The following is a 144,179-nucleotide window of genomic DNA, read 5'->3' as shown; positions in this document are numbered from 1 at the left end:
GCATCTGGGAGCAAAAATGTTACAGACCATTGCGTTAAGGGCACAATTTGCTACAACTTTTGTAGTAAAAGTTTTTCTGTACTATGCTCCGGATACCGTTTTTTTTTCAACACTCTTCTATTCTTCACATTTTTTAAAAATTCTCGATATTGATGCATCTGGGAGCACAAATGTTACAGACCATTGCGTTAAGGGCACAATTTGCTACAACTTTTGTAGTAAAAGTTTTTCTGTACTATGCTTCCGATACCGTTTTTTTTCAACACTCTTCTATTCTTCACATTTTTGAAAAATTCTCGATATTGATGCATCTGGGAGCACAAATGTTACAGACCATTGCGTTAAGGGCACAATTTGCTACAACTTTTGTAGTAAAAGTTTTTCTGTACTATGCTCCGGATACCGTTTTTTTTTCAACACTCTTCTATTCTTCACATTTTTTAAAAATTCTCGATATTGATGCATCTGGGAGCACAAATGTTACAGACCATTGCGTTAAGGGCACAATTTGCTACAACTTTTGTAGTAAAAGTTTTTCTGTACTATGCTTCCGATACCGTTTTTTTTCAACACTCTTCTATTCTTCACATTTTTGAAAAATTCTCGATATTGATGCATCTGGGAGCACAAATGTTACAGACCATTGCGTTAAGGGCACAATTTGCTACAACTTTTGTAGTAAAAGTTTTTCTGTACTATGCTTCCGATACCGTTTTTTTTCAACACTCTTCTATTCTTCACATTTTTGAAAAATTCTCGATATTGATGCATCTGGGAGTACAAATGTTACAGACCATTGCGTTAAGGGCACAATTTGCTACAACTTTTGTAGTAAAAGTTTTTCTGTACTATGCTTCCGATACCGTTTTTTTTCAACACTCTTCTATTCTTCACATTTTTGAAAAATTCTCGATATTGATGCATCTGGGAGCAAAAATGTTACAGACCATTGCGTTAAGGGCACAATTTGCTACAACTTTTGTAGTAAAAGTTTTTCTGTACTACGCTTCCGATACCGTTTTTTTTCAACACTCTTCTATTCTTCACATTTTTGAAAAATTCTCGATATTGATGCATCTGGGAGCAAAAATGTTACAGACCATTGCGTTAAGGGCACAATTTGCTACAACTTTTGTAGTAAAAGTTGTTCTCTACTATGCTTCCGATACCGTTTTTTTTCAACACTCTTCTATTCTTCACATTTTTGAAAAATTCTCGATATTGATGCATCTGGGAGCAAAAATGTTACAGACCATTGCGTTAAGGGCACAATTTGCCACAACTTTTGTAATAAAAGTTTTTCTGTACTACGCTTCCGATACCGTTTTTTTTCAACACTCTTCTATTCTTCACATTTTTGAAAAATTCTCGATATTGATGCATCTGGGAGCAAAAATGTTACAGACCATTGCGTTAAGGGCACAATTTGCTACAACTTTTGTAGTAAAAGTTTTTCTGTACTATGCTTCCGATACCGTTTTTTTTCAACACTCTTCTATTCTTCACATTTTTGAAAAATTCTCGATATTGATGCATCTGGGAGCACAAATGTTACAGACCATTGCGTTAAGGGCACAATTTGCTACAACTTTTGTAGTAAAAGTTTTTCTGTACTATGCTCCGGATACCGTTTTTTTTTCAACACTCTTCTATTCTTCACATTTTTTAAAAATTCTCGATATTGATGCATCTGGGAGCACAAATGTTACAGACCATTGCGTTAAGGGCACAATTTGCTACAACTTTTGTAGTAAAAGTTTTTCTGTACTATGCTTCCGATACCGTTTTTTTTCAACACTCTTCTATTCTTCACATTTTTGAAAAATTCTCGATATTGATGCATCTGGGAGCACAAATGTTACAGACCATTGCGTTAAGGGCACAATTTGCTACAACTTTTGTAGTAAAAGTTTTTCTGTACTATGCTTCCGATACCGTTTTTTTTCAACACTCTTCTATTCTTCACATTTTTGAAAAATTCTCGATATTGATGCATCTGGGAGCACAAATGTTACAGACCATTGCGTTAAGGGCACAATTTGCTACAACTTTTGTAGTAAAAGTTTTTCTGTACTATGCTTCCGATACCGTTTTTTTTCAACACTCTTCTATTCTTCACATTTTTGAAAAATTCTCGATATTGATGCATCTGGGAGTACAAATGTTACAGACCATTGCGTTAAGGGCACAATTTGCTACAACTTTTGTAGTAAAAGTTTTTCTGTACTATGCTTCCGATACCGTTTTTTTTCAACACTCTTCTATTCTTCACATTTTTGAAAAATTCTCGATATTGATGCATCTGGGAGCAAAAATGTTACAGACCATTGCGTTAAGGGCACAATTTGCTACAACTTTTGTAGTAAAAGTTTTTCTGTACTACGCTTCCGATACCGTTTTTTTTCAACACTCTTCTATTCTTCACATTTTTGAAAAATTCTCGATATTGATGCATCTGGGAGCAAAAATGTTACAGACCATTGCGTTAAGGGCACAATTTGCTACAACTTTTGTAGTAAAAGTTGTTCTCTACTATGCTTCCGATACCGTTTTTTTTCAACACTCTTCTATTCTTCACATTTTTGAAAAATTCTCGATATTGATGCATCTGGGAGCAAAAATGTTACAGACCATTGCGTTAAGGGCACAATTTGCCACAACTTTTGTAATAAAAGTTTTTCTGTACTACGCTTCCGATACCGTTTTTTTTCAACACTCTTCTATTCTTCACATTTTTGAAAAATTCTCGATATTGATGCATCTGGGAGCAAAAATGTTACAGACCATTGCGTTAAGGGCACAATTTGCTACAACTTTTGTAGTAAAAGTTGTTCTCTACTATGCTTCCGATACCGTTTTTTTTCAACACTCTTCTATTCTTCACATTTTTGAAAAATTCTCGATATTGATGCATCTGGGAGCAAAAATGTTACAGACCATTGCGTTAAGGGCACAATTTGCTACAACTTTTGTAGTAAAAGTTTTTCTGTACTACGCTTCCGATACCGTTTTTTTTCAACACTCTTCTATTCTTCACATTTTTGAAAAATTCTCGATATTGATGCATCTGGGAGCAAAAATGTTACAGACCATTGCATTAAGGGCACAATTTGCTACAACTTTTGTAGTAAAAGTTTTTCTGTACTACGCTTCCGATACCGTTCTTTTTCAACACTCTTCTATTCTTCACATCTTTGAAAAATTCTCGATATTGATGCATCTGGGAGCAAAAATGTTACAGACCATTGCGTTAAGGGCACAATTTGCTACAACTTTTGTAGTAAAAGTTTTTCTGTACTATGCTTCCGATACCGTTTTTTTTCAACACTCTTCTATTCTTCACATTTTTGAAAAATTCTCGATATTGATGCATCTGGGAGCAAAAATGTTACAGACCATTGCGTTAAGGGCACAATTTGCTACAACTTTTGTAGTAAAAGTTTTTCTGTACTACGCTTCCGATACCGTTTTTTTTCAACACTCTTCTATTCTTCACATCTTTGAAAAAATCTCGATATTGATGCATCTGGGAGCAAAAATGTTACAGACCATTGCGTTAAGGGCACAATTTGCTACAACTTTTGTAGTAAAAGTTTTTCTGTACTACGCTTCCGATACCGTTTTTTTTCAACACTCTTCTATTCTTCACATTTTTGAAAAATTCTCGATATTGATGCATCTGGGAGCAAAAATGTTACAGACCATTGCATTAAGGGCACAATTTGCTACAACTTTTGTAGTAAAAGTTTTTCTGTACTACGCTTCCGATACCGTTCTTTTTCAACACTCTTCTATTCTTCACATCTTTGAAAAATTCTCGATATTGATGCATCTGGGAGCAAAAATGTTACAGACCATTGCGTTAAGGGCACAATTTGCTACAACTTTTGTAGTAAAAGTTTTTCTGTACTAAGCTTCCGATACCGTTTTTTTTCAACACTCTTCTATTCTTCACATTTTTGAAAAATTCTCGATATTGATGCATCTGGGAGCAAAAATGTTACAGACCATTGCATTAAGGGCACAATTTGCTACAACTTTTGTAGTAAAAGTTTTTCTGTACTACGCTTCCGATACCGTTCTTTTTCAACACTCTTCTATTCTTCACATCTTTGAAAAATTCTCGATATTGATGCATCTGGGAGCAAAAATGTTACAGACCATTGCGTTAAGGGCACAATTTGCTACAACTTTTGTAGTAAAAGTTTTTCTGTACTACGCTTCCGATACCGTTTTTTTTCAACACTCTTCTATTCTTCACATCTTTGAAAAAATCTCGATATTGATGCATCTGGGAGCAAAAATGTTACAGACCATTGCGTTAAGGGCACAATTTGCTACAGCTTTTGTAGTAAAAGTTTTTCTGTACTACGCTTCCGATACCGTTTTTTTTCAACACTCTTCTATTCTTCACATTTTTGAAAAATTCTCGATATTGATGCATCTGGGAGCAAAAATGTTACAGACCATTGCATTAAGGGCACAATTTGCTACAACTTTTGTAGTAAAAGTTTTTCTGTACTACGCTTCCGATACCGTTCTTTTTCAACACTCTTCTATTCTTCACATCTTTGAAAAATTCTCGATATTGATGCATCTGGGAGCAAAAATGTTACAGACCATTGCGTTAAGGGCACAATTTGCTACAACTTTTGTAGTAAAAGTTTTTCTGTACTATGCTTCCGATACCGTTTTTTTTCAACACTCTTCTATTCTTCACATTTTTGAAAAATTCTCGATATTGATGCATCTGGGAGCAAAAATGTTACAGACCATTGCATTAAGGGCACAATTTGCTACAACTTTTGTAGTAAAAGTTTTTCTGTACTACGCTTCCGATACCGTTCTTTTTCAACACTCTTCTATTCTTCACATCTTTGAAAAATTCTCGATATTGATGCATCTGGGAGCAAAAATGTTACAGACCATTGCGTTAAGGGCACAATTTGCTACAACTTTTGTAGTAAAAGTTTTTCTGTACTATGCTTCCGATACCGTTTTTTTTCAACACTCTTCTATTCTTCACATTTTTGAAAAATTCTCGATATTGATGCATCTGGGAGCAAAAATGTTACAGACCATTGCATTAAGGGCACAATTTGCTACAACTTTTGTAGTAAAAGTTTTTCTGTACTACGCTTCCGATACCGTTCTTTTTCAACACTCTTCTATTCTTCACATCTTTGAAAAATTCTCGATATTGATGCATCTGGGAGCAAAAATGTTACAGACCATTGCGTTAAGGGCACAATTTGCTACAACTTTTGTAGTAAAAGTTTTTCTGTACTACGCTTCCGATACCGTTTTTTTTCAACACTCTTCTATTCTTCACATCTTTGAAAAAATCTCGATATTGATGCATCTGGGAGCAAAAATGTTACAGACCATTGCGTTAAGGGCACAATTTGCTACAACTTTTGTAGTAAAAGTTTTTCTGTACTACGCTTCCGATACCGTTTTTTTTCAACACTCTTCTATGCTTCACATTTTTGAAAAATTCTCGATATTGATGCATCTGGGAGCAAAAATGTTACAGACCATTGCATTAAGGGCACAATTTGCTACAACTTTTGTAGTAAAAGTTTTTCTGTACTACGCTTCCGATACCGTTCTTTTTCAACACTCTTCTATTCTTCACATCTTTGAAAAATTCTCGATATTGATGCATCTGGGAGCAAAAATGTTACAGACCATTGCGTTAAGGGCACAATTTGCTACAACTTTTGTAGTAAAAGTTTTTCTGTACTATGCTTCCGATACCGTTTTTTTTCAACACTCTTCTATTCTTCACATTTTTGAAAAATTCTCGATATTGATGCATCTGGGAGCAAAAATGTTACAGACCATTGCATTAAGGGCACAATTTGCTACAACTTTTGTAGTAAAAGTTTTTCTGTACTACGCTTCCGATACCGTTCTTTTTCAACACTCTTCTATTCTTCACATCTTTGAAAAATTCTCGATATTGATGCATCTGGGAGCAAAAATGTTACAGACCATTGCGTTAAGGGCACAATTTGCTACAACTTTTGTAGTAAAAGTTTTTCTGTACTATGCTTCCGATACCGTTTTTTTTCAACACTCTTCTATTCTTCACATTTTTGAAAAATTCTCGATATTGATGCATCTGGGAGCAAAAATGTTACAGACCATTGCGTTAAGGGCACAATTTGCCACAACTTTTGTAATAAAAGTTTTTCTGTACTATGCTCCGGATACCGTTTTTTTTTCAACACTCTTCTATTTTTCACATTTTTGAAAAATTCTCGATATTGATGCATCTGGGAATAAAAATGTTACAAACCATTGCGTTAAGGGCACAATTTGCCACAACTTTTGTAATAAAAGTTTTTCTGTACTATGCTTCCGATACCGTTTTTTTTCAACACTCTTCTATTCTTCACATTTTTGAAAAATTCTCGATATTGATGCATCTGGGAGCAAAAATGTTACAGACCATTGCATTAAGGGCACAATTTGCTACAACTTTTGTAGTAAAAGTTTTTCTGTACTACGCTTCCGATACCGTTCTTTTTCAACACTCTTCTATTCTTCACATCTTTGATAAATTCTCGATATTGATGCATCTGGGAGCAAAAATGTTACAGACCATTGCATTAAGGGCACAATTTGCTACAACTTTTGTAGTAAAAGTTTTTCTGTACTACGCTTCCGATACCGTTCTTTTTCAACACTCTTCTATTCTTCACATCTTTGAAAAATTCTCGATATTGATGCATCTGGGAGCAAAAATGTTACAGACCATTGCGTTAAGGGCACAATTTGCTACAACTTTTGTAGTAAAAGTTTTTCTGTACTACGCTTCCGATACCGTTTTTTTTCAACACTCTTCTATTCTTCACATCTTTGAAAAAATCTCGATATTGATGCATCTGGGAGCAAAAATGTTACAGACCATTGCGTTAAGGGCACAATTTGCTACAACTTTTGTAGTAAAAGTTTTTCTGTACTACGCTTCCGATACCGTTTTTTTTCAACACTCTTCTATTCTTCACATTTTTGAAAAATTCTCGATATTGATGCATCTGGGAGCAAAAATGTTACAGACCATTGCATTAAGGGCACAATTTGCTACAACTTTTGTAGTAAAAGTTTTTCTGTACTACGCTTCCGATACCGTTCTTTTTCAACACTCTTCTATTCTTCACATCTTTGAAAAATTCTCGATATTGATGCATCTGGGAGCAAAAATGTTACAGACCATTGCGTTAAGGGCACAATTTGCTACAACTTTTGTAGTAAAAGTTTTTCTGTACTATGCTTCCGATACCGTTTTTTTTCAACACTCTTCTATTCTTCACATTTTTGAAAAATTCTCGATATTGATGCATCTGGGAGCAAAAATGTTACAGACCATTGCATTAAGGGCACAATTTGCTACAACTTTTGTAGTAAAAGTTTTTCTGTACTACGCTTCCGATACCGTTCTTTTTCAACACTCTTCTATTCTTCACATCTTTGAAAAATTCTCGATATTGATGCATCTGGGAGCAAAAATGTTACAGACCATTGCGTTAAGGGCACAATTTGCTACAACTTTTGTAGTAAAAGTTTTTCTGTACTATGCTTCCGATACCGTTTTTTTTCAACACTCTTCTATTCTTCACATTTTTGAAAAATTCTCGATATTGATGCATCTGGGAGCAAAAATGTTACAGACCATTGCGTTAAGGGCACAATTTGCCACAACTTTTGTAATAAAAGTTTTTCTGTACTATGCTCCGGATACCGTTTTTTTTTCAACACTCTTCTATTTTTCACATTTTTGAAAAATTCTCGATATTGATGCATCTGGGAATAAAAATGTTACAAACCATTGCGTTAAGGGCACAATTTGCCACAACTTTTGTAATAAAAGTTTTTCTGTACTATGCTTCCGATACCGTTTTTTTTCAACACTCTTCTATTCTTCACATTTTTGAAAAATTCTCGATATTGATGCATCTGGGAGCAAAAATGTTACAGACCATTGCATTAAGGGCACAATTTGCTACAACTTTTGTAGTAAAAGTTTTTCTGTACTACGCTTCCGATACCGTTCTTTTTCAACACTCTTCTATTCTTCACATCTTTGATAAATTCTCGATATTGATGCATCTGGGAGCAAAAATGTTACAGACCATTGCATTAAGGGCACAATTTGCTACAACTTTTGTAGTAAAAGTTTTTCTGTACTACGCTTCCGATACCGTTCTTTTTCAACACTCTTCTATTCTTCACATCTTTGATAAATTCTCGATATTGATGCATCTGGGAGCAAAAATGTTACAGACCATTGCATTAAGGGCACAATTTGCTACAACTTTTGTAGTAAAAGTTTTTCTGTACTACGCTTCCGATACCGTTCTTTTTCAACACTCTTCTATTCTTCACATCTTTGATAAATTCTCGATATTGATGCATCTGCGAGCAAAAATGTTACAGACCATTGCATTAAGGGCACAATTTGCTACAACTTTTGTAGTAAAAGTTTTTCTGTACTACGCTTCCGATACCGTTCTTTTTCAACACTCTTCTATTCTTCACATCTTTGATAAATTCTCGATATTGATGCATCTGGGAGCAAAAATGTTACAGACCATTGCATTAAGGGCACAATTTGCTACAACTTTTGTAGTAAAAGTTTTTCTGTACTACGCTTCCGATACCGTTCTTTTTCAACACTCTTCTATTCTTCACATCTTTGATAAATTCTCGATATTGATGCATCTGGGAGCAAAAATGTTACAGACCATTGCGTTAAGGGCACAATTTGCTACAACTTTTGTAGTAAAAGTTTTTCTGTACTACGCTTCCGATACCGTTTTTTTTCAACACTCTTCTATTCTTCACATTTTTGAAAAATTCTCGATATTGATGCATCTGGGAGCAAAAATGTTACAGACCATTGCGTTAAGGGCACAATTTGCTACAACTTTTGTAGTAAAAGTTTTTCTGTACTACGCTTCCGATACCGTTTTTTTTCAACACTCTTCTATTCTTCACACCTTTGAAAAATTCTCGATATTGATGCATCTGGGAGCAAAAATGTTACAGACCATTGCGTTAAGGGCACAATTTGCTACAACTTGTGTAGTAAAAGTTTTTCTGTACTATGCACCGGATACCGCTTTTTTTCAACACTCTTCTATTTTTCACATTTTTGAAAAATTCTCGATATTGATGCATCTGGGAATAAAAATGTTACAAACCATTGCGTTAAGGGCACAATTTGCTACAACTTTTGTAGTAAAAGTTTTTCTGTACTACGCTTCCGATACCGTTTTTTTTCAACACTCTTCTATTCTTCACATTTTTGAAAAATTCTCGATATTGATGCATCTGGGAGCAAAAATGTTACAGACCATTGCGTTAAGGGCACAATTTGCTACAACTTTTGTAGTAAAAGTTTTTCTGTACTATGCTCCGGATACCGTTTTTTTTTCAACACTCTTCTATTCTTCACATTTTTTAAAAATTCTCGATATTGATGCATCTGGGAGCAAAAATGTTACAGACCATTGCGTTAAGGGCACAATTTGCTACAACTTTTGTAGTAAAAGTTTTTCTGTACTACGCTTCCGATACCGTTTTTTTTCAACACTCTTCTATTCTTCACATTTTTGAAAAATTCTCGATATTGATGCATCTGGGAGCAAAAATGTTACAGACCATTGCGTTAAGGGCACAATTTGCTACAACTTTTGTAGTAAAAGTTGTTCTCTACTATGCTTCCGATACCGTTTTTTTTCAACACTCTTCTATTCTTCACATTTTTGAAAAATTCTCGATATTGATGCATCTGGGAGCAAAAATGTTACAGACCATTGCGTTAAGGGCACAATTTGCCACAACTTTTGTAATAAAAGTTTTTCTGTACTATGCTTCCGATACCGTTTTTTTTTTCAACGCTCTTCTATTCTTCACATTTTTGAAAAATTCTCGATATTGATGCATCTGGGAGCAAAAATGTTACAGACCATTGCGTTAAGGGCACAATTTGCCACAACTTTTGTAATAAAAGTTTTTCTGTACTATGCTTCCGATACCGTTTTTTTTCAACACTCTTCTATTCTTCACATTTTTGAAAAATTCTCGATATTGATGCATCTGGGAGCAAAAATGTTACAGACCATTGCATTAAGGGCACAATTTGCTACAACTTTTGTAGTAAAAGTTTTTCTGTACTACGCTTCCGATACCGTTCTTTTTCAACACTCTTCTATTCTTCACATCTTTGAAAAATTCTCGATATTGATGCATCTGGGAGCAAAAATGTTACAGACCATTGCGTTAAGGGCACAATTTGCTACAACTTTTGTAGTAAAAGTTTTTCTGTACTACGCTTCCGATACCGTTTTTTTTCAACACTCTTCTATTCTTCACATTTTTGAAAAATTCTCGATATTGATGCATCTGGGAGCAAAAATGTTATAGACCATTGCGTTAAGGGCACAATTTGCTACAACTTTTGTAGTAAAAGTTTTTCTGTACTATGCTTCCGATACCGTTTTTTTTCAACACTCTTCTATTCTTCACATTTTTGAAAAATTCTCGATATTGATGCATCTGGGAGCACAAATGTTACAGACCATTGCGTTAAGGGCACAATTTGCTACAACTTTTGTAGTAAAAGTTTTTCTGTACTATGCTTCCGATACCGTTTTTTTTCAACACTCTTCTATTCTTCACATTTTTGAAAAATTCTCGATATTGATGCATCTGGGAGCAAAAATGTTACAGACCATTGCGTTAAGGGCACAATTTGCCACAACTTTTGTAATAAAAGTTTTTCTGTACTATGCTCCGGATACCGTTTTTTTTCAACACTCTTCTATTTTTCACATTTTTGAAAAATTCTCGATATTGATGCATCTGGGAATAAAAATGTTACAAACCATTGCGTTAAGGGCACAATTTGCCACAACTTTTGTAATAAAAGTTTTTCTGTACTATGCTTCCGATACCGTTTTTTTTCAACACTCTTCTATTCTTCACATTTTTGAAAAATTCTCGATATTGATGCATCTGGGAGCAAAAATGTTACAGACCATTGCATTAAGGGCACAATTTGCTACAACTTTTGTAGTAAAAGTTTTTCTGTACTACGCTTCCGATACCGTTTTTTTTCAACACTCTTCTATTCTTCACACCTTTGAAAAATTCTCGATATTGATGCATCTGGGAGCAAAAATGTTACAGACCATTGCGTTAAGGGCACAATTTGCTACAACTTGTGTAGTAAAAGTTTTTCTGTACTATGCACCGGATACCGCTTTTTTTCAACACTCTTCTATTTTTCACATTTTTGAAAAATTCTCGATATTGATGCATCTGGGAATAAAAATGTTACAAACCATTGCGTTAAGGGCACAATTTGCTACAACTTTTGTAGTAAAAGTTTTTCTGTACTACGCTTCCGATACCGTTTTTTTTCAACACTCTTCTATTCTTCACATTTTTGAAAAATTCTCGATATTGATGCAACTGGGAGCAAAAATGTTACAGACCATTGCGTTAAGGGCACAATTTGCTACAACTTTTGTAGTAAAAGTTTTTCTGTACTATGCTCCGGATACCGTTTTTTTTTCAACAGTCTTCTATTCTTCACATTTTTTAAAAATTCTCGATATTGATGCATCTGGGAGCAAAAATGTTACAGACCATTGCGTTAAGGGCACAATTTGCTACAACTTTTGTAGTAAAAGTTTTTCTGTACTACGCTTCCGATACCGTTCTTTTTCAACACTCTTCTATTCTTCACATCTTTGAAAAATTCTCGATATTGATGCATCTGGGAGCAAAAATGTTACAGACCATTGCGTTAAGGGCACAATTTGCTACAACTTTTGTAGTAAAAGTTTTTCTGTACTATGCTTCCGATACCGTTCTTTTTCAACACTCTTCTATTCTTCACATCTTTGAAAAATTCTCGATATTGATGCATCTGGGAGCAAAAATGTTATAGACCATTGCGTTAAGGGCACAATTTGCTACAACTTTTGTAGTAAAAGTTTTTCTGTACTATGCTTCCGATACCGTTTTTTTTCAACACTCTTCTATTCTTCACATTTTTGAAAAATTCTCGATATTGATGCATCTGGGAGCACAAATGTTACAGACCATTGCGTTAAGGGCACAATTTGCTACAACTTTTGTAGTAAAAGTTTTTCTGTACTATGCTTCCGATACCGTTTTTTTTCAACACTCTTCTATTCTTCACATTTTTGAAAAATTCTCGATATTGATGCATCTGGGAGCAAAAATGTTACAGACCATTGCGTTAAGGGCACAATTTGCCACAACTTTTGTAATAAAAGTTTTTCTGTACTATGCTCCGGATACCGTTTTTTTTCAACACTCTTCTATTTTTCACATTTTTGAAAAATTCTCGATATTGATGCATCTGGGAATAAAAATGTTACAAACCATTGCGTTAAGGGCACAATTTGCTACAACTTTTGTAGTAAAAGTTTTTCTGTACTACGCTTCCGATACCGTTTTTTTTCAACACTCTTCTATTCTTCACATTTTTGAAAAATTCTCGATATTGATGCAACTGGGAGCAAAAATGTTACAGACCATTGCGTTAAGGGCACAATTTGCTACAACTTTTGTAGTAAAAGTTTTTCTGTACTATGCTCCGGATACCGTTTTTTTTTCAACAGTCTTCTATTCTTCACATTTTTTAAAAATTCTCGATATTGATGCATCTGGGAGCAAAAATGTTACAGACCATTGCGTTAAGGGCACAATTTGCTACAACTTTTGTAGTAAAAGTTTTTCTGTACTACGCTTCCGATACCGTTCTTTTTCAACACTCTTCTATTCTTCACATCTTTGAAAAATTCTCGATATTGATGCATCTGGGAGCAAAAATGTTACAGACCATTGCGTTAAGGGCACAATTTGCTACAACTTTTGTAGTAAAAGTTTTTCTGTACTACGCTTCCGATACCGTTTTTTTTTCAACACTCTTCTATTCTTCACATTTTTGAAAAATTCTCGATATTGATGCATCTGGGAGCAAAAATGTTATAGACCATTGCGTTAAGGGCACAATTTGCTACAACTTTTGTAGTAAAAGTTTTTCTGTACTATGCTTCCGATACCGTTTTTTTTCAACACTCTTCTATTCTTCACATTTTTGAAAAATTCTCGATATTGATGCATCTGGGAGCACAAATGTTACAGACCATTGCGTTAAGGGCACAATTTGCTACAACTTTTGTAGTAAAAGTTTTTCTGTACTATGCTTCCGATACCGTTTTTTTTCAACACTCTTCTATTCTTCACATTTTTGAAAAATTCTCGATATTGATGCATCTGGGAGCAAAAATGTTACAGACCATTGCGTTAAGGGCACAATTTGCCACAACTTTTGTAATAAAAGTTTTTCTGTACTATGCTCCGGATACCGTTTTTTTTCAACACTCTTCTATTTTTCACATTTTTGAAAAATTCTCGATATTGATGCATCTGGGAATAAAAATGTTACAAACCATTGCGTTAAGGGCACAATTTGCCACAACTTTTGTAATAAAAGTTTTTCTGTACTATGCTTCCGATACCGTTTTTTTTCAACACTCTTCTATTCTTCACATTTTTGAAAAATTCTCGATATTGATGCATCTGGGAGCAAAAATGTTACAGACCATTGCATTAAGGGCACAATTTGCTACAACTTTTGTAGTAAAAGTTTTTCTGTATTACGCTTCCGATACCGTTTTTTTTCAACACTCTTCTATTCTTCACACCTTTGAAAAATTCTCGATATTGATGCATCTGGGAGCAAAAATGTTACAGACCATTGCGTTAAGGGCACAATTTGCTACAACTTGTGTAGTAAAAGTTTTTCTGTACTATGCACCGGATACCGCTTTTTTTCAACACTCTTCTATTTTTCACATTTTTGAAAAATTCTCGATATTGATGCATCTGGGAATAAAAATGTTACAAACCATTGCGTTAAGGGCACAATTTGCTACAACTTTTGTAGTAAAAGTTTTTCTGTACTACGCTTCCGATACCGTTTTTTTTCAACACTCTTCTATTCTTCACATTTTTGAAAAATTCTCGATATTGATGCATCTGGGAGCAAAAATGTTACAGACCATTGCGTTAAGGGCACAATTTGCTACAACTTTTGTAGTAAAAGTTTTTCTGTACTATGCTCCGGATACCGTTTTTTTTCAACAGTCTTCTATTCTTCACATTTTTTAAAAATTCTCGATATTGATGCATCTGGGAGCAAAAATGTTACAGACCATTGCGTTAAGGGCACAATTTGCTACAACTTTTGTAGTAAAAGTTTTTCTGTACTACGCTTCCGATACCGTTTTTTTTCAACACTCTTCTATTCTTCACATTTTTGAAAAATTCTCGATATTGATGCATCTGGGAGCAAAAATGTTACAGACCATTGCGTTAAGGGCACAATTTGCTACAACTTTTGTAGTAAAAGTTGTTCTCTACTATGCTTCCGATACCGTTTTTTTTCAACACTCTTCTATTCTTCACATTTTTGAAAAATTCTCGATATTGATGCATCTGGGAGCAAAAATGTTACAGACCATTGCGTTAAGGGCACAATTTGCCACAACTTTTGTAGTAAAAGTTTTTCTCTACTATGCTTCCGATACCGTTTTTTTTCAACACTCTTCTATTCTTCACATTTTTGAAAAATTCTCGATATTGATGCATCTGGGAGCAAAAATGTTACAGACCATTGCGTTAAGGGCACAATTTGCCACAACTTTTGTAATAAAAGTTTTTCTGTACTATGCTTCCGATACCGTTTTTTTTCAACACTCTTCTATTCTTCACATTTTTGAAAAATTCTCGATATTGATGCATCTGGGAGCAAAAATGTTACAGACCATTGCATTAAGGGCACAATTTGCTACAACTTTTGTAGTAAAAGTTTTTCTGTACTACGCTTCCGATACCGTTCTTTTTCAACACTCTTCTATTCTTCACATCTTTGAAAAATTCTCGATATTGATGCATCTGGGAGCAAAAATGTTACAGACCATTGCGTTAAGGGCACAATTTGCTACAACTTTTGTAGTAAAAGTTTTTCTGTACTACGCTTCCGATACCGTTTTTTTTCAACACTCTTCTATTCTTCACATTTTTGAAAAATTCTCGATATTGATGCATCTGGGAGCACAAATGTTACAGACCATTGCGTTAAGGGCACAATTTGCTACAACTTTTGTAGTAAAAGTTTTTCTGTACTATGCTTCCGATACCGTTTTTTTTCAACGCTCTTCTATTCTTCACATTTTTTAAAAATTCTCGATATTGATGCATCTGGGAGCAAAAATGTTACAGACCATTGCGTTAAGGGCACAATTTGCTACAACTTTTGTAGTAAAAGTTTTTCTGTACTATGCTTCCGATACCGTTTTTTTTCAACACTCTTCTATTCTTCACATTTTTGAAAAATTCTCGATATTGATGCATCTGGGAGCAAAAATGTTACAGACCATTGCATTAAGGGCACAATTTGCTACAACTTTTGTAGTAAAAGTTTTTCTGTACTACGCTTCCGATACCGTTCTTTTTCAACACTCTTCTATTCTTCACATCTTTGAAAAATTCTCGATATTGATGCATGTGGGAGCACAAATGTTACAGACCATTGCGTTAAGGGCACAATTTGCTACAACTTTTGTAGTAAAAGTTTTTCTGTACTACGCTTCCGATACCGTTTTTTTTCAACACTCTTCTATTCTTCACATTTTTGAAAAATTCTCGATATTGATGCATCTGGGAGCACAAATGTTACAGACCATTGCATTAAGAGCACAATTTGCTACAACTTTTGTAGTAAAAGTTTTTCTGTACTAGGCTTCCGATACCGTTTTTTTTCAACACTCTTCTATTCTTCACATCTTTGAAAAATTCTCGATATTGATGCATCTGGGAGCAAAAATGTTACAGACCATTGCATTAAGGGCACAATTTGCTACAACTTTTGTAGTAAAAGTTTTTCTGTACTACGCTTCCGATACCGTTTTTTTTCAACACTCTTCTATTCTTCACATCTTTGAAAAAATCTCGATATTGATGCATCTGGGAATAAAAATGTTACAAACCATTGCGTTAAGGGCACAATTTGCTACAACTTTTGTAGTAAAAGTTTTTCTCTACTATGCTTCCGATACCGTTTTTTTTCAACACTCTTCTAGTCTTCACATTTTTGAAAAATTCTCGATATTAATGCATATGGGAGCAAAAATGTTACAGACCATTGCATTAAGGGCACAATTTGCTACAACTTTTGTAGTAAAAGTTTTTCTGTACTACGCTTCCGATACCGTTCTTTTTCAACACTCTTCTATTCTTCACATCTTTGAAAAATTCTCGATATTGATGCATCTGGGAGCAAAAATGTTACAGACCATTGCGTTAAGGGCACAATTTGCTACAACTTTTGTAGTAAAAGTTTTTTTTTTTTTTTATATATGAGATGATCTGAAGAAATTAATTTAGAGAAACGACAACAAAAAACGTATTTTTGAGAGATGTATTTTCAACGAGAGATTACGAGATACAATGTGTTTTCCAAAACGAGAGCGACTTTTTTACAAAGAAAAAGAAAAAAAAAAGTTACTTGAACTACTTTGAAATACACAAATATAAAATGAAATAAAATTTTGGGTTTAAATTCTTAACCTTAATGATAAAACAAATGAAACTGATAGAATTAAAGAATTAAGGCAACACAAAAAACAGCCGAGTGAGTGTCGTTGTTGATGTTCGTAAAGTTACAACTCTTATGCGACCATCAGGACCAGAGTGCATTTCCGTTATTCGCGCAATAGCCCATTTCGAAGGAGGAAAACGTTCATCTTTAATTAGGACTAGTCGTGCTAACTGCGGAATATTCTTGGCTTCGAACCACTTACTGGCGTTTTGTATAGATTGGAGGTAATAAACAGACCAATGTTTCCAAAAACTCTCGATCATTTGTCGTAGATGTTGCATCTAGAGAGGCGAGAAGAGGTTTTCAAGTCGAGAAGAGATGGCTCAGGTACAACAGTCAGCTAACTTCCAATCAGAAAATGACCCGGTGTAAGTACATCATAATTAAGAGGATCATTTGATACTGCGCAGAGGGGAATTCATAACAGCTTCGATTTGAACCATGAGACTAGAGAATTCTTCATACGTGAGTGTAGCAGTACCGATGTTTTTCTTTAAATGGTTTTTAACGATTGTTCGTGTAACGGAAACGAACTGAAGCGTTCGTGACCTTGCGCACCCCCAATTTGTCTCCCGCACACCTTTAAATAGGATGCGCATGCGAGAGGGACAACAATTATTAACGTAACCGCCGAACCTCGTCTTTTCGAAAAAGATTCTATTGTCAATTCTGCGTGTTCTGTGATAAGTGATAATAAACCAGGTAAAAGACAATTTCAATTCCTTTATTTTTCCAATCTAATTGAACCGCACCTCACAATAATTGTCCCGGCACTTTGCTGAGTGCACAACGATGGGAGGGAGGTATTAAATACTTCCCTCCCATTTTCCGCCAAAGTGTGGCGCTGAGGGCGGATTGAACTTCCAGTTTGTACCCTCATTGCACAGAATGTTTGCTAAATGTCGCCATTCGTTGGAAGCTTTGTTGAAAAGAACTCGAAGTTCTCTATCGGCACCAATCAGGTTTATACCACAATCACTGTAGAGGCATTGACATATTCCTCTACGGCCAGTGAATCTTTTATAGATGGTTAGAAATCCAGCAGTGGTATAATCGGTGACGACGTGTGAACAGCTGATGTACTTAAACAAATAAAAATTATCATGTAACCCTTATAGTTTACCACCTCGCCCTCTGAATGTTTGCAATTGAAACGGTCCAGCGTAATCGATGCCCGAGGGAAGAAACGATCGAGATTGATTGAGTCGGGCAGGAGGAAGTTATCCCATGAGTTGTTGGCTGGTTATCACCTTCTGCTTAGCACACACCATACATCGATGGATGTAGGAACGAACAGGTACCCGGCCACCAACCACCCAGAACCGTCGCCGGGTTGAAGACAAGGTAAGTTGGTTACCTCCATGTAATGTAGCTTTATGGTGATGATCGATGATGAGATTTGTGATAATTGACAGCTTGGGGATGATAATCGGATGTTTTTCATCATATTCTAAGTTGGCAAATCTGAGACGACCAGTTATTCGGAGAAATCCATTGCCATCAATGAATGGAGCCAGTCGGAAGAGAGAACTTGATTTTGGAATAACCTTTCTTGATGACAATAAGGCAATTTCTTCGGAAAACTCAAGCTGTTGACTCTCTCGAACCCAAAACATTAAAGCATTATCAATTTCAGCAGGAGATAGAACATCTGAAACATGAGAATCAAGATTATTTCTTTTAAAAACTCTCATACACCACGCGGTGATACGAAGCAGTCTTGTCAGGGAAGAATAACGATGTTTTAAGTTCTAACCATCGTCATCCATTCGGGCAGACGTATGCGAATTTGAAGTTCGTTGTTCACGATTGCACTCATCAGGAGGAGTAGGTTTAATGTTTGGCCATTCAGAAGACGACGAGGGAAGCCAGGAAGGACCAAACCACCAAAACTTTTCTTGAAGTCGTGACATTGAAACTCCACGAGAGACGAGGTCGGCTGGATTCTGATCACTAGGGACGTAATGCCATTGTACGTTGAGTACTTCATGGATTTCAGTGACTCGATTCCTCGCGTAGTCCTTCCAACGCGATGGATCATTTTGAATCCAAGCTAGCGCGACGGTTGAGTCAGTCCATAGGTGAATCGGACAGTTGGAGAACTCAAACACATATTGAACACGTTTGGTTAAGCGAGTAAGTAAGAGCGGGGCACAGAGTTCAAGACGTGGAATAGTTACGCGCTTTAAAGGTGTCACTTTGGATATAGATATTAAAATAGAAACGCGAACACAATGTTTTGTTAAAACGTGCAGATACACGACCGCGCCATAAGCGCTGACAGTCGTATTCAGTGGTATTGAGATTGCGAGCCACTTAGGTACTCGTATAGTAGGAATTTGATTAAAATTCTTTATGAAAGTTTTCTATTTATTTTCAAGGTCTTGAGGCAAAGTTTCATCCCAATCAAGGTGTCGTACCCATAATTCTTGCATTAGGATTTTTGCGGTTATTATTAATGGAGGAAGCCATCCTAGGGGATCGAATAATCTCGCAATAAACGATAAAACTTCACGTTTTGTGGTAGTTTTTGAACTATTGTAAGATGCTCGGCAAATAAATAGAAATTGATCTTCGAAATTATTCCATAGTAAACCCAACGCTCGTGGACAGTTATCTTCTTCAACCGAATGAAGAGACGATTGCGACAATAATTCAGGATGTAAATAATTAAGAGCTTCCGAGTTATTAGAAACCCATTTCCTTGCGATAAAACAACCAGCTTCTAAAACCTTGTTCAGCTGAAAAATCATTTCCTGAACTTCATCGATGTCGTTAGCTCCAGAAAATATGTCAAAAAGAACTAAATTTTTCTTTGCGATATTTCGAAACCTTTATTGTTTCTTCGACAGGCAAAAATCTGTAAAGCAACGTACAAAAAATATTATTTACCACGAGGTCAATTATCAGCGGCCATAAAAAAGAATCCAAAATTAAATTAAATACTTACAATTAGTTAATAATTGTACAATTGGAAACAATTGAAAAACACGCAGCAAACTCGAAACCATTATAATTTATTGAATGGACAAAAGTATTCAAACGAACAAAACTTTAACATCAAAGTTAACTTAAACTCAATCTGGTGAAAACCAGTTCTTAAAATTTAGAGACTGCGCAAAAGTTACAACCGATCGGAGCAAATAAAATTAAAAAGTTTACAAAATTAAAGAAAAACAAAAATAAAAATCATTTGATATATGATATATCCACATTTAAAGACTTCGCATAGCTTAATTTTTTGTATGCATCCTCAGTATCAATCCACAGATATGGCCCCAACAGATAATTTCTAGTTGAATTATTTCCACATTTAAGACATGGGTATATTTTTGTTTGTAAATAGTTATTAATTGATTCTTCAAGGATTGAATAATTGTAGTTCCATACAATATTTAAATTTGGAATGGGAATGGCTATTTTATGAAATACTTGATATTCTTGACATTTCAAGAACGAATTTCGATCTTCAATACATCCATAAGTTGTGTGAACAAGAATGTCATGTTCGTGTTGCAGTCAATAATATTACTTTGTATTTTATGAATAGATTTTAATATATAGCCACGGTTCAAATATTAGCTATTGTCCGCACCATTCCTACAATACTGTTATAAACATGATGAAGAGCATAATCGCTGTGGAGCTTGGGCTTCGTTTTTTGTGTTTTAATAAATTCTAAAAAAGCGTTGTAATTGCAGTAAGCATTACTAAGAATTTCAGAGAAAGCAGCAAAGGTATAAGTATTGTTAACTGCGGTCATTATGCCATTAATGGAAATAGATCGTACTTAATATACCTTTTCCTTTTTCTTCATTTTCTTTGGTTTTTGCATGTGTATCGGCAATTCAGGACATTTTGTGACATATGTACCTCTTAATGACAATGTATGAGATACATTATTTGATAAAGCTGTCATAACTGCTGTTCCAATGGATGAACCAGGTTTGATTGTTGTAGTCGCTTCAGTTTTATCAGATAAGGCTGATAAATCAATCTCATTTGATTTATCAATGAGTCGATTAGGGAGTTGTATGACGTTTACATTTCCAATCCAGTTAATAACAATTCATTCAAGTTCCGTGAGGTGAGTGAAGACTATGTGTTACAGATTATTTCAACTCTTCGAAAAAACTGTGCGGGCGTTGATGGTCTAAACATTTCATTTGTTCAATTGTGCTCCCCGCATATAGTACCATATCTTACTCATTTAATAAATGCGTGTCTTCCCTGCATGTTGGAAATGATCTTTGGTCAAGCCATTACCAAAAAGTCAAATGTTACAGAGTTTGGTCACTTAAGACCAATAAGTATTCTGCCTGTTTTGGGAAAGTTGGCTGAAAGAATTATTGAAGCGCAGCTGAAGGAATATGTAAATATTTGCAATATTCTGCCCAGTGTACAATCGGGTTTTAGGAAGGGTCATGGATGTGCGACAGCACTGCTCAGCATAGTTGACGATGTGTTGTGGGCATCTGATGAGAGTAAAATGACCTTACTCTGATTGCTTGATTATAGTAAGGCCTTCGTGACCTGCTCTGAATCATTCAGTAATGTTTGCGATTTTGCAACACATTGGTTTAAGTCCTTCAGCTTCGACTTTCATGCTTAGCTATCTCCGTGATCGGATGCAATGTGTTGAGGTTGGATCTACATTTTTGGAAGTTGCTCACCTTTTCGGAGCACGTTAATAAGTGTACGCAGCGATCGTATGCAGCACTAAAAATGATATACGCTTCGCGCTGTTTTCTACCTTTGAGAACTAAAATTTTATTATGTGAAACGTTAGTTCTTTCCTATATGAATTTCTGTGATGTTGTTTATGGACCTAATATTTCCGCCTAGATAGGTGTAAGCTGCAGAGTATACAAAATGCCTGCTTGCGGCTAATATACGGTATTAGGAGGCGGCAGCACGTATCTCCCAATCGAAGACTGCTTCACTCCGCTACGCTGTTCCACACTGTTGCTATTGGCGGGAAACCTGCTTATCTTTACCATAAAATAAAATTTAGGTCTGATGTGCATACATTGAACTTAGGGTTTAAGGGCAATTTGACTCCTCCACAACATAAACATGATTTTTTTTAAAAGTCGTTTAGTTATCAAATCGCTCACATATACAATAGCGTTCCTGTTCATGTCAAGACCAGTATGTCTATTCAGATCTTTAAGCGAAGATTGAAGGCTTCTATCATGGCGGGTCAGTTGAGTGGCTTAGGAGCCTGATAATAAATTCAATGACAGCTAAGTTTGTTATTACTTTGGCAATTTTGTTTTAGTGTAATTTAATTTAGTTTGGTTTTTTATTATATATATTTTTTTTATTGTTTGTTTTTTGTTCCAGTTTTTTGTTTTCTTTTGTAATGGGGCTGGGTCGTAGAACAAATACCACTTTTGTGGCAATTTGAACCCAGCACCTTTTTTCTGCCATCCATTTATTTTGTGTTAGTTCTGCTTTTTATTGATATAAATATGTATATATATATATATATTTTTTTGATAATAATGTATTGTATGGTTGAAAATAAAGGATTTATTATTATATTATTATTATATGTATTGAAGCTGATGTAGCCGGCATCAATTCTCTATCAATAGGTGAGATGATAATTGATTCATATTCCTTGAAAGATGAGGCATTTCCCATCTTAAATTTTAATGAAGAATAACTGTGATCCAGTAATGATAAATCCAGTTGATTTACTGCATCTTCAGAAATATTATATATTAATCATTGTTCTGGGTTTATCAAAGTCAAGTTCAATTGGGATTATCGCTAATTCATTTTCGTGGTAAGAAAAATAATCTTTTTCAATTACGCACACTTTGTTTTTCCAGCGTTCAACTGCATGTAAATATATATCACTAGAGTCTTCTTTCAAATTATGATTCACAGATGTTTGATCTGCTTTTTAAATTATTTAAGAATACTGTCGGTAGTTTAATGTCAATTTTTCAAATCATTTTTTTGTCGAAACTCTTTATTATGGATACTTACAGCAAGAGCTTCGTCCTTTATATTTTCACTGAATGCTGCTCTAATTCTGATTTCTTTTCTTCTTTTGTTTGATCTTCCATATCGAAGATTTTAATTTTTTCACTATCATTATTGACTGTACTATTATTTGGATCAAATTCAAATGTTCTAACTGCATAATTTAAAGCATGTTTACAATTTTCATTATCGACATCGCTATTGCATAAAATTAAAACTTGCTTTAAAAAAGATACAAAATGACTTAAATTATTTATTTCGGTCATAAATCCCATATACCTTTTGTATAATTTTGAAACTTTTTTTTCGGCTTTAGATATGCAGTACCACTTGGCAACAGCAATTTTTTTTTCATTAAAATTTAAGATGGGAAATGCCTCATCTTTCAAGGAATATGAATCAATTATCATCTCACCTATTGGTAGAGAATTGATGCCGGCTACATCAGCTTCAATACATATAATAATAATATAATAATAAATCCTTTATTTTCAACCATACAATACATTATTATCAAAAAAAAAAAAAATTAATGCAATAATTGTGCCACGTCAGTTCTCATCTGCATCGGTAAATACAGGGTGATTCACATAAGAACCGACACAGAGCAGGGACATGTAGAGGACAATAAATTAAGATGATTTAACGCAACTTATCTCTATACTAAGTTGTACTCCTGAGGAGTTATAGGCCTTCAAAGTTGGGTTTAAGTTTCTTGGGTCCAAGCAAATTCTCAGCGATTGATCTGCCTTCTTCACCACCACCATGGAACTAACCCATTCAGGTGACCATTTTATCCAATTCTTGTTTTATTTGTTTTTCGAGCGATGGGTATCTTCCTAGGACATTCTATAATTATTATTGCATCTTTCTTTAGCTTGATATCATAAGTATATTCCATCTTTCCAATGCGATGAAACAAGTTTTTATATTCATCAACAATCATTTCCATTTTGTTTTCATTTTGTATCTCACTCAAATACTTTATTAACTTAAAGGCTTTTATCGTAGGATAACCCAGTATGCATGGTGCTTGAAAATTACCTATTTGAAACTCCACACTCTCTTCAATATTATTTATTTTACATTTTACAGTAGCTTGTCCACAAACTTCAATTTCAAATCTATTTTAAATCGTTAATTACTTTGAAAGCAATATGGGTAGTAATTGTGTTGCTGCTTTCAACAGTGACACACTCGAGATCTTCTTCTTGTGGTGCAGGATCATGTTCAATCATGTTTTCAAACACATCGTCAATGTTCATACTCATCACTTCTGTTGCTCCAATATCGTCGATTCGAACATAATTTCCAAGATTTTCTTGTGTTTTGTTCATTTCATACATAATATATAATAACATTTTCAATAAAGTTTTTGCCTGACCATTTTTCTATCAAATTGGAGCAACCATTTATCCATAATCAGTCTCGGGTTATCCATACTTTCTTATTAAATTTCCACGTTGCCGATAAATCTTTCAGTGCTACATTATTAAATTAAATGAATTAAAAAACAGCACTTGAACGATGACATTTATTGTAAAAAGCTTAGTTTTCTACCGGTTTCGACTGTGCAACAGTCATCCTCAGGAAAACGACCTGTATAAAACAAGGATTACATTAATATCTTTAAGTATCGTAAAAGAACGTGTGCTTATTCATGTCTATCTTAAAATATGAAGAAATATACAAACTAATACAGATAACTTACGTCAACGAACATAAAATAAAACAGGAGCTCATCGGATTATTACATGAAGGTTCCTTCACAAAAAAAAACTATTAATATAACTTAACTTAGAAATGATAAACTGTGAAAACTTTTAGGCGCGCAAATATGTGATTTGAGGTTATATTTCAGTTGCAAAGTTGGAAATTAAACTAAAAATCTGTTGGCAGCACTTGAACAAAAATATACAATTGACGTTCTGGTACGATGGCGCGAAAAATTCAATATTTAAAAAATCTCTAAACATTCAAACAACATAAATTGAATTCTTGAAAATTGACAAATTGACAAAATGAATACAAAACAGTATCAATGTCTAACGGAAACATTTTCAAAATGAAATCAAATTCCAGGGTAAAAATCGTGTGAGGAATTGTACATAAAATGCAAAAATATTTTAAATTTTAACCGTCAATACAACAAATACAAAATTATTACAGAAATACATTGAATAACAGAAATTTTGTTGCAAAATAATAAACAAAAGTTTGGACAGGAGTTATATGTTAATATTGTTTGGTGATCTAAAATATCAAGACTTATGCAGTTGTATGTAAATAACAAATCTTAGTAGGATGCATGTTGTAGTAAGATTGAACAGGGTAGGTATGGATTGGGTTTTATTGAGGTTAAATTGAAAATGATTGTGAGGTAGAGGAGAGGAGATGAAGAAGGATGGTGGTAACCAAGGAACCCAGATATTGCGATATTCAGACTGTTACCTTGGTCTGAAATCCTCGTTTATCTGGGGTAAAACTATGGTAATTATCAAATTATTTTGAGAAGAGGTCAAAAATCTACAGCAAAATATATGTGACGTACTGTACAATAAAATATGTCGCAAGAATTTTTCAATCAATAAAACAAAAACAAACAAAAATCGAAAACATGAGTAAACTAAACATGAGTAGTATGGTGGGGATTGGGTTTGGTAGACAATAGTGAATATGACCGAGATGTAGAGAAGAGGGGAGAAGAAGGAGAGGGGGGAAGGGGTTACCAGAAGGTAACCAAGGGACCCAGACATTGCGAAATTCAGACTGTTACCATGGTCTGAAATCCTCGTTTATCTGGGGTTTTTTTGGAAGGTACGGTGTTTGGAGGTATGAGTATAAAGGTTTAGAGGTATAACCTTTATACTCATACCTCCAAATTACATATTCTACATTGTTAACTGGTATCAATGTATACTTCTAATCCAGAAATTGTTCATGAATTAATTCTGTCTCGAAGGGTTTACTCATGTTCTCGATTTTTGTTTGTTTTTGTTTTATTGATTGAAAAATTCTTGCGACATATTTTATTGTACAGTACGTTACATATATTTTGCTGTAGATTTTTGACCTCGTCTCAAAATAATTTGATAATTACCATAGTTTTACCCCAGATAAACGAGGATTTCAGACCAAGGTAACAGTCTGAATATCGCAATATCTGGGTTCCTTGGTTACCAGCATCCTTCTTCATCTCCTCTCCTCTACCTCACAATCATTTTCAATTTAACCTCAATAAAACCCAATCCATACCTTCCCTGTTCAATCTTACTACAACATGCATCCTACTAAGATTTGTTATTTACATACAACTGCATAAGTCTTGATATTTTAGATCACCAAACAATATTAACATATAACTCCTGTCCAAACTTTTGTTTATTATTTTGCAAAAAAATTTCTGTTATTCAATGTATTTCTATTAAGCGAGAAGTAAAATGAAACAACCTTTCTCCTTGCGTTCAGCATTACAACTAACTTAAACTTTTATTTCCAAGTTGAAACTCAGTTACATAGGTGGCGCTAACAGACTTTTATTGATATACATATTATAATAATTTTAACACCCCCACTTAGCAATAAAAGTTAATACATAATCAGCATTGTATTACACCTAATAAATTTAACATTTTACAATGTTTTTTATAAGTTAAACTTTTAGTTAGCACATCAGCAGGCATATCCGCCGTTTGCAAATAATTAACCTTTATTAATTTATTTGTAACTGCATCTCTTATAAAGTGATGTCTAACATCAATGTGTTTACTTCGTTTATGATATACCGGATTCATTGACAAATTTAATGCACTTTGGTTGTCATTAAATAAACTAATACAAATATCGCGATTTATTAATTCCTTTAAAAGTCCTTTCAAATAAATAGCTTCTTTTGCAGCCTCTGCTAATGCCATATACTCTGCCTCTGTACTGGACAGTGCCACTGTTTTTTGTTTTGAACTTTCCCAAGAAATTACACCTCCCGACAATTTAAAAACATATCCAGTATAAGATTTACGATCTATTGAACTATTTGCCCAATCTGCATCCACAAAACCGGTCAAATCATTATCATCTTTTACAAATATTAAACTGTAATTAATTGTTCCTTTCAAGTATTTCAATATACGTTTAGCAATTTTCCAGTGTTTTTCGTCATAACAATTATTAAACTGACTTAAATAGCTAACACTAAAAGAGATATCAGGTCTTGTTAAAACCGAAAGATACATCAATGAACCTATCAACTGTTGATAAGGAAGTTTACAATTTACTTCACTTTTTTCAAGATTCGTACCAACTTCCAAGGGAGTGAGAATACTCTTACAATCTAACATATTAAATCGTTTCAATAAAGCTTTTATATACTCTTTCTGATTTAAAACAATTCTTTTACTGTCTTTATCAACAATTACATTCATACCTAAACATTGTTTAATCATTCCCAAATCCTTTAACCTAAATTTACTACTTAAAATGTTCTTAATATTTGACATTTCGATTTCATCATTTGAAAAAATAAAAAAATCATCCACATACACAGCTATGACGGTCAATTTTTCATTTTTATTTTTTATATAAATACAATGTTCGAATTTCGACTTTTGAAACTGAGCTTGTATTAAAATTTCATTAACCCTTTCATTCCAAACTCTGGATGATTGTTTCAATCCGTAAATAGCACGATTTAACTTTAAACATTTTCCTTTCCGTTCACAATTAAGTCCTTCTCGTATTTGCATGTATACAGTTTCCTTTAAATAACCGTTTAAAAAAGCTGTTTTAACATCCAAATGATTCATATTTAAACCTAATTTAACTGACAAAGCAAATAACAATCTCAAACTAGAATGCCTCACTACAGGTGAAAAAGTTTCCTCATAATTTATACCCGGTCTCTGATCAAAACCTTTTGCTACTAACCGTGCACGATACGTCACTTTATCATCACTGGTGATCTTCTTCTTAAATACCCATTTACTTTTCACTACTCTCATTGACGAATCCTCAGGCCAGTCTGTCAATGTTCATGCATTGTTTTCTTCAAAACTTTCTAATTCTTCTGAAATTGCTTTCTTCCATTTTTCAGCATCTGGTCCTTTTAAAGCTTTTTCCATACTATCAGGATCTTCCGATACCATTTCTTCCACACATGCATATGTTGTAAAATCATCAAATTTTCTAGGTTTAGGAGTCCTTCTGGATCTTTGATTTTTACTTTCATCTTCTATGTTGGTCTCTTCAGTTACTTCTTCCCCCACTGAATCTGTATTTTCTTCTTTGTTATTTTGTATTTCTATCTTTACCTCTTCCTTTAGGTTTTCCATTATTGTAACATCTCTAGATACAGCTATTTTTTCAGTCTCTGGATCATATAATCTATATCCTTTTGTGGTTTCACTGAATCCTACAAGAACCATTTTCTTCGATTTTTTATCCCATTTCAATCTATTTACTTTTGGAACGTGTACCATGACCTGGCTTCCAAATATTCTCAAGTTTTCAAGGTTAGGTTTTTCACCGTACCATACTTCATAAGGTGTCTTTGAATTTAAACCTGTAACGGTAGATCTGTTTCTTAAATATACTGCCGTATTTGTTGCTTCTGCCCAAAACCTCTTTTCTAACTCTGCATCGAACAATAAACAACGAGCCTTTTCGATAATTGTTCTATTTAAACGTTCTGCTGAACCGTTCTGTTCGGGCGTGTAAGGATTTGTTTTTTGATGTACAATACCGCATTCTTTCAGATAATTTTCAAATACTAAATTACAAAATTCACCACCGTTATCACTTCTCATTGTTTTTAATTTTTTATTTAATTGATTTTCTGCCAAAGTTTTAAATTCTTTAAAATTATCATAAACTTGATCTTTACTTTTCAAAAAATAAACAAAAGCCATTTTACTAAAATCATCTAAGATTATTAAAAAATATCTTGCTCCACCCAATGATTTTTGTTCCATGGGACCACAGACATCAACATGTACGAGTTCTAGTAAATCGTCAGCACGAGAACCTTTCTTTTGAAATTGTAATCTCGTTTGCTTACCTTCGTTACATATTATGCAGCTTTGTTTATCAATATCAATCTTTCCTTTGAATTCCAGACCATTTACAGCTCCTTCAGACATCAGTTTCAGATCTTTTTTATTTATGTGACCTAATCTCCGATGCCACGTTTCTACTGATACTGTCTGCCCCGCAGCCAAAACACAGTCTATATTTACACAAGTTTCTAATTTATACATGTTGTCCACCACTTTGGCAATTGCAATCAGTTCGCCATTTTTATTGATTATCTGACAACCATTTTTCTCAAATTTAACAGTATTTCCGTTTTCAATTAATCTACTTACTGATAAAAGATTAGTAACTACTTGCGGTACGTATAATACATTTTTATTTGTTACGTTAAACGTTTTATCATTTACCATCGTACTTATGTCTACGTCACCTGTGCTTTCAACTTTTAATTTGGACTTATCAGCTACAATTATTTCTTTGGGTTTCTCACACCGTCTTATATTCCTCATCCACATTATATTTGAGGTTATATGGACATTCGCTCCCGAATCGAGGTACCAACCTTCTTTGTCGAACGCTTGTCCGCCAAAAAAAACTACACTAAATACGTTTGTACTTTCATTTTCTTTTGTTTGACCATCTGGACATTTATTTTTATAGTGACAAAGTCGTTTACATCGATAACTTCTTATTTCTTTCTTTGACGTTTTATTGTCATTATCTGTTTTACCTACTTTACTACCAACCTTATTTTGTTTTTCACCAGATCTTCGAGTCCACTTTGTTTTGGCGACAAACGCGTTAATTCCACAATTTTCATCCGCCATATCCAACAATTTGGACTTTATTGCGTCAGCCGTTATTTTTATCCCACTATGTTCTATAGCCATGACATCGGCAAAAATCTTTTCGGCAAACCAGCCAAAAGCAATGATCCGATCCATTCCTCCGTTATAGCAAAACCGGTGTTTTTTAATTTTTGAGACGTTTCAATTATATGACCAACGTACGATTCCATACTTGTTGCATCATCCAATCTTGTTGAAATTAACGATCTCAATAAACTGATTTTTCTGGAAAATCCGGTATCCGCATATAGATTCTGGAGTTTATTCCACAGCTGTTCAGCCGTTTTCGTCTCTTTAATATGGATATAGAGCGAAGAATCAATTGTTAGAATCAGCTTAGCTCGTGCTTGGCTTACTTTATTCTCATCTGCTTCTTTTCCAACAATACTTTTCTCTAAACCATCCAACATTAAGAAATTTTCTGCGGCAAAAGACCATTCTTCGTAGTTTTCTCGTCCCTTTAGTTTCGGAACGCTTGTTAAATAACTATTAGCCATAATGCGCTCAGTACTTGTGATATCACTTTACTTAAACTTAAATTAACTGGTTAAATCAAGGTACGTTACACTGGGTGTGGCTGGGCCCATAACCTATTAAGCGAGGAGTAAAATGAAACAACCTTTCTCCGAGCGTTCAGCATTACAACTAACTTAAACTTTTATTTCCAAGTTGAAACACAGTTACATAGGTGGCGCTAACAGACTTTTATTGATATACATATTATAATAATTTTAACAATTTCTGTAATCTGTAATAATTTTGTATTTGTTGTATTGACGGTTAAAATTTATAATATTTTTGCATTTTATGTACAATTCCTCACACGATTTTTACCCTGGAATTTGATTTCATTTTGAAAATGTTTTCTTTGAAACGTTTTTTAATGCTGCGTCCAGTCTGACCAATATAAATTTTATCGCAATCAGGACATTTGATTTCATAAATACCACTCAACTCCTCTTTGTTAAATTGATGTTTATTATTAAAAAGGTGTTTATGAATTTTGTTTTGAGAGACAAAGGCAGAGGCAAGGCCAAATTTCAACAAATTTTGTTTAACGGGGTTAACAATAGATGGGTGGTAAGGTAAGGCAATATATTTGGTTTTGGACTTAGTGTGAGGATAGATTAATTTAGTGATTTGTGAGTTGTGCACTTTATAGTAAATGTTTTGTAAATCTTTTATAGAAAAACCATTATTGAGTCCTATTTTTACAATCTTTTTTATTTCAAGGCTGAGGTTATCATTATTTAAAGCAACGTTATAAATTCTATTGAAAAAGAAGCGAAAACTGGCAAATTTATGTTGATCACAAGAATAGGAACTTTTTGGTATAATACAATCTGTGGTAGTGGGTTTTCTAAAGATATTGAAGTTGATAATATTTTCTTTAATGTTTCTAGTTAACTCTAAATCTAGGAAATTTATTTTGTAATTGTTTTCTTTTTCGAGGGTGAATTCTAAATTGCAAATGCTGTTTATCAGATTGAAAAGACCACCAAGTTTAGCATGACTTTCTTCATAGACAACAAGGATATCAACTACGTATCTGGCATAGAAAGCAATATCCTTATTGAAAAAATGATTTTTATCTGAAAATAGTTCTTTTTCAAATTCATTAACATAGATATCTGATAGTATGCCCGAAATAGGTGAGCCCATAGGCAAACCGTCCTTCATTTTGTAAAATCTATTATTAAATGTAAAAAAGTTCTGACTACATACAATCTCCAAAAGACCAATGAAACTATTAATTTCTAATATGTTTAATTTATTAATATCTTGTGAACTGATCAAGTATTTTTTGATGATAGATAATGTTTTATCGATTGGAACGTTAGAGTATAAATTTTTTATGTCGAAAGAAATTAGTTTACTAAGGTTTTTAATTCTGAAGGTCTTTAGTTTATTTATTAGATCAGTAGAATTTTTGATTGTGTGTGTGAAGTTGTTGTGAAAAAGTTTATAAAGGAAGTTTTGAATTAGTTTTGAAATTTTATTGGTTGGAGTGTTATGATTACTAATAATTGGTCTTATGCTTTTTTCAGGTTTATGCAATTTAATTAGACTTTTCAAAGAAGGAATGAGTGGGTTCATTTCTAGAGCGTTATATGAATTAATGTTGAATTTAGACAAAAAAGTTGAATTTTCTCTTAAGTATTTTCTAAGTTTGTTACTAAAAGCATTGGTGGGATTATTTTTGATTTCGATGATGCTGTTGTCCATGAAGAAGTCTAGAGTTTTATCAATGTAAGTCATTTTATCTAAAATGACCGTGCCCGCGCCCTTGTCTCCTACTGTTAAAATTAAATTGTTGTTTTCAACTTTTTCTTTAAATTTTTTGATATGATTAAGGTTTACATTAAGGTTGAATGGTTTACATTTAAAGAATTAGGAGTTTTATATACATCTCCAATCAATTGATGGTTTTCAGAAAAAATTTGTTTCATTTATTTCAAGTTACGCCATTCTTCCAGCCCACCGTTGTATTTCAAAATTAAAATCAATAAAGAACGATAAAAAATATTTTTAATTAATTTTATAAGTTACAGCTGTTTCGGACGTAGAACGTCCTTCTTCCGGCACGACGTCAATTAGTAAACGACGAAGACGTATGCATTAGTATCACATCCTGTCACACGTTGTCAATGTGAAGTCCGTCAGTTTTCAAAAAAACCCTTTCTTGACCGGTGTTGCTTCATGACTCCCACTGTAGACAAATATTGTTTTTATTGACAAAAATATCGGGATAAGCAGCCGGTGTGGTAGATGAGAGAATAAACCTGCTTTAATCTGTCCTAAGCTTTCGTTATTTATTTATAACTTCATCAGAGGGTAACTACAAGTAAGGTAATCAGACATGATTCAAGCGCAACCGCGTGTTACTCACAATTAGAGGTTATGTTGTGACGTGAAACATAAGTTCATTCGATTTTTTAACCACAAGATCTTAACAGAGACACGTTGGAGATGGAACGAAATCGGCGAGACCTATCAATCTCGAGTCACCCGTTTATTACGAGTGCGGGACAAATAAAACACTAACAACTGTACAACGTAAACTAAAAACGTCTAATAAATTGCGTGCGAAGGCTGGGGACGCCACAACATGGCCGCCAATAGAGCTGCCAATCGACCTCGGTAAGTAAAGCAGGAAACTGGGAACCAGAGGTAGGAAACGTCACTAATTTTAACTGTAATTACGGGACAGGAACCAAGGCTAACAAACCCCAAAACTAATTATTAGTAACCTCATCTGAAGTTATCGACATCAATAACGGCCAAAGGGCCGGCACCAAGGTTGTGAGGACCGTTGAGGTAACCACTACGGTGAAAAGAAGTGTATTTCTGAGGACAGACCACCATCGGTTCCATCCAGTAGTGACAAAAGGTTTCTTCGAGTTGTTCCTGATATGGCTCGGTAGAATTCCAGCTCTTCTGCTTCGGTGGAGGAAGTGTTTGGGATTGTTGAGGTTCGCCAACTTGATGTTGAGTGTCGAACGTGTTGGAAATTCTATGAAGCTTCTGATTCTTTTAATTTGGTTGATACAACTAAGGAACGGGAGGATGACTTCAATAGTCGGGGTTGCACTTCTGTAGTTGGGGTGACACCAATAGTCAGGGCTACTTCCGTAGTTGGATTGACTCCAATAGTCACGGTTACTTCCGTAGTTGGGTTGACTCCAATAGTCAGGGTGAGATTGCACGGCTGTCTTCTTGGTTCCGGAAACTGCTTTCAACACGTTTGGTGTAGGACGAATGTTGTATCCTACTTGTTGAATAGGTTTGAGAAGAATAAAAAGACGGAGAGTTTCGTTATCTACGTGTTTACTCTTTCCTAACACATTACAATCAAAAACATCCATTGTCCATTATCTGTAGCAAAAGCAGTGTACGGTCGTGATTTTGGATCTAGTTCGACCTGATAGTAACCCTGTGACAAATCTAAGTGAGAAAAGTATATCACTCATTACAATGAATGTAAGATATCACCTATACATGGTAACGGAAACTTATCATCTGTCTGTTTAAAAGCCTATAATCAATTACTTTTACTTACATACGTTACTTTTTTTTCCATTTAAATCCGGTTGTTTAGACACAATTAATAATCATTAATATTATTCGTTTCCATCTTGGTGATTGAATTAAATAAAAACAACAATGTTTGTTGAGATGGATAATTTTATTTTTATTTTTCGGCTCTACCGCCTTCGACTACCGTTTGTAGTCATCTTCAGGAGAAATTAGTCACTTCAATTTGTAACGAAGTTATCTCCTTATCACCGCCCGTTTATGCAACCCAATTCACATTTTATTAATTTTGATAATTTTCTTAATTAGACTTTGATTTTCTCCATTTTCCATTTCGAAACCGTTATCTTAAATTCCAACAACGTTCCCTGACCGAATCATCAATAAATGAATGTGATTAATAAAATTGCTGAATCACGAAAACATGTGCTTTCCGAAAAATTATTATCAAATAATTAAATAATGCCGAAACTAACTAATTTCCAAACAAGATATGACAAGCCACATGTTTCTATCAGTCCAGCCGACCGTCCCGAGGAAGTTTCAGCAGCCAGCGAGCTACCGTCGAGCTACCGTATAGCGACTATTTTTTATGATGCGGAATTAGAAATCGTAGACCGACCAAACCGATTTCAAACATTTACAAATATCATGAAATAACCGTTGAACGATTCTAAAGATGATCCGCTTATTATTAATACAATAATTCACCGAAAATCATCCCGCATCATAATTAATTAAATTACTCCATTCCTGATGGTCATCCGTTGAAAATATTGTCCATGTAGGATTGCCCCGAACATCACCCAACTGCTGGAATTGTTTTGTGTTAAGGTGCGCGTAAATTAATACCGATTAATTGGTGTTGACGTGAAACACGTGGTCGGGAAAACATCTGTGAATATAAGTGCCGTAAACGGTGGCCGATTTTGTTAAGAATATTTTTGTGATTTTCTGTATAAGTAAGGGTATCTTTTGATTTGTATTATAAATTTTTCCGTTAATTATTGTTGATTAATTGTTAATTACTCCAGTAGTATAGAAACGCCGATTCTAGATAGGAAGTTGCTCCTCCGCTCCTCCGTGACGTCATCAGCCCAATGTAAAAGGATAGGGAAGGGTACCAACCTAAGGCGGAGGAGAAAAAAAAAATAGGTTGGTATTGGAAAAGTAACCAGATCTGGTGACTTTTAAAAAAAAGTAACGCGCCACCTAGTGGTTGGTAGTTGAACTAAACCATTACCGACAAGGTAGACTGCTACTTGTTTTTTTAAAAGTCACCATATCTAGCTACCAACCTATTTTTTCCCCAAGCCTTTGGTTGACACCCCTCCCCCCCTATCCTTTTACATCGGACGGATGACGTCACGAAGGAGCGGAGGAGCAACAACTTCCTGTCTAGAATCGGCGTTTCTGAAAGATGGCGCGTTGAACGCATAAAGGCGCGCCTCACAACTCTTGAATGCGCGTGCGCAGGAACTTGGGAATATTCCGGAAAATAATAATAACACAATTTAACACAATTTAATTCCCCCCCCAATCAACCCAATAAAAGTATTAATAAACATTTTTATAATAATAAACATTACATAATAAATAGTTACAAAAAATAATAAAAACCTTAATGTTATGGTACTTTTTTTACAAATTCAATTATATGAGCGGGCTTCGGTTTACCACCATCCTTTATTATTATACACGATACATTGATCTTGTAACTCCAAAAAATTTCTTGATCGGTAGGTAAAAAAGAAACGTTGAGAAGCAAGCCCGCTTCTAACTCCACCACAACGGAAGGTGACGACCATGCGCAGCTCGTAAGACGTTTTCCATTAACAATAAATATGGTAAAAGTGGTAAATCCAACTCAACTTCGAATAAATTTTTTCTTTGGTTTAAACTCACAAAGACTGAAAAAAAAAACACAGAGACGACTATGAGACATTGCGCGCGGTTTACGTTTGACGGGTAAATCCAACTCAACTTCGAATAAATTTTTTCTTTGGTTTAAACTCACAGAGACCGAAAAAAAAAGAAAAACACAGAGACGACTACGAGACATTGCGCGCGGTTTACGTTTGACACGTTCGGTTTCTAAAGTAAAACTGATTATGAGTTACGCGATACAATGCTTTCCTCGCCGGGGCGGAAGTGTCAACTTACGACAATCGGCGCGGCGCATCACCAAGTAAAGTGCAATGCACCTCACCGGCGGGAGTGTCAAGTTACAATCAATGCTGAGCAATGGAATAATTGCCCTAAATGAAATGCTATACATATATATAATTAATATTAAGAAAGTAAAAAAAAATAATACAAATTATAAAATTTTTTAATGCGTTTTCATTAACAAAAATGATGTAAGTGAAAAAAAATACATTTAAATAAAAGAAGGAAAAGGTTTCGGCGGCTCAGTGGTGATGTAAATTAACGAACTATATAATACAGACTTATTTAATTTAATTTTACGCGAATTGAACCGATAGCTGCAAGGTGAAATATAAATACTTTAAAGACAATAAACCACTGAACCACCGAAACCTTTTCAATTTAATATTAAAAGCCTAGCAGTTGAACGGAAATACAAACAAAAAAGATGCGTGTTTAAGAAATATATAAAACTTACTTATTTAATTGAATTTAAGCGGATTGAATTGATGGCTGTAAGGTGAAATAGAAACAACAAAATGATGTGTTTAAGAAATACATTTGTTATTATTTAATTTTTAAGAATATATAATTTTTATAATACAATTACATTTATATTAATACAGATGAACATCAGGGTCATCGGTCGGAAAGTTTTTACGTTTCAAGCTTCTTGACGAAATCTAATAAATATACAGGGTGTGTTTTACCAATGTCTTTTGCACCCTTATAAATTATAGACATTTTGCTAAGTTCCATAATTTCTTCGTCGGTAATATCTTCTGCGATGCGTCTTGGTAAATAAATTACGAATCCAGCCTCCAGTTCAAGTACCACGGACGGCCAAGAACACTTTTTAAGCCGTTTCGCACACTTAATCGGGTATGGAGTGTCTGTTTGAAGCGCAGAAATTGATTTTTTCGGTGGGAAATTGCACTGACCCAATTGACTTAGACGAGACATGATTTGTTTCGTAGATTAATAATAATAAAACGTAACCTGTTAGCTTGGAAATAGCTGTCATACTAAATAAATTATTTAGAACATGTAATTATATGTATGAAAATAATGGGGGTGGGGAAATGTGTAATAGAAGTTTCTAGAAGGATGATGCAATTCGCACGTCAGGTGTTATTGTTATCTAAAATGCAAATCAAGCAGTTTTTGTGTAATAGAAGTTTCTAGAAGGATGATGCAATTCGCACGCAGGTGTTATTGTTATCTAAAATGCAAATTAAGCAGTTTTTATTATTAAATCACCAAAGTTATGTAAAGTTCATTGAACCTCACCAACACTTGTTTCAACATGTTTAAACTTGTTTAAATTAAAATAAATATAATTTTTTAACGCAAGTATTCGTCAACATTCTTAATAGTAGTAAGTTTAAACTCATGAAATCATATCAATATATTCCATTAAGTAATAATTTATTTCAGATAAATTTTGCAAGCAAAATTCTCGAATTAATTTTAACTTATCCTTCGAAAATTTAGTGTTCATAATAAAATCAATGTAATCATTAAAATGCAAATTGTCTAATACTTTTAATTTGTATGAAATTAAAAATTCCTTAGATAAAATGTCTTGAACTTCCATCAAGGTTAATATAATCGGAATAAAAAAATTATTTTCAGGGTCCATATCTTCATATGTGATGCACACACAATTCTCAACGTCTGCAGTAACTCTAAGAATTCCATCCGCTAACGGTATAATTTGGTCAGAAAAGTTCATTTTAAAACGAATGATTTTAAATACATTAATCAATTGTTCCCAATCTTCACGTAGAAAAGAGAGTATATGTGATTTCGATTCTACATCATTCCAAGATTTAAAAATCAATTTCACACATGTTATAAAACCTCTCGCCACACTAATACCAACTTTTATGTTAAATCTATCGATCGAATATAAGGTTTCACCAATAAATTTATTTTCTTTCTCTATATCATCACGAAACTTCTTCCATTGTTTATTAATTGATACCCAGTAAGGGCTTTCAGAAATTTCACACCCAGTGTTAACATCCATATTTCATCAAATTTAGTTGTAAACTGAATACATTAATTTTTTAATTATATGATATAACTCACACCCCCACCCTCTCCCAATAAATTTTACAACTATTATAATAATAAAACTACAATCAATTTTTTATTTAAAAATTATTATATTTACAACTTAAATACAAGTAACATTATTGTGATTATATAAAAATTTTTGTAAAATTAATACATTGTTTTGTGAACATACTGCTGGAGAGCCGGTGTGGAACCAACATTGATTGTTGGATGAATTTAATTTAGTCTCATCCTCTTCCGCAAATTCTAACGCAATATCCGTTAGTATTGAATTGCTGTTACGTGTTTTCAAAAACTGCTTCTTTTGATTTCCCTTAACAAATATTTGATCGTAGGAGGAAATTAAGGTATCAATTACATTTAGACCTTCTGATTGATTTATCCACCCATCGCTATATAGCAACCTGTGATGGTTGCGTTCCAAATATCTCACTGATCTTCGATCTCGAACGTTTAACTGTTGGAATGGTATACTAGCTTTTAAGTGTAAATGTATTATGTAGTCGGTGGTGATATCCACAAGAGTAAATTCTTTAACTTCGAATTTAGAATTGACGTAAAACCCCTGAACGTCTACAACCGCGATTTTGAACTTCATATTGTAAACTAACATATGACCTCATGTGTAATTTAATTTATAATTACAGATACCTCCCCACTCAAAGGTTTGTATGTATACATGGATTCTTGGAGTAGTATACAGTATGCTTTTGTATCAGGCGGAAAATCTTTACCGCTTTGAATTTCGATACGCACCTCACATGATGCGGATGGGGCGGCTTCTTCATCGTTATTCTTAGTGGTATCCACCACGAATAAAGGTCTTTTTTTAAAGCTTGCGAAATCCATAATCGGTTGTTTTCGAGATGTTTCCCAAATATATGGTTGAAATTCGGTATACATTTTATAGAGTTCAACATAATTTTCTTTCGCAAACTCCAAATTCATCGACTCGAATGGATAGCAGTATGAGTTTAGATATACTTTAAGATCTATAATGTTCAAGTGATCGAAAAGTGTACAATCTGAATTCGGCTGATCCTTTCGATTGGTTTGGAATGCAACTATAACGTATTGAGGTCTACCTCTGTTAGTTGTTGACGTGACCGACCAAATCTCTTTATTTCCCTTTCTCATTGAAGGTAGCTCATAAAAAGACCACTTCCGAAACGGTACGGGAATGTTTGCGTTTTTATTTAAACCATCTAACAGCTTCATCTTTATAGATGGGCTTGGGTACACATGTTTCGCCAACAATGTAACCGTTTTTACAGTAAACTCTGCGGTGCTAGAATCGGCTTTTGATGTAGATTTATAACAATTGGAGTCAGTACGACTTCTAACAAATCTAAATTTGAAGCGACCTCTCATAACGTGATTATAGTCCCTAAATAATCCGAAAATATGACTTAATGGGATTTGAAACGTGAAATCCTTGTTCGCACTAACTGTAGGCAAATTTCCTTCGGGTGGCCATTTTAAACCAGCTATTTCTAAAGATTTGCATTCCACTTCGTTTTGTTGAAGTAGGGTTCGAATCAATGATGTTAAACCGGGTTCACGTACCCGTTCGATTTCAGTACCGTTATGCTCAAATGCGATATACTCAAATAGATATGTTGGTAAGTTGTGCGTTAGCTGGATAGTATCAGTTGGATCGTTTAATTTTTCTTTGTAATCTCCCTCAATACGTATATAACTTTCGAAGAACGAAAATAAAACATCTTCTTGGTTTAGTTCAATGGTGAATATATCGTTATTTTGAAAAGAATTTGTGGAAGGATGGTAACTATGCACTTCTTCTCTAGCGATCGAATTATCCACGATGGGTTCGCGGTATATATTTAACTTTTGTGTAGACATGATAACCCAACTGCTCGAGAAAACGTCTGTTGTCCGCTCGCAATGAAGTCTTTCTTTTAACTGATCTAGATGTTCTCTTTCCACCTGAGTTATAATGTTTTCTTTTGATAGATGAACGCTGTTGAGGATCGGTGGCTTTTAATTGGAACAACAGCCCCATTATGAAGTTCGTTTTAATTCTAATCTAATAACAATTTCTTCTCCACGAAAGTTTACCAATTTACCACGCTGATCAAGTAATCTTAGTGTAATGTTCGATATCGGACGATCGGTGTCCACTGGCAAATAAATGGGGTTCCTTGGCTCTATATTTATACTGAAACCAGGATCCACAGTTGGAGCGAATTCATATAGCGTGTGAGATAATTTGTTATTGTAATACGAGCCGGAAATTATATTACATTCCACTCGAACGGATGTCACACGTATTATATTTACCGGAAGATCTGATTTATGCTTTATCGATACATCTAGTTTACGATTGGAAAACCCCAATATAGAAGCTATCGTATTTGGTTGAGAGAAATCTATCTCAAAATAATCGCTTTTTATTTCACACTGCAAGGTGTTATTGTTAGCCTTGAGTGAAAAAAATTTTTCAGGATCATCAACCGTATTCAATCCGATACGACGTAAAATCTCTTTTTGTAAAAATTTCTCAATGTCCGTTATTTCATATGCACCAGTAGGAATTTTGATTTCCTGTGGTAATGCCCCCTCGTCTATAGTTGATTGTCGGCTTTTATTAATGGGCAATTTTTCGGTAAAGTAAAATTTATCGTTTACTCCTTGTTCAATGTTTGGTATACTGTTATACGTATAGAATCCAATAAGACCAAGCGAGTAACTCGAGTTAGGGTCTAATTCTATAGGCGGATAATAGTCTTCGGAGATTTCGCTTTTTGTACTGACCAGTGTGAACGTCTGTGACATTTTCACTCAAATGAGTTATTTCTTATGTTAAGTAGGAAATTTATACATAATTGACCGCAGTTATACGGGTTATCCTTTTGAAAATTATCGTGGTTATACACAATTTGACATTTTTTAAAGTATTTTAAAAGTTCTTTAGGTGGTTTTAGATCTCCATAACTGTCGAAATATAACACCCTATTGCCAATTTTTTTATAGGCTACCCAATGGGTTCCGCTACCTCGGTGATCATCTAAATTTACAACAGCTGACTCATAATATTTAGGACCTTCTTTAGGCAATCCATTTCGCATATACACTCCGCGAAAATTTGGAATTTTAAGTGTTTTAGCGTATTTTATTATATCGAGATTTGTTAGAGGTCTATTAGGTAGCCTAGTTACAAGTTTTTTTGTTGCTTTTTACTTAAATATAAACCCAATCCTTTTTTATATTTTTTAATATAAAGTCCACTTCCGGTTTCGCCAATCGCGATAGCTTCCATCGCCTTATTGTGTCGTTCAGCTTCTTTCAACTTCTCTTTAGCCTCTTGACCACTCTTCACCGCGCGATACACACCAGCCGCGCTGCCTGATAACGCTCCGAGAGCTGATAGTCCGGCAAATATGGCTGGTAATATCGGTAGTATACCACCACTTGTAATAGGTAACGGGATTGTACGCGGAATTTTAACTTTTTTCTTTCCACCCGCGGATTTAACAGCTATACGAGCACTTTTCAAAGCTAATCTAGCCGCTTCCCGTAAATTATCTGTTGTTTTGGGTAAATCTTTAGCGATTTGCTTTACCAACACGCTTTTAAATGCTATCGGTTTATTTTTTTTATCTTTTAATCTTTTAATTATTTTTTGTCCCTTATGACCCATTCCCAATTTTCGTTTCACTTTCATAGCGTTTGTAACTAACCAAGCTGATGCTTTTTCCCCCAATGTCGAATCTTTCGCTTTCACTCTCTCCCAAGCGTTTTCCTCCAAACGTCTATCGGCCATGCGACGTTGTTCTAAAGAATTATTGTCCGAATACGCTATATCGTGTTCTCTACAAGCCCGATCTAATGGATTTATTCCTTTATCGCCTCTAGCCAAACGTTTCTTCAATTTTGTTCCTGGTCCACAAAATTGATAGCCTGGAACGTGTAACTCAACGGGTAGTTTATTGATAAGTGTATTAAGTATTCCGCTTCCCCCCGCCGTCGCAGATGTACTATCTCGAGTAAACAGCATACTCAACTGATGCGGTTTACGCTTTCACATCCCTTATATACCCGCACATGAAGATTAAAACTCATTTTAGTTTTATAATGCGTGTAGTGCAACACCCATCTCTCACAATGTCATTAACCGATCTCGATCGGTTAACGATGATGAAACCGATAACCAGTCGTAGGCATGGCGATCTCATACCGAACAGTATACGAGCAATAGTATGCGGTCCGAGCGGATGTGGGAAAACCAACTTGATGTTAAATCTCATTTTCGATAAAAATGGTTTAAATTTTGAAAATATTTATATATACTCAAAATCCTTACATCAACCGAAATATGAATTTTTAGAAATGATTATGAAACAGTTACCCGAAATAGGACTTTATAGATTCATCGATAATGATGCCGTTATAGATCCGTCTGAAGCTAAACAAAACTCAATTTTCATATTTGACGATGTAGCATGCGATAAACAGGATAAGATTCGATCATTTTTCTGTATGGGACGACATAATAATATTGATTCGTTCTACCTTACGCAAACCTATACGCGGATACCTAAACACCTAATACGAGACAATGCAAACGTCTTAATTCTATTCAAACAAGATGAGGTTAATTTAAAACATGTGTATGATGAACACGTTAACACCGACATGAAGTTTGATGTTTTCAAGGACGCTTGTAAACGGTGTTGGAATGATGATAAATATAACCCTATGATTATTATGAAAGATTTTGAAGTAAAGGATGGAAGGTATCGTATAGGAATGGATAAATTTATTTACCCGGACTAAATTATTGCATTGTTATCTGGTATTTGTGAGAGTAAGCATGTCACATAACGATGAAATGACTAAGCGTTCCATACGTGAGAGGGATAAAGCTATAATTAACATAACAAATACTATTAAGAAAAAATATTTAGCGATTAAACTCGGTCGAGAAAACGATGACCGTCTTATCGCTAAACTACATCAGCCTTTAAGCGATTCATTAAAAGATATGACTAATAAATTAAGTGAAGTGAAACCTTCTTCTTCTGTACATTACCATCACCACTATCAACCTACTGATGATGTCGGTGTTGACGTTAAAACGAAATTTGATGAAACCGATTTTAAAACTCCGGCATTTAGGAAAAAATTAACTTTTCCTGAAAGTGATGATGAATTTAAAACGCCGCCGGATGCAAAACAAAAATTGAAGGCGGAGGATTTACCTATAGAAAATCTACCGAATCAAATTCGGGATTTATATTATACGTTTGGTAAAAGAGGAGAAATTGATGAGAGAATGGGTATACGTTATGATCCTGATGAAAACGATTGGATGATTGGATCGAAGACTGTCCAGTTTAAACCTTCTCATATTGTTCTCGGAGGCGAAAAACGCATACAAGCCTCTACGGGGTTATATGAACTTATACAGTTAAAACGACCTACGAACTATACCGAAGAGGATCTACAACGTTACAAATCTGTTCTAGCGTATACGGGTGCGCATAAGCGAAATTTTACGGGTCCTATAGTTGGAAATAAATCGTACAAGTATACTAAAATTATTAAACCTTTATTTACATTTAATAAGTCGGGGGATGGATTAATACCCGGACGACATCTTGAAGTGAACTCGAAAATCGTTGAGTATAAATATTGGGATGATGTTAACGAATTGGTAGATCGATTGAAATTGTTGTACGCTTCACATGCGGCAGGAAACAATTCCCATATTAATGAAATCACATCCATTATAGAAGAACTGAAGGAGAGCGGCGTTATATAATAATAATAATAATAATAATTTATGCGTACCAATGAACGGTGGATCAAGCGTGAGTGGTGTGAGCATTGATAAGTTTGGTCGTACATTACGTTCTGCGCGGAATAAAGTATTGAATGATGAGAATTTAACTACATCTCAACGCCATATTGGATTCCCTTTAACCGTAGATGGAGATTATGATATCCAGGGGCGTAAACTATCTAACGTTCAACAACCGACGGATGAAAATGATTGTGCGATAAAAATTTATGTAGACGAAATATGTGAAACATTGAAAGCTACAATCTTAAACGAAATTAAGGTCATAATAGCGGACGTTCAAAGAATTATTGGAGATCATAGTAAACGTATACATCAGGTGTCAACAAAAATTGATATTAAAAACTCTACACTCTTACGCGACATTAAAAAAATTAACGCGGAAATCCTATTAAATGGTCAGCAAATTACAACTCTAACAAAATCATTCAACACTAATTTAAATGCATTTGATATACTCACAACAAATCTACGAAATGGGATACAGGGTGTTGCAGATCGTCTACTTGATATGGAAAGCACTATAAATTCACGACTAGATATATTGGAGAAAAAAAAGTTGGACCTAATCCATGAGCGTAAGAATGCAGGTATCGAAAGCGAAACAAACTATAGTTGAAGAACTTCATCGTCCCGCTAGACGTTTATTTCCTAGACGCAGAACTATATTGAAGGGGATCGATGATTTATGGCAAGCTGATCTTATTGAAATGATTGAATTTGGTAAAATCAATGTTGGACATAAATACATCTTAGTGGTTATCGATTGTTTTTCAAAGTATCTCTGGATGCGGCCGTTAAAAAATAAATCCTCAACAGATGTAATACACGCGTTACGTTCAATTCTCTCTGAAGGTCGTGTACCTAAAAATCTACAAACTGATCAGGGAAAGGAATTTTACAATACACACTTCAAAAAGTTGATGATGGAATTTAAAATTAATCATTATTCAACGTATAGCGTAATGAAGGCTGCAATAGCTGAACGCGTAATTAGAACCATAAAACAAAAGTTGTATAAAATGTTTAGTCTTTACGGAAATCATAAATGGTTACACTTATTGGATGCTATTACAACTCAATATAATAATTCAAAGCATTCAACCACGAAAATGAAACCATCTCAAATAAATTCGAAATCTGTAGAAAATAAACTTCTCAATACGGTGTACAATCATATTAAAATTGCCGGTAAGGGAAACTTTAATGTTGGAGATGTAGTTCGCATTAGCAAGCATAAGCATGTCTTCGATAAGGGATATTTACCCAACTGGACCACTGAGTTATTTAAAATAGTTAAAACACAAATTACGAATCCAATTTCTTATTTATTAGAAGATATGAGTGGACAACCTATTAAAGGAGCTTTTTATGAATTCGAACTTCAAAGATCCAAACAACCTGATGTGTATCTTGTTGAAAAAGTGTTAAACAGAAGAAAGAATCAAGTGTTCGTTAAGTGGTTAGGATTCGATTCATCCCATAACAGTTGGATACCGAAAGACAATATCGTTTAGGTTTAAATGTTTTTTTCTAAGTAAAACGTATATTTACTTTACATTATTGTCAACTTAAATATTAATAAATCCTATTATTTATTTAAAAACTTTTCATTTATTACATCCTTATAATTAATTAGCGTTTTAAATTTCTATTTATCCGTATTTCATTTACACCAATAATTCTATTGCTCAGCATTATTGTAACCACAATGTAATTTAACACTTCCACTGACGTGGTGCATTGAACTTTACTGAACCTCGACGATTTAATAAAAACTGCTTAGTTTGCATTTTTATCTAATATAAATACCTATTATTTCTAGAAACTTTTTACTTCACAGTCATCTGTGGTACTCGCAACATCAGCAGTTTTAATAAGCGGTTGCTCTCGTTAAAGTTTATATTTGACACTCTCAATTTCAAATCTCTTTGAAGATGTTCGCGTGTGATAAGTGTCAAAAGTCATTCAGCGCCAAAAGGAACCTCGATCGGCACACGCGACATTCGCATACTAATAACGCTAGGAACGAGTGTTCTTTATGCGATAAATCTTTTTCGAGATTCGACAATTTTCAAAGACATAAAAGATTAGTGCATGGTTTAGAAGTTGGTCCTCAGCGTCAAGCGCCACCTCCAGCAATGGCAAATTATTTGAAAGCGAAACCCACCATCGATGTACCACCATCTACATCATCGGCGGTGAGGTCAATTTTGCAACCTTCTGAACGTCTTCCTCAACCGCTGTTGGGTGATAATGGTTTAGAAGTTGGTCCTCAACGCCAAGCGCCACCTCCAGCAATGGCAAATTGTTCGAAAGCAAAATCCACCATCGATGTACCACCATCTACATCATCGACGTCGGCGGTAAGGTCAATTTTGCAACCTTCTAAACACCTTCCTCAACCGCTATCAGGTGATAATAGATCAAAGCTATGCGATTTGTGTGGAATTTCTTTCATGAATCATATGGCTTTGGAGTCACATCTCAGGATGAATCATACGATAGAGGTTGAGAAAGGTGTTGAGAAGATTGCAACTTGTTACAAAGATCGAGTTGCGTCTTATAAAATATCCGGAGATCGTGATGATGATGATGATGATATCTCCACATATCTTGCGCGTACCCGAAATACTGTCGGAAATATTATCACATCTTACATGAACCTGAACGGCTCGGTGAAGGTGCAACTCGAGCTTTTATCCATTTTTATTAAAACAACAATTAATGAAAATGGAGATGAGACCGTTACCGCGTCCGAAAAGAATTTTAATACCAAATTCGAAGTAATTACACAATTCGCCGATTTTATTGAAACTTATGATGAGATGGTGGCAAGTATTAACCATCAAGCTGAAGAGTTTCAGGAGAGGGGGTCCGGTTGGGCCTTCTTCTCTATTTCATACCTTCTTCTAAACATCAACAAATTCCAACCTATACCCGGCTCGTCGTACATCCCGCTTCCTGAATCAATCGCTACCAAGAAAGCATGCATCAACATCAAAAACTACGATGACAACGCTTGTTTAGCTTGGAGTCTCGTATCTCATCTGCGACCGGTTGAAAGTAATAGAAACTTAACATCATCGTACCCGCACTTTTCAACCGTATTAAATTTAAAAGATATAAACTTTCCCGTGCATTTAAAAGACATTCCTAAAATTGAACAATTAAATAATTTAAGTATAAATATTTATGAACTAGTTAAATCATCCAAAGAATACGTGGTGGAAGGGCCAATTTATTTTACAAAAAATCGACGGGATACCCATATAAATTTACTTTATTTATATGAAAATGGACACGGACATTACGTTTTAATTGTAAATCTATCACGTTTGATTTCTAAACAAGTATACAACCACGGTCATTCTGTACACCTTTGCGATGGTTGTTTAACACGCTTTTCCACACAAAAGTTGTTAAACGATCATCAACTGCATGATTGTAATCATATTAAAACCATTTTACCATCGAAAAATGTGCGCTCAAGGCCAAACTTTCTAGGTTCGTATACGCCTGAAAATATTTTACAATTTAATAATTATAAAAATACTCAAAACGTTCCCTTTGTTATATATGCGGATTTTGAATCGATTTTAAAGCCGGTAGAGTTTTGCGAACCTAGTACTTCAACATCTTTTACCGAAGCGGTAGATATACACATGCCGTATAGCTTTGCTTATTATATCGTTTCAACATCCGATGTTAAATATTATAAATTCGAAACGTATACGGGCCTCGATTGTGGTAAAGTTTTTGTTTCAAAATTAATCGAGGACGTTAAATTTATTTACAACGAATATTTAAAATGTATTAAACCAATGCTACCTCTAACCGCTGAAGAGGAATTGAAATTTAATTCGGCTTCGTTATGCCATATTTGTAAGTCACCGTTTGATGGTTTTAATCAGAATAAGGTTCACGACCATTGTCATATTACCGGCAGATTTAGAGGTGCCGCACATTCAACGTGTAACCTTAATTTCAAACTCCCTAATTTCATTCCGATATTTCTTCACAATTTTAGCGGGTATGATTCACACTTATTCGTAAAGGAATTAGCTGATATCGATTCGGAGGGTGGTATCGATGTTTTACCCAACAACAAGGAAAAATACATTAGCTTTAGTAAAAACGTTTTAGTTGATCGCGTTAAAAAACAGCACAAAGATGATTTTGAAAACGTCTACATGAAAATGCGCTTTGTAGATTCATTTAGGTTCATGGCATCCTCTCTCGATTCGCTCGCCAGCAATCTTGTGGACGATGACTTTATCCACGTTAAAAAATTTTTCATACGTCACGAACAGTTTAAATTGTTAACAAGAAAGGGTATTTTTCCTTATCAGTATATTGATTCTATTGATAGATTGGGTGAAACATCATTACCCTCTAAAGATGCTTTTATGAATAAGCTGAGCTTCGATGGTATAAGTGAAGATGAATACAATCATGCGCAAACCGTTTGGCGTACATTCGGGTGTCAAAATTTACGTGAGTATTCAGATCTATATCTAAAGACCGATGTACTTTTACTTGCAGACATCTTTGAAAAGTTTCGAGAGGTTTGTTTTAGTACTTATGGGTTAGACCCTGCCCATTATTATACAGCGCCAGGTTTATCTTGGGATGCTATGCTTAAGTTCACGCAGATCAAACTCGAACTTTTAACAGATATAGATCAGGTACATTTCATTAAAAAGGGAATTCGCGGGGGCATCTCGTTTTGCGGTCATCGTCACGCTAAGGGAAATAATAAATATATGGCCGATGGTACTTTCAACACCGATTTACCTTCAAATTATTTAATGTATTGGGATGCAAATAACCTCTATGGATGGGCAATGTCTCAATATATGCCCGTTAATGAGTTTGTTTGGTTGGATGCGGCCCAAATTGGAAGTTTCGAATTTAGAAACGTATCCGATACCTCAGATTACGGGTATATATTGAACGTTGATATTGAATATCCGCGCGAATTACACGATTTGCATAACGACCTACCATTTCTAGCCGAAAATATATGCCCGCCAAACTCTAAAAGCGTAAGCGATAAAAGACTTATTCCAAATTTATTTAATAAGAAAAATTATGTAATTCATTATAGAAATTTAAACCATGCCGTCGCTCACGGTCTTATAGTTAGAAAAATTAATCGTATTTTATCTTTTAAACAATCAGCTTGGCTTAAACCTTACATCGACGTTAACACACATTTACGTCAAACTGCTAAGAATAGTTTTGAAAAGGACTTTTTTAAATTAATGAATAATGCGGTTTTCGGTAAAACTATGGAAAATGTAGATAAAAGGGTCGATGTGAGGTTAGTGACAAGTTGGGAAGATATAGGTAAGAGAACGGGTAGACCAAAATTAGGGGCACGTAGTCTAATTGCTAAATTAAATTTTAAGAATATAAAAATTTTTACGGAAACATTTTCGGCTATTCAAATGGAACATCTGCATGTGGTTTACGATAAACCCTTATATGTAGGGTTTGCAGTTTTGGAAATTTCTAAATTACTCATGTACCAATTTTATTATGATTTTTTGAAACCTAAATTTGGCTCTGAAATTCAATTGTGCTACATGGATACCGACAGCTTCACTGTGTCCATTACCACAGATGATGTGTATGCATTCGTTAAAGATAATTTAGAACGCTTCGATACGTCAAATTATCTTCCGGATAATGAGTTTAGCATCCCACTACAAAATAAAGCGGTATTGGGGTTGATGAAAGATGAAAATTCCGGTAGAATCATGTCAGAATTTATTGGTTTACGTTCTAAATTGTACGCTAATAGGGTCTGTTCCGGCCGTATCACTAAAAAGGCTAAAGGTGTAAAGAAGGCTGTGGTTAAACGCAAAATTACCTTTGAACATTATTTGGAATGTTTAACGTCAAAACGAGATATTTACATGAAACAATACTTGTTCAGAAGTCAAAAGCATAGCATATATACCATGCTACAAAATAAATTGGCTCTTTCATCACGTGATTCGAAACGTTATATTAATGATGATGGGGTGAGTACATTAGCGTGGGGTCACTATCGTATCAACACTCCATTATCATAAATAGTTTATATTTTTTGATTATATAATTGTAAAAAAAGGATTTCGATGGTTGAATTGCGAATCGCGTTTAAATGTAATTTTCTATTCCCTTTATGTTGTAAGTTCAATTCGGCCACTAAGGTATTTGTTAACGTTACTCCATCGAAATCCTTTTTATTATTTAAATTTTTGATGTAAATCCATTTTAGTTGTAAGTTAAATTCTGCTGTTATTTAGTTGACTTTTAAAAAATTATGTTTAATTGTAAATTTAAATCATATGTGCCTCAGTTACCTTTTAAAAATCGAAGTGTTCACATCGTGGTCATAATGTCTTGGACTGACTTTCGTCTTAAACTGAAGCAGTGTTTAAATACCGATTTCCCAGAAGAAATTACCCAGCTCGATTTGGTACTTGTAGACATACGAGACATCGATGGTGATAAAATAAATGATTCGCAATTTGTACAATTTTGTGAATTTGAAAATAACATATGGAGGGTTTATCGCAAGGGTGATATTCTGTATGTTGGTAGTGATGAAGACTTTGAAGATCATCGGAAATTTAAAGACTTCCTAAAAGTTAATGGATACTTTCCTGATAATGAATCAGCTAAATTAATTATTGACGACCATATTACTGTTAATGATTTTGAATATATTAACGATTGTTATTACAATTATAACTATTGGCATGTGTATCGTAATGCAAATACTATATTTGTTAATTTTACCGATTGTTAAATTTTGTATATATTTAATTGTGTATAAACTTTCAAGATTGTATTTTAAAATGTTTCAATATATTTAAATTGGGTTAATTGGGAAAATTAAATTGTATTATTTAAACCATTTCCTTCTTTTATTTAAATGTATTTTTTTTTCACGTACATCATTTTTGTTAATGAAAATGCATTAAAACAATTTTATAATTTGTATTATTTTTTTACTTTCTTAATATTAATTATATATATATGTATAGCATTTCATTTAGGTCAATTATTCCATTGCTCAGCATTATTGCAGCCGCGCCGCGCCGATTGTAATTTGACACTTCCGCCGGCGAGGTGCATTGCACTTTACTTGGTGATGCGCCGCGCCGATTGTCGTAAGTTGACACTTCCGCCCCGGCGAGGAAAGCATTGTATCGCGTAACTCATAATCAGTTTTACTTTAGAAACCGAACGTGTCAAACGTAAACCGCGCGCAATGTCTCGTAGTCGTCTGTGTTTTTCTTTTTTTTTCGGTCTCTGTGAGTTTAAACCAAAGAAAAAATTTATTCGAAGTTGAGTTGGATTTACCCGTCAAACGTAAACCGCGCGCAATGTCTCATAGTCGTCTCTGTGTTTTTTTTTTCAGTCTTTGTGAGTTTAAACCAAAGAAAAAATTTATTCGAAGTTGAGTTGGATTTACCACTTTTACCATATTTATTGTTAATGGAAAACGTCTTACGAGCTGCGCATGGTCGTCACCTTCCGTTGTGGTGGAGTTAGAAGCGGGCTTGCTTCTCAACGTTTCTTTTTTACCTACCGATCAAGAAATTTTTTGGAGTTACAAGATCAATGTATCGTGTATAATAATAAAGGATGGTGGTAAACCGAAGCCCGCTCATATAATTGAATTTGTAAAAAAAGTACCATAACATTAAGGTTTTTATTATTTTTTTGTAACTATTTATTATGTAATGTTTATTATTATAAAAATGTTTATTAATACTTTTATTGGGTTGATTGGGGGGGAATTAAATTGTGTTAAATTGTGTTATTATTATTTTCCGGAATATTCCCAAGTTCCTGCGCACGCGCATTCAAGAGTTGTGAGGCGCGCCTTTATGCGTTCAACGCGCCATCTTTCAGAAACGCCGATTCTAGACAGGAAGTTGTTGCTCCTCCGCTCCTTCGTGACGTCATCCGCCCGATGTAAAAGGATAGGGGGGGAGGGGTGTCAACCAAAGGCTTGGGGAAAAAATAGGTTGGTAGCTAGATATGGTGACTTTTAAAAAAACAAGTAGCAGTCTACCTTGTCGGTAATGGTTTAGTTCAACTACCAACCACTAGGTGGCGCGTTACTTTTTTTTAAAAGTCACCAGATCTGGTTACTTTTCCAATACCAACCTATTTTTTTTTTCTCCTCCGCCTTAGGTTGGTACCCTTCCCTATCCTTTTACATTGGGCTGATGACGTCACGGAGGAGCGGAGGAGCAACTTCCTATCTAGAATCGGCGTTTCTATACTACTTACTCCGCCGTTCTTTAACCGATTTTACCCGTTCAAAAACTATAATTATGTAATTTTATGTCCCGCATCCGATAGCGCCGTCAGAATTTTGCTATTTTTGTTAATTAGCGCCGCGCATTGTAAATTAGTCGTTGATAACTTGTACTGATACGATCCCCCACGCGGAAAAATCCAGTTTTCGCCCCAAAATGGTATAAATAGCCGGCCAAAATTCTGACTTTTAACAGTTCTTCATCGGTACTACGACCGTCTTCAACAAGTACTACAACAGTCTTCGTCAATAGTTAATTTCCGAAATATCCGTATTTCAGTTTACCGTAAGTCCAATTTATTTTGATAGACTTTGATTTTATTTTGCTGTTAATTTTCATTGATTGTTGTACATTTTGTCCCAACCTTAATACTCTTGGAAGGTTCTTCGAGTATTCCGTTCCTTTGCACCTTAGGAAGGTTTCCAGGTGTATCCCATACCTCCGCCTCATTTTTTTTTATTTGTTTAATTTAAATTCAATTATTATAAAGTCAAAGTCTTGTCAATTTATTCCCACCGTCCCCATTCTCCGACCGTGGTCACAAAGCAATAAACTGCCCTCCTATTTGTTTATTTGTTTATTTTTAATAAAGTTGATAGTTATTTGTATTCCGAATTTTTCTTGTGTTCTTCATTCCCATACCGAATCCCTGGATCTCCGACTGTAACCCCCAAAAGTTACCTGGAGGCGAAAGAGTTCCTTAACTCTCTAAACATAAGGTGGCGCCCGAGACCGTTAACATCCCGAACACATAACAGGGCACCAAGACCCCTTTTCCTAGGACCGAACCAGGATAGGTCGTCGCAAATTATACTTCGAATATTCTAAATCTAGATTTTTTGCTCAAACTTTGTCTATAGACAATTTTTTTTCTTTATATATTTAGTAATTTATCAATTCTATTCACTGAAAACTCAGTTCCAAAAAAAGCACACACATTATAATTTGATAATTTATCTATTTTTGGCGGAAAATTTTTGATATTCACGGCGTTCAATTCGTAAGCAAGCAGTTGCGGTTGATACTTTGTAGAGAGTGCAATTTCTGAGCAAGTTGTGATTGTTGCGATTTTTTGTTGTTGGGCTTCCTAAAGAGTAAAGTATACACTACTCGATCAAGAACTCTAGATGAGTTAAAACATAGAATCCAGGATTAATTTCACAGTGTACTAGCTGAGAGCTGAGATGTTGCAGCGGTCAATGAGAAAATCAAAATCATGAAGAATCTCAACAGCAGATTTCAAGAATGCATTCGTACAGGAGGACGACATCTACAGGACGTAATTTAAAAAAAATGATAAATTCCATTGTTTCTTAAATGGCAAATTTTAAGGTTTCAATTACTATGAATAAAATATTTTTCTTCCATCACTCTTGGTATTATTGAATTGTTAAAAAGTTCCCTTTTTTTGTGTCACTCTGTAGTAATAAATATGACTGTTGTAATTTGACTTTGCGGCCAATTTACCTACAGGATACTTCCGATTTTTGTGGTAAATAACATTCAATTATAAACTTCATTTCAGCTAATCTATTGATCACTACAGATGTAGAACTGTCAACAACTATATTTAAAACCGAAATGAAATCTAAAGAGATGATTATTTGTACACTTGATGAACGACTAACTGAAGCGAAAGAAGATGCCAAGGTCAAGATAGATTTCTATTTATTTATGAAAGCACAAGGTTTAGAATTAGATCTCCTTAATAGTATATTAAATAAATTCTTCACTCCAGCTCAAATAAAATGTATGAAGTCAGAGAAAAAGCCCTATACCATCTAGGGTCTAGGGCACTAACAACACGCTGCACTAATGGGATTAGGGTCAAAATTTTCAACGTACAATATTCTCACTTTACTAGGGCGTAGCGGATATAACGTATTATAGGGTGTTGAATGAAAGGCTTTCTACTTATGTAGGTACACTTAACTTTATTTGCCTCTATCAACAATGAACAATACACTCGATGTTACAATTCCATTTTCTCCCTCTACAAATGTGATTTCGTGTTTTTTATGGTCTCGCGGCGATCCCTTCCAGACGATCCTTCAGCCAATTGGAGCGTTCCGCGCTTGAGCGTCGATGACCGCTGTATACTTTGCGACACTCCTCCAATTTAGAAAAACATCGACCACGATGTTTGGACAAAAATTTGGCCTCTGGATTAGCTGTAGGATATCCTTGCGGTTCCTCACGATGCCATGTACCGAAAACAAGAAAAAATACATAAAAGCAGTAATGTGCACTGTTGTGTTCGTCAGTGGGAGGGTCCCAAATAGAACAATAACATAATAATGCATGTTTTTTCTTGTTGTCTACAATCCCGTTTGCCGCCAAGAAATACCCGATTCGTTCTTCGTAGGCATCCCAACTAGCCGAATCATTTACGTTGAACGACTCTATTTTCCCTAGAATCGCCATTGTCATTGACTTTTAATCCTCGTCGCCAAAATGTTGTGTTCGTCAGTGGGAGGGTCCCAAATAGAACAATAACGTTTAGTTTAACAACTTTAACACATTTATTATTACAACACAAATCGTTACATCTAATTTACTTTGTATTACATTTGCTGTTAACCTTGAGCGAGCGTTACAATGCAGCGGACCCAACGGTACTGGTTGGCGCGCTCGAAACGTAGCGAGCACGTTTTCTTTTGGTCATGAGCATACATGACACTCCTCCCTCCTGGATTTCTCGAACATTACAAACGTAATCTTCTAAATACTGAGGTTTCTTTCGTTCTCTTGTTGCTCTCTCTCTGGTTGTCTCTTGGGCCTCTGTTGCTTCTGGTAGACTGGATTCAACGTTCTCTGATTACTGATCTTGGCCATTCGTATTGTTTGCAGATGACTCTTCCACTCGTCCACGTAGTTGATCTGTGTGTCGCCTGGCAATGTTTCCATCCGGCAATTCCACTCCGTAGCTTACTGGACCAGTTTTCTCTGAAATTGAAGCTGGTATCAATTTCGGACCTGGAACATAAGATCTAGCATATATTAAATCATCTGTTGCAAAAGTTCTCGGAGTTTTGCTATCCCTCTTCGACTCTTCTTTTGCTCTCATTGATCGGGAGAAATCGGGTTTTACTTTATCCAACAATGTTGTCAATCTTCGTCCCATCAATATCTCTGCGGGTGACTTTTCAGTTGTACTATGAGGTATACAATGTTGTGGTAGTAGATATCTTGCCAATGTTTTGTGAATATCTTCGTTATTCATCTTCTTCAACATCGAAATTAACCAAACCCAAAAATGCCTGCAATTCTGTTTTGTTAGTGGTGTGTTCTGTATTGAACGCATTTTATCTTCTGTAGGGCTAATTCCTTTTTCTGTTATTTGAAATCCCAGATAGTTAATTTTTTCTTATTTGAATGTACATTTTTCTTTTCTTACATGAAGTCCGTCTTCTTTGAAACGTCGTAACACTTCTCTGACCTTCATCTGTAGATCTTCATCTGACTTTCCAACACATAATATGTCGTCGTAATAAGGTAACACTCCGAACGTGTGTCAATAAATCTCTGAAAGATCTGTGTGGCCACAGAAACTCCAAATTGCAATCGGTTACATTTGAACGCTCCTCTGTGAGTAATAATGGTTTGTGCTTCGGCGGCCTCGTCGTCCACAGTCAGTTGCAAATATGCTTGGGCCATATCAATTTTTGCAAATACCTTGCCACCTGCTAACGTTGCTAGAATGCTTTGAACGAATGGTACTGGGTACGTGTCGGTACGTAAAGCTTTGTTTAATGTCACCGATAATCGCCGCACAACCTAATTTCTCCGTTACTTTTTATGACACTTACGACTGGCGTTCCCCACCTTGGGTGTCACGTAATAATCTGTTTAATTCATCATCGATTTTCCCTTTTAACGCGAAAGGTATCATGCGCACTTTCATCATTATCGGTTTTACGTTTGGATCAATATCGAATGATACTGGCCTACCTCGGTATGTTCCTACCTTTTCTTCAAATACTTCTGGATATTCGTGGGCGTTGTATTGCTAACTATGTAATTGTCTATTCCTGTTACGGAAATTCCCAATGAATCGAACCAATTTCTACCCACTAGACTGGATCGATCGTTTTTTAGAATAATGATTGGTAAATTCATTTTTTTATTTTTATAATCTACGGAGATCGTGCATTCTCCCAATGTATCAACTACTTTATCTTGATAATCCTTCAAAATTACCTTCGGTGGACTTAACTCTGGTAGTTTGTCTCCGAAAATGTCATGAAAAGTTTTCTTCCCAATAGTGCTTGCTTCTGCTCCTGAGTCTACTTCCATTGGCAAGCAGTAACCGTTGATTTTGACAACAATAATTACCTTGTCAGGAATTCGGTTGCAATTAATTTTGTTTATTGGTGTTCTGTACCCTTGTTCTTTCTCCTCCTTCTCTTCTGTGTTGTCTATCGTCTTCGTTTCTGCTTGTCTTGGTTCCCGTTCGTTTCTTTTTTAAAAAACAAGCCTTTTCTGTGTCCTTGCTTCTTGCAGTATTTAAAAGTTAATGTTGCTATGGTGATAACCATACATACTGTGGCTATGAGGTATTAGCCAACATAATAATAAAATTATAAAATTAACTTTTGGCAGACTTTTTATTTTGCGTCTGTTATGTTTTGCTTCAAAAACAATTGTGTGCAAATATAAAAATAATAATAAATGAAATACAATTTTATGTTTTTAAATGGAGCTGCTGCCACAGCACGCTACATCCACTTCCCCTCCTATAAAGAAAGAACAGAAAGAGGGATAACATTTAGTCAAAAATTTGAATTAAAATTTAAAATGTACTTTTTTAGTTTTATTAATTATTAAATTGTTGACTTCAGGAGAAACGTTTTCGTTCAGAAAGAAAGCCGGTTTCAGCAAATCGAGGCTTACATTTATTTCTTTACTGTCTTTCAATACAACGAAAAATTTTGAAAGTCTCTTCAACTCTCTGAAGGGACCTTCGTACCTAGGAGACAACGTAGGTTTAATTCCAGTAATTTTAACAAATACAAAGTTTGACCTGAATAATTCTTTGTGAACAAAAGGTTTTTGGCTGGAATGTATGGTTGACTGAACTGGTTTAATGTCAGCAAAAGATGATTTTAAACGTGATAATAATGGTTCAGTTTCAATTGATGGTTCGGTAGGTAAGAAAAATTCTCCTGGTAATCTGAGTTGCTGACCACAAACCAATTCAGCGGATGAGCAACCTAAATCCTCCTTTAGGAATGACCTGAGACCTAGGAGAATCAAAGGCAAGTCATTGTTCCATCTAGTAGAATTACCTCTAGCAATAATCGCTGATTTCAAAGTACGGTGAAATCGTTCAATCATACCGTTACTTTGTGGGTGATAAGCAGATGTGTGTATTTGATGAGTACCTAAAAATAATTGGAATTTTGAAAATAATAGTGATTCGAATTGTCGTCCTTGATCGTGAGTGATCATGGTAGGAATACCGAAACGGCTGAAGTAATGCCTGAAAAGAGTATCTGCAATAGAGGAAAAGCCTCTGGCCACCGTGTGAAACGCTCAACGACTGTGAGCAGATAAGTACATCCAAGAGATGGAACAAGTGGGCCAACCAAATCAATGTGAATGCGTTCAAATCGAACTTTTGGAACTTTGATTTTGAGAATTGGCGATTTTGTATGCCTTTGTATCTTAACTTTCTGGCATTGTAAACATGATTTTGTCCAAATACGAATTTGTTTCGACATATGAGGCCAAAAGAATTTTGTTTTTATTAAATGAATGGTTGCTCGAATGCCAGGGTGAGATAAACCATGAAATTTTTGTATAACTATTTCACTAAATTGCTGCGGAATGTAGATTCGCGGAGATTTCGTTGATATTTCACACCATAATTTGATATCAGGTAGCGTTGTGGGTTGTAGCAATAACTGATAGGGTGTTGTAGTGTGAGTGTGAGAAAATTGTTTATGTAGTAGGTTCGACAATTCGATATCTGTGACTTGAGCTTTGTAAAGTGTAAGTGTGTCGGGGTACTGAGAATTTAGGGATTCAATATTTGTCCTGGACAAAGCGTCTGCAACAATATTGGAATTTCCCTTAATGTATCTCACATCGGATGTATATTGTGTTATGTAATTTAGGTACCTGGTTTGTCGTGGTGTTTTTTCTGTTGATGAAAATATTGCCGTAGTTATAGGTTTGTGATCGGTGAAAACTGTAAAATTGTTTCCATGTAGGAAATGATTAAAAAATTTTATGGCAGAATATATTGCCAATAGCTCTCTATCGAACGTTGAATATTTAACTTGACTTGGAGAAAGTTTATGTGAATAAAATGCTAATGGTTGCGGTGTTTCATCAATAATTTGGCTCAGAACTGCTCCTATACCTGTATTAGAAGCGTCTGTGGTAAGTGACAGCGAAGCGTGAGGAGATGGATGAGCTAGAACGGTAGATTTCGTTAGAAGATCTTTAGCTGTTGCGAAGGAAATTTCATGTTCATCTGACCAAGATGTTATTAATTTTTGTTTAATTGAATAAAGCGATGATGAAAGATTATGAAGGGGTGATAAATACATATTAGAAATGTTCGGTAAAAATCTATGATAAAAATTAATTATGCCCAAAAATCTTTGTAGTTCCTTCAATGTTTTTGGTTTGGGAAATTTTGAAATAGCATCAATCCTAGACTTAGAAGGTTGAATACCATCGCTAGTGATATGATGGCTAAGAAAATCAATGGAAGTAACTCCAAAAACACATTTAGATGGTTGGATGTTGATATTGAATGTACTTAACCGTTCAAATAACTTCTCGAGATGTACATAATGTTCTTCTTCGTTATGACTTGCAATGAGAATGTCATCTAAATAAACGAATAAGAAGTTGAGACCCGAAAGAACTTCATTTATGAATCTCTGAAAGGTCTGAGCAGCATTACGGAGGCCAAAGGGCATACGAGTAAACTCGAAAAGACCAAAAGGAGTAGTGATAGTTGTCTTGGGAATGTCTTCTTCTTCCACCGGAATTTGATGATATGCCCTTACTAAATCCACTTTTGAAAAAATTTTGCATCCATTCAAATGTAAGTTGAAATCCTGAATATGTGGAAGGGGATATCTCCACATGGTCTCCAATCATTGGAATCCTTTTTGGGGACCATGTGTAGAGGCGATGCTGTTGAAGAAGAAGAGGGTCGACATATTCCCATGGCTACCATCTGATCAAATTCCCTTTTGGCTATTGCGTGTTTATGTACATCTAAACGTTGAGGACGACAAAACGGTAAATGAGAATTAGTTATAATTTTGTGTGTTGTCTGATGTTTAACTGGCGAAGAAAAATCCGGTGTAGAGGTTAGTGATGGGAATGATTTTAAAAGGGTTGTATATATGGATTCGAAAGAAAAAAGTTTTGGTGTTGGTTCATTTGTTTTGATACTGGTACCAATTGAGTATAATTCTGTTTTTGAATCAATTAATCGTTTGTTTTTAACATCAACCAAGATACCGAATTTATGAAGAAAGTCTGCGCCAATGATTGGTTTATTAACGTTCGCAATGGTGAAGACGAATGGAAAATTTCGTCTTAAATTCAGCGAAACCGTGAGTAATTTTTTTCCATAAGTGTTAATTTTAGTACCATTGGCTGCAGAAAGGCTTGATTCGGTGTCTTGGTTGTGTTTGGGAAAAAGTTTAAATGGTAAAACCGAAATATCGGCGCCAGTATCAATTAAAAAATTTAGATTATTTTGATTATCAAATATAAAAAGTCTTGTATTAAATGAATTTGCCAAAAGTTGAGGTTGACTATCAGTCTTAATTTTGAATTTAGAAAACATTTCTTCTTTTTTCCTTCGAATCTTTACGGGTTTTTTGAATTATTGGTGGTGGTTCTATCTGCAAATACGGAATAAAAACTGCATGTGGCACCATCGCATTTCGTTGCATTTTTACCAAAATTACGATGATACCAACATACGTGATTCAAATTAGTTGAATTGGAATTACTTCTTGATCAAACTTTATGAGAACGATATCTCTCACGAGAGGTATGACGCTGGTGGCAATTACAATAATTTGACGTAGTTGAAGGTGTATTGCTTTGAAACTGTGCAGATAAAGAATTTATCTAGCTCTCTAAACGTTTCGTTACGCAGTCCTGTTGTTGTTGTTGTTGGGCAACTGATTTTAATAATGTTTGGCAAGTTACTGTCAAATTTTGAATTGCCGTCAAAAGCTCGGCATGTCGCGGTGTCGTTCGTGTTGTAGTGTTGTTGTCACGGGTGTAGTTGTAGGTGTGGTGAAAAGTGTTGTGTTGTGAGTCGGAAAATGAGGAAGAAAGTGTGGGGGAATTTAACGTCTCCCAAACTTTGTCGGCGACAGATAGAAGGTCTGTTACTTCCTCCTTTCCAGATGTGAGAAGCGCGACTGATACCGCTTGAGGTAAGCGTCTTTTCCAAAGTTTCAGAAGCAATTCGTTGCTTACTACTTGGGAACCTCCGACGGTACTTGACATAGCCCTATAAAACTCCGACGGACGCTGATCTCCCATTTGAGTCCCAGAAAGAATATCATCGAGCCTTTTTTCTTCGCTCAGTGATAATCTTTCTATCAGAGCGTTTTTAAGGGAAGAGTAAGGAGTTGTATCCGAAGGAGATTGAATTAAATCAACTACGGTTGTAATAATATCAGTTGGTAAATTCGCGAGAATATAATTGAATTTTGTTTTCTCGCTTTTAATTTTTGACAGTGTAAACTGGGCCTCTATTTGCCGAAACCACAAATCAGGATTGGAGGACCAAAATGGTAGAAATTTAATGGCAGTGACATCAGTCATAACAGTTGTCACCGTTATCTGTGGTCGCCATATTGAAACAAAATTTAAATTTTTATTAAGAAACTCTATTAACGATTGAAAAATTTAATAAAAACTTTTAAAAAATGATAAAATTTTGTTTATTTTTATTGTATGATTTTGAAATATGTCATTGTATGACATAAATTTATAACGGATTTAATTCAATAATTTGGATGATAAAAATAAAATTTCTAATTTCCTCTTTCTGTTATTCTAAATAGGCGAATAAGTGAAAGTACTTACAGCGCTGTAGCGCATTCTGATTAGACGACGGTAACGTTTAGTCGGTTATAGAGTGCGAGGGACGTCGGGGCGTATGTTCGCTGGAGCTCAATCGGTTGAATGGATTCTTCTTAATTCTTGAATTGGTGATTCTTGAATTTTTCAGTTGAATCTCATTTGCCGGGCTGGTTTAGTCGGGTTGAAGGGATAATTTTCAGGTTGTGAGTTGGTTTAATCGGACTGGGGGAAGAATCTACCAGGTTGCGAGTTGCTTTGATTGGGGTCACCAAATGTGGCTATGAGGTATTAGCCAACATAATAATAAAATTATAAAATTAACTTTTGGCAGACTTTTTATTTTGCGTCTGTTATGTTTTGCTTCAAAATCAATTGTGTGCAAATATGCACACAATTGATAGAGTGCTATAGAGTGCTGCTGCCACAGCACGCTACACATACCATATACCATATGATGGAATATAATGTATCAATTTTTTTGTTCTTTCTAAAACTATTGTATGTATTTAAAACTTAATGTTGTTATGGTGATAACCATACCATGAGGAAAGCATTGTTTCCAATTATTGCCAAAGTTTGTAGCAAGTACACACACACACATACTCTACACTTTCATTGCGGTTTCTGGGTATAACCCTTTACCACACTCTGTCTCACACATCTTTCGCAACGGCTCACTTGGCCTTCCCGAAAGAAGTTAGCATCCCTGCCGCGTAGAGGCGGAGCCCCTACTATCTTACGCAAACCAACACCAACGCAGGACAACATTAAGTACAAAAGTTTAAACAATACCGTATTTACACTTACTCAAATCTTCTTTCCAGGTTCCAGACGGCTTAGGACATCGCAGACCAACCACGGAATGGTAAGTATTTATTCAATACTTAGTCTAACCAACCTCACATTGTTTCAGGACTCGGCGCGAGACCCATCGTGCGGCCCCACGGGTACACGTGGCCCCATCCACCAAGCCTCGCTCATCTCGGGGTGTTTATAACCTTCCTGGAACATACAAGGCTCGCAAAGTAGGCTTCCCACAACAGTGTCTGGCCGTTCCATAGCAAAGTGCGCTGGGACGGAGGACGATAAACATCCCCGGAGTCCGACCACGACGCCTCAACCCGAAACGTTCAAGAGAGAGCAGAACCAAGCCAACAAGTTTAAGCCTGAGTACATATAACGAAAGATAAATAACACAATGTAAATAACTCTGTACAATGATAACATGTAAACAAATTTTTAATATCAAAACCAGAACTTGTAAATAATTCTCTGCATCACGACACAGCACACGTATATCACAGATTTCTTTAAACGAAGATTGTAAATATCATAGACTTTCTTCCTTAACGAAGGGTGTAAATATCACAGATAACTTCTATAATTAAAACAGAACGTACAACAAAGCATAAATAAATAATAAATAAATAAACTCTAAATAAATAAACAATTTACAAATAATAAATAAGTCAATAGCCTAATTACTCATAATTCATCAGGCTCTGATTTTCTTATTGAAAAAATAGCATCTGCATATTCCTTTAATTTTGCAAAGCGCTTACCCGTGGCAGTCAGATTACCCAGAGTGCTTCTATCTAATACACCAATATTTAAATCTCTTTTAATCGCGTTTCTTGCCTCATTATATTTCTCGCACCCCAATAACATATGCTCCACCGTTTCTATCTGGCCACAAGTACATCTTACTGTATTTATTAAACCTAACTTATTCAATGTTTGTCTCACAGGCCCGCGACCAGTCAGTACAAACCCAATATTTAATCCTACCTGGAACCAGCTCGGAAGACCATCCATTACTCGGGATCTAAAAAGGTAAGTCACCCTCCCCTTATCGCTTTCATCCCACCTCTTTCGCCATACCCTAATAGCTCTTTTATTTATTTCTTTCTTTACCTTTTTCCTACTTTTATCATTTGTTATTCTCATACCCCTAATTCCAAGTACTTCACGTATCACCCCTTTACTGCCCCAGTACGTTATATACCTCGTAGCTATTACAATATCTACGGGCATAAACCCATTTAATACCTGCAAGGCATCGTTTGAAACTGTTCTGCATAACGGTGACATTGACAACAGCATGTATCTTTGAATTGATATTAACATTCTTCTAACTACACAATTTGCCCTCCCCACACCTGTACTCCGTAGAGTAGAATTCCCAGAAATAATCCGTCGTATATTGTCCCTAACGCTTTTCTGCCCAGACCAAACTGGACCCTCAGAATTCTACGCATCTGATTTATTATTACTCCCAACTTTTCTTTCAGGTATTTTAGGTGCGGTAAGTATGTCATCTTTTCGTTCATGATTATTCCCAAATATTTAACTTGACTTTTATTGACTGCCGTCACTCCATCTATCTTTACAATAGGCTTTCTTTGCATGCTTCCCTTTAGTAATATGGTATTTGTTTTTCCTGGCGCTATGTTCATTTTCTTATGTGTGACCCATTCATGAATTAATGTCATAATCTGTTTTGCTTTATTTTCCAGATCTCTTCGATTTTCCCCCTCAACCAAGACCATCAAGTCATCGGCGAATGCCACAGAGGTACAACCCGGAACCACAATCTCCAAGACCCCGTCAAATCCTTTTGTCATGGTTTTACTCTCTATGCCCACACTGGACTCAACGTACACAACTCGCTCTGAAAGGTAAGAACAAACTATGTTATATATATCCCAACTTACCCCAATTCTGCGCAAAATATCTAGGATTGCTTCCCACCACAAATTATAGAAGGCACCTTGTATATCAACCAATATACCCAGCACATACTTCGCTTTTGTATTTACAACTAAATTTTGAACGTGCAGCAAAGCGTCTATCGTACTTTTATTTCTCTTTAATTTCTCTAGATATTTGTCTTTAATCCTTCCCCAAATCAACTTTTCAAACACTTTACCCAATACAGGTACCAACGAAATCAAGCAGTATGACTTTGGATCAGATTTGTCTCTGCCTTTGTCTTTCAGTAACATTACTGCTTTAGCCTGTTTCCAGGAAGCTGGAAACGTTTTATTTTTCTTACAGCAATTGAAAGTTCCATCAACGCCCCAGGTTGTGTTGCCCACAATCGTTTCACATGCTCCGCCCTAATCTGATCATTACCCGGAGCTTTTCTATTCTTTAATTCTTTTATAGCCAATGCCACTTCCAGCCTGGAGAACGGCGGGTCTTCAACCCTGTTTTCATACGCTGGTCTCACATCTACCCCCGGAGCCGATATATATATACAGGGTGTATCTGAATGACGTGCCCAAACTTCAGGGGGTGATTCTTTAGGCAATTTTAAGGGTACTTTCTCATATAAACTATCAGCGATTTCGACTCCCCTGCGGAGCTACTTATTTTGTTTTTCCCGAAAACCATTAACACCAAGAAAATGTAATTTGGGAAATATGTTTAGCTTATAATAGGACATGTTTCGAGGCTATTTGTACTTTCAATCTTCCCTTCTAAGTTACAAAACATAACCACCCCCGTTCAATTTTTGTCTAGATCTTTTTTTATGACGATGATAAATACATTGGAAATATTTTATTTAGATAGACGAAAATATTCTAAAACTTTTTTGCCTCTTTGATGTTCTTCGAAAAGTTAATAGTTTCTGAGAAAAAAATTAATTAAGCAAACACTAACTGTTAAGCTGTAGCGTTGTTAATCGAAAGTTGGAATGAATTTTTAAAGAAAAAATCTTAGTAGGCTTAGCAATCTTTGTCAGAAATATTTTTGACGTTTAAATGTCAGTGGTTTTCTTACTTTATTATTGTTTTATTTAAAATTTTGAAAAGTCGAGTGAACGAGCGTAAATGCGGTAGAACTTTATTCAAAAATTAATTTGAAAAACAATAATAATAGTAAGAAAAACACTGACATTTAAACGTCAAAAATATTTCTGACAAAGATTGCAAAGCCTACTAAGATTTTTTCATTAAAATTCATTCCAACTTTTGATAGACAACCCCGTTGTTGAACGGGCAGTGTTTGCTTTATTATTTTTTTTCTCAAAAATTAGTCGTTTTTGGAAAAATTTTAGAGAGACAAAAAAGTTTTAGGATACTTTCATCTACCTGTGTAATTTTTTTTAATGTATTTACCTTCTGCATAAAAAAATTTTAGCAAAAATGTAAAGGGGGTGGTTACGTTTAGTAGTTTAGAAGGATAGGTTGAAAGTCCAAATAGGGTGAAAACGTGCCTTACTACCAGTTAAACATATTCCCCAAATTTCGTTGTCCTAGCGTTTATGGTTTTTGAGAAAAAAAAATTAAACCAAAATTTTCCGCCATTTTTGGAGGGGTGTAGCTCCTTAGGGGAGCCGAAGTCGCCCATGGTTCATATATCAAAGTACCCTTAAAATTCGCTAAAGAATCACCCCTTGAAGTTTGCTGCACTCATTCAGATATATACATATATATATATATATATATACAGGGTGTATCTGAATGACATATATATATATACAGGGTGTATCTGAATGACATATATATATACAGGGTGTATCTGAATGACATGCCCAAACTTCAGGGGGTTATTCTTTAGGCAACTTTAAGGGTACTTTGATATATAAACCATGGACGACTTGGGCTCCCCTAAGGAGCTACACCCCTCCAAAAATGGCGGAAAATTTGGGTTTAATTTTTTTTTCTCAAAAACCATAAACGCTGGGAAAATGAAATTTGGGGAATATGTTTAACTCATAATAGAGCACGTTTTGACCTACTAAACATTTTTTAACATTTTTTCATTCAAAATTAATGCCAACTCTTGATCGACAACCCCGTTGTTTAACGGGCAGTGTTTGCTTTACTATTTTTTTTCTCAAAAATTAGTCGTTTTTGGAAAAATTTCAGAGAGACTAAAAAGTTTTAGAATACTTTCATCTATCTATGTAAAATTTTTCTAATGTATTTATCATCTGCATAAAAAAAATTTTCGCAAAATTGCAAAGGGGGTAGTTACGTTTAGTAGTTTAGAAGGGTAGGTTGAAAGTACAAATGGGTCAAAACGTGCCCTATTATGAGTTGAACATATTCCCCAAATATCATTTTCCTAGCGTTTATGGTTTTTGAGAAAACAAAATTAAACCAAAATTTTCCGCCATTTTTGAAGGGGTGTAGCTCCTTAGGGAAGCCGAAGTCGCCCATAGTTCATATATCAAAGTACCCTTAAAATTCACTAAAGAATCACCCCTTGAAGTTTGTTGCAGTCATTCAGATACACCCTGTATATATATACTGTAGCAAAGACACACACCCAACACAAACTCTACACAACGTGCGGTACCAGGGCATAGCCCATAGCCGCTTCATACTCTCCTCTCATTTATACACGCCCTCTTAGCCTTCTCCCCAGGGGGAGAAGTTACTATCCCTGCCACGTGGAGGCGGGGCCCCACGCACCAGGAAACCACTGCCGACTCACCTGACTTTACATAACTAAGACCAACGCAGGACAACATTTAATTCACACCTTCCCGCCCATACTCACCCAGGATGACTCACCACCGCGCCGACGACCACTCCCGCGGCATCCGTCCCAGACCACGGCCAGACCCCCGGCCCGGCTCCCCGAACCGTCCCTCAAGAGCACAAACCTACCACCAGCGCAGCCGCGCGGTGCCCGAAGGCCCTCCCTCTGCCACCTCAGCCCCGTTCAGCATTTATAGCTACCGGGAGCCCGGCGACAGTAGGGGCAGACTTACGCTTCCGTTCGGCAGCCCCCCAAGCTACGGACACGAGAAACCGCCGCCAAGACCGCACCGCACCCAGACCTTCCACCCCGGTGACCGACCCCCGGAGCACCAGGAAAGCCAACCATCACGTTCGCCCACCTTCTCACTCTCAACATAAAACTATAAAAACCATTGCCTTATGGTCATCAACAATTGTCGCAGATCCGTCACAGTATTACGACTCAGATGGTTACTAGTTACTCAGTCACAGTTTTAGCGACTCAATCGAAGGCAAGGCATCGGTAATTAACTCTTTAATCCTTTCTTTTCTGTTTCAGGTCCACCAGCAGGAACCAGCCCGCCAGTCATTCGGATGTACCCCAAAGGGAGCAACTCCAATCATAACTCGAATAAGGTATATATACATAAGGTAAAAATATCACAGTCAATCCATCACTTCTATAAAATAAATAAACATCTCCATAACTTAAGATAATAAGCAAATAAAAACTCTCCATACTGTAAATAATGCAATAAATACTCTATAAAACATCTATAAAACACAAACAGGACGTCACAATCACGTTGAACTTCTTCTAATCGTGAATAACTCATCTACAAATACTTTGAAGTCTAAATAATTTTGTTTTGTTGTGATTACCTTTTTCAGTTTTGTCTCACTCCATGAACGCATACCTTGTGATGTCAAGTATCGGATCCTTATTTCATCGTACAGTGGGCAGGCACCCAGCATATGCTCGACCGACTCGACCTCTCCACACGAACACCGATCCGACTGCTCTAACCCCAGCCTACAAAGGTTTTCCCTTATCGGGCCGTGTCCAGTCAGTGCGAAGCCGAGATGCAGTCCAATCCTCATCCAGGACGGCCACCTATTCTTAACCTTAGGAACAAAACGGTAAGTAACCCTACCCCTCTCGCTAACATTCCAATCACTTTGCCATGTGGCCATTACTTTATCTTTGATATGTTTTTTTATTTCAGACTTTTTAGTTCCAGCGATCTCACAACTTACACCTAATACTGTTTTGTTTATACCTTTCTTTTTCAGGAACCCAACATATCTCCCAGCCGCCACCAACTGCAAGGGAGGACAGCCACCCAGGACCTGCAGAGACTCCGTGGAAGCAGTTCTGCATACTGGCATCGTCGAGACCAATATAGTTCTCTGGATCGAGGTGAGTTTTCTCCTTAAATGGGAGTTCCCCAACCTCTCTCCCCACACCTCCACTCCGTACAACGCCACGCCCAGAAATAACCCGGTATAGATGGTGCGCAGGGACCTTGTCCCCAAGCCCCACTCAGCTCGCATGATGCCCTTCAGCTTCGCCACCAACATCACCACCTTGGCTTTAACCTCCACCAGGTGAGGTAAGTAGGACCATTTTTCGCCAAGGGTGACACCTAAATAACGAACGGTAAGTACATACTTTACTGACTCACCCCCAACTTTAAGGATCGGCTTTCGTTTCAGTCTTCCTTTTAACAGCATCTGGGTCTTTGCTCCAGCTATCAGCAGTCCGTTTTCTCTGACTCAAGCGTGAATCCGGTGCAGAGCCGCGTTCCCGTTATCCTCAAGTTCTGACCTGCTGTCTCCCTTCACCAAATAATAATAAAAAAAAAACAAAAAAAAAATATAAAAATAAAAAAAAAATAAAATATCAATCTATTAGTTTGCCAATTGATTTTTAGAGTATTTTAGCGTTGCTTAGTTAAATAATTTTATTTTGAGTATTTTAATTGCTTTAAAATCAACGCTTATGGGAGGGAAAGGGGAGGTAGAGAAAGTCGTTGGTAAATTGTTTTTATCAATTAATCATTTAGATTAAATTTTAATTGAATGAAGTTTATACTTGGTAAATGTATAGGTGTAGTACCTTTTGGTGGAGCACCTTAAGATTTAATTTTTTATTAATTTATCTTTAAACGATATATAGTGTCTCCCTTCACCAAAATGAGCAGGTCGTCCGCATAGGCCACGATCTCCACCTCCGGGAACCACTCCTCCAGCAGCCCATCCAGGAGAATGCCCCAGAATCTGGGTCCGAGAACCCAGCCCTGAGGACACCCCCTGATCATACCGCACCTCACGACCCCCACACGTGACGTCATCAAGACTTCCCGGTCTCGGAAATAGTCCCGCACAACCTCATAAATATTTTGAGGAACCTTGGCCAACCGCAGCCTGGACAACACACTCGGCCACCACATTGTATCAAACGCCGCGATACTACAATTTCCCGCACCTTGTGTAGCTCGTCGACCGTGCCTCTTCCCTCTCGGAATCCATACTGTTTCGAGCTTTGTCCCGCATTCATGCTGTAGTACTCGTCGATTTTTTGCCAAAGCAATCGCTCAAGAAGCTTGCCCAATACAGGTAAGAGAGATATCAGCCTATAGGCTTTTACATTTCCCACTACTCCTTTTTTCTTTAGCAGCATGACAGCTTCTGCTGATTTCCATGGCCCAGCGAATCTTCTTACTTCGAGACATAAGTTATACATGCTCTTCAATACTCCTGGCCGCAACTCCCACAGTTTTTTAACATACTCGGGGTACACTCCGTCTCCACCCGGAGACTTTCCCGACTTCATCCCCTTCACCGCTTTGTTGAGGTCGTGCATGGAGAACCACACGTCACTTTCATCCGCCCTGTATTCCTCCGCTTCTATCGCCCCAGCCTCCTCCTCCCTACATACCACTAGCGCCTCCAGTACCTTACCGGCCGTATCGTTCCACCCCACCGTTTTTTGATCACCCGACATCACGGAGTGAACCATGTCACGGACCGGCAGCTTATCCATGGTTAATTTGTATAGCAAACCCCACGGGTCGTCACTATGGTTTACCACGAACTTTACCCATGTCTCTTTTTTGGCTGCCTCTATCATTCGCTTGTATTTAACAACGCGGTCCTTCAGATTTGCCTTCAATCTGGGCACCATTGCGCTACCCGTTCTTATCTCTCTCTGAAGTTCTCTGCGGATACGGCGCACGATCCCCCTCTCCCTTCCCAACTCCGCGTTCCACCACCTACAACGATTTGGTATTACGACTCGTTTCGCAATTGTAACTTCCGTTATTCTCGTTAACCGATTCGTAACTTCGCGCACCACCGACTCGACGTCACTCCCTTCCAACAAAAGATCCATTTCCCGTCTCGCGATCTCGCGGCCAATAAGTTCTTCCACTACACCCCAATTTACTTTTTTTACACTCTTTTTAATTAATAAAAAATATCGAAGACGATAGCCCTGTGATCCGACGACGTTTCAGCGACCACCTTCCAGTCCACTACCGACCCGAGCAAACCCGACCCGATAACCGTCACGTCGATGTTGGATTCTCCGTTATCGGTGTGAAATGTTGTCAGCGGCCCCTCCTCATTCGCCAGATGAAAACGACTGGAGAGCAGGTAGTCCTGTAGTTTTTCGCCCTTCTCATCCAGGATCCTGTCAAACCAAAGCGGGGACCTCGCGTTCGCGTCCATAGCAACCACCACCGCACCGTTTCCGAATTTGCGCTCGAGCTTTTCAAGTGTATCAATATACCCGTCGATTCTATCACTGTATTGGCAGTAAAAGGATGCGAAAACCACCCTCGTGCTACCGAACTCGCACACTACCGTCACGATGTTCGAGCTCCCGAGCGAACCGAGAACAGTAACCATGAAGCCCTCGTTCAAGACCACTATAGCCGCACCAGAGGTCTCGCCCGCACTTTTTATTACTCGACCCACACGCGACAATGAGCTTTCTACGTCCCGTGAGAAGTATGGCTCCTGCAGCAGCAGGATATCCACACCCCTCTCTGTCGCGCACTTTATAACTCCCCCATCACCGCCCTTGACCTCTGACAATTTAGTTGGATACATTTAACAGTGAATGTATTCCGTTTTTTCGCGCCTTAACTGGATCTGTCTTACGAATTCCGGACATTTACTCGAGGTTGTGGGGTGGTCGCTCGACTTTCCCCGACCGGAACACAACTTACAACAAGGCGGTCGCTCCCTGTTAGGGCACTCTTTTTCGTTGTGTCCCTTACCGGCACAATGTCTACACGTCTCATCCCCGGTGCACACGCGCGCGATGTGCCCAAACTCTAAACACTTGAAGCATCACGGTTGCAGTTAGCGGCACCCTTGACTACTAAATTTAGGGAGTGAGCAGAACAAGGGGTAAAGTAAGCTCTGGAATTAATATTTAAGATGTGTCTCTGTAATCCATTGTTTTTCCCTTTCATGTTCGCACCATTGTCATAACCTTGGCCACGCAAGTTGCTGATGTCTAAATTAAATTCTTTAATTTTTTCTGTTATATAATTGGTTAAACCTACACCAGTTGAATCTTTGATGTCAATGAAACCAAGAAAATGTTCTTGAATCTGAACTTGGTCATCAGTTGACACAAATCTTATAATAATGGTCATTTGCTCAGTATTACTGATATCCGGAGTACAATCCAATATAATTGAAAAATATTTTGCCTTTTGAATTAACAATAAAATCTTTTCTTTAATTTTTTTAGCTAATAAAGCAATTAATTCATTCTGTACATCTTTACTCATATAATGCACAGATTTCTTTTGTAACGTTTTTTAAAATGACTAGTGACATAGTCACATCAAATTTTGCCAGTAATTGTACAAGTTGTAAAAAATTTCCATTATTTCTAACAAATAATTGATCTGATTTTCCTCTCAAGGGAAGACATTGTTTACATAAATATTTTATAATTTCAATAAATCTTTCTAAAATCGCACGCCAGTACTGTTTTTCCAACTCAAATAATTTTTCTTGTTGTTGATCAATTGTTCGTTTTGATTTCAATACACGTTCTAAATTGTTTAAAGATGTTTAAATGAGCTAAAGATGTTTCATGACTATGTAAAGTTTGTGACAAATTTTGCCATTTAGAATATCCAGTTGTAATTAGGCGGCTTGTATTAATATTCTCCAATGAGTGACAGGTAAACAATTTACAGCAAAAACAAAATACGCTATTGCTTTTTTCCGAGTACATTAACCAGTCTCTAAGAACAGATTCCGAATTTGGCATTTTACGATAATAATATGTATCGCTGAATTTTCTTCCGTTATCGTCAGATGGGTACAATACGTTTTGTTTCTTTGTCGGTCCGAGTTGAATTAAAAGTTTTCTTACTTTTTCATTTATTGGAGGCCATGTAGCTAGATCTTGAAGATTGTTCAAAACATCTAGTGTTGGTGTATCATCAGTAATCAGAAATTTTGTTGATGTGGATAAGGTTTCTTCAGAAGATGCTCCCTGCGGTTCGATTTCAGGTTCAGGAGATTTAGTATGTTGTGCGCTTTTGTCTGCAGAATGGCTTTGAGATGCCGGTAGTTGATCTTCACGTAGATTTTCATTCGAAGGAACTGGTAAAACTTCATTTTTTGTCATCAAATATTTCTTTATATCGTCTCTTTGTTTTTCCAACTCCAATTCTCTGGTCGCTTTGCGTTTTCGATTTTGATATCCGGAAAGTTTTTTCGACATTTTTAGGTGACAACCACAGGTTATTTTTTAATTTCATAAATTTAATGTAAATATAACACCTAACATAAGCTTACTTATTTACGGATGAACAATTCACAAATAAACAATGGATTTCGAGAGGAGATACACTTTACACCCAGAGTACACAAACTAATGTGCAAATCTAAATAACAAGTCGAGTTGTTCTTTAGAAATCCCTAAACGCGACGCAACGACGCGACTATACGGCGACGAGACGCCAGACGCAGGGCTCCAAAAGAGGGCCTAGTCGTCGTATAGACTTTTTTTTTAGAAATAATGTATACAAAATAATAATTATCTTAATATACCGTACATACATGCATATGAAAAATGCCAACATTTTATTATTACTTCTTTTTTAATAATTTTTTAAAATAATTTTTATTATTGAGGTCTACGTTGGCGGTGTTGGCGCCCCCGTCATAATGCGCCCCCATGCGGTGCTTAGCTTGCTTACCGCATCGCGCCGCCCCTGAGCGCAGCCAAACAGCGTGCGTTCGCGACCAAATCATAACCACGACTAAGCAAGGACAGTAGAATCTAACAGGACTGCGGTTGTCTTCTTTCTGGATATCTTGTGAAATAAAATTCCGCAGCTAACGTCGCATTCTTATCTGGTAACACATAGCATTCCATCATGTTACATTTTTCATAATTTTCGAAATTCATTGTAAAGTTTTATTCAGTTTTGTTATACTTTGACACTTAACATGCTGGTGCATCGTACCAGCACATAATGCCAGAGTTGATATCGAATTTTTAAATACAAACTTTGGCAATTATTTGATACATTATGTTCCATCATAGTATGTATGGTTATCACCATAGCAACATTAACTTTTAAATACATACATTAGTTTTAGACAGAACAAAATGAATTTTTGTTAATTATTCAATAACCATAAGAAATATACCCTAGAAACTATATATATTTGTTATCAGAAGAAAATAACAAATTATTTTAAGTCATAGCCAACTATGGTTTCCATTTAAAAAAATAAAGTTACGTCTAAAATCTCGAAAATAAAAGATGAGAAAAAAATTCTACCTACGCCACTGAATTCTTCGTAAAAAGTAGCCCATACACCAACATTCAACGGTTGTGAAGTTAGCCATAGACTCTAGCCATAGATTTTAAAATCGAAAAATGACCGATTTCTGCAACTCAAAACGCAAATTAAAATTAATATTGAAGTTTAGCACTCTTAGAACAACCCCTATACAAAAATTTACGGGGGGGTGTTTTCATTTAAGGGAGTAAAAAAATCCTAAAGTTGTAAACATCGCGTGCGCGCGAATACTGTTCGACTAAAATCGAAAAATGACCAATTTCTGCAACTCGAAACGCAAATTAAAATTCATATTTGAGTTTGGCGGTCTTAGAATAACCCGTTTACAAAAATTTACGGGAGGTGGGGTGTTTACAAACACACCAAAACTGGATGGCGTTACCGTATAGAACATTGTATTACATATGTGTTGCATCAAGTTATGACCAGTTAATAAAGAACGTAGCAAAGGAAAGCACGTGTTTTATTGAACACAACAATTAGGTTGAAAATATGTACGAGCGGATGATGTGAGAGTGTAGGGGCGCAGTCGTTGACTAAAAATGTAGGAATCTCATCTGGGCCAATTGTAGCCTTTGCCTTGAATTTTTTGAAAGATTCAGCCATTTCGTCGTAACTGACTTCAGAGATACCAAAGGTGACAGAATTAGTATCATAAATAGCGTGATCGTTACCAGTAGGTTACCAAATGATGCAGGACAGTACATAGCCTCAAAATGATCGGCAAATAAGGTAACTACTGTCGGCAAATCGGACACACTTTCATCGGCTTACTTAAGAGAGCCTGGAGATCTTATATTGTTTCTGCTTATGTTAACAAAACGCCGAACGTTTTTTGGTTCTTTTCTTATGTCCCTCAGAGATTAGACATAAACTTGTGCGATGATATCTGCAATGAGTTTTTCTATACAATTTATGGTGGTGTTTTTTTAATCTAAGCATTCTTATTACGTTAATTGAATACCATACAGGATATTTCGACCTTGCATGCTTGCCCTCAGATTTAAGTACGTGAGCGTCCAGATCGTTGTATAATGCTTCATAAAATACATTACAGTATTGTTCAACCGATGATAACGTAAATAGATGAGTCCGGTCGATGTTAAGCAGTGCCTCGTACATGTCAGGCAGATAAGATAACATCTCGATCTATCAAATGTGTAGGCACCGTTACCGCAATAGTAAGTAGTAATGCCGATTGGTAATTATCTTCTCGTACCAATGTAAAGTCTGAGTGTTTAATTTGAAACTCAAGTTTGAGGAAGCAAATATCAAATCAAGAGTTCTATCAATGATATTCATTACATTATTTAATTGCAGAAAGTCATTATTACTTCAATATTAAAATCACCCATGACTATGGTATCCAAAGACATATCCAACATTGATTCAATGTAATCGAAGGTGTAACTATACATACATTCCTCCAGGTGTAACAGGTGGGAAATAGCAGACAACAATGTTAAAAGCCGATTTCGTCTTTTTAAAGTCAATCCGTACAGCTTTCAAGTCAATTGATTCAATAGGACAGGAGGCAATCATGATATTCGAAGTAGCAACTCCGGAATTAACAGCCAGTAACATCTCTCCACCCTTATGGAAAGATCGATCACATCTAAAAACGTCATACATGCCTGGAAAGATCTCGTAGTCTAGGACGCTCTTCTTAACTAAAGTTTCACTGAGAGCAATAATATCAAAGTCCAATGCATCGACCGAAGTAAAAAATTTGTTTTGAATTATTCCCAAAATGTTGAAAATTCATCAAATGAAATGTTTTCTAATGGTTGGATTGGGAGAGGAGATCCAATTCCATAGCCTGCAAGGAGTCCTGATTTGACGCCACTAAACTAAGACCACTAAACTCAAATATGAATTTTAATTTGTGTTTCGAGTTGCAGAAATTGGTCAATTTTCGATTTTAGTCGAACAGTATTCCCGCGCATGCGATATTTACAACTTTGGGATTTTTTTACTCCCTTAAATGAAAACACCCCCCCGTAAATTTTTGTATACGGGTTATTCTAAGACTGCTAAACTCAAATATGAATTTTAATTTGCGTTTCGAGTTGCAGAAATTAGTCATTTTTCGATTTTGGTCGAACAGTACACGTGCGCACGCAATGTTCTCAACTTTGGGATTTTTTTACTCCCTTAAATGAAAACACCCCCCCGTAAATTTTTGTATACGGGTTATTCTAAGACCACTAAACTCAAATATGAATTTTAATTTGCGTTTCAAGTTGCAGAAATTGGTCATTTTTCGATTTTAGCCGAACAGTATTCGCGCGCACGCGATGTTTACAACTTTGGGATTTTTTTACTCCCTTAAATGAAAACACCCCCCCGTAAATTTTTGTAAACGGGTTATTCTAAGACCGCCAAACTCAAATATGAATTTTAATTTGCGTTTCGAGTTGCAGAAATTGGTCATTTTTCGATTTTAGTCGAACAGTATACGCGCGCACGCGATGTTCACAACTTTGGGATTTTTTTACTCCCTTAAATGAAAACACCCCCCCGTAAATTTTTGTAAACGGGTTATTCTAAGACCGCCAAACTCAAATATGAATTTTAATTTGCGTTTCGAGTTGCAGAAATTGGTCATTTTTCGATTTTAGTCGAACAGTATACGCGCGCACGCGATGTTCACAACTTTGGGATTTTTTTACTCCCTTAAATGAAAACACCCCCCCGTAAATTTTTGTAAACGGGTTATTCTAAGACCGCTAAACTCAAATATGAATTTTAATTTGCGTTTTGAGTTGCAGAAATCGGTCATTTTTCGATTTTAAAATCTATGGCTAGAATCTATGGCTAACTTCACAACTGTGCCCATAGAATGTTTTATTTATAATACTCCATCTTTGATAATAAGTGAGATATTCGCGAATGTCGTTTTCGCAAAATTTTTGCCGATAGGGCGAAAACAAAAGACGATAGCTGTTCGGAGTTTTCGGCATTTTAGCATTTTCTCGAAAAACGAGATCATGACATGTAAGCTACTTTTAGCTACTCTTTTAGTTTCGGAGATAGCCTATGCGGACATCGAAATTGGGACACCCTGTACGCGGTTTAAAATGATTTCTAAGTACCGTTATTATTGCAGCATACTCCTTCTCCGACGCTTTCTCCGGTGCTAGAAACGAGCGTAAAATGTCGTAGGTCGCGAGGCCACAGACGCTCAAAAACACTACATGTTTTTTCTTGTTGTCCACAATCCCGTTTGCCGTCAAGAAATACCCGATTCGTCCTTCGTAGGCATCCCAACTAGCCGGATCATTTACGTTGAACGACTCTATTTTCCCTAGAATCGCCATTGTCATTCACTTTTAATCCTCGTCGCCAAAATGTTGTGTTCGTCAGTGGGAGGGTCCCAAATAGAACAATAACGTTTAGTTTAACTACTTTAACACATTTATTATTACAACACAAATCGTTACATCTAATTTACTTTTGCTGTTAACCTTGAGCGAGCGTTACAATGCAGCGGATCCAACGGTACTAGTTGGCGCGCTCGAAACGTAGCGAGCACGTTTTCTTTTGGTCATGCGCATACATGACATGCACCACACAAATAAACATTAGTAAACTTAAATTACATATAAAACTGAAGTAATTCTTTATTCTCTAATTATTTAAAGATCTTAGTCTAAATTCTTCCATTCTAACATTCATACTTGCTTATTTCTAACTTATTCCATCCTAATCTTATCAAATTAACTATCGAATTAACTCCAGTAAAAAGTCTTAAAATTCTAACCCAAAATTATGTAAAAATCCATTATATCTAAAAATAAAAATTCTTTAACAATAATTCCTACATTAAAGTTAACCCCAAAACTACAAATATAAATTTATCTTGACCGTTTACTTGGAGTGGGATTTACTTGGATCTGAGTCAATTCCATTTCACTGTCGCGCTGAACACCTGTGTTGCAAATTCAACCTTCATTTCCTCAAAATTGTTTGAGAAAAAGTGTGATGGCGTTAATTTGGGCGCTGCTCTTGTTGTATTCCTTGTCGTGATTATAGAATATTTTAATATGTTCCCATAAAATTTCTTCATTGTCATGAACAAATTTATATTTTATTAAATTATTTCTTAAGGCTTTTATCAAATGAGGGGTGTCAAACATAAATATAATTTTTTCATCATCTACGTTGAAAAATGGTTGATTGGGATCAATGCTTAATAGCCGAGCCGCTTGTAAGTTGTTTGACCCCATGTGGCTAACATGGTTTACAGATTAAATGTATTGTCTTTAAAGCCAATACATTTAATTTTTTTTATTGTTTCAATAATGATTTCTTTCAAAAGCTGTCCCGGGCACAAAGATTTAAAAAAATAGTATGTCAAAGGTTGGCTCCATTTTGTGTAAATTCTCCTTAACATTATTGTAAGTGTAAAACACTTAATGCTGGTTTGGAAAATTCGAGCATTATTGCCAGTATCCTCGAAACCAATAATTTTATCTTTGCCTATAGAGTAAAATAACATTAAGAAGAATTCAACATTATTCAGCCCTGCATTTAATTTCAGATGTTGAATCAGTTTTAATAATGTACCTGGGCTGGGCAAACAACATTTTCTTCTCAAAACGGTTTTATATAACTTCGGGTTTGAAAAATATAGTGTAACTGAATCTCTTTTAAATTCAAATGAAAATCTTCGCCCTGTTGGTTTCTTGAGCCCTTCTGTCACCTGAACATTAATAAATTTGGCGAGCTCATCATTACAAAATTGAAAAGATTTTTTTTATAATCTTCTAAATTGATATTGTCTACTATGTTTTCTTTACAATTTTTTAACTGTTGAACTAATTTTTTATTCTCTCTTGTTAATTCTTCTTTCCGAGGTCAATGGTTAGAGAAGGTGCTAGGAGTTCGTGTAGAACTGCTTGGTGACAGTAGATCTTCCTGTTCTATTGAGGCTGTATTTTCATTCATTTCCGGGATTTGTATTTGTAGAGGCATAGAAATTAAAAAATTAATCTTTGTTTGAAAAAAACAGTTTTTATTTACCCAAATTACTGCTAAATGGATCTGTCAAAACTGAAAGTTCGTCTACACTTGTTGATTGATTATTAGAAGAATTACTAGCAACTGTAAAAATAAATCGCGCAATGTTTAATAACATTTACGTGTATAATATATAAACATTTAAAATTACCTCTTACTTTCTTCAAAAACAACAAGAGGAGGATTGTCTTGAACAAAAAAAAGCAATAATTATGCTCTCTAGTTATTAAGGAACCTGACATGAAGGAAATATTTTTGGGACAGCATTGTCTTTTAATCTGTTCTTTAGGCTGTTCAAGAACAAATCATTTTCAAAATGACCACCACATAACCTGTAGCTAATATGTAAGTTTTCAACATTTGAAGCTAACTCTTTACGGCCTTAAGCCTTAATCCTCAATGTAGCTCTAAAACAAAACAATATTGCTCTATTAATATCACTCCTACCTGATCATATACCTATAATCTATTACTCAAATAATAAAAAGACTAATGTTGTATTACATTGTAACATCTTTTGGGAATCGAAAAAAACTTTCGGTTGATAAGTACTGTTTGTTTTTGGAATTCTGTGCACAAACCTTTCCTCCTTTTCTTCCCTTATACACGTTTGTAATTAATATTACTTATTTTACGTTATTTATGTAGGACTGCTGGGGAAATAAATTAAAAAAAAACACGCACTCAGTAACTGTAATTATAATGTTATTAAAAAAGAATAAAAACAAAACAAAACCAGGTAATGTCTTTTGTAACTATGAACATGTTTTATACATTTCAACAGTTATGGTCTCTGATATTTCTTATATTTCGATTCACAAACGTCTTCTTCTCTTAGCTGCGACCGACTGACTCACACTGACTCACAGGCCTATCTCTCGTCCACTCCTTAACCGACGACAGCCGACACTTCCCGATTCCATTCCCACATCTCGTCCATCCTGACTGACATTCGCCTCGAATGTATCTTCATCTGGACTGTCATTTTCTCCAAATGCGTCTTCATCCGGATTGATACTGACCCAAGGTTTCATGTTGTCTACACTCGTAGTAGTCTTCCGTGGTCCTGCATGATCTCCAATCTTGTCTACTTCATACCGGTCTGGACCTATCTTCTTAACGACACGATAAGGACCTAGGAACTTTGGCAGTAACTTTGACGTATTCTGGAATTGTGTCCTCTTGATGGCCACCCATTCTCCTTCTGCATAGTTCCTTGCTAGTTTTCGTTTCTTATTATAGGTTTTCATATTTTCATCTTGAACTTTTTTCATTTGCTTTTTCGCTTGTATTTGCATGTGTTCTCTCTCTTTCACAAATGAGTTTATGATTTCTTCTTCTACCATCTCTTTCAACTTTATTTGGTCTTTTCTTTTCATTTCTACTCCAAAAAGTAATTCAAATGGGGTTCGACCAATACTCCGGTGATATGTACTATTGAGGATCTCTTGCAACTTTCTAACATGTCGAAACCAATTTTCAGGTTGTTCGATGCATAATTTGGTTAAGGTTGGTATGATTACTCTATTGACTCTCTCAACCTGTCCATTTCCTCGTGGTACGCCAGTTGTGATTTTCACATGTTTTATTTTCTCGTCAACACAATAGTCTTTGAAATCCCTTGAGGTAAACGCAGCTCCTCTGTCCGAAATAATCATCCTGGGACTTCCAAAAATTTCTTTCTGCTTTTCTAGTTTTTCAAGAACTTCTTTTGTTGCTGTCGTTTTTGTTGGGTGTATCCAAACGAATTTTGTAAAAGAATTAATGACTACAAATAAATATTGATATCCTTTTCCTGTCTTTGTCATAGGACCTAAATGGTCTATATGATAGGTCTGCAATGGAGCATCGCCCTTTTCTATTGAATTCAAGTATCCTTCTTGTTTACCCATCTTCCTCTCGGTAAGTATACATGGTACACAGTTCATAATTAACTTTCGAATCTTCTCCTCTAGGTTGTCGATATAATATTCTCGTTCGATCAAGTCTTTTGTTTTCTTCACTGCGAAATGACCATTGTCATGTGCACTTCGTATTACTTGGTGTTGCATTATCGTAGGGACAACTAGTAGTTCACATCCATTTTTGTTCTTATACAAGATGCCATTTTTTAGTTCATAATCCCCATAAGGTTGAGTTTCCAATATTTTCGTAATTGCCTTAAGATGTTCGTCCTGTAGTTGAGCCCTTTTCAATCGCTCTAGAAATTCTGTTTGTATTATCATTGTTATTGGGTTCCGACTCAGTGCGTCACAATGCTTCATTTGATTTCCTGGCCTATGTTGAATGGTATAGTTAAACTCTTCGAGCAATAAAGCCCATCTAGCGACTCTGGTGCACAGGTCTTTTTTGTTCATTGTAGCTGCAAATGCTGCACAATCAGTTAAGATTTTGAAGTGTATGCCCAGCAGATACACACGGAACCTCTTTAAAGCTTCTATGACAGCCAGCACCTCCAATTCATAGCTGTGATATTTCTTCTGGGCATCATTTGTCTTTCTACTCCAGTAGTAAACAGGATATAATCTTCCGTCTTCTTGACACTTTTGCAATAACACTGCCTCGAATCCGTCTTGGCTTGCGTCTACATGCAGTTCAGTTTCCCTGATATGATCAAAGATTTTCAATATTGGTTCTGTACTTAAAATCTCCTTTAGTTTTCTAAATGCAACTTCCTCTTCCGGTCCAAATGAAAATTTCTTTTTTCCTTTCAGAAGATCACTTAGTGGTTTCGCAATCAAAGCGTAGTCTTTGATGTACTTGCGGAAATAGCCTGCCAATCCCAGGAAACTCTGAACCTTTTTCATTGTAGCTGGTTTTGGAAAATTTACAACGGCTGCTACTTTCTGCTTGTTAGGCTTCACTCTTCCGTTTTCTATTTCGTGTCCTAGATATTCCACTTTAGTCTTTAAAAACTGACATTTCTGCCACTTGAAATCTAATCCAAACTTCTTTGCTGTTTCCAGAACTTCTTCTAGTCTTTTTATTGCTTCTTCGACATCTTCCGCTGGTATTATAATGTCATCCATGTACATAATAACTATTCCCTTTCTCATTAACTCCCTGAAAACATTATTGACATATCGTTGAAATACTGCTGGCGAATTACATAACCCAAACGGCATGCGCAAGAATTCAAACTGTCCACTCGGAGTTACGAACGAGGTATATTTTATACTATCTTCTGCGACTGGTACGTGAAAAAATCCATTTTTCAGGTCCAAAGTCGTAAATATTCTTGATCCTGTTAGTTGGTCAATAACGTCTTCGATCACAGGAAGTGGATAGCGGTCTTTAATAATCTTTCGGTTTAGCTTTCTGAAGTCAATGCAAATTCGAGTACTTCCGTCTTTTTTCTTGACTAAGACAATCGGACTAGCATAATCTGAAGTGCTTGGTCTTATTTTACCAGTGTTGAGCCATTCCTCGATCTGTTTTTCGACTTCGTATTTCTCTGGAATTGATAATCTTCTTGGAGGCTGGTACACCGGTATGTCGTCTTGAAGGATAATCTTTACCTGTATGTCTGACGGTGGTGTAATGACTTCTTTCGGCTTATATTTTGCAATCATATTCGCTACATCTTCGTAATATGCTTGTGCTCCTACATCTAAAGAGTCTTGTACATCTATGAGAAGTATGTCATTTTCCTCTGAGTGCTTTTGGATTTCGACCGGTGTTCCTCGACTGCTCACTTCGATTTCGTCCGAGTTAATCATCAATGTAACATTTTCCAAAATAGGTTTTCCAACAATTAATTCCATGGGTATCGCGTCGTCAGGTACTATATGTATAGCTGTTCTAAAATCGCATTCATCCACAACAATTCGACCATTGAATGTTCCCAAGGTTTTGACTGAGTTGTCTCCTATTCCTTTTAGTGTTATAGTATTTTCCTGGAATTTAGGCGCTCCTATTCTAATATAACTACTGGCCTTTAACAAATTTAAATCGCTTCCAGTGTCAATGAATGCTTGAATTACGTGGTCGTTTAATCTCATTTGTTTATATCCTGGTAATTGTTGTTTGGTTTCATGAATTACATACGACCTTTTTGTCTCTTCTTGTTTCTCACCTGTCCTCTTTGTTCCATTCTTGCAGTCTCTGGCAATATGTCCGAATCCATTACATGAGAAACATTTCATACCTCTTTCTCTATTGCGGCAGTTCTGGGAAACGTGCCCTATCTTTCCACAGTTAAAACACCGCTCTTCTCTTTTGTTATCCTGCTTCCTCTGTTTGCTGCTCTTATAATTTCCATCATCATTTCCCTTTGTCTGTTTACCTTTCATTTTCTCGTAAAGCTTCAATTTCTCTTTAAATTCTTTTAAGGAATGTGTTCCGTATAGGATCGCTTTATTGATTTCGTCATCTACGATGCCGTCAATTACGTATTCGATGAGAGCGTCCTCTTCGATACTTCCTTGTGCTGCTATTTCTCTCATTTTCAATAAGTACTGTTGTAGAGTCTCTTCTTTCTTCCTTTTTCTAGCCGATAACATTTTGTGTAACGCTGCTGTGTTAATTGTTTTCCTAAATTCTCCCTGAAGTTTAGTCTTAAAGGAGTTCCAATTTGAGATTCCTTTTTCCGACTTTATAAATAACAGAGCTTCGCCTCTTAATAGTCTTTTCGCATAAATTAGCATCTCCACGACATTCCAACCCATCAATGTGGCGGTCTCTTCAAATTCCGTAATCCATTTGTCCACCGAACAAGTGTCACTTCCGTCAAAAGCACTTACGGTGTCTTCTACGTCTTTGAACGTCAAAACGAACTTTGGTACAGTCTTCTTCTGGTTTGTTTTGCCGCTATTTCGACTGGCTGAAAAATCTGCCACGTCGTCATCGCTTTCATGCTCTTCTTCGTCGTTATTTACTAAATCTTCGGCCTTTTCACTCTTGTCGTCTTTCTGTGTTAGCGGTACTCTTTCATCGTCGTCGTTTGTTGCGCCGCTTCCGCATTTCAAAAGTTTCAGATTTGTTAGCTTATTACAGAGCATCCCGATTAATTCTTCTTTATCGTTCGCGTCGTTATCGATTTTCAGAACCTGACAGATCGAATTTAGTTCACCCAGCGTGAGAGTGTTCTTTGCAAGATCGATTTTCTCTTTCATAGCGCCTTCGTCGTCAAAATTAAATCCGCTAAATTCTCGTAATCTCTTGCGATTATTACGGTCACCATCGTTCCCAAATATCAATTTATGACACGCTTTTATCGCCTTCGTTGAGGCTTTTGTAATGTTCTGCTCGATCGGCAAAATGCTTCCCAAAGTATTCATTTTCGAAGCAGTTTTTATACAGAAACCTCTCGCAATTTAATATTCGTAAATAAACATGCAACTTAGTTTTCGTCCTTGTCGAGCCGCGCCGCCAGTGGTCTTGCAGGTGTTGTTTACGTCTTACTGGCGTCAGATATCGCCGTTGCCGAATCTTGTATATTCCCGTCTTCACAGCCCTCGTCTATTTTCCAGCACTATAGTTCTGTTTCAACTTATTTATTAATGTTCGCTTATTTTCACGTATTTCGATTACCGATCGCGGTTGAGCCCCCAAATTGTAGGACTGCTGGGGAAATAAATAAAAAAAAAACACGCACTCAGTAACTGTAATTATAATGTTATTAAAAAAGAATAAAAACAAAACAAAACCAGGTAATGTCTTTTGTAACTATGAACATGTTTTATACATTTCAACAGTTATGGTCTCTGATATTTCTTATATTTCGATTCACAAACGTCTTCTTCTCTTAGCTGCGACCGACTGACTCACACTGACTCACAGGCCTATCTCTCGTCCACTCCTTAACCGACGACAGCCGACACTTCCCGATTCCATTCCCACATTTATATACACATATATCTCCTTAATAAGGATTAAATAAATGTTTAATTGTCTAAAATCACCTACATTATTAATACTATAACCTAAAATGCGACAAAACAAAAATTCTTCGGGTGGATTCCTATTCACACCTCGTAATACTATAACATAACATTTAAATTAACCTTAACTATAAACAAAGTATTTTTAATTAAAAAAAATATACACAAAAGTTATTTTGGAAAGTCTTGAAAACAATAACAAACACGCACGTGGTCACTAGGTGTAAACTTATATCAACGTATATCGATGTCTATGGTCTATAGCACAGGTCTATAGATCGATATAAAGTTGACCAATGAACAAATTCTAGTCCGACGACACGATGCGCTTTAGAGGTTGCGCGGCTAGCGTAGACGAAGCGAGTTGATATTCTGATTGTTGGATATTCTGTGACTCGGGCTAGCGCAAATTCGCCGTTTTGAGTTGCCCGAGTCTTACAGTTGTCTTAGATTTATCTATGGAATTCGAAAATTTGAAAGAATTTCTTATAAACCTAAAGAGGCTGGTTGGTTGAGTATATGCAACAGGAGGGAGTTTTACAGTTTCGTGCTATTTCACAGAATTGTGGTCTTTGGGATTCCGGAATATCTATATAATAAAATTACATTTAAACCACAGCTTCGTCAAACCAGGTCGGGAGTCAGTTTCTATCCGCCGAGATTTAGATCTTCAATATTCAAGCAATTGTTTACGTATCACATTTACAAATCATATAGATCTTTACCAATTGTATTGCGACAGTTGTCTTTATTTCGATTTCGCACAAAACTAAGGAGACTGATGTTTTGTCAGCAATCAGCGGTTCTCATCTGAATCGAGTTTTTTTTTATTTTCTTATTGCAGGCTCTACAAGGGCAACCTCATCCGGTTGTTTTTTTCCTTTTCTTTTGTTTTATTTTGTTTTTTTTTTCTCATGTCTCCTCTTTTTTTTCTTTTCTGTTTATTCGGTTGGATAGAGTTTGTATCTCGATATATATATATATGTATATATTTCTTTTTTTTTTTGTTTTTATTTTATTTTAATTTACCATAACACATTTATTTTATATGGCTTTCATTTATTGTTTTATATGGGATACAATAGTCATATTATTACTATTATAAAGAAAGAGATAAGACAAATAACAAATTAACAAATCAAAGCTTATCAATGTCACCCATGGATCTTATTAAGATGGGGCGTGAGTCATCCCCTTTCCGTACAAATATTTTGCAGTCACGGATCCATATATATTTGTATTGTACTTCTTCTCCCTTTCCACCTGCTTGGTTCTACCAAAGAGGAGTTTGTTCGCTTGGGTAAGATGCTCATTGCTAAAAAGTTTCCCATCAAAGAATCCTATCAATGGACAAACCAGGGCCAGAATCCTTCGGAGTCGATCGTCTCCGTAACTGGGCGGCAGCGAGAAGCTGATCGCGAATAATGCGACTACAAAAATGGACCACAATTGCTTTAGGGTCCCAATTGGAAGCTCTGTCGGGACCTTGATTAACCCGATTGATCGCATCGACGTCGGAACGTAAGATGGAGACATTCAAGAATACGCCAATTGAAGAGAGAACCTTCACCAGATCCTCGTTGTTCTTCTGAGGGATACCTTGTATTTCGAGGTGCGCTAAGCGCGGCAACGGACCCCTTGGGGATGTCCGTGCACTTGCTGTGGAACCATGCGCTGCAAGACTCGCACTGCACGCCGCCCGCGTTTCGCCCGACTTTTTGGCCACTCCCACAGCACGGGCTTGACGACGACATCGCACGATCTGTTATCTCAACAAAAAGGAAACTTGAGTAAAATAACCACGAAGATTATAATCTTTAAAAGAAAATCTTATAAACGTATAGGGCTTCAACCAGTGAACCAGGCAGTCTGTAAATAAGAGCACGCACAAAATATACAACACTACTAGAACAGACAAGAATTATCTTGTTCTCAACACGATTCTACGCAAATATAACCGTTGATGTGGTAAAACATGTCTTCACCATTCGACAAACGAATATTATATGATGAAATTGTATTAGAGAGTACAACAAGGGTATGAGTGGAATTGATCTCCAAGACCAAATATTAGCATGCTTTCCAGTAATGATGAAATACATGATAGGATATAACTTTTTTTTTTATCTATTCGATATTGGTTTCTTTAATTCATACATTTTATGCAATAAAATAAATAACGGGAAGAAACAATTACGTTGACTATAGGATCAACATAGCCGAATCACTATTGGAGAATATGCCAAAACCGAATTATAGTGGACGAGGACAATTACCTTCCGGAGATATGCCAGAGAGACTGCACGCGAAGCATTGGGCTCATTTTCCAAAACATATTAACCCAACAGCATCAAAATTAAGACTGTCAAAACCTTGTAGTTTGCCAAAAAAATAAGAAATGTAGAGAAACAACGTGGGAGATTATTGCAGATTATTAATTTTGTATTACCGATTTTTGTATAAATATACTTTTTGTAGTACTTGCATCTACCACAAGAAATTATGGCATCAGGTTGTAATTACTCATCAAATATTCCATAAATATTTATAACATTAGGAGGGCGCCGCCGCTAATATTTATAGTTGGCCCGATCATCGTCGGGCATAGCCCGTAATATTCACTTTTGGCCCGATCATAGTACTACGGGTTATGCCCGTAATATTTACGTTTGATCCGATCATATGCTACGGGCTATGCCTGTAATATTTACGTTTGGCCCGATCATCGTACTACGGGCAATGCCCGTAGTTGTAGGTTAAGGGGTTAAATCAAATTAAACATAACTATGTAGACGTAGATTTAAGTGACAATTTTGATTGTTCTTTATATTCATTAGAGGAATTCGAAAACAGTACATTAGTTAATCCATTTATTTTAGAGATAAATAATGGTATATAAATGTATATATGGTATAAATAAATGGTCAAGAATTCAAATTCCAATCTAGTAAAAAGACGAAAAATATAATAAAAAAATTACAAAATAAATTATAAAATGCACATGTAAAAACAAGAATAAAAACAAAAATACCACCCTGGAATAAAAAGGAAAACTAAAAATGAATTATCACAATATTGGTCATAAAAACAAAAAATAACATTGTTATATCATAATACAGGGTGATTCATAAGTAATGGGCCAAATTGTAAATGTACGTTCAGGAGGCCAAAATAATAATATTTTCATTAACAATAATGGGTCTTAGTCTGCTCCTTACTGAGATACAGGATGTTAAAGCGAAAAAAATAAAATAGATTTTTGTTAATAGATCAGCTACTTTTCTACATAATGACTCATAGTTGACTTATAGTTTTTGTAAGGGTAAACAATAATGTGTGAGAGGATTTGAGTTAACTCGTAGATGTCGCCACATGCGCCATATGAATTAGATGAAATCAGCTACAAATTTTTTATCGCTCATTATTTCACAACATACTTGTTTAATTTGGATAGCCCCATCATTTCTGTAGAAAAAAGCTATACTTCTTTGATCTTGAAAATATTAACGATTTTCGAGATATTTGAATTTTACTAATTCACTACACTACATTTCACGGTGGTCGACGTAGCATTAATCTGTTAAGACACAAGCATGGCATGGAATGTTGACATTTACCTAACCGTAATTGATAATTGATAACAATATCAAACTGAAACCATAAAAAAATTACGTAATAAAACAATTTATTGTACGCCAGTTAATAAAACGAAATACAACATTAGAACAGACTTGAACTAAGACCACTTACGACAACTGTTATCAAAACCTACATGTTAATGTTGTGCGAAGTTAAATTAAATTTAAGCTTAATTATGAGCTACTGCAAAAGGTTTTCAACATGACCACCACCAGCATTTATACACGCATTTAACCGTTTGGTTAAGGATTGTCTGACTTTAAAAAATGTAGCAGGATTATTTCGTATTGAATTGGCTGCATCTTGAATTCTATTCCATAACTCGTCTCGTGTATTTATAGTAGGTTCAGCATAGACCATTGATTCATGTAACCCCACACATAAAAATCAAGTGGATTAAAATCGGGACTGCGAGGTGGCCACTGAAATTCACTACCACGTCCAATCCAACGGTGAGGGAATGTTTCATTCAGATGTTCGCGCACAGCACGTGAAAAATGTGGAGGAGCACCGTCTTGCATGAACCACATATTTCTTCTTAGTTGTAATGGAAGATCTCCCAAGAGGTCGACTAAGTCATTATTTAAAAAAATTAAATATGACTCTCCATTTAAAGTAGGAGGTAATTCAACTGGGCCCAGTAATGTATTGCCTATTACACCGCACCACACATTTATTTTAAACTCGTGCTGGAAATGTCTATCTTTTTTTAAACGAGGGTTTTCGGTTTCCCAGGCATGACTATTTCGCCAATTAAAAACTCCGCGTCTGGTAAAGGTTGCTTCATCCGTGAAAAGAATGTTATTTAGGAATGTTGGATTATTATTCAATTTTCCTTTTAGCCACTGACAAAATTGAACTCTGATTCGATAATCTGTTGGAAGTAAATTTTGCACAGGTATAAAATGATAGGGATATAAATTTTCCTTGTGTAAAATTCTAGTCACGGATGGTTGGCTTATTCCAGTTGCTGCAGACAATCGACGAGTGCTTATTTCAGAATTTTGCGCAATTCTTACCAAAATTTCATCTTCTTGCTGCGGAGTGATAATCTTAGGACGTCCTGTATGATATTTTGGACGAAATGAACCTATTTCACCCAATCGATTATAAATATTTTGAAATATCTTCCGGTTTGGCTGCCTTCTGTAAGGGTACATTTCACGATATTTTCTGGATGCTGCTTGCCCAGAAAAACGTTCTTGTGCGTAAACGCATAACATGTCTCTCATTTCTTCGTTTGAAAAGTGATTATGTCTCGGCATTTTGATTTATGTTAGGACAAGAATGAATCAGTTTACTTAACAATAAAATGTTTTAAACTATTCATTAAACGTAAAAGCTCATTGACGTTTCATAATTCATATGGCGCATGTGGCGACATCTACGAGTTAACTCAAATCCTCTCACACATTATTGTTTACCCTTACAAAAACTATAAGTCAACTATGAGTCATTATGTAGAAAAGTAGCTGATCTATTAACAAAAATCTATTTTATTTTTTTCGCTTTAACATCCTGTATCTCAGTAAGGAGCAGACTAAGACCCATTATTGTTAATGAAAATATTACTATTTTGGCCTCCTGAACGTACATTTACAATTTGGCCCATTACTTATGAATCACCCTGTATATACCATAAAGTAAAAGAAAGCAAATAAGTAAAAAGAAACAAAATGATACAAAATAAAACAATAACGTAAAACAGAACAGAGGAATGGAACAGAATGCGCGAAGAATTATGAACTATAATAAGATTCTATAAGATCAGCCACTGCACTGGGCGGTTGCAACGTTCATCACAGACATCAAATTCTTTTTTACTGTTTTTACATCAACGCCAAATAGTGGGATGAAGGAAGCCATAGATAGTTTGTTATATAACAAGAGAATTCTAATAAAAGGAGAATTTCTTCTGAGTTCAGTGGTAAAGCGGGGAATGTAAAATAGATTTTTTAATCGTCCACAATATGCCGGCACGTAAAAACCAATCTTTTCCAAGATTAAAGGTGCATCTATTTTATTGTTTAATATTTTACATAGAAAACAAAGCGATATGATTTTCCTTCTAATAGATAACTTAGTTATATCAAATAATGTACGCGCAAATTCGTACGATCTGAACCCGATAAAGGCATTAAATTGTTTGTAATAAGTATACCGAATAAACTTATTTTGAATAATTTCGATTAAGTTTGAATAAAGGTCTGATCCAGGATCCCATACAATTACCGCGTATTCTAATTTAGATCGCACCAATGAATTGAATAATAATTTTAACGTCTCCACATTTGAAAAACTGTAAGCATTTCTTATAATAAATCCTAAGAGTCGAAGTGCTGCGGAAGTTATGGTTTTCACGTGCTCGGCAAAGCACAAATTGTTGGTAAAAATAATACCTAAGTCCCTCTTTCTGACAACTGATTTCAAATTTATATTATCTATTCTGTACACAAATTCTATCGGCTTCCTCCCCAAAAAATATGTCATTGATTCACATTTGGCCACGTTAAAGTGAAGCTTGTTCAGCCGACACCAATCGCATACATTATCCAGATCAGACTGTAAGGACTGGCAGTCACTTATATCACGAACAGATGTGAATATTTTTAGACCTTTAATACATTTTCTTACCTTTAATACATTAATTTTTTCCTTCTCCTGTTTTAATAAGAAAGTAAAGTGAGAGTAAAGTGTCATGGCGTCTGCAAGTTCGGCACTAAACGAGGCACGAATTAAAATTTGCAAAAAGTGCAATAGAATCGCGCTTACCGGGTTAACGTGTGAAAAATGCGGAACTACATCACACCGTAGCTGCATTAAACTACTAAAATCGGTTAAAATTATTAACGAACCAACGGTAAACTGTTGTGAAATGAACAAAATTGAAAACGAGGACGAGTTGGAGTTGTCCTTTGGTAGTGCTGTTGAGCAGTGCGAAACAAATAAGGAAGTTACGTACCTTCAACAGCTTTTATTACATAAAGACAATACAATCAATCATCTGCGTGAAATACAGGTGTGTCAAATGTCTGGAATCAGTTCGATTTGTGCATCGCTACAGAGCGGATGGGTTTTGCGATCGTGCGTCAAGTGTTTTATTTTACGCTTTATAAATCGTTTATAGATGATTATAAATAATGTAAAATAGTGTGAAAAGTACAATATTTTTGATATTGATAAAATAAACATATTAATAATATAAATCATACACGCGATTTATAACAATAAATGACAATTCAGCAATTAGTAACTGCTGTTATTACGAAGTAAGTAAATCGGAATGCTCGTAATGCTCAATAATGTGGGTAAAATAAAAACAAACAGTCAAGTGGGTCAATAACATGGAAAAGTTTACTCCAAAAACGGATATGGAATTCTCCCTGTTAAATTCCCTAAAAAAAGAAATCGAACACATAAAGGAGCAACACAGTAAAGATGAAACAAATAGATGACCTGAGGGGCATTATAGAAGGTCTAAAAACCCAACAAAATCTTAACCCTCCAGTAACCACCAAAGTGGTGTATACCACAGACGAAGATGAGTTAGCTTTGGAGACTGACTGGATAATAAAACAAGCTAAAAGAAACAAAAAACGTAAAACTGAAACCTCGCCATCTAAATTGTCTTCGGAAATTGAAAGCAAACCTGAAAAGCAATCCGTACAATCTGGCGTAAAAAACAAAATAAAGGTATTTCTACCCCCACCAATATTAATTTATGTCAAACTAATATGATGACATTTATAAATTACTTAAAAGCGTAATTAAAGATGGATTTTTAACACATGCGTTAAATAACGGCACAGTAAAACTGAATCTTAATTCGGAAGAAAAGTACAGAGAAGCATCAAAGATGTTTACTGAAAAGAATTTGTCCTGGTCAACTTACGAAAATAAGCAAACCAGAAATCTGAAAGTGGTCGCTAAAAAGATGCATAAAAGCTGTAATGTTAATGATATCAAAGATGATCTATTGGAGCGCAAGTATAACATTTGTAATGTAACCCAAATGTTAAAATACAAAACAAAAGAGCCTCTTCCTTTATACATCTTGGATTTTGCATCGTCAGAGGATGTAAAAAGAATCCATGAAATAACAAATATATTAGGAATGCGTGTCAAAATCGAAGAGTACAGAAAGCCAAAACAAATGCCCCAGTACAAAAGGTGTCAAGGTTGGAGCCACACCAAAGCTTACTGCCACAAAAATCCGAGATGTGTTAAATGTGCTGGTGAACACTGGACCAACGAATGCACTAAAGCCAAAGAAATCCCTGCTAAATGAATCCCTAAATTCAACTGTGGAGAACATCCACAGAATCATCCAGCGAACTACCGTGGATGCATTGTGATTAAGGAACTACAAGCCATCAGAAATAAGAAAACAGTAAATTCAAATAAAATAAAGCCAGGCGTCTCGTATGCCGAAAAAGCAAGTGGTGAAACTACAGAGAAAACTGTAAGTACATTAATCGATAAGAACGCTCACAGTAAATTAGATCTAATACTAGAAAAAATACTTCAACAAGAAGAAATAATAAAAATATTATATGCTCGTCTAGATTTCATTGAAAGCAATTTAAACCAAGGAGCGATTCAAAAAAGAAATCAAAATGTCTAAAAAGCAGCAACTAAAGATAATGCTGTGGATTTCCAATGGTCTTCGACAGCATCAAAACACACTACCAATAATACTTAAAGAAAACAATATTGATATATGTCTTATCTCCGAAACTCATTTTATACGAGAATCGTATATAAACATCAACCATTACAATACTTACCACACAATTCACCCGAGTAATGCGGCTCGAGGTGGAAGTGCAATTATTATTAAAAGGAATGTTGACCACTATTTGAACAATACAATTAGTACTGAACAACACCAAACTACAGTGGTAAAAGTTTAAACTGCTAATGGCTTAATATCTGTAGGAGCAACGTACATACTACCGAGACATAATCTCAAAAGAGAAGATTATCAGGAAATTCTACTACATCTCGACAACAAATTTATACTTGGAGGAGACTTTAATGCAAAACATAAGTCTTGGGGTTCTCGCTTGACAAATACAAAAGGAAGAGAACTGAACCATGCAATAGAGGCCCTAAATTGTGAGGTGCTCTCCACTGGGAAGCCAACTTACTGGCCAACAGATAAAAGTAAAATTCCGGACCTGCTTGATTTTTTTATTACGAAAAATATATCGCTTAACTTCGTAAACATAGAAGAAGAGCTAGGGCTGGACTCAGATCACTCACCAGTAATTATTACTCTAAATAACAAAGTATGTAACAAAGAAACCTTTTTATCACTAACTAATAAACTCACTAATTGGAATCTATTTCAACAAACGTTACATGATAAAATTCATCTTAATGCTCTTATGAAAACAAACGAAGACATTGACGATGAAGTAGAAAAGTTCTTAAAAGACATACAAAACGCAGCTTGGGCCTCAACACCAATTTTAACACCAAAACCTAAATATAATATTTATCCTAAATTCATTAGAGACAAAATTGCAGAAAAACGGGAAGCAAGAAAGAAATGGCAAACCAATAGAATTCCTAGTGATAAAACTAAATTAAATAAAATAACAGCAGAATTAAGAGCATTAACAGATAGCCACAAAGAAAATAATATTAAAAGTACTTAAAAGACATTACTGACGATGCTAGTACTAATTATTCTCTGTGGAAGGCAACAAGAAAGCTTAAAGTTCCAAAAACACATACACCTCCAATTCGAAATAATAATTGTTAATTTGTTTGCTGAACATCTGAAAGAAACTTTTACATCAGACAGTCCAACAACTATGCTAAATGGTGTCCCTAGCGAATTTCAAAGTGATCAGCAGAGTAATATACCATGTGTAAGAATGAAAGAACTGTATTATGAAATACAAAAACTAAATATAAAGAAATCAGTGGGCTATGACCTAATTAATGGACAAACATTGAAACATCTATGTTCGCTCGATAAAAAATCGGGAACGAAAAGAGGAAGGTGCTGAATTCGGTGAAATAATAAGAAATAAATGATCTTACTTTTACCTTTGTTGTTGTTCTTGTGGTTTTAATTTTAATATACACTATAGAAGTAATTTATAAATTATTGTAATAATTACAATATATAACGATGTTTATCGCCCGACAGTCAAACGATAAGAGTGATTGTTCGGTTTTTTTTAAAAAGGTATCGGGGGTAACGGTGCACGCGCATGACCCAACTCAAATCATACCGGCGTGGGGCGGACAAGCTCCCCCTGTGAGCGTGCGTGAACAATTTCCACCCACCAAAAAAAATAGTACAAATATATATTTTTTTTTACAGGTAAGTAAAATAATATAACAAAAAATGAATAAATTTTGAATATAATTAAAATAATAATTTTTTTCTTTTTTAGGTTGGCAGCGGAAGCGGACAGATATTAGCCACCGGCCTTGTAAATTGACTGTTATGGGTTCGAACGGTAACAACTCTGACGACGCCGTCTTTACCGGGGTGAGTTTTATCCATTCGAGCGAGAGACCACTGTGTAGGAGGCTTCTGATCATTCTTCAGGACTACCAAATCTCCCACACGTAAATTCGGAAGGCCCAAATTCCATTTTTGACGTTGCTGGAGTGTATGAAGATATTCGTTCTTCCATCGGCCCCAAAAGTCCTGTACCATCCGTTGCAACAGTTGCCACCTGGTAAGACGATTCAACTTTAAGTGAGAAAGGTCCGGGTCTGGAATAGTCGAATTTAAAGGTTCTAGACAAAGAAAATGAAATGGTGTAAGAGGCTGATAGTCATTCGGGTCAGAACTGATAGCTGTTAATGGACGTGAATTTAATACAGCTTCAATCTGTGTGAGTATAGTAAATAATTCTTCAAAAGTGAGAATCTGATCCCCAATTACTCGGTTTAGGTGCGTCTTGACAGACTTTACTCCGGCCTCGACCAAACCATTAAAATGTGGCGCTGATGGGGGGTTGAATTGCCAATTAAGACCCAATTTAACCTTTGCTGTATTCGCCATCTCTTCCAATCTACGATTTGCCCCCACAAAATTGGTGCCATTGTCGCTAAATATGAGCTCACAGCGACCCCGTCTTGACACAAAACGTCTCAGGGAAGCAATGAAAGCCTCTGTGGACATATCCGATACCAATTCGAGATGGATGGCCTTGGTTGCCGAGCAGACGAATATGCACACGTAGCCTTTAACGGAAATGGTTCCCCGGCATCGTCTCATGGATATAAGAAATGGTCCAGCGTAATCTATTCCAACAACCGAAAAGGCTTTAAGTGCTGAAACTCGGTATTTTGGTAAGTCCGCCATTATTGGAGCATAAGAACGTGGTTTGGCTCTAAAACATTTAATACACTTTGATAATACTCGATATATTACCTTTCTCGCAGAAACAATCCAAAACTGTTGTAAAAGAAGGCAATGTAAAGTACGAAGTCCTGGATGTAAAAATGACTGATGGGTTTTTTCAATTATCATTTCGCTCAATCGGGAGTCACTTGGAAGTAACAAAGGATGTTTCTGTTCAAATGGCATGTCCGAATTCTTCAAGCGTCCACCCACCCTCATCAATCCATCTCGGTCAATAAATAGAGCCAGCTTATGGAATGGTTTTTTAGGTAATTGATTTTTTAAGATGGCTTGATATACATCCGGAAAGTGTTGATGTTGTACATGTTTTATAATTGAATAGAGAGCACTCTGAAGTTCAATAGGAGATAATAATATGGAATAAGATGATCTTTTTCGTTGAATTTGAGTAATAAACCGCCTCATGTAGGCAATGATACGTTTAACCTTTGACAAGGAAGAAAATTTGGTAAGTAAATGATCAAAAAATGACAGTTGTGTTTCAGTAGAATTAACTGTAATCGTTCTTTTTTCTTTAAGGATATCTTCTTGAATAAAATTACGAATTGGATTGGCAGGCCAATTGTTGCTGTCGTCAATCAACCAAGATGGACCCTTCCACCATAAATCAAATGTTGACAATTGACCAGGATAAAATCCCCGCGAGCCACAATCAGCAGGATTTTCGAGAGACGGAACATATCTCCATGACTCCGACGGAACAATTTCTTGAATATGACTGACGCGATTTGCGATGAACACTTTCCATGTACAAGGTTCGGAATTAATCCAATTTAGCACTACCTGAGAGTCTGTCCAAGCAGTAACAGAATCTATTTTTATTGTAGGTGATAGATATTCAAGAACATTCTTAACCAGATCGGCTAAAAGAGTAGCTCCGCAGAGCTCAAGGCGAGGAACCGATATGACTTTCAATGGGGCTACGCGGGATTTGGCACAAACAAAGGAAGTGCTGACAACTTGAGAGGAATATTGGCTACGCAAATACGCCACTGCACAGTAGCCCACCTGAGAAGCATCGCAAAAGACGTGAAGTTGAAGAGAACTAGAATTGTCTGGGATCATTAATCGAGGTAAACGAATTACAGATAATAGTTCCAATTGAGATTTAAATTTATTCCAATTTGAGGCCATCAATGAAGGGGCGATTTCATCCCAATCGCTTTTTATTTGCCACAATTGTTGAATAAAATGTTTGGCCTTCAATGTACAGGGAGTTAAAAAGCCAAGCGGGTCATAAATCCGTGCCACATCAGAAAGGATGTTTCTTTTTGTGCAACTTGACGTTCTAGCTGAATATGAATATCTAAACTCATCTGTACAGGGATCCCATTGGAGACCCAAAACCTTTATATAATTGATTTCGTCGTAGTCCAGCGAAATAGGTTGTTGGACATCGGACTCAGAAACCAGATTTAGAATTTCAGGGCAGTTACTGGCCCATTTACGGAGTTCAAACTTCCCCTTTTTTAATAAAGCTATTAATTCTTCTTGTAAATTTAGTGCTTCTTCTATTGTTGGACTACTAACTACAATATCATCAACATAAATATTATGTTTTAGGGCTTTGGACGCTCTCGGAAATTCCTGATGATAGATGTCTGATAATTCTACAAGTGTTCTGAGGGCAAGAAAAGGAGCCGAGGAGATGCCATAAGTTACCGTATTAAGCACATACTCTTGTATTGGATTGTCTGGAGAGAATCGCCACAGAATTCTTTGAAAGTCCCTTTGCATTGGAGATATAAGGATCTGTCTGTACATCTGCTTTATATCGCAGGTAAATGCGAAAGGATAACATCGGAACAACAATAAAATTTGACTAATGTCCTGTTGTAGTTTAGGTCCTACATGAAGGAGATCATTTAAAGATTTTCCATTGGACGTTGACATAGAAGCGTCGAAAACAACTCGAAACTTTGTAGAAGGACTGTCAGTGCGCATGACACAATGATGGGGAATATAATAAGCTTCTGATAACGGCGTTTTAGGGGGCGGCACAGCAGACATATGACCAGACTCCAAATAATCTTTCATGAATTGTACGTACTCTTTACGCATTAAGGAATTTTTTGAAAGACGAAACTCTAAGGAGGTAAGACGTTTTACTGCAATTTGATAAGAGTGACCTAAAACTTGTTTATCATTTTTAAAGGGTAATGACACGACAAAGCGTCCAGAAACAGTACGCTTATAATTTTCCACAAAATGACGTTCGCATTGTTTTTCATCTGAGGTTAAGGAAGCTTCTTTGGGAATTGATTCTAATTCCCAAAAGCGTTGAATTGAATGATCGAGAGATGATTCCGTTGTCGATAAGCATGTAGCTATGGAAGTTCCAGAAGAGGAACTTGAACGTCCCATCACGATCCACCCGAAGACGGAATCAACGGCAACCGGATCACTAGATTCCCCAAGTACACGCCCACCAGTGAGTATCTTCGGGACCAATTCTGCACCCAATAATAAATCGATTTGTCTTACATTGGAATTATGTTCCATAGGGAATTTTAATCCCTTTAAATGACTATGAGACCTTATAATGGATGATAATGACGGTTGATCAGAGCAGATGTTGGGTGTTATGATAGCATTAAATTCAAAGGAGGGTGTTTGTGATTGACAAGGTTGGATGAAACAGTTAACCGAACCTTTGTTACAAATGGATGTCATTGAATTAAGACCTTTAATTTCTAGAGAAGAATTAAAGGTACGAGGGAGACGAAGCTTCTTAGATAACCTGTCAGTTATGAAATTTGACATGCTACCCGAGTCAATTAAGGCTCTAACGGGATGCAACTTTCCGAATTTGTCTCTGATATGCAAAAATGCGATAGGCAAAATGACATAAGAATTCGTTTCATTAATTGAGTTATGTTTCAGATTCCAATCAGTGGTGCCAACATGAACAGGGGAACTCTTTTGAGATTCAAAGTGCAATAACGAATGGTGGTGTTGTTGACATACACGACAACGGTGAGAAGAGGGACAATTTTGGGTAGAATGCTCTGAATTAAGGCAGTTTCTACAAAGATTGTGTTGTCGAGCAAGAGCCAGACGCTCAGATGGTGATTTTGAGTTAAATGATGAACAGCGATAAATAGAATGATTATCGGAGCATAAAATGCATTTAGATGTTGATGAATTGTCTTCAAAGTTTAAACTCATTACGGTCTTTCCACGAATGTTTGACAGGGGCCTTTGACGATTGAGAGATGTTTTATCTTGAGAAGTAAGTAAAACAGATTCAAAAGCCTTTGATTGGTTTTCTAAAAATGTCATAAGTTGTTTGTAGGTGGGTATTTCATAAGACGTGTGTTCTCCTTCAAACTTAGTTTTGGTAGATTGATTAAGTTTCTGAAGTAATAAATTGAATAATAAAAAATCCCACTCATCTACAGGAAAACCAAGGGTCCGAAAACCCTCTACATTCTCGCTGAATGTGTCAATTAATAGACGATAAAATTTAGAAGACTCTTCGGAAACAGCCTTAATACTCAGAATTTCGTTAAAATACAGAGTGGCCAAGTGGCGTTTATTTTGATAACGCCCTTTAAGTGTATTGTAGGCGATTATGTAATTATCATTTGTGGCCGGAAGCCCTTTCAACAAATTAAAAGGCTCACCTTTCAGGGACGTAATTAAATATTGATGTTTTGCCACGGGAGAGAGAGAAGAATTATCATGGACCATACTGCTAAACAAATCAAAGAATGTAGGCCAATTCTTAAGATTGCCATCAAAAATTGGTAATATTAATTTATTAAGTTTTGGCGTTACAATAGACGAGGCTGACTCTGACAGTTTTTGAGAAACTAGATTTAATTTATGCACGAGGGCTTTGATGGTGTAAAAATTAATGTCAGCTTCTTTACGAATTTGATCGTGAGTTTCAAAGTCTTCATCGGTTATCAGACCGATGATTTGATTGTGTAGTAATTTGAATTCTTTGTAGATCTCCTCAGAGTCTTGGGCTCTTTGAAGAAAAATATCATGTTCAAAAGGATCATCGGGAAGATCACGACCAGCTATCATCGATTCCGAAAGGCGGCTTAAAAGAGTGTTACGACGCAAGATCAGTTTATCGAGTTTCTTTGACATCGTTAACGAGAAAAAAAAAAAAATAAAAAATAAGAGTGGCACAGAAAAAATGAAAAGGATAATCCCCTTTTTCTAGAAAAGATAGTAATAAAATAAAAAGTAGATGATTCCAAAACTAAATGGAGTCTATAGAAAGAAAATGATTCCACCTGGAAGATGACAAAAAGGAAAATAAAATTAATTCTGATGAAAATCAAGAAAATAGGATGGATGATTCCAAAGGGAATATCGGCAAAAATAAATAAAATGAAAACGTGTGTAGAAAAATGGAACGGAATTAATAAAATTTTGAAAAATAAAGAAAATCCAGTTTTTATCTTCTTGTTTACTCCCCAAGAGACCAAATGTGAACCATGTGGTTCGGATCGAAATGGCTGAAAGGAATGAAAAAAGAAGTAACGTGGATAATTGTAGTGGAAAAATCTCGAACAGCGGCGTCGTACGTCCGGATCACCTAATTCTAATACGATAAAAAATCGTATCACCAGAAGGCCCACTAACGTACGCTGGCGGAAGAAGCTGAACAAGAACCTAAGAATAAACGGAATAAGAATCCGGCTCGAAGGACCAATGTTCGCTCGATAAAAAATCGGGAACGAAAAGAGGAAGGTGCTGAATTCGGTGAAATAATAAGAAATAAATGATCTTACTTTTACCTTTGTTGTTGTTCTTGTGGTTTTAATTTTAATATACACTATAGAAGTAATTTATAAATTATTGTAATAATTACAATATATAACGATGTTTATCGCCCGACAGTCAAACGATAAGAGTGATTGTTCGGTTTTTTTTAAAAAGGTATCGGGGGTAACGGTGCACGCGCATGACCCAACTCAAATCATACCGGCGCGGGGCGGACAAGCTCCCCCTGTGAGCGTGCGTGAACAATCTACCAAAACGGGCGATTATAAAACTATTACACATAATTAATGCTGCTTTTAAACAGAAATACTTCCCAAGCATATGGAAAGTTGCTGAAATAATAATGATACCAAAACCTGGTAAACCCCCCACAGATGTTACATCATATAGGCCAATCTCATTATTATCCTTACTATCAAAACTGCTTAAAAAATTACTATTAAAAAGACTAAAACCTATCATAGAAGAAAAAGCACTAATACCAACACATCAATTTGGGTTTCGGAATAAACATGAACATAGATCAAGTGCATAGAATAACGAATACTATCGAAATAGCAATGGAAGAAAATAAAGTCTGCTCCGCCGTATTTTTGGATGTTGCACAAGCTTTCGACAAAGTCTGGTTAGATGGTTTAAATTACAAGCTAGACCAAATACTACCATCAACGTATAGTCAACTATTAAAATCGTATGTTTCTGATCGATATTTTAGAGTAAAATACGAAAACGCTTATTCACCAATACATGAAATATGAGCCTGAGTTCCTCAAGGAAGTGTGCTTGGCCCAACATTGTACTTACTCTACACATTCGACCTTCCTCAGGTACTAGGAACTTTAACAGCTACATTCGTAGACGACACAGCGATCTTAGCTGTTGCAGAAAATGAAGTAGTTGCAGCAAATAAGTTACAATTGGCATTAAATTCAATAGAAAACTGCGCCAAACGATGGCTAATAAAACTAAATACAAATAAATCGACATACATAAACATTACTTACAAGAAAGTAAACTATGTCCCAGTACACATAAATGGCAATGCAGTCCCTTACGCCGACACAGCAAAATATCTTGGTATGACGCTGGATGCCAAACTCATATGGAAAGCTCACGTCAAAAAAAAAAACGTGAGGAACTTGATATCAAATTTAGACATCTATATTGGCTAGATTGTTGATGGCACCTTTAAATACAAATGCTATTGCCAGTATTTTCAAGACTTCTCTTGGGTATATGGGAAGGGTTTTAGGGGAAGTTTTATACATCATTAAATGTGAACCAAAAATCGCAGAAGTGCGAAGGGTTGATAAATGCTATAATGAATTGCCGATACTGGTTAATAACAATGAGTCATTATTTATGGCTCTAATCACACATGTAGTGCAAGAGCATGCCGAAGAGATAATGTGCTCTCCGGTAGCTCCTTCACTATTTTACATAGAGAACCGATGGGTAGGATTTAGTCCATATCCTACAGTGTATAGTTCTCCAGCTTCTTTAGAAATTAACGATGAAAATAATATAAAATTTAGTCCTATTCGAAATTTGGGAAGTGAAGGATTGTATACTCAAAATGAAATTGATAAGATTCAACATAATTTTCTGTTTGGATCCGAGCGTGATGCAATTACCTCATTTTTAGTCAATCGGGTTGCAGGTAGAACTGATGATTCAAACCAGTACGACACAACAAAGTTATTTAGTTCAAAAGAAATTAAAAGTTATGCTTGGGGTTGGTTTACCGATATTGGGATTTTTATGTCAGGATTCATGGGAATATACATAGCATTTATCATCCTAAAATATATTTGTTCAGTAATTTTAAATGGTTTTGTTTTATACCAGGCTCTGGGATGCGGATTTTCGATTATTGCCAGTTTTTGGACGACTTTAACTCATGGTTTTTACATCGAAGTTATAATCACAAAGTATCAGATCCAGAGAACCAGGAAGATTCTGCACGAGTACAAGATGGTCATTCTGTTCAACCTACAGCACCCCTGAGCAGTAAAGTGATGTACCCGGAAATTCATGTTGTACAAGAGACGCCATGAATTTTCGATTAAATATGTCGTTACGAGTTTGTAACACAAAGACACTCTTATTGTCTGTAATTAGGTTAAGAAGTTATTGTTATGAAAAAGGAAAAAAAATAATAATTCATTAAGAGAAAGTTAAGAAAGTTTGATACTCATCACCATGTGGAGGTAATAAGTTTTGAATAGTTTTTTTTTTTGAGTTGTTAAAAATTTTTTAAATTTATGAACGAAAAGTTTTTATTTAAACAAAGCTTTGCATATTGAATAACGCAATATATTTTATGAAAATAATTCTCCGAAAAAAAAAAAAAAAATGCTGGGAAATGAAAAGGAAATGCCTTCCTTTCCTTGGAATGGATTAAAAGAACAACTACGAAGGATGAAGCTGTTAGTTATCGGGCATGTCGTATGGAAATCGATACAATCTAGCAAGTAAAGACAGAAAAAGAAAAAATTACCACAAAACTTCGAAAGAAAAAAAAAAAAAACATATATAGTTACCAAATGTAGCTGCCCCTTAACAACTGTAATTGCCGAATATGAAGCGTCAGCAATTAATTGTTATAAATAACTGCGAGTACTTCGATATCGAAGAATTGTAATTCCGACTCCACGAAGTACTCAAATCGTCGACGCGGTGTTCAAGTTACGCTTCCGTTTTTATAAAATCTTATGTAATAAATTATAATTTTAAATAAAAGTTAAATGATTAAAACGTCCTTTTAATAAAAAAACTCTAAATAACAGTTAAATAATATAATTGGCGCAGTCAGTAGGATCCGGTAAACGTGAGTGATTAAATCTTGCATCGTGCCTAAAATCGGTCCGACTTACGGAACACTTGTGGTGAACTTTCAAGTTCTTTATTACCGGATACGAGAAGAAAGAAGAAAAGTAGAACCCGCCGAGGAATTTGATTAGACTACGTGCCAAAGCACGCGAGGCGGTGGATGCAAATAAAACACCCACCACTTGGCCCGAACTTAAACAAATTCTAATTCATTCATTCGGTGATAAACGATCCGAAGAGGTTCTTGTTTATGATTTGAATAGTTTGATTCCACAAAAAGAAGACAGTACAGCCAGCTACTCTAATAAGATTAAATCAACTCTTTACACTCTTCTTTCTAAGGTTAACTTGGAAGAAGACAATGTAGCGATCCGCAATCTCAAACAAGAGCAATACAACCAGATAGCTCTGAGAACTTACCTATTTGGATTAGACTTGATAAATCCCAACATTGGTTTAGAAGTTAAATTACGACAGCCCACCGATATTGAGACAGCAGAAGGTTACGCCTTGGAAATTACTAACTATAACACCCAGAAACAGCGTTTTCTTTTTAATACAAGGTAGCCAATTGCATCGCCAATGCGTACCATTATCAGACCACATCCCATGGTAGCTCAACGTCCAAACTCGATGCAAAAACCTCCCATGGTTATGCCACAACAGTATGGACAGCCAAATAAATATATTCCACCCGCAATACTGCCACCTCGTCCAATGTTTTATCCCAGACAAGAAAACAATCAACCATTTGTGAGAACGCCGGCACAATTTCAACAACGACCATTTAGACCAACACCGATGGAAATAGACAATAGTAACAAACGTCCAGCCTCATCTATCAACCGACCAGCCCCAAAGAGACAATGGATGTCAAATAATATTGAGCTTCCATCAGAAACAACCGAAGCCAATATCTATGTCCAATATCCTGATGATGACCAAACGGACGATAACTATGGGGAACGACATATCCATGAAAACGTCGAATACACAGAAGACGTTGAGACGCAGGATTTTCCCCAGGACACGTCTCAAGGGCAATTAACGTAACGATTTCGAACAAAGCCTATTCACAAGATCCGTTACTACCCTACGTCGAATTTGAAGGCTTAAGATTTCTTATAGATAAGGGAGCAGAATGTTCTCTTATCAATTCGAAGTTATATGAAGAAGTTAAATCGGTTTATGCATGCGATAGTCAGGAATTTAATATAAGAACACCTCACGGAGTTGAAAAAACAAGAAGCGCGGTTTACGCACCGCTTCCTAACATCTTTAAATCACCGGAATATCATTTATTTGTATGCTTTGATTTTTCACGTACTTTTGATGGTTTATTTGGTTTCGATCTGTTAACAAAATTAGGAGCTTCGCTTGATACAAAGAAACAAATCATTGTTACAGATAATACAACAATTCCTTACAAAATTGACAATACTCAAACAATTAAACCATACTCGCAGTCATTAATGAGTTTTCAGGTCACTAACATTGAAAATGGCTTAGCTTTGTTTCCTGTAATGAAAGATGATACAGACAACTTTACTTCGACGAGTGCTTCCGGGATCATTACCCCGGAAGCACTCGTCGAAGTAAAAAACCATGAAACGCAAATTTTTGTTACAAACAATTATGGAAACCCGATCCGTTTGAACCCGACGCCGGTAGAAGTGCAACCAGTAAGCGAAATTGAAGAAGAAATAAACATCGGTTATAATTTTATAGATAAAAACCATTTAGCGGCACTTCAAGAAAAAAATGTTGAAAAGAATTTGAAATTGGATCATCTAAATTTAGAAGAAAAGAAGGCTCTTCAAGCATTATTATCGAAATACAAACATTTATTCCATATAGAGGAACAACAATTAACTTTTGCTCATAAAATAAAACATCATCTTAACCTAAAAGATAATAGACCCATCTATGTTCGAAATTATCGTCAACCAATCGAGACAAAAAAGGAAATAAAAAAACAAACTATGGAACTACTACGACAAGACATCGTGAAAGAAAGCGTTTCGCCTTGGAACGCACCTGTCCATATTGTAACAACCCAAAAAGACGGAAGAATAAAAAATCGAATGGTAGTTGACTTCCGACGACTAAACGAAAGAATGATAGAAGACAAATATCCAATTCCAAACATTGCCGATACATTAGATAAATTGGGCAGGGCAAACTATTTCACCTCTCTCGATTTGGCATCAGGCTACCACCAAGTCGAAATGGAACCGGAAGATAGAGAAAAAACAGCGTTCAGTACCGAACAAGGCCATTTCGAATTTAAAAGAATGCCTTTCGGATTGAAAAACGCCCCGTCCACCTTCCAGCGTCTAATGGACGAAGTTTTACGTGGTTTACTAGAAGACACATGCCTGGTATATCTCGATGATATCGTTATTTACTCTTCATCGCTGCAAGAGCATATACAAAAACTAATTAAAGTCTTCGACCGTTTAAATTCAGCAAATTTTAAAATTAACTTACAAAAATGCGAATTTCTCAAGAAAGAAATTAAATATTTAGGACATATTATAACAGACAAGGGTGTTAAACCTAACCCAGAGAAAATTAGAGCAATCATACAATTCCCCATACCGAAAACAAAAACCGAAATCAAAAGTTTTCTCGGACTACTAAGATATTACCGTAAATTTATTAAAGATTTCGCCAAAATTACCAAGCCGTTTACATCTTGTCTAAAGAAAAACGCTAAAATCAACATCGAAGATTCAACATACATAGCCGCATTCGAACAGTGTAAAGGATTACTTACTAATGATCCTATACTAAGATACCCAGACTTTACCAAAGAATTTATTGTGACAACAGATGCGTCAGATATCGCTCTTGGAGCCGTTCTTTCACAGGGCATAATTGGAAAAGATCAGCCTATTTGTTACACGTCTCGAACACTCTCGGAGACAGAAAGGAGATACACGACCACGGAGAAAGAACTTTTGGCGATAGTTTATGCTGTCAAACAGTTCAGACCGTATGTGTACGGAAAGAAGTTTACCATCTTCACGGATCATAGACCGTTAGTGTGGCTTTGGTCGCTAAAAGAGCCCAACTCCAAACTAATGCGCTGGAGAATAAAGTTGGAAGAGTACGATTTTGACATCGTTTATAAAAAGGGCAAAGCCAATACGAACGCAGATGCGTTATCGAGAATTACATTAAACGATCTGAATGTAATTACACAAAGCGATCTAGATAGCATTCTACCAAATTTTGATGATACAGAATTATTAGAAATAGCGAGCGAAATGTCAATTGCACTGATTGACTCACCTGCACCTCCAGCTATCCTTGCTACAGGACAAGGAATTGCTCGAAAAGAAATAAAAATATCGGATAGACCAACCAGACAACTAAGATCAACACGTCGGATAGAAGAAAACAAAGAAAATTCTGACAATAATACTATTCATACTACACAGACAGTAGAGCCAAAGAAATCGATTGAAATCCAGGATACTATTATTGACAACAAAAAGACGCAGTTCATTATAACAAAGAGTTTGGGAAATGGATTAGAAATTAAAATCAAAACAAGAGGAGATAACACCATACACTTGGTACGAATCCCAGCAGAAAACCAATACGAACACATTCTAAATTTATATAAAAACTCCATGGCTGGAAATAAAACATTTTATATTTACACGTCTGTCGACAAGCTCTATCAACAAATGTGTAACGTTTATAATAATGAAATATCAGATAGAGGACCACGAATAATCAGGTGCCTACGACGAGCGGAAGTTATTTCAGATGAAGCAAAGAAGATCGAAATAGTAACAACGTATCACGAAGGAATGACGAACCATCGTGGTATACAAGAAACTTTAGAACATCTCAAACGGAAATACTGGTGGTCGAAAATGGAGGAAACAATCACCAAGGTTATTAAAGCCTGTGAAATATGTAACAGGGCTAAATACAATCGAAGACCCGATGTACCATTATTACCGATAACTGAAACTCCAGATGCCCCATTCGAAAAATTATTCGTTGATACTTTCTCTTTCGCAAACAATAAATATCTAACAATTGTAGACTCGTTTACACGTTTGGGACATGCGATTAAAATCAAAAGTAAAAATCCAACAGATATTGTCGAAGCATTTTTGGACTACTTTAATTACTACGGAATCCCGAGAGAAATTCGTTTCGACAAAGGATGAGAGTTTAACAACCAAGTAGTAAAAGAATTGGCCGTATTACATCGAATCACTTTGCACTTCGGTACAGCAAAGAACCCAGAAAGTCAAGCTAATGTAGAGAGATTCCATTCTACCTTACTAGAACATCTGAGATGCCTTGATGAAGATCCCGGTATAACAAAAGAAAAGAAAATTCGATCTGCTACAATTGCGTACAATAACACCATCAATAGCGCAACAGGAATGACTCCATTTGAAGCACTTTTTGGCCATACAAAAACGAGAAATCCACTCGACCTATTTTACGATCCCCCGACGTATCAAGATATTATAGACAAACATAAAAGTCGAATGGCAATTATGTACGAAAGCTTAAAGAAAAAAGACGAGAACAGGAAACTAAAAACTCAAGAAAAACAACAAGAACAAGTAAGAGTTTCAACATGGAAAATTGGAGAAAAGGTATACGTAGAAAATATAACGAAAAGTAATAAAATGGTCAAACCCTACTTTGGATCATACACCATTATTAAAGTAAATGATAATAGCACAGTAGAAGTTCAAACTAGGAGAGGAGTACAAACATACCATACAAGACATCTTAAACACGGTATTGTTTCAGATGCTCCTGGGCAAGACCCGAGGTCCGAATAACAACGTTAGACGGCCCTTTAATTCCATTGCCTATTAAACAACAATCCGATTATCTTATTCTCAACATCCCCCAGCCGTACCTAGCAGAAAATAAAGATAAGTACTTTACGACCGGTACCAAATGTAAAGAATTCCAACGCGAAGAATACCTATGCCAAGCTACAAGTTTAGATACAAGCAAACGACCAATGTGCGCTTACGAAATATTGCGACACCTTCCCATATCAATGTGTACTCATAAGAAAACATCTCGACTACAGGAAGAAAGTATACATCCTACCGAATCGGAATGGATACTGTTTCAAGCCAACTCAACAGGAGAAACGGTGTGCGAAGATCGTCAGGAAGTTCGTCCATTGGAAGGAAATCTTCTAATACAAATTACTCCAGACTGTAGCGTCCACCTGGGAAAAGAAATCTTACGCACCACCACCAACAATTTACCAGATCGTCAATTCCATTTGGCCGTTGTAAATTTGTCCACCATACCTGAAGAAAAATCACCTTGGCAACTGGAAAACATCCACATGAAGAATCTCCAATTGGCAACAATGAATGATGCAAGAACCAATCTCACCGAACTAGACCAGAGACTACGAGAATTCAGAACCAACCACCTTTTCAGTCTAGGGAGTTCGATGACGTCGCTCATTGGAACCGTGACCATAATTATTTTAATCATTATGTTAGTTTGTTTTAGAAAAGGGCAAAAAGTCCAGGATAGCGACAACTCAGTAACCCAAGTCCCGGAGAGAAGCTCTCCCAATCCTTGGTTCACTTTAAGACGGGAGGAGTTACCAAATGTAGCTTCCCCTTAACAACTGTAATTGCCGAATATGAAGTGTCAGCAATTAATTGTTATAAATAACTGCGAGTACTTCGATATCGAAGAATTGTAATTCCGACTCCACGAAGTACTCAAATCGTCGACGCGGTGTTCAAGTTACGCTTCCGTTTTTATAAAATCTTATGTAATAAATAATAATTTTAAATAAAAGTTAAATGATTAAAACGTCCTTTTAATAAAAAAACTCTAAATAACAGTTAAATAATATAATTATATATTAAGAAGTAAAGAAAAGAAAAAAGAAAAAAAAACAAACAAAACAATATATATGTATATGTCATGAAGAAAAGCGAAAATTAAGTTCCAACTGTAGTTGACACAGCCAGTTAAAAATCAGTTAAAAAAATCTTAAATAGATATATTGCTTGGGTAAAAAAAAAAAAAAAAAACTTAAACGAGTATTGATAACGTGTTGATGACCATGTTGATGAGTATTTAAAGCATTAGTTTTATAAACATATATGTACTTTATAAGAAAAAAAAAATATTTCAATTTCTTTTTGTAATAGAGTTAAGTTTATTTTGATGTTTAATTATGTATTGGATTTTTGATAAAATTGTTGATTGACACTTGGACGATACAAAATATTTCTGTTTTTTTTAAATAAGTTGTTGGTAATGCGTAACCAACATCTTAATTAAAGGGGGGAGTAATGTAACAAGTCAGAAAAGATATCTATATTTAATTCGGGGAAGTACAGAAATATTTTGGGAGTGGGGACAACGGATGAGGGACTCGCGAAAAGAGGAGAGAAAGAAGAAGTTAGAGAGAGTGTGGTCGAGAGTTAAGCTGCGTTCCCACGGAGCGTGAAAACGAACGTGTATCATGCTTTCGTGTATGTGCTGGAAGGACCCTACCAGTCGTGGAGCGTGGACCGTTCACACTGACTTTCGTATTAACGAAAACGTGATTCACTTGATCGCGGAAAGTCGACCATGAACGAGCTGCTTATCGAGACTTGTGCTGTGGTCAGTTCGGTTTTTGGTGCTATCTTAGCACAAAGAATAAATCGGTTGGCAAAATCGAAAGAAAACTTACGGTGACTTTGCGATATTTAGCCACAGGAGACTCTTTCAAAAGTTTGGAATTTTTATTTCGTGTTCCAAAAAACACAATTAGTAAATTCATACCCGAGACCTGCGAAGCTATCCACAACACGACACTTAGAGAATTTATACAAGTAAGTAAATTAAAGCACATTTTTTCTTATTTTACGTATTTTATTATAGTAGGTAAAGGTAACTAACAAATAAAGTATTTTTTGTATTTTTATTAGGACTACTTAGCTCGACTTATAACTTTGTAAAAAAAAATTCTTCAGAAAAACCACTCATGTTTGACTCTGTTCCACTTGTTAGGTCTGCTGACTGATTGGATGGAGTTGGTGGTGGGCACATTGCATTAATTATGAAAGAAGTAATTGTTTCTTGAAGTCTCATGGCGGTTGGAGGTCCAATACTACGTAACATTGACGCAACATATTTACCGAAATGATCATAGGTATCTTCTTTCGTAATTAGTGCAGCACGATTTGAAATATTTTCTAATTTTTCAATGGCACCAGACATGAAAGTTATTTGGGGGTCGAGCAAAGCTTTTTTGTTTGATGATGATGGCTGGGACACAGTCGAAGGCATTTGTCGTTTAACTGTTCTTCTGGGTGCCTCAGTTCCTGCTGTGATTTGTGGTGTGGATGACACTTTCTCGTTAAGATGGTCAACAGAACTTTGATGTTGAGATGGTGATTGTGACTCGTCCAGTTTTGACTGTTCCTGTTGAGATTCCTCAGTTGCCGTTGTTGGTAATAGCTACAGTAAAAACATTAATTAGTAATTTATTTCAGGTGCCGGCAACTTCAGATGAATGGAAAAACGTTGAATCTGGATTTAGGCAACGATGGAATTTCCCAGGATGTGTAGGAGCTTTGGACGGCAAACACATTGTAATACGTGCCCCTACCGCTACTGGATCCGATTATTACAATTACAAAAATAGTTTCAGTATTGTATTAATGGCTTTAGCCGACTCCGATTATTGCTTTCTGTATGTTGATGTTGGCGCTAAAGGAAGAGGTTCTGATGGAGGCATATTCCAAAACAGCTCGTTATACAAAGCTTTCGAAACAAACTACTTTGCAATGCCAAATGATTTTTTGATTGTTGGAGATGATGCGTTTCCCTTAAGTTTGGTGTTCTACTTTTGAAACACCTGTATATATTATTATGTAATCAAAGTACCAATGGGAAAATAAATGCGGTTTTTTGAACTAGAATATGATTTTTTATTACACTTACCAGATTTGATTGTGTGGGTCGTTGCTGAACGAATGGGCGAATGAAAGAGTTCATCAGCTCAAACCAGATAATTTTTGGCCTGTAAATGTCGTCAGTTCCGGCTTCAGACCGCTCACTGTCGGCTATTTTTTTCAATTCTTGACAATAGGAACTCCTTAAGTTTTTAAATTTTGATATTACGTCTTTTGATCCAAATCCTGGAATATTAAGCTCTTCCGAAATTCTTTTAGCTGCTGCCATTCTCATATCGCGGTTTCTATATTGTTCGCTAGTTGCATCATACAACACTTTTTCAACACTATATAATTCGAGAAATCGCAGAGTCTCATTGGAGGCTTTAAGCCGCGTTCCCACGGGGCGTGATACGCTAGCGTGGGGCACGCTTTCGAGCAACACGCCCCGTGTGAACACAGTGTCGTGGGTTAGCTGCTGACGTCACAGGCAAGCGTGGTGCTCACGCCTCGAATCAAACTGGTTTGATTTTTGTCGTGAGCTTGCTTGCGTATACCCGTTCAAGATGGCAACAAGTAGTGGAATCAAAAGTCGTGTAGTGAAATTACAAGACAATGAGACTCTGCGATTTCTCGAATTATATAGTGTTGAAAAAGTGTTGTATGATGCAACTAGCGAACAATATAGAAACCGCGATATGAGAATGGCAGCAGCTAAAAGAATTTCGGAAGAGCTTAATATTCCAGGATTTGGATCAAAAGACGTAATATCAAAATTTAAAAACTTAAGGAGTTCCTATTGTCAAGAATTGAAAAAAATAGCCGACAGTGAGCGGTCTGAAGCCGGAACTGACGACATTTACAGGCCAAAAATTATCTGGTTTGAGCTGATGAACTCTTTCATTCGCCCATTCGTTCAGCAACGACCCACACAATCAAATCTGGTAAGTGTAATAAAAAATCATATTCTAGTTCAAAAAACCGCATTTATTTTCCCATTGGTACTTTGATTACATAATAATATATACAGGTGTTTCAAAAGTAGAACACCAAACTTAAGGGAAACGCATCATCTCCAACAATCAAAAAATCATTTGGCATTGCAAAGTAGTTTGTTTCGAAAGCTTTGTATAACGAGCTGTTTTGGAATATGCCTCCATCAGAACCTCTTCCTTTAGCGCCAACATCAACATACAGAAAGCAATAATCGGAGTCGGCTAAAGCCATTAATACAATACTGAAACTATTTTTGTAATTGTAATAATCGGATCCAGTAGCGGTAGGGGCACGTATTACAATGTGTTTGCCGTCCAAAGCTCCTACACATCCTGGGAAATTCCATCGTTGCCTAAATCCAGATTCAACGTTTTTCCATTCATCTGAAGTTGCCGGCACCTGAAATAAATTACTAATTAATGTTTTTACTGTAGCTATTACCAACAACGGCAACTGAGGAATCTCAACAGGAACAGTCAAAACTGGACGAGTCACAATCACCATCTCAACATCAAAGTTCTGTTGACCATCTTAACGAGAAAGTGTCATCCACACCACAAATCACAGCAGGAACTGAGGCACCCAGAAGAACAGTTAAACGACAAATGCCTTCGACTGTGTCCCAGCCATCATCATCAAACAAAAAAGCTTTGCTCGACCCCCAAATAACTTTCATGTCTGGTGCCATTGAAAAATTAGAAAATATTTCAAATCGTGCTGCACTAATTACGAAAGAAGATACCTATGATCATTTCGGTAAATATGTTGCGTCAATGTTACGTAGTATTGGACCTCCAACCGCCATGAGACTTCAAGAAACAATTACTTCTTTCATAATTAATGCAATGTGCCCACCACCAACTCCATCCAATCAGTCAGCAGACCTAACAAGTGGAACAGAGTCAAACATGAGTGGTTTTTCTGAAGAATTTTTTTTTACAAAGTTATAAGTCGAGCTAAGTAGTCCTAATAAAAATACAAAAAATACTTTATTTGTTAGTTACCTTTACCTACTATAATAAAATACGTAAAATAAGAAAAAATGTGCTTTAATTTACTTACTTGTATAAATTCTCTAAGTGTCGTGTTGTGGATAGCTTCGCAGGTCTCGGGTATGAATTTACTAATTGTGTTTTTTGGAACACGAAATAAAAATTCCAAACTTTTGAAAGAGTCTCCTGTGGCTAAATATCGCAAAGTCACCGTAAGTTTTCTTTCGATTTTGCCAACCGATTTATTCTTTGTGCTAAGATAGCACCAAAAACCGAACTGACCACAGCACAAGTCTCGATAAGCAGCTCGTTCATGGTCGACTTTCCGCGATCAAGTGAATCACGTTTTCGTTAATACGAAAGTCAGTGTGAACGGTCCACGCTCCACGACTGGTAGGGTCCTTCCAGCACATACACGAAAGCATGATACACGTTCGTTTTCACGCTCCGTGGGAACGCAGCTTTAGAGTAGAGGCATGGGTAAAGTGTGGGAGTGAAAAGTGGAAAAAGACTAAAAAAATTAAAAGAGAAATATAAGAGAAGAAAGCAGAAGAAAAAGGTGTCAATCAACCCAAAAACCGTTATGTGAGTATGATATAGAAATATTTACTGTTTTTCTTTTTTTTGTTTATTTGATTTGTGTTTAAAAGAAATTAAATTAAAGTATCTCATTAATTAATTCAAAGTTTTTATTGATCTTTTGTATTTTTGACATCCGCCGCTTGATCCTTTCCCCCTTGTCTTTTGCCACACTTGACCACGTTACGAGGCTCCTATAAAGAGTGGACCCGAGGAGAATACCCTTCTCCGAGAATATACTCGGGGGCCTCTTACCACCTCACGCTCGCGGGTGGTAACAATTGAGATTTCGTAAATGTCCCGGAGGGGTGAAAATTTTGAAAAGTTCCGGGAGTTCTGGCAGGAGTTCTGAATAGCACCTCACGAGTTCTAAAAGATATTTTAATAAAGTTTTTAGATACGTGCATTCGTTTAATAGTTATTGCAAATTTTGTGATCTCGTTTTGTGAACTTAGCACCCCAAAAAGTCGATATCGATGTTTTTGCCTATTTTTGCGGAACTTTTAATAAAAATGGTAGAGAACTATAGAACTCAATGGGGTGCAATGGGAACTCAAGAGAAATTTGAAGTTTTAAAAAAATGAGGTGCTAACTTCACAGACGCTAGGTTAAGTTCTCTCGGTGAACTAAGAGAATGTTAAAATTATCACATTACCTCTCGTTTTTAAAATTGAAAAAATTTCGAACGGACGTGACAAACAAGTTTTTCAATTTTCAAATGTAAAACTAACTTAACAAACGACATTACAAAATTTAACGCACTTAAACTAACTTATTACTAATTTAACGAAATTCCTTAATTTAATTCACAAAAAAAAATGGCACTAACAATGATACATGATATTTCCCTTTATTTATATTTTCTATATGATCGAAAATTTCATAAGTATTTCTGAATTTATTAATTATTTTATACGGGCCTTGGAATGGTTTCACTAATTTAGCTACCTGCTTTCTCTTTAAATCTGTAACTTTTCTAGCTTTTATTAAAACAAGATCATCATTATCAAATTCTCTAACTTTTCGTTTTCTTTTCTCTTGTTGTATTTTCCGATAAGCTGCTTTCTTAATCAATTTTTCTCTAATGTTCCTTAGTCTTTCTTCTATCTGGTCATCTTCTTCACTTTTCCAGAAACGGTGTGGGTTTAAACCTGTCATAAGAGTAATTGGTGCTTCTAAATGTGTCGTATTTGGTGTATGATTTAAAATTTTTTCAATGATTTTTAGCTTGGTTGACCATATATTGTGATTTTCGTTTAGGATAATTCTTAAATACTTTACAACTTCTTTTATTACCCTTTCGCTTGGATTTCCTTGTGGATGTCTTATGCTACAATAAATTATTTTGATTCCGGAGTCATTAAAATATTTTCTAAATCTTTCGTTATTGAAGTATGTGGCATTGTCAGCAAGAATGTTTTTAGGTTTACCATATTCATCTATAAATCGTTGTATTCCTTCAATTGACGTTTCCGTATCACACTTTTGAGTAGGTATAAGTTTTGTGAATTTTGTAAGGATGTCGTAAATGACGAAAACGTTCTTATATCCTTTACTCGTTCTTGGTAAATTAATGAGATAATCAATGGCGATAATTTCTAATTTTTCTGACGGAATTATGTTTTGAAAATCTGGTTCATAGTGAAAATTTCTTTCTTTTGAAAGTTGACATTCTTTACAATTCTTGATTAAACTCTTTATTTAATCATCGTTTTTACTGTAAAATCCTTCTCTAATTATTAACCATGTTTTTCTCCCCCCCTATATGTTTAAATTCTTGATGTATCCTTAGACAAATTTCAGAAAGGTATTCTTTCGTTATGACAAATAACTTCTTATTCCCTACTAACTTCTTTAAAAAATTGTCTTCTAAAAAATATCCCTCAAATGTTCCTTGTTCTTTAATTCTTTTAATGATTGAGTCTATTTTTTCACTTGATTGTATCTCTTTAATTTTTCTTTCGGACCAAAAACCACGATTATTTAAAATTATGATTTCTGTAGATGATTTATGAACAAATTTTCGGCTTAGAATATCTGGTATTATCATTTCTTTTCCAGGGCGATAAACAATATCGAAATCGTATTCATTTAATAATAAACTCCATCGATAGACACGGTTATTGTCTATTCTCCCCTGTAAAATACTGATGAGTGCTATATGGTCTGTTTCTATAGTGAATTTTTTTCCTAGTAGAAAATGTCTAAGTTTAGTAATTGAATATATTATAGCTAACATTTCTTTTGACGTTATGGAGTATTTAATTTCGCAGGGTTTTAAAATTCTTGCTACAAATTGTATAGGAACTTCTTTCTCTTCTATGCCTTGTAACAGTTCTCCGGCGATAGCAAAATTTGAAGCATCACACTTTAAAATAAACGGTATTGTAAAATCGGGTTTAAATAAGAGCAATTGATTAATGAAATTTTTCTTGATATTTTGGAAAGCTTCTTTGTTCAGAACTTTACGTTTATTTTTTTTATATATAATATTAATTATTATTTTAATTACATTTCAACCTTTTTTTTTTTTAATTTCTTTATTTCGTTGCCTTAACTCGCAACCCGCGTTGTACATAAATGTATTATAAAACCTTATTTGTTGTATATATTTCATGTTATTTGTTGTAAATATTCGAAATTCGACCATTTGTAAACCTGTTTGTACGGTATATATTCGATGTCCTGTTCTTAATAAATCCTCTTGTTGTCCAGTCTTCAAGCGTTTTGGAAGTTAAAAACCCGTCCCGAATTTAAAGGTCAGTGAGTTATAAAATTAATAAGAGAACAATTACGAATAATTCGCAAAATTAATAAACATTTTGGTCCTTCGAGCCGGATGCATCTCGCTATCGAATCGAAAATCGAATTTTGTCAATTTTTCACGATAAAAATTAAAAGACAGCGTGATCTTCGACGGCCATATTAAAGGTCTCGCTCGGTCGGGTTTTTCCATTTAAAACGCTAACTTCCCCCTTCTAAAAAGGGAACTTATAGTGATATTAATAATTAAACAATTTTAAACAATTCACAAGACAGTTCAGTTGTTCGGACCGCGAATTTTAATCGTTCGTGTCGTGCTTAACGTTTCTGGGATTTCTTATCTCCTTCATTATTTCTTTGAAAGCGTTGCAACTGTACTCGAACAATAATCCGCGCGCGTCTTGTGTCTTATTGATTCACATTCTAATAATAAAGACTATATTACCGTGTTTTTCCATTTATTCTGATTTGCGATGTCAAAGTCCGGTGATAGAGAAAAGGACTCAGAATCTGTATTCGAACGTCAAAATGACTTATTCGGTTCGATTTCGCGTACTATCACGAATATTAAAAAATTAGCATTGCCAAAAAGAACTGTCGGTATCGTTCAAGCGCGATTAGAGAGGTTAGCTGAGTGTTGGGAAGAATTCAAAACAAATCATTTATTCCTGCTCCAATATCGTACTACTCTTTCCGAAACGGTTTATTTCAAAGAGGATGTTTTCACTTCATGTGAAGAAGCTTATATCGAAGCTAAAGGAGCTATCTTCGAGTTCCTCTGAGAGCTAGAAACCCCTGCATCTCCATCTCCTCCACCGGCCAAGGTCTCGACTGACACCAGTACAACGTTGCAACCTCGTCAATTGCCTCGTATTAGCTTGCCTGTTTTTAACGGAGCTTACGCGGAATGGGCTCAGTTTCGCGATTTATTTGTTACAATGGTCTCCAAGAATCCAAATCTTTCCGGGGTAGAAAAGTTCCAGTATCTAAAAATGAGTTTGGTGGATGAACCAGCTCAATTAGTTAAAAATCTTTCAATTACTAACAATAATTTTGATAGAGCCTGGAAGTTGCTTGTCCATCGCTACGAAAATCTTCGAATTTTAGTCGATACTCAGGTGGCACGTTTATTTAACACAAAAAATATCAAAAACGAATCCGCATCAGAACTAAGTCGCCTCATCGCTGAAATCGAAGAAGCTTTAGCAGCTTTAGAGTCCTTGGGTTGTGATATCAAGCACTGGGACCCCCTACTGGTTTATTTGGTTGTCAAGAAACTCGATCAAGATTCCATGAAGGATTGGGAAAAGTCCGTTGGCGATCATCGAAATCCCTCTAAGTACAGCGAATTACTTGAGTTCCTTTCGTCGCGTGTATTAACTCTCGAGGCTATCGAGAAAAATTCTAGCAAAAAACCTACAAATATCAATATTGGACTAAAAAATTCGAAAAATTTTCATGTCAAATCGCATAATGCCTCACCTTACACTTCTCGTTGTGCGTTGTGTAACAATCCACATTACTTGTCCCGATGCCAAAATTTTCTCTCAAAAAATCCAAAACAACGATCCGAATTCGTCATAAGGAAGAAACTTTGTTATAATTGTCTTGGCTTTCATTCCATTACAACTTGTAAAAGCGAAAAAAGGTGCAGAATCTGCCAAGATCAACATCATACAGTTTTACACGAACTTCCTCCAGAAAAATTAAACAAACCTTCAACAGTTATATCGAAACCTCTTGCTACTAACACATCAAATTTGCCTTCAACAAGTCATACAGTACATTCGCTTCACATAAACACTCCGGTTTTACTAGCTACTGCTTTAATACAAGTTTTGTCTCTCCATGATGAATCCTTTACAGTCCGCGCATTGATTGACCAAAGGTCGGAAGTGTCGTTTATCAGTGAATCACTGGCTCAACAGTTACACCTTCCTAGACGTGCAGCTTGTGTTCCTATTAATGGAGTTGGCTCAAAACGCACATGTACTTCAAACGGACTTGTTTCCATTAAATTAGTGTCTCGATTGAATCCTTCAATTTCATTTCTTGAAGAAACATTGCTGTTACCAAAACTAACAACTTATCTTCCAAAGCGATTGTCAAATAACTTACCAGTTCAGGTGAAGAATCTTCCTTTAGCCGATCCAGATTTTGAGTGCGATAAACGAATCGACCTAATCCTTGGGGTATAGTTTTATTCCAAGATTCTTTTAAATCAAATTAAAAAATTCAATAACAATCTCATGGTTGCACAAGAAACTTCTATTGGCTGGATTCTTTTTGGAGCGATCGATTGTCCGGCTGCAACTAACAACACTGTTTACGGGTTTCAATGTTCAGTTGACCGAGCTCTGATTGAGACTATTCAAAGATTCTGGAAACAAGAAGACGATTCCCTTCCTGAACACCGATTATCATCAGATGAACGTGATTGCGAAAATCACTTCCTTCGGACATATTCTCGCGAAGTTAACGGTCGTTTCATGGTGCGGTTACCTTTCAAAAAATCCCCATCAACACTCGGAAGTTCTTATGATCTCGCAGTGAGCTCCTTTTATCGTTTGGAACACCGATTTCTGAAAAATGAAAACCTTTCAGCTTCGTATCACGAATTTATGAATGAGTATGTTTCGCTTGGACACATGATCCCCATATCAACGAATGCAAATATTCCGAATTATTACTTACCTCACCACGGTGTTATTCGCGAGTCAAGTACAACCACGAAATTAAGAGTAGTTTTTAATGGATCAGCTCAAACTTCTAACGGTATTACACTGAATGATTGTTTGCACATTGGACCCAAGTTGCAGACCGAGTTGGTCGATGTTCTTCTTCGTTGGCGAAGACATAGAATCGTATTTGCTTGTGATCTGGAAAAGATGTATCGCCAAATTAAGATCCATTCCGATGATTTACATTACCAACGAATAGTTTGGCGAGATAGCCCTTCGGAAGAAATAAAAACTTACGAATTGACCACAGTCACTTACGGTTTAAATTGCGCTCCGTTTTTGGCTATTCGTTGTCTTCGTCTGTTAGCACAGCAACATTCCAGTGATCAACCAAATGGTGCAGCGATTCTTCTGAAGGATACCTACGTCGACGATATTTTGTCAGGTGCTGATAGTGTTTCTGAAGCCCAGAAAGTCATATCTCAAGTACAAACGATTGTTATGGCGGGCTGCTTTCATGCTCGGAAGTGGATGTCGAACCATCCAGACGTTCTCGTACAGCTTTCCCCAAGCGATGTTTCTCATACCGTAACAGTAGATTTAAGAGGGGATGATGCCCCAAGGGCTTTGGGATTGATCTGGAACAATGAAACTGATGAATTTTTGTTCGTGTTGAGTCAAGCGAGTGAAACTTTGAATAGACTTACCAAACGGTCGGTCCTTTCCTTCATCGCGCGTTTGTATGATCCCCTCGGTTTATTATCGCCATTTATAATCACCGCGAAGATCTTCATGCAAGAACTCTGGATCCTTGGTCTCGATTGGGACGAGGAGTTCCCTTCTGATCTAACTAAAAATTGGATCTCCTTTTTAAAAGACTTTTACAATGTCCCTGCTATTCGCGTTCCGCGTTGGATTGGTACTCATAATAATACCAATTCCGTAGAGATCCACGGATTCGCTGATGCTTCAGTTCGTGCGTTCCAGGACTTGCCCGAGGCCCGCTGGTCTCACGTTTCAACCAAGGACAACCCCGCCGACTTGGTTTCCCGTGGAGTTCCTGCTTTACAACTTCAGGACAACTCCCTCTGGTGGCGCGGACCTTCTTGGCTCTCCCAATCGTCCACCCGCTGGCCTTCTCTACGACCTTCTTCTTCACCAGACGCTGATAATGAAAGACGTTCCAGAGTGACTGCTCATGTTGGTGCCGTTTCGAACTGGGGTTTGAAAACCAAATACTCATCTTTAATCAAATTTTTACGAATAACTGCTTGGTGTTTTCGATTTGTTAATAAATTTAAAAGAGACTCTGTTTCAGGCTCGCTTTCTCCTGCTGAGATTGATTTTGCTCTTTTGTTTTGGGTTCGCGAGGAACAACGAATTCAATTTCAACAGGAAATTCATGATCTTAAGGCCGGAAAACCGATATCCAAATCAAGCCCTTTATTTCGACTCACCCCGTTTATTGATGGTAATGACATCCTGAGAATTACTGGACGCCTCCGATTCGCTTCTCTTGATTGGGACGAGAAGCATCCGATGATAATTCCAAAGACTTCTCATCTGACAACATTAATCATCGATTCACATCATCGGAGGACTTTTCATGGTGGTACTCAGCTCACTTTGTCCTACATAAGGCGACGGTTTTGGATAGTTGGAGGACGGATTCCGGTACGATCATTCATCCAACAATGTATCGTTTGCGTGAGACTCCGAGCCGAGACCAGCCAACAATTGATGGGACAGCTACTGCCCGCACGCGTAATTCCATCGAGGCCGTTTTTGCATACAGGAGTCGACTATGCTGGTCCCTTTTTATTGACAACATTTCGCGGACGAGGTTGTAAATCTTATAAGAGCTATTTAATACTGTTTGTTTGTTTAGCCACCTCGGCAATCCACTTGGAGGTGGCTACTGACTATTCGACCGCTGGATTCATGGCAGCCTATAAGCGTTTTACTGAACGCCGTGGATTATGCCAGTGTTTATACAGCGATTGCGGAACCAACCTCGTCGGCGCGGATCGAGAATTGAGATCGTTGTTCTCCGCGGCTTCCAAGGACTGGAAAGGGGTTGTCGACTTATTAAGCAATGATGGAACTGGGTGGAAATTCAACCCACCTGCAGCACCTCATTTTGGTGGAAAGTGGGAGGCTGGGGTCCGATCCGTGAAAAACCATCTTAGAAAAGTTGTCGGCTCCACTCTACTAACCTACGAAGAATTTACAACTGTTCTAATTGAGATTAAGGCTATTTTAAATTCGAGACCACTTTGTGCTGTTTCAGATGATCCGAGTAACTACGATGTAATAACATCATCCCATTTCCGTAGTGCCTGAGCCGTCTCTTCTGGATGAAAAGGTATCCCGCCTCACTCGATATCAACATCTCCGACGTTTGGTTGAGGAATTCTGGAAGAGGTGGAAAGATTTCTATCTTCAATCTGTACAAAACTCAACTAAATGGTTCAAGGGAAAAAACTTACCGGCTATTGGAGATTTGGTACTAGTTAAGGACGAGCGATTGCCCCCTTCGAAATGGCTTCTAGCAAGAATAACTGAGCTTCATCCTGGAAAGGATGGTTAGGTACGCGTAGCTACCATAAAGACTTCAACTACCACTTTAGTTCGACCATTGGTGAAATTATGTTTACTTCCTTGTTAAAAAAAAAAAAAAAAATTTAACAATTTCCTTGCATATTGTTAACGTAAAATTTTCTATTTTTAATGTGAATTCTATGAGTACTTACGTTCAAACTTTAATTTTCGTTCAACACATATTAATAACCGATTCATTTCACTATGTACACTGTATTTGTTCCTTGTACTGGCAACTTTAGCATTCAAATACTTTACAATACAGTCACTTAATTTCATTGCGCATATTTTCATTTCGCTGAATCATTCAGCTGATTGTCATTTAGGGGAATTCTGATCTACAATTCTGTATTCAACCCGCGTTTGGTACCCCTTCTAGATTGAAGGTCGCGGCGCCGCGGTACAATAATGAAGCACTATGCCTTCTTCCGTTTTCCGTTGGTTACAGAGTCCTGTTTCTAATGTGTAGTTACCTGTCAGTCCGCCCATCTCGAAACTACATTTTTCTTCAATAAACGAAGTAGAGGTAAAATTTTCTCGGCATATTTAGGAATAAATCGATGATAGTAATTTAAAAGTCCTAAGAAACCTCTCATCTCTTATCTTTTTTGGTCTCGGAAAATTTTGGATTTGTTTTACTCCTTCTGGGTCTAATTTTATTCCTTGTTCGTTGATTAAATGGCCTAAATATTTGACTTCTTTTTGAAAAAATTTTGATTTTTGGATATTCACTTTCATACCGTTTTCAGCTAAGGTAGACAATATAATTTGTAAATGTATCATATGTTCTTCAATGGTCTCGGAAAATATCAATATGTCATCGAAATAATGTATGCAAAAACTCTCAAATTCGTTTAAAATTCTATGTAGGAACCTTATTAATGCCGATGGACTACATTTTAACCCAAAAGGTGCGACTTTAAATTGATAAATGTTTCCATTTATGTTGAAAGCACAAAATTTCTTAGATTCTTCTTCTAGTTTGATTAACCAAAAAGCTGATTTTAAGTCGATTTTTGTATAAATTTTGCTTTTTCCACATTTAGCAGTCAGGATGTCTATAGTTTGTGGTGTTTCAAACCCTGGTTTTATACGCTTGTTAATTTCTCTGGCATCAAGACAAATTCGAAGGCTATTGTCTGATTTCTTTACTATAACGATCGGACTTATAAAATATGATGTTGATCTATCGATAATCTGTTGGTCGATTAATTTGTTTATTTCGTAAGTTACTTGTTCACGATAATGGAATGGTATGGGATAACTATTACTTTTCAAAGGTGTTTCATCTTCTATCAAAATCTTGTGTTCATAACCTTTGGCAAACGTTATTTCTTCATTGTAGATTATAGAATCTCTTAGTAGCATTTCTTTCAAATTCTCTTTACATTCATCTTCCAATTCTAACTCTTTTATTAACTTTTCTATGTGCTCAACTTTATTTTCTTCAGTAATAATTTCACTTTTTATTTTATTTTTACCTTTTACTTCATTTTCCTCATAATACTCATTTTTAATATCATAATAATCATTTTCATCGAATTCGTTTTCATATAATTCACTTTTATTTATATAATTAATCCTTTTATTATCACTTATTAACTCATATTTCTTTTCTTTCTCGAAACCTCGTTCTATTTCCTTTTTTTCTTCTTTCAACTTTTCCTCAATTACTAAAATTTCTGTTGCTACGATTGAATCAAATTCCATTTTATTCCCTTTTATTTCTAAATAATTTTCTTCAAAATTTAAGATCATGTCGTTTCTTTTGATGTTATCTATCCCTATTAAACAATCGTGTGTCATTCCTTCAAATATGTAAAATTCCATTAAATAAGCTTTATCTTTGATGATTACATTAACAAAAATTTTCTCTCCTATCTGTCCCATTTTCTTCTTTTTTGCCGTTGTTTAGAATAATTCAAAAATTGAAAGTTTTATACTTATCGAATTAAACGAAAATGTCCTCTTTTTTCACTCGAAACTCAACAAAACTTATAACTTGATGTATTCAATAAAACGACGAAATTCACGCTCTTTTCAAGACTTTTAATCGACTGACTGACTCGATACAGGTATTTTTACAAATATACAGGTTTTTGACAAGACGCACGCGTAACATGAATACAAAGACAACATACAAAAGAACGAAATTATGAACGAAAAGGAAAATTCGAATTGAAAACTAAAACTAAGTAATAAAAATTATAAGAATTCAAACAGCCGTTATTAAATCGATCTTCTTAATTTTTTCTAAAATGTTTTCTAAATTTTCTATTTTCGATGCCATGTCTTTATTTATTAGTGAAATTTCTGCTGCTGTGCCGATAATTGCTTTTATGGTTAAATTTCGAATTCGTATTTCAATTTTTGGAATTAAATTATATAAGATTTCCTCTTCATCAGGAAAATTTAAAAAATTATGTGGATTATCGTAAAATTTCTTAGGGTTGTTTAAATTAAATTGGTTAATACATAGAATCTTATTATCGGGTTCTTTTAAAATTGTTTGTAGTTCATTAGTTAATTTGACGTTTTTTTTTTCATTTTGACCGTGGTCATGTATCTCTGCAATGGTCATCTCTTCTTTATTCCAGCGATCATCTTCTTGTCTGCGAGTGTTTATCACGTTTATATTAGTATTATTTGGAGTACGTTCATCTGGTCCAAATGAATTCCTTCCCTGATTAAAATTTGTCTGTCCTCGTGGTTGAAATCCAAGTCGTGGATAATTTTGTGGTCTATATGTATTTGGTTGATAATTACGGTTATAATGTTCATTATCTCTGTTTCCTCTGGAAAAATTATTTCCATTTCCATTATGATTTTCATTTTTATAGTTATAGTTATAATTATTTTCGTTATTGTGATTTCTGTAATTATTCTTGTTGTAATTGTTGTAGTTATGGTAATTGTTTTGGTTGTTGTTATTTAGGTTAGTAGTTTTATTATTGTTGTTTCCATTTCCGTGTTGATTAGGATAGTGGTTTTCGTTTCTTAACTTAGGTTTATTGTAAATATTATTTTTCCTTCTTTGCTGTTCACTAAAGTCATCCAATCGTCTTAAAATTTCCATGAGTTGTGTCATTTTCGTTATGTTCTGACATACGAGTAATTGGTTATCTGATAGTACAAAATGGTTTAATAAATTTGGTGATTGTCGATTCGTCTAATCTTTCTACAAATTTACAGCGATTAAACGTGTCACATGCGTAGTTTTCCCTACTTCCATAATTTTCTCGGTATTTCCCAATCAACAGTCGTACTTTAACTCTATCCTGCTGACTTCTACTGCAATATTGATTAACAAATTCTCTCTGGAAATCTTCTAAACTGTTACATTTTTCTTGAACGTCAATCGGATCAAATTTAGTATAATTTTGGGATCAGAAATTTCTTCAGTCTAATAATGTTGTTTAAGTATGTCATTGGTTGAAGTTTATCTGAACTACCTTTAAATCGGGGCCACATTTCAGGTTTTAAGTAAGGATTGATTTTATTCTGGTCAATATTATTGATATTTATTCCCACTCTTTTTAATTTTTTAAGTTCATTTTCCAGTAATTCCAATTTAAGTTTTTCTTCTCCTTTATAATTTTCAAGTGAACTTTTTAAATTAGTGGTTTCATTGTCAATTTTTCCCTCTAAACTGGTCGTATAATATTCTATTTTATGAATTTTATCTTGATGTAAACTAATTTGTTCTTTTATCTCGACTAATTCCTTACTTATATTCTCTTGTTGTATGTCTACTTTTTGGACTTTGGTTTGTATTTCATTAATGTCTCTATTTAATTTGAAATTTAGTTCGTTGAGACTTTCAAACTTTGCCTCGGTACAATTTTGGTTTTCTTCTATCTTTTTGATCTTTTCGTCAATTCCAACTTGATTTTCATATAAGCTCTTTAAACTGTTCTGTAATTCTAGTTTAGTTTCTTCAATTTTATGGTTTACTTCACTTTTATATTCGTTTAATTTCTCGTCTGTTAGTTGTTGGTTGTTTTTTAATAATTCTATTATTTCTCTTTTATTTTGCTCTGTTCTTTGTTCTGCTCTTTCTTCAGCTATACGTTGTCTTTCATCTGCTTTTTGTTCTGCTCTTTCTTCAGCTATACGTTGTCTTTCCTCTGCTTTTTCATTAAAATTATCCATCATTTCTTTTTTATCCTGAGCAGCTCTTTCTTTATTTTTTCTTTGATTTTCATTAACATTTTCTTGCATTTGTTTAAGAAATTCCATTAAGATTCGGTCTTCACTTTTTCCTTTTCTATCCCCCGAAGAAGTGGTGGCTACTATTATCGAGGTTTCCTCGCTTGTACCTCTATCTCTGGTCTTTTCCTTCGCTAAAGTTCTTCCTCGTGTTACTCTTTCTTCAGACATGATGTTTTTGTTTATTAAAATAAATAATTTCGTACGAGAATTGTTCTTTTATAAAACTCTTTTACTGATCTGTTTTATGTTTTTGCTTAAATTAGTTACCAAAATAAGAACCGTATTTTTTATAATAAAAATTTTCGCTAAGTTTTCTCTCTCTCTTTATCTTTCTACCTCTCGTTTTTACTCTCTCTTTTCTTTTTTGAACTGCCCCACGTTTTGGTCGCCAAATAATTGTGGTGATTTTAATTGTGTTTTTACACAAGTTATTAAACTATAAATTTGGGTTTCTTTAATTTTAAGAGACTCTTATTAAAAACTCAGGGTTTCGGGCAAGTTCAGGTTCAAAAGAAAATTAATCAGGTTCGACAAAAAATTCATTTAATTAAACACAAAATCAAATTAACTCGTTTTATGAGTAACAAAAAAAAATGGTTTTCCTAAATTTACTTTAATAACAATGCTTATTTACGAGAGATAAATTTTTAAATAAAATAGATAACTGCGGTTATCGACTGAAATATCGATATTAGAGAGAACCCGTTTATTATTTGAGAGAGAGAGAGAGTAGGATAAAACTCGTTAGAACCGTTCTTTGAAAATAACAAATGGCCGACGTCTTAAGTTGTCATCAAACTCGTTGAAGAAAAATAGAATTAAATAAATGAACGTTATTCAAGGAAACTAATAAATCTTTACCCACAAGTAAGTATTGATCAAAATTATAGGAAACTCTTGGGAGTTGTTCTTTGATTTTTCTTTTTGTAGGTTATGTTAAAAATAAAATAAAATTATCATCCGACTCACTGTGAAAAAGAAAGGATTGGAGTTGAATGTGGTATCTGGATTATGGATTGTCTCTTGTGTTCGGGGCACTAACTAATTTTCTGGATTGTCTACAGGATTCTTCTTACGGGAAATTGAACTGTTTGTTCTTCGGAAATAGGGTCTTGGATGATCTCTAAGAAGTATCAGTAGTTCTCGGAATAGGTTGTAGGATGATTCTCTTTTTATTTTAATATCGTAAGTTGATTTGACTTTAAAAAAATTATCTTAAATTTTTGAGGTTATCTCTTGAGATTCAAAATTTCTTCTATCTGACGACGTGGATTCGACGCTGGTCCGACGACGACTCTCTCACTCCCTGTTCGCGATCTCCTTATATACCCCGGCACTCCAACTGTTTTTTCCTCGTTTCTGATTGGCTCTTAGCTTCGCGCCCTTTTCAAAATTCAAAATTCTTGCTTCGAAACTAGCGTCATCTCTTGATTTTTCTCGGAATTAACCTTCAAAATTAAATTCTTTTTTCGTTGATTTCTCCCTTATTCCTTTATGAAACGTAATAAAACTTCGTATTCAACGTTGTCTTTTCTTGTTTTCAGACATACATTGGAGTACACGCCAAATTTCAACAATGAGTAAAGTTAGAAAAATTCAAATTTAAATCAAGGATTTCTTCCTCAAAATAACGTTAAAACCTCAAAAGATGGATGAAAAATGTGCTTTAGGAGCTGAACTATAATAATTGATACTTTTGGAAGTAAACAAAACGGTTTAAAATAAGATTTTCACCAACAAAAAATCTTTCTGTCACAATTTCTAGGTTATGTCCTCTCGGTGAACTAAGAGAATGTTAAAATTATCACAATATTAAATAGCAAAGTTTGTACACTGTTCTATAATATTTACCCGAATACACAAATTACACAACCCACAATTTCCAAAATATTAAAAAAAAAAATTTAACACCGGAAGTGTTAAAAACCTTCCAAAAAGTTGATGGCTGGTTACCAATGACCATACATTATTAATTATTCATAATTGTTGAAACTGTAATAGTTTTGACATTTAAATAATTAAACACACTTAAGTGTGCTGAAGAAAATTATTTTATTAATAATAGTTCTCGACTACCGGGTTTCGAAGCTTATCAGCCGGACTTCGAATGTCGTTTTTTTGAGATTATGTTCAAACATGTGTTTCTTCAAAAACCAAAAAACAATCTGCGGATTCTCCAAAGCGAGTATCTTTTTGAAAACGGGAACAAATTATTTACAGCGTCAAATGTAATTAGTCTTCGAAAAACAGTCAAGAAACAATACAAACCGCTATTTGTACTACGGAATGACATTAAATATATGAACGGAACTAATGTCAAATGACGTTTTAACTGCTATGAAGTTGGAAACTAACCCTTGCGCGGTAAAATGTTTGATTAATTAATTACATGTATTAAATTATTTCAGGTGATTTAGGTGTGTAAAAATATGAAAAAAATTTACATCTGTGAGATCATTCATCAAGGGTTCTTCTCTGTTTTTATGTTTATAAATCCCCAGTATACATATCCAGTTTCTTCGATTTTTTAAGATTATGTAGTAATTGTACTGAGTCTTCGTGCATTGTATGTCCGTTGTTGTTGGTGTGTTTGTAAACTGAAGGGTTGTCGTTCAGTCGCTCATTCAACCCAGTTCTTATACTTCGCCCTGTCTGACCTATGTATACATGGTCGCACAGCTTATTTTATAAACACCGCTTTTTTGCTCCTTCTTTATCCTGTGTTTGCAATTGATTAAACTGTTTTTTGGTTTCAGATTATTCCTGTAAACGATGTCTATATTAAACTCTCTTAACTTCCCTCGAATAATATCAAATGATTCATTATAGTTCACTGAGATACATTTCTGTTTCTCTTTATAGTGTGGATAAATCATTTGTATTGTGTTCCTATTCTGTATCTTATTATATAGGTTTTGGACAAAGTCTACCCCGTAACCGTTTATTATTTATTTATTTATTTCTTCCGCAAAGTTGTGTAGCGAAAGAGGTGTGTTGGTCAATCTGTTAAGCAGAAAACGGAATGCAGCTTCTTTGTGTTTTATGTCGTTATAAGAGTTTTTGGGGATAATCGTGTCGGTTGTGATGAATTTGTTATAAATTTTGAAATCAATCCTATTCTTCGCTAGGTTATTAATCAGAGTGATGTCCAGAAACTTTAATTTATCATCCTTCTCCCTTTCAATAGTATATTCTAGATTGCCCGGGTTATTAAGAAGATTATGTAGTACTATAATACCGGCATCTGAACCGTTATAGATTAATAAAATATCATCTACATATCTGCAGTAAAGGGATATATTGTTGGTAAGAATATCTTATTTCACAGGGCGTGGTCAGAACGTCGAAAGGAAGTAGTGGTGGTCGAGCTGTACGCGCGCCATTTATCGCTCAATAAAATATTTGAATACTACCAAAATAATTGTATCTTTATTCTCTTTTACCGTGACGTCGCATGAATTTTTTTTAAATTTATCGCTCATCAGGCAACACCCCCCCCCGTCCAACTGTCCACCGCTAGGTGGTCGCGTGCCGTACAGAACTCTATCCACCCACCGAAACATGCGAGTTCCACTGTCAGGTGGCGTTTCCGCGTACAGAAATCTCTTGGGTTTAGTTCCACTACCAGCCACTAGGTGGCGCTATAAAAGTCACAAGATCTAGTAACTTTTCTAATACCAACCTAAATCTAGTTACTTTTTTTGCCTCCCAGATTTAGGTTGGTCACTTTCCCTATCTTATAATATTGGAGCGTACGTCATCAGGAGCATGCTCCTGGTCGCCAACTCTCATTTCTATACTACTCAGTTGCAACACTTTAAGATTGAACGTAGGCAGTGTTATCACGACGCAACCTGATCTGCCTATCGAACTCCGGGCATCTGTTAGAAGTTAAAGTGGGGTGATCGCTCGGCCGTCCCCTGATCGAGCATAACTTACACCGCGCCGGTTCGTCTTTCGCGTCAGTCTTTTTCGCTGTGCCCTCACAGTGTCTGCAGGTTTCCTCTCCCGTGCACGCGCGCGCGATGTGCCCAAAGTCCAGACACTATAGTAACGCGTCACCTGAACGTAGTCGACAACCCTGCACAGTCTTCGGCTTATGTACACGCGCTGGAGGTCCATCAGCTGTCGCCAGATGATGGCCGGCGTTTCCATAATCACAGCACTCACACCTTCCTTCTTCTCTATGCGGGTGACCACCCGAACATCCCTCATAAAGTCCCCGTGAACAACTCCCTTCTCCTCAAGGTTCCTGTTATACAGGTCCTCCTTCAACGCTTCATCCCCCAGATCCACCGGCACATCGTAGATTTGTACAGTCGGTGCGAGTTCCCGTGGCCTCTCCACTTTGAAGCCAACCTCCCCTATTTTTTTGCAGCTGAGGATTTTGTTAACCTCAGCCCCATCAGCCGCCTCCAGGAGGATATATGGGTTTTTCGTTCTTCTCATCCCACTAACATTCACATTCTTTAACTCGTTCCGCAGGATTTTGATCATCTCCTCCTGGACGACCGCGCTGCTGGCCACATCGGACCCCTCAACCGGCTTTATTAAAATCTTCCTGTCTTTCTCGGTTGCTGTTGCCCGCACATCAACGCGAACCCGCGCACTCGATCCAAGAATACCGCCCGAAACTCGGCCTGCACCACCAGCCGCTCTCGGCTTCCTCGAGAGTCAGCCCTTGTTTGAGCAGCCACTTGAGCCTTTTCCGTGCTGCACCACTTAACTTTTTTCTCTTTGACTTGGAGCTTCTCAATGCTCTCCTGGAGTTCGATGGTCGCAGACGTTAAGACGCTGCTGGCACTGGAGGAAGCGGGGGACAGTGTAATGTCCTCTGCGCTTTCGCTAGTTGAAGGCGATTTCTGCCTTGATGCGCTTGGAGTTACATCTACCTGTTCTATTTTTTTTTTGTTACTCTGTTCCATGAAAGTCCCACGAGTAGCTAGGTAAAGGAGGTCCACCGCGACAGAGCCCCGCATGCCGCAGTACCCTGGCATAGAACGGAGCCGCCACCACCGCAGGTAAGCTTAGTTTCATTTTTAATTCTTCAATTAATCTTTTCTTTATTTCACTTTCAATAACCGTTTCTTGGAACAGTTCTTCTACTTTATTAAATCTTTATAGGATGTTAATTCTTGTGTTCTTTGATAGCTTCGCCGGATCATTTATAAGAAACTCCTTTCTGTTTCAGACGGCATAGATGCAGATCCGTTCCTCGGCACAGCACCTTCCTCTTCGTAACTCGCAGCTACCGGTCTCACCGCCTCTTCCATCCTCCCCACCAACTGTATCACCTTCGGCGGAGACCTTTGTACACTTCCTCTCCTAGCAAAAGCATACCCCTCCTCTCCTGCTCCCACACTTCTTCCAGCTTCCTCTCCCTCCTTCTCCTTCCCACTCTCCTTCCTCACTCCACTGGCCGCTTGACGCGAACCGGCCCTAAATCTCGCGCCTCTCGTCTAGCCCATTCCAGGGGCAAAGTGGTGTGTTGGTCCACTGGTGCCGCAGCTCCCAGCTTCACTCAACCATCAGCACACCCTTCTAGGCGACACGGGTCGCACCGCACGGCTACCACACGGCGGTGGACTTAACCCCGTCCACGAGGGGGGACTGAGGTAGTCCCTACCTGGGTAGCAGATGGTCGCCACCCCACCTCTCTCACTTTATTCGGACTTGGGACCGGCTGAAGGCTCTCGCATAGCCATAATACATGACTAACTTGCCATGCGAGAACCACCAGGCGTGGTTGGTAGGTAGGGACACACACACACAACATTTTCTCTCACAATCATCCAGCACCTAGGCTTAGCCCATGGCTGCGCATTCACACACACATTTGTTCGACCCATTTAGCCCCTTCTCCGCGAACGAGGAAGGGTTTCCATCCCTAGCCACGTGGAGGCAAGGTCAATCCCACCATCCAGCGACAAAACGCGTACACAACACAACAAACAAAAACACCCCACCGATTCCCAGGTGGCCGCCGTGCCTTTACAGCCTCTCGTGGCCCATGCTGCATCGGAGCCTTTCCACCCCACCGCGTACTTTAATGAGCCGGCCCTTCCACACGACCCCAGATGATCCTCGTGCCTTTACGGCCTCTCAGGCTCCAATCCGGTAGGTGGTCGTTCCACCCCCGACCGGAAATTTAGGGGTCAAGTCACTTACCCCCGTCGCCGAGCGTTTATAGTTACTCACGACCCTTGACACTGATAAACATTTAAGGACAACGGAGTATGCCGTTAAGACATCTAATAATTTAAATGAATCCCGGAAACGTAAGGAACCAAACAGGAGTCAAAAGGAATCTAAAAGGACAAGGGAATAAAGGGTAAAAGTCATACACACTGGTGCCTAAGGCATCCATCAAGCTCTTGTAACAGTTACTTAATATCGCTTCTCTCTTTCTTACAGGTATGCTGTTTCTGTACTTTTCAGGTAAAAATACTGATCCAATTTGATCTAACTTTCTTTTGTTTCAGGTACCAAGACTGGAATTTATAACTATCACAAGAAATACAAAGAAACACAAGGATAGTACGGAGACAACAGGAATCACGAGGAAACAGGTGGAATCAAATCAAAAGTAAGTACACTTAGATGTTAACTTACAATTAGATGTTGCGCGACACGAAGTAGGATTACTTCACTCTTCTGTCGGCAAAAATAGAGTCGACGAAAACTTTAAAAGAATCAAACTCACCCTCATTCCGGAATAGAATTGCGGAAAGACGGACCTAAGCGAACGAACGTAAGCCCACAATCTCCAAAAATCGGTCACAGTAACCTGTATATTTTGGACAGGTACTCAACATATGTAGCACATTCTCGATCTCTCCGCAGGTACATCGATCGCTGTTCTCCAATCCCAGACTTCTCAGGCGGGCTCGCATTGGACCGTGGCCCGTCACTGCGAACCCCAGATGGAGACCCAATCTATACCAAGGCGGGAACTCGGTCCTTACATTCTGGAAGAAAAGATAAGTATCCCTGCCCCTCTCATTTCCCTCCCAACTCTCCTGCCATGCCCTCACAATTGCCTTGATCAATTCCTTTTTAATTTTGCTTCTTGACTTGTTCAGGATATACTTACCGATAGGTAGGGCCAGGGGGGCCCGGAATTCACCCCTCCTGCACCAGAAGGATATGTATACCTCCATCGCAGCCGTTGAGGCGCACAACCATAGAGAACCGTGCCTTGACTTTTAGGTAGTCAATGTGCTGCAAAAAGGTACCCCTATTGTTCCACATTACCCCCAAATACTTAACCACGGCGGCATTTACAAGATTCTCCCCCTCCAATTTGATTATGGGGACCCTTTGCAGGAGACCCTTAAGGACGACCACCTTTGTCTTCTGCTTTGATACTGTCAGCTCATTCACTCCCAGCCAGTCACTCAAGTTATTCATAGTCACACACCCCAGTCTCTCAACTTCCGCTCTGATGTTACCTTTTATTAAAAAGACGATGTCGTCGGCGTAGGCTATCACCTCTACGCCGTCCCACTCCATAGACAACAATTCATCCAACACTACATTCCCGAAGCGAGGCCCCAATACTGAGCCTTGGGGAAACCCCTTCCTCATACAGCTATCCACACACCCTGCACCTGAACTTAGCTGAACCCTTCTGTCTCTAAAATAATCACACACAACCTCATACACATTCCTTTCAATCCCAGCCATTCTCAACCTGCGCAGAATAACCGACCACTTTAAAACATCGAAGGCCCCCTCGATATCCACAAACACACCCACAACATATTTATCTAAACAACTTCTAACACACTCCCCCACCGATGCTAAGGCATCGTCCGCACCTACCCCCTTCTTAAACCTGAACTGCTGTACGCAGTCCATACCTACCGCTATGTATCTGCGCCCAAGTTAGCTTTTCAAGGACCTTACTGAAGACCGGTAACAATGAGACAAGAGGATAACCCTTGGGGGAGGAGGGAATGTCCTTGCCCTCGTTTACAAGTAACACATCTCTAGCACACTTCCACACTGAGGGGAATCTTCGTCCAACCAGACATTTATTGAACAAGTGAAGCAAACCGACGGACATGACTTCTTCCCTTAACTTCCATACTTCCAAACACCTCTCCCATCCTATTTTTATTACTATTCCTTTCAACAAATTTCTCCCAACTCTCCTTTTTCGCAATAAATATTTTCCTTTTGTACTCATTCACTCTGGATCTATACTCCCCATTCATTCTCCTAACGAACATCTCGCACTTTCCCATCCTTTTCGCCCTCTGAATCTCCCTGCGCATGCTCCTAACTGACCTTCTTTCACACTATAACTCTTTTGTCCACCACCTAACACTTCTTTTTCCTCTCACTCTCCTTTTCACCACCTTTTCTGCTAAGGTTATCACTTCCTCGTTTATCCTCCCGACCACATCATCCACACTACTAGCTTCCATCATATCTGCCACTGATTGGGGGGTCGAATTCCCTCCGAAGAAGGTCTTCAAACTTACCCCAATCCATTCGACTAACATCCATTCTGTAATCTGTCACACTTTCACTACTAGAACCAAGCCTTAACGCAAACACGACGTGCGTGCGTTTGCATCCATCCCTATCAAAACCCTTTCATTCACACACACACCTAAGACTCTATCCAACAGAGCAAAATACCGTTCGATTGGTTCGCTGTATTGACAGTAAATAGAACCCACAACAAAACGACTGACACCTAACTCTAACGTAACGAAGACACCACACCTATCTAAAACCCCCCTCAACACGGAAACTATTAAGTCTTGTGACGTCCCTTCCTGGTTTGGTCCTAGGAAAGGGGTCTTGGTGCCCTTTTAGATGTTCGGGATGTTAGCGGACTCGCTCTTAGGTTTAGAGAGTTAAGGAACTCTTTCGCCTCCAAGTAGCTTTTGGGGATTACAGTCGGAGATTCAGGGATTCGGTAAGGGAAGGAAGAAAACAACAAAATTCGGGAAACAAATAACTATAAACTTTATTAACCCTAGAATACTTAACCAATAAATTATTCTAAAATATATATTATATATAAATATAATTATAAATATATATATAATATATCTTAATGCGTTCTGTTCTACTTGTATCCATTTAAATTTGATGTCCTTTCTTGTTAATTGTGTGAATGGTCTGGCGATATCCGCAAAGTTGTTTATGAATTTTCTATAAAAATTGGCTAAGCCGATGAATGATTGTACGTCCTTAACTTTTCGTGGTTCGGGAAACTCCACAACGACTCTCATCTTGTCTGGATCTGGGGATATTCTGTGTTGATTAACAATGTGTCCTAGAACTTTGACCTGTTCGAATCCGAAAGAGCATTTGGTTGGTTTTAGCTTCCAATTAGCTTCTCTAAACCTTTGTAAGATTTTGTTACAGTCTAATTTATTCCAATGTTTTGTATTTATGTTACTTGTAAATTTTTTTTTATATTGTAATTTTTTTAAGCGACAGAATCTGGAGATCCTTTTTTCCCTTCCTATTATTCCTTCATTTGTACGGAATTTTCATTATAAATTTTCTTTTCTTTCTATTCTTTTCTTATATTTCGCCTTCTCTTTAATAGATGTCATTTTCTTAATTCTTTACTTATTTTAAATTTCATACGGAAAAGTTATTGCGCGCAGGTCGAGTTTTTTTTTTTTCGAAATTGGATTTAGGTTTTCGAAGAGGAAGTCTCACTCTTTTTGGTGGCACGAGACTCAACGTGTAGCGTCGTTGTGTAGGCGTTTTGGTTGACATTTTGAGTGATTCATTTGGTCATAATTTGATTTAACGCATCCGAATTAATCGGGATCATCACATCGACAATTTATTTGAGAACAAGTTTAAGTTCTTTCTTACGGTTAACCCGGCTATTTTGCGTTTTGAGTCGATTTACTTTTCACACGTGCGAGGCCTTTAACATCTGAGGTATGTGATAGTAATTTTATAGAAATTTAATCATTCAATCATTTATTCAGACACAATCAATACTTATAATATTTGATAATTCCAAAAAAAAAAAAAAATTGTTTAACTTAATAATTTAACAATTCTTTTTCTTTCTTCTCTTTCTCCTTCTTTTTTAATTTTTTGTATCGTCCTTTTACTAATTTTTAGGCCTCCTATTTTGGGATATTATTATTCCGGGAATAGTTTCTTTGGATTTTTACGTTGGGATTTTTCCATTCCAAAAGAAAAAAAAAATCAAATAATATAATTGTATGGTGGAGTGCCTCCCCTCTGCCAACTCCGAATACTTTCCCTCTCCAGAGGAATCGCTGCATAAAGAAGAATCTTACCCGTATCAAGGTCAGAACGTATATGTAAAGTTATTTTGTGTTCATTAATGTGTTGAATCGCTATAAAAAAAAAGTTAATAATACTTACATTTGAGAATTTACTATAAACATTTAAAAATTTTACTTACCTTGCAAATAAATTATTGCAGATTGTAAGGGTAAAATCTAAATTTTGGGGTGATTTTTTTTATTTTTTTTTCTCGTCGTACCTGTGATGAAATGGGGGCTTACATTTTCCGGAGATGGTAGAATTTCGTTAGGAGCATTTTTAGAGCGCGTAAATGAGTTGAGAGTAGCGCGAGGGATTTCTAAAATGAATCTTTTTACGTCGGCGGTTGACTTGTTTACTGACAAGGCGTTAATATGGTATCGGGCAAATCGCGAAAATTTTTCCAGTTGGGAAGAATTGGTAGAGGGTCTGCGATTTGAATTTCAACCCGCGGACTATGACGAAAAATTATTCGATGAAATTAGACACCGAACTCAGGGACCTAACGAAAGTATCGGGATTTATGTTTCGATTATGAAAAATTTATTTTCACGTATGAATGCGAAAGTTCGCGAAGACACCCAACTGCGAACTATCGTTAAACATTTAACTCCTTCGTTCCAACGTCAACTTGCGTTGATTGATATCGTTTCGGTTGAGCAATTATTACAGTTGGGGCGTAAATTGGAAACGACTAAGTCGTCCGTCAATGATTATGTTGCACCGACGCGAGCAAATAAAACCTTAGAGCCAGATTTGGCATACGCAAACGTAGAGGTTGCAACAGCGGCTACCGAAGTCGCGGGCGGAAGTCGTCAAAATCGAGTAGGAAATGCATATAAGTGTTGGAATTGCGGAATTGCGGGACATATGGCGAATAAATGTCGTGCTCAAAAACGTATTCACTGTTATAAGTGTGGGGCACCCGGAGTCATTACACGAAATTGCGTTCGATGTTCGGGAAACGGACAAGAGGTGAGACGTTAGGTCGGTGTCAAAACCTGTCCAATGAAAAGCCGATCGTAGCGATATTAGACTATGTCTTCGCGTGTGCAAGGGATGACGAACGTCCTTATTTACAAATTAGTATTTTAGGAATTAAGATAGCGGGATTATTAGACTCGGGAGCAAATAGAACAGTCGCGGGAGAAAATGGTATCCGCATTCTAAAACGATTCGGGTTTCCGATAACGAAAACAAATTCGCATTGTACCGTAGCGAATAGTGAAAGATGTCAGGTAGTAGGGATGATGAACGTGCCGATAACAGTAGAAGGTCGTCATAAGATAATTGAAGTATTATTAGTTCCGGAGGTTAAACACACATTAATTTTGGGGATAGATTTTTGGAAAGAAATGGGAATAGTCCCCGATTTACGCAGAGGTGAATGGTCATTTTCGTCTATGCCACCTGAAATAACCGTTAGCGCAATACAATCGGAAGCTGAACTCAGTCACGGTGATAGAGCTAGGTTGACTGCTCTCCTAGATAAAGTATTTGCGGGATCGGACGATAGCAGGTTAGGGCGAGCTGATCTGGTTGAACATCATATTAGGATAAGTCCGGACATTTCCCCGATTAAACAAAGATATTATCCCATATCGCCAGCCGTACAAAAAATAGTTGATCGCGAACTTGACGAAATGTTATCGTTAGGAATAGTAGAGAGGTCAAATAGTCCGTGGGCATCTCCCATTCTTTTAGTGCCAAAACCTGATGGCAGTTACAGATTTTGCGTTGATTACCGGCAATTAAATAGAGTTACACGCGCAGATGCTTACGCCTTACCACAAGTATCATGGATACTAGATAGACTTCGAGATGCACAATATTTATCGTCAATAGATATTAAATCAGCTTATTGGCAGATCCCGATGGTTGAAACTAGTAAACCATATACAGCTTTCACCGTACCTAATAGGGGGTTATATCAATTTAATAGAATGCCTTTTGGGTTATCTAATGCCCCGGCTACATGGCAACGCTTTATAGATAACGTTATTGGGGGAGATTTGGAGCCATTCGTGTTTGTTTATTTAGACGATATAATTATAATATCTGGAACAGTAGAAAAACATTTTGAAATTTTAGAGGAGGTATTTAAGCGGTTAAAATTGGCGGGTCTCACCCTAAATCGGGAGAAATGTAAAATTTTTCGGGAATCATTGCGATATTTAGGTTATGTGGTAGATCGAGACGGATTACATGTAGATCCCGATAAGGTTAGAGCAATTTTGGAGATACCTGTCCCTAAAAAAGTAAAAGAAGTTAGGCGGCTGGTAGGAATGGCGTCATGGTACCGACGGTTTGTACCAAACTTCTCCTCGGTCATGTCTCCAATTACGTCGTTATTAAAGAAAAACAATAAGGGTATAGAGTGGTCGGACGAATGTGATCGTGCGTGGTTAAAAATCCGGGAATGTTTAGTAACGGCACCGATATTAGCGAGACCGGATTTCACAAAAGAATTTGTTATACAAACTGACGCGTCGGATTACGGAATCGGAGCAATCTTAACACAAGAGGGACTTTCAGGTGAATCAGTTATTTGTTATCTAAGTCGAGCACTAACCAATCAGGAAAGAAAATACAGTGTTACTGAGAAAGAATGCCTAGCTGTCTTGTGGGCCGTAGAAAAACTTAGGCCATATATAGAGCATACTCAGTTTAAAGTTATAACAGATCATTATTCTTTAAAATGGTTACACAACCTTAAATCACCGTCAGGTAGATTAGCTAGATGGGCAGTTAGGTTACAACAATACAACTTTATCGTAGAACATCGGAAAGGCAAAGATAATGTAGTGCCGGATGCGTTATCGCGATCGGTTAAAGTAGAGATAGATGAAGTAGTTGTAGGTACGAAAAGAGAAGATCCGTGGTTAGAAAATTTAAAAGAGAATGTCGCTAATCGTCCTAATAAATATCCTTGTTATCGCATGGAAAATAACATATTGTACAAAAGGGTTACTCCTAAATATCCAGGATTGTCAAATGATAATGAGTGGAAAATAGTTGTATCAAAAAACGATAGATTAGAACTATTGATAAAGATGCATGATAGGGCAGAAAGTGGAGGTAATTTAGGGAATTATAAGACTTTAAGTAGATTGGCTCAACGCTATTATTGGCCAAAAATGCGAACCGATGTGTGTAGATACGTTAAGAATTGCAAAATTTGTCAACAAACAAAGCCAGAACAGAAGGGTCCTATAGGGTTAATGAAGTCATGTAATGACTTGTAAACCATGGCAATATATTAGTGCGGACTTAATTGGACCTTTACCGCGAAGTTCTCGAGGTTATACTTATATCCTGGTCGTCCTGGATATATTCAGTAAGTTTCCGGTTTGTTTCCCCTTGAGAAAGGCTACTGCTTCGGCGGTCGTTCGTTGTATGGAAGAAGGAATCTTCTTAACATACGGAGTCCCGGCGGTAATCTTGTCGGATAACGGAGTACAATTTAGGTCAAATGCGTATGAAAAACTGTTGAAATCGTACAATGTTCGAAGTAAGTTCACTCCTTTTTACCACGCGCAGTCTAATCCGACCGAAAGAGTCAACCGGACCATTAAAACAATGCTAGTTGCTTATGTGAATGATAACCACCGCAGGTGGGATCTTTTTCTTCCGAAGGTAGTGTGCGCATTACGTACATCTAACCATGAGACTACCGGATATTCTCCTTACTTTGTAAACTATGGTCGGGAAATGATCATTGATGGTAATTTTTACGGCGGTAAAGGGGAAACACTGACAAAGAGGTATAATCAGGTTCGGAAACGCGAATTTGGACAATTATATAAAGAAATACACGAGCGATTATTGTTAGCATCGCGACGCGCGGAAAACCATTATAATCTAAGACGACGGTCAATGACGTTAACTCCCGGTACGATAGTGTGGCGAAAAAACTTTGCAATCTCGGACGGAAATAAAGGGATCGCAGCGAAAATGCTGACGAAATTTATAGGGCCGTATTAGAGAATATGAATGGAACGGAATTAAATGGGCATTGGAATATAAACCATTTAAAAATTGTTAGCGATGATCCTCAGGTTCAATGATCCTTACCCATTCCTCTTTTGTTTCAAGAAATTTTGGGAAAATTTCTTATTGTGGGAAAGGGGAGTATTGTTACAGTCTAATTTATTCCAATGTTTTGTATTTATGTTACTTGTAAATTTTTTTTTATATTGTAATTTTTTTAAGCGACAGAATCTGGAGATCCTTTTTTCCCTTCCTATTATTCCTTCATTTGTACGGAATTATCATTATAAATTTTCTTTTCTTTCTATTCTTTTCTTATATTTCGCCTTCTCTTTAATAGATGTCATTTTCTTAATTCTTTACTTATTTTAAATTTCATACGGAAAAGTTATTGCGCGCAGGTCGAGTTTTTTTTTTTTCGAAATTGGATTTAGGTTTTCGAAGAGGAAGTCTCACTCTTTTTGGTGGCACGAGACTCAACGTGTAGCGTCGTTGTGTAGGCGTTTTGGTTGACATTTTGAGTGATTCATTTGGTCATAATTTGATTTAACGCATCCGAATTAATCGGGATCATCACATCGACAATTTATTTGAGAACAAGTTTAAGTTCTTTCTTACGGTTAACCCGGCTATTTTGCGTTTTGAGTCGATTTACTTTTCACACGTGCGAGGCCTTTAACATCTGAGGTATGTGATAGTAATTTTATAGAAATTTAATCATTCAATCATTTATTCAGACACAATCAATACTTATAATATTTGATAATTCCAAAAAAAAAAAAAAAAAAAATTGTTTAACTTAATAATTTAACAATTCTTTTTCTTTCTTCTCTTTCTCCTTCTTTTTTAATTTTTTGTATCGTCCTTTTACTAATTTTTAGGCCTCCTATTTTGGGATATTATTATTCCGGGAATAGTTTCTTTGGATTTTTACGTTGGGATTTTTCCATTCCAAAAGAAAAAAAAAATCAAATAATATAATTGTATGGTGGAGTGCCTCCCCTCTGCCAACTCCGAATACTTTCCCTCTCCAGAGGAATCGCTGCATAAAGAAGAATCTTACCCGTATCAAGGTCAGAACGTATATGTAAAGTTATTTTGTGTTCATTAATGTGTTGAATCGCTATAAAAAAAAAGTTAATAATACTTACATTTGAGAATTTACTATAAACATTTAAAAATTTTACTTACCTTGCAAATAAATTATTGCAGATTGTAAGGGTAAAATCTAAATTTTGGGGTGATTTTTTTTATTTTTTTTTCTCGTCGAATTTTTTTGGTTTTACTACGTTTCAAAAGACAAGCTTGTACTTTATACAAAACGTATCGGGATCAATTTGTTTCAATTTCCTTTTGTTGAATTTTTTTTATTACCGAATATTTTCTACAGTTTTTTTTATTTTCATTTTAAAGTTAATTTTAACGTCTCCCAAAACAGTGGGTTTCCCGTTTATTTAAATTTGAGTTATAAGTTATAATACTTTAGTTTATATTTTCGAATCTTCATTTTTTTTATTATTCAATTTCTTTCTACAATTCAATTTTTGTTTTTAATAAACCAAATTATTTTTTTGTAATATCAGGTGTTTTATAGAAATTTTGTACATGTGATCCTTGTGTGCCTATTCCTATTCCTGAACATCTACATTTCGTAATTGATGGACATCGCTGTAATAAATTACGTGGCGCCAGATATAAATTAACGAACCTCCCCGTCTTCACTGTGCTAGTTGAGGTTCGGCGGTGTTTTCATTTTTTTGGGTTGGCACGGAAGGGTTAAGGGAAAACCATCTTGGTCAAAAATTTTTTTTTTGTTGATTCCGGTACGTAACGGCGTTATAATTTCTTTTAAATTTTGGCAGTGTTCGTCGAAGGAATTTCCTTTGACGATTACATCATCTAAATACACGATACAAGAGCTCCATTTCAGGCCCCCCAATACCTGGTCCATGCAGCGTTGAAATGTTGCAGGGCTCGAATTTAATCCAAATGGTAGCACGTTGAATTCGTGCAGTCCTTCCGGTGTAATGAATGCGGTTTTGTGTTTATCAGACTCCTTAACTTTAATTTGCAAATATCCCGCGAAACAATCCAGTGCCGAAAAATAGTGCGCGTTCTCAAGGCATGACTGTAGGTCATCTATTACCGGCAAAGGGTATGAATCGAGTTTCGCAACTTGATTTACTTTGCGATAATCAACGCAAAATCATCATCTTTTTTCTTAACTAGTACTACGGGTGAAGCCCATGCACTGTAGGATTTCCGAATTATACGTGCTCTTAACATTTCGTTAATTTGTTCTCTTATGATCTCTCTTTCTTTATGGGACACGCGATATGGAGCTTGTCGAGTCGGTTTCGCATCTCCGGTTTCGATTTCATGTTCTGCGAGGTGTGTTTGACTTAGCTCGTAATTGTCGGTGGCGAATACATCGGTATATTCTAATAAAAGTTCATTTAATTTTCTCCTTTGTTCTGATGTTAAGTTTGAATTCACGTTAAATACTTTGCTTTCTAATGTCACTTCCGAATTCTTAGTTTCGTGGTCCACGTTTAGGTTGCCGGCAAGTATGTCTTGTAGTACGATTTCCCCCAATTTAGTGTTTGCTAAAAGTGTTACAGTTTTTCTCAACAATTTGTGACGTAGGCTGTTATCCTTAGGATATTTAACCAATAATATATCGTCATTTACATAATCCGGGCTTCTGAGACCCGTTATATAAAATCACGTGTAGTCAGAACAGAAACAAAGTTATTGAAGTAAAACTTTATTTATTTATGTACGTTACAAACGTGAGGTTAAATATGAATGTGAACATTATTGTTAAAAAAACATTATTGTTTATTGTTTTTAGGGATTAGACAAGCATTTAGTGCACATTCTAATACTATGCTATGATCAATACTTGCGGGACATACTGACCATCTATTGCTCTTAATTGTTGCACTTGTATGAGCGGCTGGCGGACCACATATATCAATAAATCTGCTCATACACTCCCGTACAGTACGCCGTAGATTAGGGTTAGTAGATCTTCTCTGCATATGTGGTATCACTAGTTCCTACGCTAAATCTTTCAAAAACATTCTGCGTTTGTGAGTCACTCCTATGTTGTAGTTTGGATGTTCCTTCGTAAAGACTATATATGCATTGAGTGCTGCAACATCAATGATGTTGAAGAAAAATGTCATGGGCCATCGTTTACTTTGCCCCTTGCACGTGTATGTCGACACCATTTGATCCACGATGTCAACACCGCCCTTTGTTTTATTATAATAAGAGATGATTTCAGGCTTCCTCTTAGCGTCATCATTGATAGATGCGTCGTGCTGCATGGTGCTTAGTAAAATTACGTAATTGCTCTTTTTACGTGCGTAACTTACCATGGATACGTTATTTTGAAAACAAAACAATGAAGAGTAGACCACACGATCTTTTGAGGGTTTCATTTCTTTCGGAATGTCACGCTTATTCTGACGTAGTGTACCCACAACAGTAATATTTTTATCCAACAGATCAGTTGCTAGCGGAACACTAGTGAAGAAATTGTCTATCGTGAGATTGCGACCAGAATTATGAATGCCACGCACAAGAGTTTGTACTACATCAAGCCCCAGGTTTTTATGTGGAGGTTCTCCGGGCTGGCGACCAACATAAACTAAACCATCCAAAGCATAACCAGACGTAAATTCACGCATCCAAAATATTTGAAGTCCATATTTTACCGGTTTACTTGGCATATATTGAACGAATGTGCATCTACCTCTAAACCCAACGAGTTGTTCATCAATCAGTTACATTAGTATCAGGTATGACGCAGGTTTTGCATTGCTGAATGAATAAATCCCAAATGTAGGACACCATTGCTAACTTATCGGTTTCCAAACACATCACTTTCTTCAGAAGGCAGATCATCACATTCAGCTGCCCAATGCACCAATATTTCTTCAAAACCGGGGTCGCCAAATCTCACGCTTTTCACATTCCTTTTTGACGCCATTATCATATGTATCTCACAAGTTCACTCAATCCTATTCCAACTAAATGAAAAACAGCTGCACCTGCTTTTATACATCCAACAGTAATGCACGTTACAATAATATGTATAGGGGTTGTCATCCATATTGGTGATAATATTAAAATAAAAAAGAAAAACCAAAATAAATGGTCAAACTACTCCAATATATTTTCCTTTATTAATTAACTCTACCGGTTTCGGTACGTGACCATCATCAGGAGTCT

At 36.3% G+C, this 144,179-nt stretch overlaps 10 protein-coding genes and 2 long non-coding RNA genes across 12 annotated transcripts; 5 read left to right on the top strand and 7 right to left on the bottom strand.

Annotated features, from left to right (window-relative positions):
- Nucleotides 1–19,080: 19,080 nt before the first annotated feature.
- LOC139431312 (uncharacterized) lies at nucleotides 19,081–19,467 on the bottom strand. Its single transcript, XM_071198959.1, has one exon. The coding sequence runs from the start codon at nucleotides 19,465–19,467 to the stop codon at nucleotides 19,081–19,083; it is 387 nt and encodes a 128-aa protein (XP_071055060.1).
- Nucleotides 19,468–38,481: 19,014 nt separating this feature from the next.
- Nucleotides 38,482–39,714, bottom strand: LOC139431311 (uncharacterized). The gene has a single exon (XM_071198958.1). The coding sequence runs from the start codon at nucleotides 39,712–39,714 to the stop codon at nucleotides 38,482–38,484; it is 1,233 nt and encodes a 410-aa protein (XP_071055059.1).
- A 5,898-nt stretch (nucleotides 39,715–45,612) lies between these two features.
- LOC139431310 (uncharacterized) lies at nucleotides 45,613–49,758 on the top strand. The gene has a single exon (XM_071198957.1). It carries the CDS (start codon nucleotides 45,613–45,615, stop codon nucleotides 49,756–49,758), a length of 4,146 nt encoding a protein of 1,381 aa, XP_071055058.1.
- Nucleotides 49,759–54,823: 5,065 nt separating this feature from the next.
- LOC139431309 (uncharacterized) lies at nucleotides 54,824–55,228 on the bottom strand. The gene has a single exon (XM_071198956.1). The coding sequence runs from the start codon at nucleotides 55,226–55,228 to the stop codon at nucleotides 54,824–54,826; it is 405 nt and encodes a 134-aa protein (XP_071055057.1).
- Nucleotides 55,229–94,512: 39,284 nt separating this feature from the next.
- LOC139431308 (uncharacterized) lies at nucleotides 94,513–99,449 on the bottom strand. Its single transcript, XM_071198955.1, has 3 exons — nucleotides 99,151–99,449; nucleotides 94,891–97,827; nucleotides 94,513–94,693 (listed from the first exon to the last, which is right to left on the bottom strand). Exons 1-3 carry the CDS (start codon nucleotides 99,447–99,449, stop codon nucleotides 94,513–94,515), a joined length of 3,417 nt encoding a protein of 1,138 aa, XP_071055056.1.
- Nucleotides 99,450–109,628: 10,179 nt separating this feature from the next.
- On the top strand, nucleotides 109,629–110,869 carry LOC139431124 (uncharacterized). Its single transcript, XR_011641436.1, has 2 exons — nucleotides 109,629–109,777; nucleotides 110,441–110,869. It is a non-coding gene; the product is annotated as an uncharacterized lncRNA (long non-coding RNA).
- On the bottom strand, nucleotides 109,816–111,215 carry LOC139431123 (uncharacterized). Its single transcript, XM_071198729.1, has 2 exons — nucleotides 110,892–111,215; nucleotides 109,816–110,405 (listed from the first exon to the last, which is right to left on the bottom strand). The coding sequence occupies exons 1-2, from the start codon at nucleotides 111,135–111,137 to the stop codon at nucleotides 109,890–109,892; spliced, it is 762 nt and encodes a 253-aa protein (XP_071054830.1). The 5' UTR covers nucleotides 111,138–111,215; the 3' UTR covers nucleotides 109,816–109,889.
- A 39-nt stretch (nucleotides 111,216–111,254) lies between these two features.
- On the top strand, nucleotides 111,255–112,862 carry LOC111421774 (uncharacterized). Its single transcript, XM_071198728.1, has 2 exons — nucleotides 111,255–111,786; nucleotides 112,273–112,862. The coding sequence occupies exons 1-2, from the start codon at nucleotides 111,409–111,411 to the stop codon at nucleotides 112,786–112,788; spliced, it is 894 nt and encodes a 297-aa protein (XP_071054829.1). The 5' UTR covers nucleotides 111,255–111,408; the 3' UTR covers nucleotides 112,789–112,862.
- Nucleotides 111,809–113,049, bottom strand: LOC139431122 (uncharacterized). The gene is made up of 2 exons (XR_011641435.1): nucleotides 112,901–113,049; nucleotides 111,809–112,237 (listed from the first exon to the last, which is right to left on the bottom strand). It is a non-coding gene; the product is annotated as an uncharacterized lncRNA (long non-coding RNA).
- A 4,061-nt stretch (nucleotides 113,050–117,110) lies between these two features.
- Nucleotides 117,111–118,370, top strand: LOC139431307 (uncharacterized). The gene has a single exon (XM_071198954.1). It carries the CDS (start codon nucleotides 117,111–117,113, stop codon nucleotides 118,368–118,370), a length of 1,260 nt encoding a protein of 419 aa, XP_071055055.1.
- Nucleotides 118,371–120,794: 2,424 nt separating this feature from the next.
- On the top strand, nucleotides 120,795–121,196 carry LOC139431306 (uncharacterized). Its single transcript, XM_071198953.1, has one exon. It carries the CDS (start codon nucleotides 120,795–120,797, stop codon nucleotides 121,194–121,196), a length of 402 nt encoding a protein of 133 aa, XP_071055054.1.
- Nucleotides 121,197–124,823: 3,627 nt separating this feature from the next.
- On the bottom strand, nucleotides 124,824–125,834 carry LOC139431304 (uncharacterized protein PF3D7_1120000-like). The gene has a single exon (XM_071198952.1). The coding sequence runs from the start codon at nucleotides 125,832–125,834 to the stop codon at nucleotides 124,824–124,826; it is 1,011 nt and encodes a 336-aa protein (XP_071055053.1).
- Between the last annotated feature and the right edge of the window lie 18,345 nt (nucleotides 125,835–144,179).

The sequence above is a fragment of the Onthophagus taurus genome, chromosome 8, assembly GCF_036711975.1.
Source record: "Onthophagus taurus isolate NC chromosome 8, IU_Otau_3.0, whole genome shotgun sequence".
Lineage (NCBI taxonomy): Eukaryota > Metazoa > Arthropoda > Insecta > Coleoptera > Scarabaeidae > Onthophagus > Onthophagus taurus.
This window is presented reverse-complemented; position numbering and strand designations above follow the sequence as displayed.

Excerpts from the sequence above, each read along its gene's own strand:
- LOC139431123 (XM_071198729.1), bottom strand. The coding sequence starts at position 111,137 with ATGAGAATGGCAGCAGCTAAAAGAATTTCGGAAGAGCTTAATATTCCA. Across the intron at positions 110,406-110,891 it reads GACCCACACAATCAAATCTG|CTATTACCAACAACGGCAAC; the intron begins GTAAGTGTAATA and ends TTTTTACTGTAG.
- LOC139431308 (XM_071198955.1), bottom strand. The coding sequence starts at position 99,449 with ATGTCAAAGAAACTCGATAAACTGATCTTGCGTCGTAACACTCTTTTA. Across the intron at positions 97,828-99,150 it reads AATCTAGTTTCTCAAAAACT|ACAAATCGATTTATTATTGG; the intron begins GTCAGAGTCAGC and ends TTCCAATGTAAG. Across the intron at positions 94,694-94,890 it reads TTGGTCGAGGCCGGAGTAAA|ACCCGGACCTTTCTCACTTA; the intron begins GTCTGTCAAGAC and ends CGACTATTCCAG.
- LOC139431307 (XM_071198954.1), top strand. The coding sequence starts at position 117,111 with ATGGTCTCCAAGAATCCAAATCTTTCCGGGGTAGAAAAGTTCCAGTAT.
- LOC139431309 (XM_071198956.1), bottom strand. The coding sequence starts at position 55,228 with ATGAATAACGAAGATATTCACAAAACATTGGCAAGATATCTACTACCA.
- LOC139431304 (XM_071198952.1), bottom strand. The coding sequence starts at position 125,834 with ATGTCTGAAGAAAGAGTAACACGAGGAAGAACTTTAGCGAAGGAAAAG.
- LOC139431311 (XM_071198958.1), bottom strand. The coding sequence starts at position 39,714 with ATGTCTACACAAAAGTTAAATATATACCGCGAACCCATCGTGGATAAT.
- LOC139431310 (XM_071198957.1), top strand. The coding sequence starts at position 45,613 with ATGTTCGCGTGTGATAAGTGTCAAAAGTCATTCAGCGCCAAAAGGAAC.
- LOC111421774 (XM_071198728.1), top strand. The coding sequence starts at position 111,409 with ATGGCAACAAGTAGTGGAATCAAAAGTCGTGTAGTGAAATTACAAGAC. Across the intron at positions 111,787-112,272 it reads GACCCACACAATCAAATCTG|CTATTACCAACAACGGCAAC; the intron begins GTAAGTGTAATA and ends TTTTTACTGTAG.
- LOC139431312 (XM_071198959.1), bottom strand. The coding sequence starts at position 19,467 with ATGATTTTTCAGCTGAACAAGGTTTTAGAAGCTGGTTGTTTTATCGCA.
- LOC139431306 (XM_071198953.1), top strand. The coding sequence starts at position 120,795 with ATGGCAGCCTATAAGCGTTTTACTGAACGCCGTGGATTATGCCAGTGT.